This window comes from Eschrichtius robustus, chromosome 13, assembly GCF_028021215.1.
Source record: "Eschrichtius robustus isolate mEscRob2 chromosome 13, mEscRob2.pri, whole genome shotgun sequence".
Classification (NCBI taxonomy): Eukaryota; Metazoa; Chordata; class Mammalia; order Artiodactyla; family Eschrichtiidae; genus Eschrichtius; species Eschrichtius robustus.
In genome coordinates this window covers 93,368,586-93,512,764 of record NC_090836.1, presented here as the reverse complement: position 1 = coordinate 93,512,764, position 144,179 = coordinate 93,368,586, and the positions used below count along the sequence as shown (strand labels likewise).

Sequence of the window (144,179 nt, the reverse complement as noted above, 5' to 3'; positions counted from 1 at the left end):
TAAAGTCGGAGAAGTCATGGAAATCATGAAAAGACTCTTCTCTGAGCTCCGGGATCTTAAATATTCTGTTCCTCTTTCAAGACTGAGTTTTGTCTCAGAAACCTAATTATAGTTTCAGAAACTTTTCATTGTCATACATTCATTTTTATAGCCTTTCACTTATTCATTTGTTTTTTTCATTAACTATATATTAAGTGGCTGCTGTGTTTAAGGGAAGGATACAAGACATGAATATATATTAATGTATATGTTTGTTTTCTGGGCTATCTCTCCCTCTAGATTCTGAAATCATTTACATCAAATGTTCATCTCTCTATCCTTACGGTCTAAGTCATGGCCTAGCATAGAACAGGTCTCCATAAATCCTGCTGAAGGAATGAATAAAAGGAACTTACTTACTTGGCAGTTAAAGCACATGCCTTGGATCCAGAAGAGCCAAATTTGAACCCCTGTTCTACCACACAGATAAAACCATAGACAGGTTACTTAACTCCACTAGCCCCAGTTTCCTTATATGTGCAGCGAGAGTAATAATAGCCGTTGTGAAAACTAAATGAGTTAATGAGTGTCAAACAGCACAGTGCATGGTACAATTCGTATGTTCAATTAATGTTAGTTTGTTATTATTATTACTATTATTTCATATATATGAATAAGACGTGCATCTTGCCCTCAATTTGTATATTGATAGATCAGAATGACTCTAGAGATCATTTAAGTAATTGTTTTACTGGGGAGACTGACTCAGAAATGTAGTGATTTGCTCAAGGTGGATTTAATAAACTCAGTTAAGTGACAGCACCATGACTAGAAGAGTGTTCTAAATCCTAGTCTCTCTGTGGCTCCAAGTCCTTTTCTGAATCTATCTTTTACTCCTCGCTCCCACCCAATGTCTGGAGAAAAGAAATAGATGCTACGATTATTCAGACATACAATTTCACATGTTCTTCCCTGTGTATTACCGGTGTTACCTTGGAGACTTGCAGTATCCAATGAAAAAGATATGACAAATATCATCATCTCCATGAAGCGGTAAGTGTTCTTTACATTGCAAGGAATAGAAGATTCAACATAAACTAGATTAAACAGTAATGGAGATTGTTGGCTCATGTGATAAGAAAGAGTGAAATATGACAGGCTTCAGTATGGGCTAATCCAGTAGCTCCATGATCTAACACTAAAGACCTTGTTTGAATTTAAAAAAAAAAAAAAAAAAAAGGACCTTGTTTGTTTAAGTCTCAGTCCTGCTCTCCAGTGTCAGCTGCATCCCAGGGCTGGCCTCCCATCATGGTCACAGAATGGTGACAAGCAGCAATCTTATGTCCAATAGAAAGCAGAGAACTCCATCTCATAATCATCAAACAACATCTTGAACTTCATGATGACTGGACTACCTCCGAACCAATCCAGGTGACGAGGAAAATTCCATGTGCCAATTGGCTTAGACCTATGATATTCTCAAGCAATCACCGTGGAAAGTGAGGTGGAATTAACCTGATTGACTTGGACCACTCAGGGTCTATTCCATAGCTGTGTGTGGGGAAAATGCCACCAAAGATAGATGGTTGTTGCACAGTAGGAAAGAAGTAGAATGAAGAGCTGATGAACTACACCCTAGTTACAAATAAGGAAGACTAAAAGGGAGGCTGGGCATATTGGAGCTATATTTAGAATACGGTTTTCTTGATTCTCATGCCAGTATGTTTTTTCTGCTATTTCCTCACTTCCATGAGAGGTGGGTCAATTTATTATTGATTCTATTTTTGCTCTCCTAGGTGAGTGAGGTGTGGGTGCCCAAGCACTGACAACAGGGATGCTTTTCTCATTGCATGACTACTTGATACGTACCTGGTCTATGTTATTGTCTGCAAAGGATTAGAATGAGTTTGGGGGACCCCAGAGGTCAGAACAAACCTGTGCAAATGCAAGTACTTTTCATATATATATTTGTAAATGTCTTCTAGCCTTTTCATTGTTAGCACATAAATCAATGGCATAGTATAACCCAACATTACACAATGCACAGTAAATAACTGAGTGAACCGTGTCCATGTCATCTTGAAGATGCCATCACTGAAAATTATAGTGTTGGCACTTAAATATCAAACATCATCATAAGTTGTGTAAAAAAGAATTCTTTTGTCATCTTGAGCACCAGAATTGTGCGTTAAGAAATGGCTCTCCACGTCTGGTCGCTTTATACTCCTCTGGAATTTCAATTCCATGCAATGAATTTGGGTTTGGATGTCAGTGTCTGTTTTCAGTTCTATTTACTTGCCTCTTTAATGAATTGTTTCTCTGGTAGCATTAGCAGAAACTCTTCAGCATGAATGTCTGGGAGAGTTCTTTGAAGTACCTGCAATGGTGCTGCATTTGGTTCCCCTTCTGTGTGTCATCTTAACCTATCCAGGGTTTCCCTTACTTCACCTTCAGCACCAACACTGTGACGGTGTTTTCCTGTCCCATCTTGAATGACTGCATGTTATCCAAATCCTGACGAATTGTACATTGGGCATTGCATTCTCTTTTCTTCACAGAGTCAATACTGTTTACTTCTATCTCTGTTAAAAGAATGGAAATGGCAATAAAAACTATTAATAATGTAGCATTGGCTTTTCTTTTTGTAAGTATACTGTTTCTGCCATATTTCTCTGAGAATTTTCAAACAGAGATGTCATATTGCCAAGCAACAGTAGGGTTATTATTAATGTTTTCTTTTGTAACCATCTGACCAATGGTCACTTGTTTACCGCTAAGGGAAACCTTACTAGTGTCTTATGGGTTCAACACCCAGTTCTCCTGGGCTGGATCAGCCTAGGCACCAGCCAAGGGCATAGTGGTCTACGCTAATTGGAAGGTAAGTGTGGGAGTCATACCCACTAACACCTCTCCAAATAGTGGAAGACATTTCTTGAGGTCTACCATGATCATACCTCTACAGAACGTTGATTCAAGGGAAACATTGCCCATTTGTCCCAGGTGATGGGATAGTTTTAGGAGGGTTAGTGAAATACCTGGTATCTCTTCACACCAACAAGCCCCTTCTTTCAAACTCCACCCTTATTGAATGACCGAGCCACGTCCAACCAAATGTCCAGTGACATATTAATGCACTGTGCATGGCAAGATCCCATCCTCTACCTGTCATTCTCTGTGCATTTCTCTAACTGTAGGATTCTTCCTCCAGATGCACAGTTAATATAAATCCTGCTCTTCTGTAAGATTCAAATCCCAGCCCTCTACCTAACCCCATGTGGCATCAGTTAGGCTGCCAAGGCAAGAATGGTTGTTGGCAATACAGTCATAACACAATTATTGGACCAATAAAACCTGAGAGTATCTTTTATGTATTAATCCTATAAATCAAAGTGTAAATGAATGTTATGGGCTATTTGAACCCAGGGGCGTTTTCTAAGTGTGGATACTTTTGACAGGACCAAACTTCAAGGACATTATAGTGTAGACCAAATGTCTCAGTGGTCATTTTGGACAGGACCAAATATCTGCTAATAAACTTTAGAACATTTTCATCTCCCCCAAAAGAACCCTTAGTCATCACTCCTAATCCCCTCATTAACTCTTCTCAAAACTCTCTTTAGTGAGAAATATGTCATAGATGCAAAGGAATAATTTAATATATATGTAAAGTTTAAAAACTGAAAATAAAACAAACAAAAAATAAGGCTTTGTTGAATAAAGAACTGACGAGTAAAAGACGATGTTAAAAAGTGAAAATAAAACAAATCTCAAATATTCATTCCCCAGATGGAAATATAAAACATTGTTAATACTATTGATGCTCCCTGTGCTTTTCTCTGATTTCATCCCCTTACTTTCCTCCTAGAGGTACCCAGTGTCCTGAATTTTTAAACATCAATTTGATTGCATTCCCTGATAATTTTGGAAGAAATACGTGTGTTCTTAAACTATGTATTATTTAGTTTTATCTGTTTTTGAAAGTTGAACAAATGACATCAAACTGAATATATTCTTCTGCAACTTGTTCTTTTCCCCCTCAATGCTATGGTTCTTGAGATTTATCCATGTTGATGCTTGTAGCTATAGTTATTTTCACTGCTTATTTATGTTTGTTGTATGGTGAAGCACAATTTATCCATTTCATAGAAGACATTTTAGTCACTGGTTTTTGCAATTCTGAGAAAAACAATGCTGCAATAAACATTCTTTACATGCCTTTTAATATTCCTAAGTATGCACTTACATAGAGTACAGCCCCAGTTGTAGAAAGCTAGGTAATAGGGCAAGACCCTGTTCAATTTTATTAAGTAGTGCCAAGTTGTTTATCAAAGCAGTTGTTCTATTTTCCACTCCTTTTGTGAATAAATGAGATTCCTATTGTTTCACATCTTTGTTATTATTAGACTTAATTTTTTTTCAATTTAGTATATTTATTTTGCCTTTCTCCAATTAATACTGAGGTTACAAAGTTTTGTCACATTTGTATTAGCCAATCATGCTTCCTGTTCTGAGAAATACCTAATTTTGTCTTATGCTCATTTTCTATTTTGTGATTTGTCTTTGCATATTGTTTCACAGGCCTTCACTATACATTCTGGATACTAATTCTTCCTTGGTTATACCTATTGCAAATACCTACTTCAAATTTGTGGCATATGTCTGTGGTGTCTTTTGAGGAGTAAAAGTTCTTAGTCAAAATTATCAAACTTTTCTTTATGGGTCGCATGTTTTTGAATCTTGTTTAAAAAAATCCTATCCTTTATGAGATCAGAAAGACTTTCTTTTATACTGTCTTCTGATCATTGAAAAGGTTTTCTTTCACATTTAAATCTTAGATCCATCTGGATGTGATTTTAATGTGTGAAGTGTAGAAAAGATCCATCACTAATTTTCCATATGAATAAGCACTGGTCAATATATAATGAAAAATAAGCTAATGCTTCCATTGATCTGAAATTTCAGCTCCATCATATATCATGACTCCTCGTAGGCAAGTGTATGTGTATGGTACTTTATTGTGTTCTTTTGGAATAATTATCTCATTTTGCACCAGTACAACAGATTACTAACTATTATAGCTTAATAGTGAGTCTCGATATTTGGCAGGGTGAGTCTCCATTGGGAGCATCTTAACTACTAATTGGTTCTCCTTTAAAATTATTCGAATCAGTCTATCAAGTTATGTGAAAATTCTTCTTGTGATGTTGACTGGAATTCTGACAAATTTAAAGATGAATTTGGAAGGAATTGACATATTGATGATATTGAGTTTTCCTGTCCATTAGCATAGCATTTGCAGTCCTGAGCTCTGTCCTCATTCTTCAGTTCATATGTTCTATTGCCCTCAGACCCATCGACCTGAATGTCCTACTTATTCTTCTAACCCATAGTATCCAAAATGGAATTCATCAGGCACTGCCTCCCATACAGGCTCAGTCCTCTCATGCTCCCTGCCTCAGCTGATGGCACCACCATCTCTCCAGTCATCCAAGCTGTTTCCACAGACATAATGTGAATTGCTATCTGCTTACCTTATATCTGTAACCGTAATGATTGGTTAATGAACAAAACCTTGACTCAAGATAGGCCAATCAGAATGCTTCCCTGGGCATTTCATGCCTAATTCTGAAATAAGAGGGCTTTTCCCATCTGGAAAGACATGCACCTATAGCTATTCGAGACCATGGTTCCATTCTGATGGATAAAGCAGAGCTGAGAGGGTGAGACAGTAATGATAGCTCCTGTTAATTGAGCACTCACTATGTGCCTGACACTGTCCTTAGTGCCTTGCATGTATTAACCATTTAAATCCTTACAACGACCCTATGAGGTAGGTACTATTATTCTCCCCATTATACAGATGAGAAACTGAGGCACAGAGGAATTAATTATTGGCCAAGATGGCCCAGTGCCAAGGCATGAGTACAACAGGCAGTCTGGCTCTCCTCTTAGCCACTATGCTATACTGCCCTCTGATGGTCAATCAGGCATTGCAGCTGCAGCACATCACAGGCAAAAGCATGATCATGTGCAAGTTCGTGGTAACAAGAATTCCCATTTGTATGGAGTAAATATCTCTATGGAAAAGAAGCAGGGGATAAAACTGAAAACTAGTTTGTAGGTCACATCCTGAAAACTCTTCATTGCTGTGTGAGCCTGGACTCCATTCTGTTTTCCTGAGAGCAATGCAGCTAAATACACGATCAGGCCACAGTGCAGATGCCAGTGTTCAGAGTCGCCAGGCACAACTGTTGAAGTTGTGCACTGCACAAAGGCACCTAGCCGCAGGGACCCGTGGGGGCTGAAGTCCAGCTTGTGCATCTCTCCAGACCAGAGGCCTTGCGCAAGGAGTAGCCACCTGGAGATTGCACCTGTTTATAATTTGCACAAAGTACTATATTAACTAGCAGACACCCGTCATCTTCTCTGCCGTGTTTTCTTGCTCTTAAGAAACTGGGAAACCTTTCACAGAAGCCACTACTGAGGGCATCTCCAGTGCCAGGCAATGAACTAGATGTTTAAATGCTCTGACTTCTGATCGTTACACAATGCAGTGTGGTAAGTTATAATGTCCCACTACAGAAAAGAACTAAGGTCAAGAGAGGCTATGTCACTTGCTCGAGGCAGTGGGACCGACACTCAAATCCAGGTCTCACTCCAAGCAGCAGTGAGATTTTTAGCCCCCTCCCCCTACCTCTTCAACATCAATGTTACACAAAATTTTCACCCACGGACACCATGCTATTAATGTGCCAGTGCCAGGGCAAAGCTGGCCCGCTGGTTCCTGATCAACCACATCTAGGACCAATGACCCTGCTGAAGTCTCCCAGCAGCCCAAGAGGGATTAAGAAAATCAGCTTCTGGGCTGGAAAAGCGGATGGAGTGGACTGCAGTTTGCTTTGAATCCCATCAGGAAATAAAGCACGGAAGGCAGGTGAGCAGTGTTCCTGGCAGCAGACGAGAGTGAAAATGAAATCCAAGCTGCCAACTCGCACCTCTCCTTCAGTTTAACAAGTATATTATTGTCGAATTTGTATCTACGGACATGCCAGTTACGGTTCAAAGCCCTTTCTGTTTTAGCCACAATTCAGTCAGTCAGAATTGGCAGGGAAGGATTTTTAAAAAGAATACTTTTCAGTCATTGTTCTCCAAAGTGAATCTTAAGTTACTGTGACTGCGTGTGAGGACCAGTGGGGGGAGTCCCCAGAGGTTTTTCTCGGGTCAGTGAAGAGGGCATTTTGCCCCACTTTCATTCTCTGGTCTTTAACTGGTACCATCTTCAAACAGAATTTTTTCCCCTGGAATTGTTTAAAATTTCAAACATCAAACACAGCCTCCGGGGAATCCTGGTTGAGGGCATAGAATCCTTGCTGAGCCAAAGGAAAAAAAGAAATGATTCTGAATGAAGGAACTTACTTCCTTGGAGAGATGCTACTGTTAGACCTGCAGATGGATGAGGGGTCAAAGAAACAAGAGATTTATTGTAAGAAATAAGAAAAGGAAGGGAACCCTGTCATTCTTGTATATGCTCAGTGTTGGGCGCTATTCTAAAAATTTATACTTATTAATTCATTTAAACATCGCAACAACCTGAGTGGTCAAATACCATGATTATCATCCCCTTTTACAGATGAGGAAACTGAGTCACTAAGTTAAATAAGTCACTCAAAATCAAAAACATTGGTAGAGCTCTGGTTGAATGCAAGCAGTTTGGACCAAGAGGCTGTGTTGTTGACCACCATGCCACATGGCCTCTTCGTGCTTGCTTTGCTTCAAGGGACATTTATGAAGACAATTCTCACACACCTGAACAGAGGAAGAGCTTAATGAAGGTACAAGCAATGTGTTATGGGTGCATACAAGAAGAAGCTGGAGAGGGTGGAAAATTAGAGACCACTTCACAGAGTGGGTAGATTTAGACCGGATCTTGGGAAGTAGGTAGGATTTAGAAGGGTTACAAACAAGAGGAGAGGCTTTTAGATAGTTCCCTCTCTTGAGCTCAGTTATGCAACTTCTTTTTGGACATTCCAAATTTGGCCATTCACCGTGATTTCAACTCAGCATATCTGAAACTGAACTCAATAGTTTTCCTCTCCCTCCAAACCTGTTTCTCTTGTACTCTGCTTTAAATGGTGGTCTCTCCATTCCCTCAACCACCCAACTTAGGAATCCACCTGGATTCACCTCCTCAATATCTCTTCAACAATTTTCCTGTGTCTCACAATCGTAATTTGACAAGAAACCCAATTTATCAGGAGGGTTTGGCCTAAGGGACACACAGGAGAGTCTTTGGGAAATTCTTCACAGGAAATACCCTAAAGTTAGTCCATGGAGAGCACATGTAGGAACAATTCAAGAAGCTTGGTTTGTTAGACTTGCACTAACTTGTTTGTTAACTTGGTTTGTTAACTTGCACTGACTGCTGCAAAATGAACCTTTCTCCATGGGTCTCAAACTCCTCCTCTGCAAAATGGCAGGAGAAACAATAAAGAGTACAAGTTGGTGGACTAAATTATTTACAAATTCCCTTTTAGTTTAAGCATTCTCTTATTCTTTGCTTTCTGACCAGTCGCTTGCAGACTTAAGAATTTACAATAGATCCCATTTTGTCTTCATCAGGTTTTTTAAAATTAATTTTTATTGGAGTATAGTTGCTTTACAATGTTGTGTTATTTTCTGCTGTACAGCAAAGTGAATCAGTTATACATATACATATATCCCCTCTTTTTTAGATTTCCTTCCCATTTAGGTCACCACAGAGCACTGAGTAGAGTTCCCTGTGCTATACAGTAGGTTCTCATTAGTTATCTATTTTATACATAGTAGCGTATATATGTCAATCCGAATCTCCCAATTCATCCCACCCCCTCTTCCCCACTTGGTATCCATAAGTTTGTTCTCTACAACTGTGTCTCTATTTCTGCTTTGCAAATAAATTCATCTGTACCATTTTTCTAGATTCCACATATAAGCGATATTATATGATATTTGTTTTCTTCATCAAGTTTTAATTAATCCTCTTCCCATCCTTCATAAATTCTGAAGCAAGAAAAAGCTTGATGTACCTATGAATTCTGTTTCCTACAAGGTCAGAAGGCCCAGTGAATCACCTCACTTAGGTCTTCCTGTTCCCATCCTAGCTATGAAGGTTAGTCCATTGGTTCCTCTATCCTAGATCAGAGGGCAGATCTAAACAGCCTGAACAACACTTCCTTTTCTATAAACCACACTCTGATTCCTGCCTGGGTCTCTCAGGATGAAGATTTCTCCCAAGAAGGGGCACCCCTTGACCTGTCTTATCAAGCCAGTCATATGCCAAAGAAAAAAAGAGAAAAATTCGGGCTTCCCTGGTGGCGCAGTGGTTGAGAATCTGCCTGCCAATGCAGCGAACACGGGTTCGAGCCCTGGTCTGGGAGGATCCCACATGCCACGGAGCAACTAGGCCCATGAGCCACAACTACTGAGCCTGAGCGTCTGGAGCCTGTGACCCCAACAAGAGAGGCCGCGATAGTGAGAGGCCCGCGCACCGCGATGAAGAGTGGCCCCTGCTTGCCGCAACTAGAGAAAGCCCTCGCACAGAAACGAAGACCCAGCACAGCCATAAATAAATAAATAAATAAATAAATAAATAAATAAATGAGAAAAATTCGTATGAGAAAGAGAGAGAAAAGTCTAAGACAGAACAAGAAAACGAGCATCATAAATTCCTCAATTCTGAAACAAATCACAAAATAAAAATGTACCCAAATGCAATAAGAAGTTGATTTTTCCATCCCCAAATTCCACTCCTTCCCCCTCCCCCAAGATCACAGCTCAAGACTGTGTCTTTGACAAACAAAGAAACTCTCCTTTGGAGTAAAATGAGGCAGAAGAAACCTTGAGCTCTTCTTAGAAGTCAAATCGTGTCACAACTGCACAGTCTGTCAAATAAAATGTAGGTGTTCAATCGATATCTGTCAGGTGAAGAATGAATACATTAACATTGTAATGTTCTTCTCAACACTATAGTTAATAACAAAATCCAGTTCAAGCTGTCATAAATATTTGACCAAATAAAGCAAAGTTTCTTTCTTTCTTTTTTTTTTTCAACCACGTGGCTTTTGGTTCTCTGCTAATTCTGTTTTTATTTTTGTTTTAGAAATTTGTCAATTGAAAACATACTGTTATCATTCCATTCATTTCATGGCAGAGGAAACTGAAGTTCAGAGACTCTAGGCACTGATGACAAGTAATAAGCTGTGAGGGGAGTCAGGATTCAATTCTGTTTCTATCTGACTTCCAACCTGGTACCTTTTCCATCTCACTGTGTGTTGATAGGGAGAGATGTGAGCAAAATTGAAGACAAATAGGTTCAAGTTTTATCATCCTCCTACCCTCTAGCTTGCTGAGAAAGTAGAACTTTACTTTCCTCTTTGCCTGTTCAAATATGCCTCTTAGAAGCTGCATCAAGAGGGAGATAGTGTTTCTTGAAGGAGTATCCTTGTCCCATGTCTAGAAATGATGACATTACTGCAAGGCTAATATTGCTTTACTATGGATTTTTTTTTTTTTTTTTTTACTTAAATGAAACTAAGGAGTGTTTCAGCTGGGACTCCTTCCTCCTAAGAATCCATCTTAAGATGCTGAACTTGCTAGCATGTATATCTTGTTCTTCTCTTCCATTCCAAAAAAGAGTAGGGACAAAACAGCCTTCTTTCCAGGGCTGCAGGATGATGGGGAGAGGCTGATAGTTTTTTCCTTTTGCTCTTTTCTATCACTGTCAGTGTAATCCAATCTATTCCACTTGTGGTTTAACGAAGTTCTTATACCCCTGTTGATTCTTGTGGAGACCACTGGTCTTTCCAAAAGACTTGTGCCCAAACTGCAAAGACCTAAGTCAAACTCTTAGAGATATCAGCATTAGCTGGCCTATCTAGACTTTAGCTTAACTGAATGTAGGCAGATACTAAATCTTGGGGAAAAAAAGAGGGAATGTTTATATACTGTAAAGGTTTTAGTCTTTCAAAAGACTGCCCATACACTTGTAATTTTTAAGTTTCTGCTCTTTAAAGATAATTTTTGTGAGATTTCAATTTCTGAATCTTGTCAAGGTAAAATATTAGTAAAACTACTGCTTGGATAGTGCAGGTATTCATCAATTAATATTGCTACATATTACATTGGTACATACTGACCTGTGCCCATGTACGAGTACACACACACACACACACACACACACACACACACACACACAGCAGCCCCTCTTCCACCCCTTTCCACTTTAGACTTGTTAGAGAGGAAGTCTTAGTCCTACAGCCTGATGTTTCCTTGCACATGAGTTAATATCCACTAGTGTGATTCCCCTGCCTCTTGCTGACACTTCCTCCTCCTCTGGGTGGGAGGGGCAGTGCTTGTTCTGATAATGAGTTTGAGAAGAACCAGGTATGTGTAGATACACGTCTTCCATTCCTGTTATCTCTTTGGGAACACCCTGCTCTGAACCATGTGATAAGTTTACCTGTAAAGTCTCCCCTCCTGTGGGTGAAACTTTTCCCAACCCTGTCTTAGGTGGATGGTAAGCCTGTCTCATTCTGAAGCTTAGTATCAGGAAGCCCATGGTGGCAACTCATCCAAGCCACTGACCTACCTTTAACAATGCTAATACCTTGCTCACTGTTCGCTGGATTCCTTTTTCTCTCTCATTTGGCTCAGGTCACAAGCAGGGGAAAGAGGGGAATTATGTGTGTATTTATAACAACAACCCTCAACAATTACAACTACAGTCACCCTCACTATCCACGGGGAATAGGTTCCAGGAGCTGCAGCAGATACAAAACCCTGCAGATGCTCAAGAGCCATAGTCAGCCCTCCGTATACATGATTCCACATCTGCAGATCCAGGCAACCACAAATGGTGTAGTGCTGTATGTATTTATTGAAAAATATCTGCGTATAAGTGGACCTGCGCAGTTCAAACCCGTGTTCAAGGGTCAGCTGTACTTCCATTTTCTAACCTACGAGCAGACACTGGCTAAAGGAAGGGAACAAACACAGACTGCATTGATGGAACACAAAAGCTCTCCCTAGGTACCAGCTCTCAAATATCCCTTCCATTATATGGTGGGGGGGGAGGGGAGGGAATCCTGACTTCCTTTCTGGACTCAGCCGTGAAACCAGCACCATCACAGTACTGCCAAATAAGGTACACGAACCCCTGTGTACATAGCAGCACTATTCACAATAGCTAAGACATGGAAACAACCTAAATGCCCATTGACAGATGAATGGATAAAGACGATGTGGTACATATATGCAATGCAATACTACTCAGCCATAAAAAAGAACGAAATAATGCCATTTGCAGCAACATGAATAGACCTAGAGATTATCATACTAAGTGAAGTAAGTCAGAAAGAGAAAGACAAATACCATATGATGTCACTTATATGTGGAATCTAAAATATGACACAAATGAACCTATCTATGAAACAGAAACAAAATCAGGGGCATAGAGAATAGACTGGTGGTTGCCAGGAAGGAGAAGGGTGGGAGAGGGTAGGATTGGGAGTTTGGGATTAGCAGATACAAACTGGTATATACAGAATGGATAAACAACAAGGTCCTACTGTGTATAGCACAGGGAACCATATTCAATATCCTGTGATAAACCATAATGAAAAAGAATATGAAAAAGAATGCATATATATGTATAACTGAGCCACTTTGCTGTACAGCAGTAATTAACACAACATTGTAATTCAACTATACTTCAATAAAAAATAAATTTAAAAAGAAGACACTTCCACACTCCCCTCGTGAGCATAGAGGTCCTCTACTGACCCATTTTATAGATTCGGCACCTCTCTGCGTTGCACCTCTCACACCTATGCAGTGGGGATAATAGATAATAGTGCTACCCAGCTCATAGGGTTACTGGAGGATAAAAGAAGACAATAGATGGAAAGAACTCAGTTTCTGACACTCCAGAGGTCTCAATAGAGTTTATCTAGATTTGTTACTTCTTTGTTTTGTTTTTACTTCATGTTGTTAGTTTTGACAACGAGGCCCAGGAAGGTTATGCATCTTCACGCAAACACTCGTTTCACAATTCGGCATCTGTTTGCTTTGACATCTCACCCATCTTTCATCTCGTTGTTAGTGAAATGCCAAATTAGCCTAAGTGGGCAGGTCTCCTTTTTATGTGAATGGAGTTAGAGTCCTAATCATTTTTTTTCAAAGTGATCACCTTTAATCAAGAGAGACAAGACCTCTGTGCGCAAAATAGTCCCCGCTCAGTCCTGCATTGATTGGTAAAGGTGTTCATGGCATCCACCTATAATTAATTACGCTGCCCTCAGAGGCCAGCGTTTCCATTATCGCCGGCTCTGTCACGGATGTGCCTAACGTGAGGGAGGAAAGGAGCAAGGGAAGGGCCTACTGTGCCCTTCAAGACACTGACAGTCCTGTGACACCCATGGGAGCCACAGTTGCAGCAGGAGCAGATCAGGTCAGGAGGAAGCAGTGATTTTAAGAGTGTGATAGTTCAGAGCGCCGGGGCCCTGAGCAGAAAGGCTATTGGCCTCTAAGTCAGGAGTTCTGGGTTCGAGTCACCTATCTGCCTCTAAGTAGCTAGACACACCCTGACAACAGAAGGGAACTAGCATTACTGAGTGCTTACTCTGCCAGACTGCTAAGTACATGATTTTATTTCACCTCTTTAAAATCACCATGAGAGAGACGTTATTCCTCTCCAATTTACAAGGAGTAAAAATTAAGCTCAGACTAGCAAATACTTACTCGAGGGCACACAGCCAGTAGATTACAAATAGGGGATTCAAACTCTAGAGACTGACTTGTTGCCCTGCATCCTTCTGTCTCCAAGATACCTTGCTTCTAAACCGCAAGATGAAGGATGCCTCTGCCTCACCAACGGTTCACATGTTGCTCATCAGCCAAGGAGAAGCCCTGTGCCATTTCTTCCATGATGCTGCTTCTGACCTCAGCTAGATACTATATCTCTTTATCCTTTACACGCCAGGGTTATGGTCAGTTAGTGGAATCTTGTCATTACCTATGCCTCAAATATACTAGCCCTTTTAAAAGCATTTTGCTTGTGCCTATAATGGACATAAATTATTAGGTCTTCCCAAAATGTCTCCCTTCCACTGGGAACAGCAATTTCTTTTCCTGGAGCTTCTCCTCCTGCAATTCCAGCCATGGTGTTCAAGTGGGTACCACTGTCTTCTTACAAACCCTATCTCCCTGATTACACCAAGTTCAAACCAGTCCATCATGATACCACATCTCTCATCCTTTCTCCACTCTCAGTTGATTGGTCCAGACATGAAACAAACAAAGGAGAGACTCTGAAAAAGTGGAAACAGCAAGATTAAAAATGTAGAACTCATGGGCGGCTCTATCCCATACCAAGTGGAGAAAGCAGTGTGTGTTGGAACAGACTGAAGCAGAGATGCAAGACCAAGGTAAAGGTCATCCTGGTGGTGCTCAAAACCTCCATGTCCCATTTAGCTGCATGTCTACACTGTCTGCCATTTTGAAGTTCAGCTGATACCAGGGTACCCTTGCAACAAATTCTACTTTTTGCCTTCCTAATTTCAGTATACTGGTAACTAAAATATCCTAATTTAATATCTATCCACCCACCTTGTGGCATATATATATATATATATATATAGAGAGAGAGAGAGAGAGAGAGAGAGAGAGGAGAGAGAGAGAGAGAGAGAGGGAGGGAGAGGGAGGGAGAGAGAGAGGGAGGGAGAGAGAGAGAGAGAGTCAATCCTCATTATTCACAGATTTCATAGTTACAAATTTGTCTACTTGCTAAAATTATTTGCAACCCAAAATCAATGCTCATGGCACTTTTGCTGTCACTGGCAGACGTGTAGAGAGACGAAATATTTGTTTCCGACATGCACGTTCTCAGCTGTGGTTGAACAAGGCATTGGTCTACCTTCTTGTTTCAGCTCATACTGTAAACAAATGTCCTTTTCACAGTCTGTTTAGTGCTGCCTTTTTATATTTTGTTGGGAATTTTGCTCTTTAAAATGGCCCCCAAGCATAGTGCTGTGGTGCTGAAGTGCTGTCTATTGTCCTAAGTACAAGAAGGCTATAATGCACCTTATGGAGGAAATAGGTGTGTTAGATAAGCTTCATGCAGACATGAGTTATGGTGCTGTTGGCTATGAGTTCAATGTTAATGAATCAACCATATATATTAAACAAGGTGTCTTTAAGCAGAAACACACAAAAAACAAAGTTATGTATTGATTGGTTAATGGAAATCCTGTGACCAGAGGTTTGCAGGGACCTAACTAACCCTGTATTTCCTCTAGGAGCAGTGGATCAGTATTTGCTAATTCAGTGTTTACAGTGACTTATAGAATAAAACTACTGTGACTAATAAGAATCAACTGTGAATATAAATACATACACACATATATCGTGTGTATATATCATAGGTAGTATATATAATATGAATATTTGTGTGTATGTGTTTATATATATAACTACTATGACTAATGAGAATCAACTATAGATAGAAATACATGCACACATATATCATATGCTATGTATATCATATACAGTATACATAATATGTATATATGTATGTATATGTATGTGTGTGTTTGTGTGTGTGTGTATATACATCTAGCATAACTACTGTGAATATAAGTGCTTATAGAGAAAAATGGCAGGCCAAATAAAAAGGGATAACAATTGGCTTTTGGGAGTTTGGGACTGACATAAACAAACTGCTATATTTAAAACAGATAACCGTCAAGGACCTACTGTATAGCACAGGGAACTCTGTTCGATATTCTGTAACAACCTAAATGGGAAAAGAATTTGAAAAAGAATAGATACATATACGTGCATGACTGAGTCACTTTGCTGTACACCTGAAACTAACACAACATTGTTAATCAACTATACTCCAGTATAAAATAAAAATTTAAAAAAATAAATAAGGACCCTCTTTAAGAAAAAAAAAAAAAAAGCAATATAGCATAGTCAAATTCAGTTGGACCAATCGCTAGCAACATATCATTGGGCAAGCTACTTAATTTCTCTGTGCCTCTATTTCCTTGTCTATAAAAAGGGCTAATAATGGTAATACCCACTTTTATGAGGGTCTTTATGAGCAGTAAATGGATTAATATACATTGAGTACCTAGAATAAGATGAGGCACATTGGAAACGATATGTAAGTGTTTACTACTATTATTTATGTAAAAATTGTAAATTAACATCAGATGCTGGAAGACAATGACATAATATTTTAAAGTGCTGTATGATGGGAATTTTGGATTTATATTTTATATTTCACTAAACTAAAAGTTAAAATTAATATAAAATGTATTCTTGGATGTTTAAGTTCTCACAATTTTTACCTTTGAAAAGCCCTTTATGAAAATATTCATGGAAGAAGAAATATGGCAGGAAAGGAATCAGAGAAATATGGGACCAAGACGTGGGACTAATGGGACTCAATAAAAGTTGATGTTGTTTAAATAAATAGTAACTAAAAATACAAGGAAAGGAAAAGCATACTTGTGACAGTACAAAGCAAAACTTTTTGATTAAATTGAATTGGTAGGGTACATGGCTAGGTAGGTATACACCACGAGAAATGAAATCAAATGTTCATGCAAAAATGTGCACAAGTGTTCATAGCAGCATTATTCTTTTTTTTTTTTTTTAATTAATTAATTAATTAATTTTATTTTTGGCTGTGTTGGGTCTTCGTTTCTGTGCGAGGGCTTTCTCTAGTTGCAGCAAGTGGGGGCCACTCTTCATCGCGGTGCGCGAGCCTCTCACTATCGTGGCTTCTCCCGCTGCAGAGCACAGGCTCCAGATGCGCACGCTCAGTAGTTGTGGCTCACGGGCCTAGTTGCTCCGCGGCATGTGGGATCTTCCCAGACCAGGGCTCGAACCCGTGTCCCCTGCATTGGCAGGCAGATTCTCAACCACTGCGCCACCAGGGAAGCCCAGCATTACTCTTTTTTTTTAAAGAAATTCACGTTCTTTTATTTATTTATTTATTTATTTATTTATTTATTTATTTATTTATTTATTTATTTATGACTGTGTTGAGTCTTCGTTTCTGTGCGAGGGCTTTCTCTAGTTGCGGCAAGAGGGGACCACTCCTCATCGCGGTGCGCGGGCCTCTCACCATCGCGGCCTCTCTTGTTGCGGAGCACAGGCTCCAGACGCGCAGGCTCAGCAATTGTGGCTCACGGGTCCAGTTGCTCCGTGGCATGTGGGATCTTCCCAGACCAGGGCTCGAACCCGTGTCCCCTGCATTGGCAGGCAGATTCCCAACCACTGCACCACCAGGGAAGCCCCCAGCATTATTCTTAATAGCCAAAAAGTAGAAACAACTCAAATGTCCACCAACAAATGAATGGATAAGTAAAATATGGTGTCCATATAACGGAATATTATTCAGTTATAAAAAGTAATGAAGTGCTGATAGTTTCCACAATGTGGATGAACCTTGAAAGCATTGTGCTAAGTGAAAGGAGCAAGTCACAAAAGACCACAGATTTTATGATTCCGTTTATATGAAATGTTCAAAATAGGCAAATCTATAGAGTCAGAGAGTAGGTAAGTGGTGTCTAGGGCTCAAGGGTGGGAAGGCAGGGGAGGAACATGGGGAGTGACTACTGATGGGTGCAAGGCTTCTTTTTAGGTTAATGAACATATTCTAAAATAGATCCTGGCAATGGTGACACAACTGTGAAGAGACTGAAGCTATCAAATTGTACACTTTAAATAGGTAAGGTGTATGATACATAAATTACATCTCAAAAAAGAAAAAAGAGAAAAGTTTGAGCAAAGTTAAACAAAAATGCTTCAAGAATACCACAGAAATAATTCTAGGCAATAATCATTTCAAAAAGGTCATCAAAATGAATAAAATATTAATTTCAGAGTGAATATAAAAGAATTTTACATTTTAAAGGTCAAAAATAAGACCAAAACTTTTATGTATTAGATGAGAAACTTATAAAAACAATCCTTGAGAATGACTTTAATATACCTTTCTCAGCCTTTGACAGAATAGGATGTGAAAAGAAGAGAATGACAAAGAAGATTTAATTTTTAAACAATATTATAAAATTAATAAAATACGTGTACAATTATATTGACATCAAACAGAAAACACACCTTTGTAAGCATTCATGTGATGTTTACAGAATTTAATAATATAGTTGAAATTGTAGAGGTCATAGTTTCTACATTGCATTAAAGCTAGAAATTAATCACAAAGTGTACTCAAAACAATGTGAAAAAACCACTTGGAAATTAAACAACATTCTATTAAATACGGATTGGTTCAAAGAAGAAATAAAAAGTGTAATTACATGCTATTTAGAAAATAGCAAAAATGAGAACAATGTTTATCAAAACCGATGGGAAAAGGTTACACTTTACCTAAAGTCAAATCCCTAAAAGCTTTCATTATTAAATAGAAAATAATGTAATCACTAAGAATCACTAAGCATTCAATCTTAAAAAAGCTAACTAAAATAACACTAAAATCAACATCAAGAAAAGAGGAAATGATAATGTTAAAAGCAGATACTCGTGAATTACAAGTAAATAGAATTCTTAATTAAACTTTGGAAGTAATTCCTGGATTCTAATAATGAGAATGTGATTAACACGTGATGTCCAGAAAGACTTCTCAGAACAGCATATAAAATGCTGGATAAAATATGGGCCTTGAGTTTTTAAACACATGGTTCAGCTGGCTAGGAAGAAATACAAATCTTAAAAGGCCAAAAAAACTAAATAAATAAAACATGTAGAGAGATAAGTGAGCCTTGTAGCACCATTTGCCCTCAGCAGTTTTGTCATCCCCTGGTGGCCTGGAGTGTGAGTTTTAAAGGATTCCATGTGTGGTGGGGACTAGACATGTAATCAGAAGACGAAACCTAGAACACACAGATGGAAGACCCTTGCACAAATCCAAACCCCCCTAAGGGCAATGTTATCCTTGGTAAACTAAACACACACACATGCACACACACACACACCCTCAGAGATAGACAGACAATATGGACTCTGGTCTCTCTTGAACTTGACTCAGGCTTATGTGAAAAATAAGAAATAAAAACAAAAGCAAAAGGCAAGATTTCACCCAGGGAATCCTTAACACCAAGTTTATACTCACATGAGTTTTAACTACCTTGACCATGGCCCTCAAAAATAAAAATATATATATAATGTAAAGTGTCCTGGAATAAGAACCCTCCCTAAGCCACTGGCAGTAGCAAATGTATTTCTCTCTGGAGAAATGTACCTTAAATTCACACCTCAAAAATTTCCACAGATAATGTTTCACAAAACATCATCTTATAATCATCAATCACAGGCGCTATGGGAAAAATTAAGCCACCATAATGTGAGGCAGCAGAAACAACTAATCATACTCACAATGACAGTAGATATGGGAATTAGCAGATAGACAATATATAACTGAATATATAATTTCTTTAAAACCAAAGGAATTAAAGTGATTTACAGTTCAATATAATCCCTTTTAAAATCCCAATAACTTTTTTTTTTGAAAAAATAGAAAAATCGTTCCTAAAATTCATATGGAATCTTGAGGGACCCTGAATAGCCAAACAAAATCTTGAAAAGGAAGAATAAAGTTGGAGGACTTACACTTCCTGATTTCCTTACTGCAGAGCTACCAAATCCAGCAGTAAAATTAAAAGAATTATTCACAATGACCAAATAAGACATCTAAGAAATGCAAAGATCACTTATAAGGAGATCTATTAATGCAACATTTCATATGAATATACTTAAGGAGAAGAGAGGGGTAACAACTCTAACAGAGGAGGAAAAAACAGTCAGTAACGTTCAAAGTACATTCTATAAACCTCCCAAATTTGTTTTTGGGGGGGAAGTAAAAATGGAAGATTTTTTTTCACATATTAAGACTTTGAATCTGAAACTAACTACTAACATTATCTTTAACCGTGAAAAACTAACAAGAATTCCTATTAAAACCATAGGCAAAAGCAAGCAAGCAAACAAGATGCTCGTTGTCCTCATTATCATTTGCCATTGTTCTGAAAATTCTCAGCAATGCAATTAGCATGAAACACGAAGAAGAGATACGATTATCGAAAAGATGACAAAATTATCACTTTGTACAATAATGCAATTATATTCTTATAAAACTCCAGAGCATCAATTTTTAAAACATCTTTCAAGTTAGTTTTGTAAAATAGCTTCATTGAAGGTATTAAGATCTGTATTTTTCACATATATCAATGAAAATCCATGAGAGATTGACAAAAAAGACATTTTACCATGGTAACCAAAACATAAAATTCTGAGGAAAAATAAACTTCCTGAAGAATAAGTAGGATCTGTGGGATACACTCCAAAATTTGCTGAAAAATAACAATAAACATTTTTAATATACAGGCAAAAAATATTCATGTATGAAAGATTTGGACATTAATTCTTCTGGGATTAATTTATGAGCTTAATGAAATCCTCATTACAATCCTAATGGAATTTGTTTGGAACTTAATTATTGGATTCTTTAGTTCTCCTGGGGGAAAAAGCAATAATAATACAAACAAAGCAGATTAATAAGAAAACTACTGAGAATTTTTTAAAAGAGTGATTAGAGAGAATTTTCTTACAAAAAAACAAATGAATCAATACATACAACCATTAAAATGTGTGATAAAAGCCAAAGGAGAAATATCATTAGAGGGGGGTGGTTAAAGAAACAGGACTGGTCCTTGGGGCTTCCCTGGTGGTCCGGTGGTTAAGTCTCAGCGCTATTAATGCCCTGCCGTGGGCCCCAATGAGGAAGTGAGAGATTATTCAGGATATTTTATTTTATTTTGGTTTTTTGGTTTTTTTATTCAGGATATTTTAATGGAAAGATTTACTATTGGGTTAGCCTCAACCAAACGACTACAAACAATTCTGTGCTGATAAAGAGTTGAAAGTTTAAACAAACCCAGAAATCAGAAATCCAGGGGGGAGTGTAGGGGAGTTTTCAACGGTCTTCAGTTAGTCAGAGCTTCTTTATCAAGCCCTGCTTCCTTCCTCACCCTCCACCCCACCCCCATCTAGCCCCTCATCAAGTCCCAAGAAACTGAGCGCTATAGCCTGTCTCTAATGCTTCCCCATCTCTCCACCTCCTCTGCCACCTCACCTGTCCAGGCCACTCTCCCCTGGACCACTGCCACTGTCTCCAGGGGTCTTCTGGTTTTGTGTCCTTCCAATCCATCCCCCATCCAGTAACAAAAGTGACCTTCATCACACGCGAATTTATTTGCATTATTGCCCTTCTTACTTCCCTTTCTGGCAATCTATCGCACTTAAGATACATTCCAAAATCTGAAAACTCATGTTATCTGATCCCTCACTGCCTCTCCAATCCCAAATTTGCTCATCTCCTCTCCCTCATTCTTCTTCTCCAGCTACATTGCATTCATCAGTTCCTCAAAAGAAGCTTGGGAAGAAAACAGAAACAGGCAATGGAAGAAATCGCTAAGAGAAAAGATGGATAGGTTTGATTACATAAAATTTTAAACCCTCTTTACATAAAAAGTCATCACTGAAAAAAATCATCATAAGTAAGAGGATAAGAGATGATGAACTGGAGAAGGATTTGCAATAAATAACTAGACCAGGACTCAGATACACTGCTACTTAGCAAGGCTTTTCAAATTAGTGAGATAAGAACAAAAATTCCGTTTGGAACCTGGGTCTGGAATATGCCCAGGAAATTCACCAAATAAATGCTTAAGACAGATAAACATGTGAAAGATTTTCTTCCTTACTTAGTCAAAGAAATGAAAGTTTGAACTACAAGATAGAATGTTTCACCTATTGCTTTTGTAAATACGTCTTTTTCTTTTTAAAAATGTTTCTATTGAGTTATAATTTATATACACTAAAGTATGCAAATGTTCAGCATACATAGTTTTTACATCCATGTAACCACACCCAGATCAAGATATAGAACATTTACAGCCCCGGAGAAGCTTCTTTATGCCTCCGTCTAGTTAATACCTCCCTCATAAAAAGTAACCATCATTCAGACTTCTGTTTCATGAGCTTAGTTTTACCTGTTCTTCAATTGGACAAAGACAGGATTCTACAAAATGTCCTTTTCTGTATCTGTTTTGTTTTGCTCATACATAGAAAACACCTCAGTGCATCTCTTCGTTCTCTTTTTGATGGACATTGGGGTTGTTCCAGTATGCATCTCGTATGAACAGTTTTGTTATGATATTCTTGTATACATTTTTGTGGACATATATATTCATTTCTCTTGGATATAAACCTTGGAGTTGGACAAGGATTGCCTGGGTCATATATTTGTCTGTCATACGTTCAGCCTTGGTAGATAATGCCAGACAGTTGTCCAAAGTTATTACACCAAGGATTGGTGCTCAGGCCTTCTATAATGGTTTGGTGCTCTTTCCTAGAATGTGAAAACAGAATGCCCTTTCCTTCTTTTCTACCTTCCTCCCCTCCTTCCTTCCATCTTTCTCTCCCTCCCACCCCCTCTTTCCCCCCTTTAATCTCCCACTCAACTTGTCCCCATCCTCTCTCTCCCCCTCCTACACCATTTCAGACCACTTAACAGCTGGACATGCTTCCGGCCTGAGCAAGCCTGTAAACTAGATTCCGTGCTCCTTGCATCAGCAACTGCTTAATTAGAGGCACACTTTGCGGTCCAGCAAAGTCTCCGGCAGCCTAATGTGTCTCTCGGAGCTTCTGCCCGTAATTACCTCCAACTTCCAGTTCACAGGAGGGCAAGAACATCTGCATCAAGAGTGATGAGAAAGCCCTTGCCCAGGGTTCTCTGCAACAAGCGTGTAAAGCAGGGAGCCGGCATGAATACACATTCAGCGGGCCATCCTTTACTTCCTCCGACAGTCCCTCAGTATCTCCTGTCCAGTGTCTCTCTTGCCCAAGGGAGAGGAGTTAGTTTCTAACTCTGGAGCCAGTATTTATTATTTAAATGGGAGAAGAAGGAGAAAATGAGGCGTGCATGGAGCATAGATTCTTAAACGTAAGAATACTGAGGCATGTTGCAAAGTTAGTTGGTTCCTAATAATTAAAGGACCGAAGTCGCCAAGTGATTCCCTTTTCCAATAGACAGAAGATGCAGGTCCTTCCTTACAATATCAGTCCTCTCATTTCCAATTCAGTACCACCATGTTTAACTCTCTTCAGTACCCACCCCGTGCCAGGCCGTGGGAATTCAGTAGTGAGAAAAATAGAAGTGGTTCCTATCGTGGTAGTTCTACAGTCTAGTTATATATTAACAAGGCATTGCTCAATTATTTACTTAATAACTGTTTCATGTTGGGAAGAAATGTAGAGATCACAGAGGTGTAAGGGCAAATTCCAAGGGTCTTGAAGGAGGGTGCGAAGGTCAGGAAAGGCATCACCGAGAAGATGACAGTTGTGATCTACAGGATGGATGGGTGTTGGGGAGTTGGAGGGCCATGGACAAGATAGCCTGGAGTGAGAGGCTGCTGTGTTGGTGGGAGACAAAGGGCCAGAAAGACAATCAGGCACCAGAAAGTACCAACTTCCCTGGTCGTTCCCATTAAAATACCACAGGCATGCGAAGGGTTACTCTAGTTTCATTTGTTGGATCAGAAAGAAGAGAAACTCCGTCTGACAGTTACCATTTCTTGAGCACTTATGATGTCCCATGCATTAAAAGTATTTTCTCATTTAATCTTTACAGTCATCTTTTGAACTCTGCCCTCTTATCATCCCCATTGTACAGAAGTGGAAACTGAGGCACAGAGCAGTTAAGCAGTCTTCACTAGGTCGCTCTACTAGTAATTTCAGAGCCAAGTACACAAAGAATTCCTTTGTTTGGTGGAAGCAGCAGCAGCCACCAGCCCTCTTGGGCCTCCTCTCTAGTTGCAAATCTACTGTTAGCACTAGGAGTTCCCACCCAGTCTTAGTGAGGCCAAGAAGCTTCCCAGGGGCCCCTTATTTCCTGAGGCCACAGTTGTTGGTCCTGACCTTGCCCAGCCAACCTTCTGAAATATGTCCACCCAAGGAACCCAGAGAAGTCCAGGAATGGCATGAGGAAGTCAGCAGAACAAACCTTGTACATTCAGCACGATGTCACCAGTGTAGCAAGCATGAATTTAATCCACAAATTTCAGGTTAAAAAATATTTCAAAATGTGTTCTTTTTCTGAACCGAATGGAATCTGGCTTCTAGGGCCATTAGTGAGTAGATCATTCCTCTTTCTAAGGTCACCTGAGGGCTCAGAGGGACAGAATCAGTACAAAAAAATGTTGTGGGTACCACTGTTCTTTCCTTCCCTCCAGGCTCATTCTTCCCAGCTCCCTCTACAGAGGCTTGGACCTCTCCTATTCACAGGAGTTCCAGCCCTAAAGCCCACCCTTGGGGGAGAAAATGTTCATTGCCCTGTTGGGGCAAGTAGAATTCAGCCCTCCATTTGCTACATGGCAGAAGCGAAATATCACTGGGTACCTTTCTAATGAGCTTAGGGGAGAATCAAGTTATCCTGTGTGTGTGTGTGTGTGTGTGTGTGTGTGTGTGTGTGACAGAGAGGGAGAGAGAGAGAGAGAGAGAGAGAAGGAGAGGATAAAAATCTAACTAGTAGAAAATACTCCGAATAGGAATACCAGTTGTCTCAGCATATTGAGATTTGGGATGATTTTTATTTCTTTCTTTATACTTTTCTCTATTTTCTAAATTTTCTAAGACTGACTTGTATTGCTATCATAATCAGAATGGAAACAATAGAAGTCCTCCCTCTCTTCCCCCTTCCTTCCTCCTTCCCTCCCTCCCTCCCTCCCTCCCTTCCTACCTCCCTCCCTTTCTTCCTTCCTACCTTCCTCCTTCTCTCCCTCCCTCCTTTCTTTCTTTTTCTTTCTTTCTCTTTCTTTCCTTCTTTCTTTCTCTCTCTCTTTCTTTCTTCCTTCCTTCCTTTCTCTTTTTCTTTCTTTCTTTTTTCTTTCTTTCTCTTTCTTTCTTTCTCTCTCTCTCTTTCTTTCTTTCTTTCTGTCTGTCTGTCTTTCTCTCTTTATTCAGCTCTGTATAATTGCAGGGTGCCTTCACTGAATATGAGCTCCTGGAATTCCACTGCACTTTAAGCTGCATTTTTGTTTCCTTCTGTTTAGCTGCCATGAACGACCACTGTTATTATCACCAGCTTTCCTCCTGCCTCACGGTCCAGAGAAATGGGAGCTCAGAAACCCAACCTCCTCCTCTCACAGCTGCAAATTAGATCTAAGGTTGTGGTGACTGTGACCCACGCCTGGAGTCCAGAATTGAGAGGGAATTTGTTGAGGCCGCCTGGGTCTCCATTAGGCTAGGAGGAGAGAGAGGGAGACAATTGGGACAAAGGGACCTAAGATGCTGCAGTGCTGGTTCTGCAATTTTGTGTGTTTTGACAAGAGTAATTTAGTTCTAATTACTGACAATAATTATTTCGCAGTCCACAGTGGGAAGCTGTCAGGCTTGTAGCTATGTGGATTCCAAGGACCTCTACTTGGGCAATACCTCTGTTGTGAAGCAGTTTGGACCCTGAAGGCTCTCTGGTATGAAAGGCTGAGCCTAAAGATGAAGGGGGAGTGGGGAGGAGGAATTCCAGGAGGGAAAGAGCTGATGGAGACCAGGCTGATGGCCAGAGCCTCCTCATCAGAACATCTGCCTGTGGAAAGAACATTGGCCTCAGGACCAGGAGGCCTAGCCCTAATGCTAACTTGCTGTGCAAATGTTGACCTCTTTAAGCCTCAGTTTTCTCATCTGTAAAATGGTGATGACAGAAATGCCAACCTCACAGGCTTGTTGTCAAGATTGAATGGAAAGTTCTAGAAGAGAGGGCCTTTGTTGGGTTTTGGCCTCCCAGCACTCTTTCTACTCTTTTTTTGAGTTAACTACACTTCAACTTCCATCTGAGGAACCTCCCCTTCCCCCACCTTAGTTCACATGTCTCAGGGAGCTTTTCTCTTTCAGATCAAGTGGCCCCAAGCCAATCAGCCCACGCAGCTCCAAGGCCCTAAGATTCTCACCTGAAGAATGTGTGTGTGCAGGTTGAATGACAAAAGCCAAATGGAAATAGTACATGTACCCAAAGTGAGGTCAGTCAAGCAAACTGAAATGTCAAGTTTTCTTTCCTTTTTTTTTAGACCTAAGATTCAAACTATATTCATTCAGTGTAGGAAAACTGATTAATTCATGCCCATCAAAAGGTCTCTTTGTAGAATGTCTTTGGTTTTCAAAAAGCATGAGTACAAATTAATTATTACTTAACAGATGCACTCTTAGATATAGCCTTCTGAAACATTCAAGCCCAGGGGGAAAATAGCTACAGGGATGCTTGGGTTTTTAAAATGATGAGATCCTAACAAATTTTCTTCTGTCTCTAACAATCTATTAGCGTCCTGTGGAAATTGTAAGCCTCCTGACAGGCGGAGGGGAGTATCTGAGGATCTGGGAATGTAAGTCAACAAACCTGAAACCACACTGTATTGTCAGGTGAAGGAATGGCCAAAGAGGTGACACTGCTGGGCTCTTTCCATGAGTTTTCTCATTGAGGTCTCACAAAAACCTGAGAGGTAGGAAGATTATTCGCATTTTACAGATGGGAAAATTGAGGCTTGAAGAAGTGAAGCAACTTCCACGAGGTCACCCGTAAGAGAGAGCAGTGCAGTCAAGTTGGAAGGCAGGGCTTTAGAACTTTCAAAGGGTGTATGCCCAACATCAGGCCCAGCTCCCTCAAGCAGGCTCAGAAACAGGAGTTGAAGTTGCCTGACCCCTGGATTGTAGCTCAGTTGTTTTGTTGCTGGAGCCAATTGTTCTAGTGTTGGAACTTCTTAATTCCCCAAATTCTTAAGACAGACAAAGGAAGAAGCTCCATGGGTGGGTTGGTTCTGCAGTGTCTTTCTGGGGTGTTCTAGGAGCCCAGACTGCTGGCCACTCCTCCAATACTTCCAAAGATTTTGAGACATCTTACTCCTCTGCTGAGAATACTTCCTGCTGAAAATATCTACCGTAGTCTCTGTTACCTGCAACTGATTCCTAATCGAGCCAACTCCCAACCTCTCTCACCATAGAAATTGCCTTTCTTACCTGGGAAAAGGAGGAAAGGAACAGCCAGAGTGTTTGAACACAAAGCAGAACTCATCCATAGGGCTTATTTTCATTTCTTTACCCAGTGGGTTCCATCTTCTTACCCTGGGATAGCTATGTCTGGAGTGAGTTTGGGGCCATTGAATCCACTTCTTTCTTTCCACTTTGCTGCAGAATTGCTCACAGAACACATTTGTTTAAGGAGCAGTGAGGAACCTTCTTTCTTAGATGCCCTCTAAGGGTAAATAAGCATTTAGGAAGGGTTTACAAAGGGTTTAGCAAAACTTTGTTCTAGCTATTCCTTCCGCTGATATACCACACTAGGCTCTGGAATACGGCCTCAGAATTCATGTTGGGGGAAGCGTAAAAATTTCTGTGACCAGAGTATGAATGAGCACATTCTGGGAACTCAAAGGTACCTCCAGGACCACCTCCATCTTCCCCCTGCTGGAAGGCAGCATGGCTCTCTGGAGCCCCCAGGTCTAGTGTAAGCATTTCATATTTATACCAGTTTTCCAAAATACTATGAGCCCATGGACATGTACTTAACCATTTGGTGTTATTGTTGCATTGACTGGAAAATTAGGATTAAAATGGTACCTATGTACTCCATAAAGATGTTGTAAGAATTAAATGAAATAATGTGTACACTTCGCTTAGAACAGGTCCAAGCAGAATTAAGTTCTGTATAAGCATTCACTATTATTATTGTTCACTTAATGTACGAGGTGGACAATATTTCTCCATGTTATATTTGAGGAATCTGAAGCTCAGAGAAGTGAAATAACTTACCTAAAATTTCTGCTGACACTTCCTGTCTGTCAAACAAAATGTCACCCTACTTCCTGGCCCAGCACAAAAGCTCTCTTCTCTGTGAAGCTCTTTCTGTTACATGCACACACACACACACACACATACACCCTCCAGGTTAGAGGTACTATTTCCTTTCACTGTATTTTGTATTTCTCATAAGACTTAACACATTTTAGCGTATACAGTTTACAGGGACACTAATATCATCCCCTTTTGTAAATTTCAAGACTCTACAAGACTGGCACCATATATTCTAGCACTTGAATTTGCCCCAGTGGCTAGCATCGTGCCTTCCACATAATAATTATAAGGATCACAACATGGGTATGTGGACTTTCAGTTTATATCAAGCTTTCATTCAACCCCACCATTCAGTTCTCACCAACCCCCTATGGATTGGGTATTGATCTCCACATCTTACAATACAAAAAGAGAAGCTGGGAGATGTGATGTCACACAGCTCATGAGAGGTAGAGTGGGGGTTTGAACCTAAGTCTGACATCGAAGCTCATTGTTTTTCTCATGCACTGCTATTATTTCAATAAGAAGCTTTGGTATGGAATGGGATGGGATGGAGTGGAAGAGGATGGCTTGGAGGCATGAAACATAGTGATGAGAGGTAAGGCGAGCATCGTGTGTACAGGTAGAGCAGGACACATTATCAGAGTCAGACAGTAGAAAAGAACAGTACAACTTGACCACCGGACCATGTTTCCACAATAAGACCACTTGGCCCTTCCTTTTCTTCAAGGCTATTGTGAGAGTGAAGTGAGGGAAAAAAAAACCTGAAAATGTTGAGGACAAAACAGTGCTCCCTGGAAACGTAAAGGATGGTTAATGGCATCCCAGGTTATCCCAGTGACAACCAGGAGATGACAAGTCTTCTGGGCACCCTCCCAGTCAGAAAGTCTTTGCCTGGCAATGCTGACATTGAAAGTATTGAGGGCTAGCAGTTGTTTCCTCTCCTCTCAGAAATGCAGTGTCTGTTTCTCTTCCTCTTCCCGGAGCTAAGATGCCAGAAGAGCAGGTGAAGACTAGATCTACCAGGCTCAGGGCAGCTTAGAGGAGCCGAGTCCCTGAGACTAGTCTGGGTCACATTTCTAGCAGGTCAGCCAAAGACAGGAGCCCCTGTGGGGATGACATTGGAAATCTGAGGGGGTCCCATGCAGTAATCCAAGACCTTAGGTTTTGGTCAGCATCTGGGCACCCTGAGCTAAGGCAGCAAGAATCCACTTCACCAGAATAGGTTTCATGCTCAGAACTCCATTTTTTGATGTATTTTATACAGAAAAAAAAGATGTCTTTCTCTGTCTGACTTATTTCACTTAGCATAATGTCCTCCAAGTCCATCCATGTTGCTGCAAATGGCAAAAGTTTGTTCTTTTTTATGACTGAGTAGTATTCCATTATATATATATACATATATACATATATATATATATATATATATGTATATATATATATATATATATATATATATATATAAAATCTCACACCTTCTTTATCCATTCATCTGTTGATGGACACTTAGGTTGTTTCCATATCTTGGCAATTGTACATAATGCTGCTATGAACATTGCGGTAAGTGAAATAAGTCAGAGAAAGGCAAATACTATGTGATATCAATTATATGTGGAATCTAAAAAATACAACAAACTAGTAACTATAACAAAAAAGAGGCAGACTTGCAGATACGGAGAACAGACTGGTGGTTACCAGTGTGGGTGGAGGCAAGATAGGGGAGGGGGAGGGGGAGGTCCAAACTACTGGGTGTAAGATAGACTCAAAGATGTATTGTACAACCCAGGGGATACAGCCAATATTTTGTAATAACTGTAAATGGAAAGTAACCTTTCAAAATCGTATAAAAAATTAAAATTTAAAAATGATGGACACTCTTTCCACAGGCAACATGCTGCGCCTTGGACGGGAACTAGACCACAAGGGAGTTCTGAGCCACATCAACCCAGGTGGAGGCACAGGGGCCAGAGCAAGTCTAGGAACAAAAGTTTTCTGATACTGAGTCCCAGGAACTCCCTGCTAGCTGTCGTCTAAGCATCAGAACTGACCAGGTTGCTCTTCCAGGTGGAGGGCAAGAGTTTCCATCTTCAGGATTTTCCATCTTCCAGGTCCTGTGTCTGCCCCATCCCCACAAAAAAGTAAAAATATCTGGTGCCAGCTGAATTCAAAGCAAGTCATGTCCTTGCTTTACTGAGTGATGGGATGTGTAATATGTTATGGGATGGAATCTTGTAATAACATCTTGAGCTACGGACCCCCTACATTCTTAGACATTTCCAGACTCTGAAGATCTATTTATATGAGAGTCCAAGGAGCACATGGCAGGGCCGATGATTAAACACGTGGTGTGATCAGGGACCAAGGCCACACGTTCATTCATTCTTTTTATTTTTCATTTACCAAACATGACAAATAAAGGATTGTCCCTGACTTTAAGGAGCTTGCACAAGACAGACATGTAAATAAATGATTATGTCCTTTGAGCAAAGCTCCGTGCCGCCGGCAAGATTTTACCGTGAGGTCTCAGAGGAAGAGCACCTTAATCAGATTCAGGGGACAGAGGGAAGGCTTCCAGGAAGAGAGGAGGCTTAGCTCGAATATTGTAGGATAAGAACATGCTCATTGGATGATTAAGAGGGAGAAGAACATCTGTGGAAATATTTAGTTTACTCACCATGTATTTGCTGAGACTATATTGCATGCCAAATCCTCTGCTAGCATCTGGAAATATATGGTGAATGAAATAGACATGGACCCTGGCTTCATGGAAATCGCACCTAAGTACTTACCATAGATACCATATAAACTCCCGCTCGGCATCCTTGATAGAAAAATAAATTGGAGAGAGATTTATTTTATAGAAAGTGGCAGCAAGGAATGGGTGAAAGTTAAAGAAAAGCTGGAATCAATGCTTCTGTGGAGACAAGCAATGACTTTCAGTTTAGGAATTTGAACCAAAATCCTAGGGAACAGAATGGTGGGATAGGGTGGCAGGTTGATGCTACAGTAAGACTGAATCTGACGAAATAGCTATATCTCTGCATCTTTTGGTAGAAACCAAAGCTTTATAACCCACCGAGAGAAGGCAGTGTGGGTAAAACGGAAGGTGAATCCCCAGGGATTCACTTGATGATTTCTGGAACAGAAGAAATTTGTTAAGTTGTTAAGGAGATGGAGGAATATCTCACCTCAGTAGCCTTGAAGCAGAGACAAAGGATGACCCTTCAGCTAAAGGGTCACTTAGTGGTCTGTATCAAGGGAGGGAGAGCTAGCAGGTGCCAGGGATAGAAGGAAATGCTGGGTGCAGCCATTGGTGTCCGTTATGAGGCACCCTCATGGACCCCTGCAGAGAAGGTTAGAAGGATTTGGATGGGTGTGGTCCTAAGGACTCCACGATAGGGATTGAGCCAGGTTATTAATTTTGGCATGGCCCCAGAGAAGTCATGATACCCCAACTCGAAGGCCACCACCTCTTGTTCATTAAGACCTCCCCTCTTTGAGATCAGAACACCAGACCTCAGGCCAAGATCCCTTGAAAGACAGAATGGCCAAGGAGGTAAAGTGAGCCTGACTGACCAGTTTCATCATGGGCAGCAGCAACTCCCTTTCAAAACGGAGTAAAAGAAGTAGAAGCAAAACCGGTGGCCCATGTTGGGAAGAGCAGGGTACTTTGTCACGGACTTTGACAGCTGCGTGGATAAAAGACAAATGCCTCCTCCCACATCAAACATCCCTTTCCCCTCTGAGCTTTCACACTCTCCCTCCCACTCCTTCTGTTTCAAAACATCCTACCTCTCCTTACTACCTGTGAACTTTCTTTATCTTACCTAACCTCACCACCACCTGCCCCATGGTGTTAGGTTGGGCTGAACCCCCCCAAAACCCAGAACTGCTTACTGTTCTCTGAAAGGCCTTTTCTAGGGGGTACAGGGCTTGATTCTCTGGGGCAGGAGCCAGGATGTGAAAGTAGAGATCCGGGAGAGGTGTTTTTGTGCCTTACACTCCTGTATCAGCTTATTACATAGTATTTCCTGAAGGCAGCATTTACCTGGGAGGGAGAATGATGAAGAAAGAACCCAATGACAGGATGGGTGGGAGAAAGTGCATCAGGGGTGCAGCATTCAGTCTCATTTTACAAGTGATGAGAAACTGGGGCTCGGAGAGGCTAAGTGACTCAGCAAATGTCACACAGCTCACAAGTGGCAGAACTAAGCTGTGAACCCTGGTCAAATTTGAACTCCAAGTTCAACTTAGAAATTACATTATACCCACAATAACCATCCTGGTTAACATTTGTTGAGTGTTTATTATGTGCCACGCCTTGCTCTAAGCACATTTTACATGAAATAACTCACCTAATTCTCACAGAAACCATGAAAAAGGTTAATATTCTCTAAGGTAAGCACTCACACCCATTTTACAGATGAAAAAACTGGGGTCTCCCAATTAGTGGGTGACAGCACCAGGATTTAAATCTAGACAGTCCAGCTCCAGAATTTATGTCTTAACTTCTATATCATAGTGACTTTCTAATTTTTGCTTATGATCAATGATCACTTCGCTATGCCCTTGGCAGAGAAATATACACAGGACAATGTCCAATTAATGGAAGGCAAAGTGATCCTTGATTTTATTAGCTGGGACTTGGGCTGAAAGTCCAATGCAGAGACCTCTGGCAAGATGGGCAGGGCAATGTACAACACCCTTTCCCCTAAAATAAGCTTAAACACTTCTAACGCCAACAAGACCCAAGTCCTGCTCTATTTTAACACCAGGGCTGTATCTCAGGTCTTACCAGCATGAAGTAAGGTCAGATCCCATGGAATGGGTTAAGATTAAGAATCCTTAATCTGCATTCCAGATTGTAGGGAGGTAGAACTCAAAGCCTGCAGAGGGATTTGAATTTGGCCAGAGAAGAGTTTGGACTCGGGTGAAGAAACATCAATGAAGAAGGTTAAAATCATTTGCTTGAGGATCTCAACCTAGAATTGTTTAGATCATATCATGGGCCACTGCTTTAGGAACCTCACTCTCCAGGCTAAGTTAGAAGCCAGTGTCTTGGAACTTGGATTCCAAGCAGATACAAGAGAAGGGGTAAGACTTAATGTTGAGTGCCCCAAAATTTCAACTTTGAATTTCTGAAACCCCCTTTTTGCAATCAGGCTTGAGGTCAAAGTGGCCCCAGCTGTAGGGGACAGAGAACGAGAAGATACTAAAGACATCTTTGGCATATGGTGGTCCAGAAAATGTGCTTAACTTCCAATGGGGACATCTTGGAACCACCCTGGAGGTCAGTAAGGAAGTAGAGAAGTGAAGTTATTGGCCAAATCCCACTTCTGCTGATTTATTCCCTTATCCCACTGTTGTCAGGAGTCTCAGAGGGAATGTTCAACTTTATTCTTCCACTTTAACCATTTCACAGAATGTGAAACCATTTGAATGGAGTCTCTAAAACAATGGGCTTAGCTCCTGGCACTTAGATGCCCTTTTCTTCCTCAGTGCCCACGTGTAAAAACACAGGTTCAAGTTCTACCTTTTCCCTTCTGAGCTGTGTGACATTGGGCATGTTACTTAACCTCTCTGAGCCCTGGATTCCCATCTGTAAAACTGTGAAAGATGATAGTGATGGCACCTAATTCAGTGGATAATTATGAGGGTTAAATGAAAGAGGTGTAAAATGCCTAGCATCATGCTTGGCACATTGTAAGACCATAATAGATGTTGCTAACACATTAATTTTTTTCTAGCTTTACTGAGGTATAATTGACAAACAAAACTTGCATGTATGTAAGGTGTACAACATGATGTTTTGATATACATATACGTTGTGAATGATTAACACAGTCAAGTTAATTAACATATTCACCATTTCAAAAGTGGGAGAATGCCGTTAAAACAAGTTCCAGTTGAAACCAACTCAGGGATTTTCACTACCCCCAGATCTGCCGTGTTAGCCAGTGAAGAAATTCCACATCCTTCCCCACCAGTGTCTTCCAAGCCATCAGTGCCCCCCTCGTGCTGCTGCCAAGTTCCACAGCAGTCACTGGGCCACATCGGATGGGCAGGTGCATGTGGCCCGAGGGAAGGACAGACAAGAGGGACAGGCAGAAGACTCCAGGAGACATGAAGTCAGAGCCCAAGATTCTGGCAACCGTGCACGCTGCAAGGCTCCCTCTGTCCCAGCAAGTTCCAGGACTCTTCTTCCTAGAAAGTTTTTGAAAAGAAAGAGAGAAAAAGAGGAAGAGAGAGAAAGCATTATTTTACTGACTTTAAGAGCCCTGACTTTCTATCTCTGAACTAGGTTCTGCAGCATACTGTGCTCCTTAATACAAGGTTCCATGGTTAATAAGTTGAGAAAATGTCAGGGAAAACAAAGTGAAACAATTTTCTTGGCTCCAGGACTTCTCAGAGCCTTTACTGTGTGCAAGTGGAGGATAAAGTTTAAAGCATTTCCCAAAGTCCTCGACCATGGAACACCTTTTAACAAAATGCCTATCAACATCTCCCCAAGGCCCCAGAATCACAGTTTAGTAAATGGTATTTTCTTCCATCTGATTTTGGTTAGATTCTGACTTTCTTGCTCCCCTTGAACTATAAGTGGATAACTGCAAATGCTCTCTACTTTCTTTAGAATAACAGTAACTAATAAACAACAAGGATTTACTGCATAGCACAGGGAACTATATTCAATATCTTGTAATAAACTATAATGGAAAAGAATGAAAAAAAAAAAGAGCCCTGACTTTTTAATCCAGCCTTCCAAAGAGAAAATGGTTTGTGCTTCACAATTTCTTTATAGTCAATGATCCTGAATGCATTCCTTGAAACAGGCTCTCATAAATCTATATATGCACAAGTAAAAAAGATAACAAAACACTCCGATTCTGAGAAGCAGCAGTCCTTGACAATTAAAAGACCCAAAATGCATTCATCTCAAATTCTTCTCTTCTTGGACCCAAAGACCTTTCTTCTCATTCTCATAATAATTCAATCAAAGCAACACCCTGAGCATATTTTCTTGTCCAGTTTGAAGAAACCCTCGTATAGAATACAAAATAAATAAGAGAATGGGGCCCCTATTCTCAAAGAACTTAGACCAGGGGCAAGGTAAATTCAATTATTTGCCCCACCAGTCAGGTGCTAGAGCTATAACAGTGTCCCATATACAGTCTTTAACCATATGGAGGTTAAAATCTATTGAAAATAGGTAGTGGGCAAAGCCAAAGTTAAACTCAGGGGCTCGGATAAGTGGCGAGGACAGGAAAGAAGCTGAAAGTGTAACAGGAAGAGGCTGATACTGAACCCAAGTTCGACTGCTCGTCACTCGAAAGGCCAATACTTGAGAGACAAGTGTTGGTGGAAAAGGAAAAGTTGCTTTATTCAGGAAGCCAGCAACCTGGGAAGATGGTAGACTAATGTCCTAAGACCATGTTCAAGTTGCCGGTTAGGAGACAAAGCTTTTCAAGGCAGTGTGGGGGAGTGGGCTGCAGGGTGTGAGATCAGCTTGTGCTCAGTTCTCGGACTGGTTGGCATCAAGGTGAAGTTTTGAGCATCACCAATCTTCTAGTTTCAACCCATCTGGGGTCTACGTGCTTGCGGTTAGCAGTTTTCATCTGGTGGAGGTCTGCTTCCTGTTAAAACAACTTAGCAATGTGCGTCAGACCTTCATCTGTATCTTTCAGGGAACTGGGAGTTTGGTAACTCTGCTAAGTGGCTGGTTTGTAGTCTAAAGTGTTACCAGTTTCCTGGCCCAGCAACTATTCTTTGTTTCTACATCTTCATATTTCCCAATCATTAACTCTTGAACCAACATTTTGAGACTCAGGGGAGGACCTGGGAGACTAAGGCAAAAGGGACACAAGAGCTTGTACGCAGTTTCGACCCCCCCTTTTCTTTGATACCCCTCAACCTGGAGGGGAACACGTGTTGGACAAGAAAGGGAATAACATTTTGTATAGAGAGTGCAGAGGAGTGCCTGCTCTGTGCCAATACTATGAAGGATGCTTTGCACGTACTGTATCATTTAATTTGACAAGGAAGGGGTAGAGACTGTGCCACTTTGTGAGGAAATTGACTGCCTCCAGATCGCATAAAGAATATGATGAAAGAACCCAGATTTGAAGCCAGGTCTCACTCTAAGTGTGTGTTCTTTCAGCAATCACAGAAGTGCTACAGCTTAAGACGCTGGATCCAGGGAACAAAGAATTGATTGGCTCCCAAATAAGTGGTGCTAGGAAAGCAAATTCCTCATTTGGTATTGAGGGTCACTCAAACGGGCGTGATACACCACAGATTGAATATGGGCACTGTTATTTCCCTGCCTCAGGTGAAAGCCTCCTGCTTTGGAGAGTTTCTGTTTCCAACTCCCGTTTGAGTGACATGAAAGATTCCACCATTTGTTCCTGGAAAGCGTCAGTATTGGTTTTGTAGGGCGGCCATAGCAAGTTACCCCACACTTGTGGTGAAAAGTTTCAACAACAGAAATGTATTGCCTCCCAGTTCTGAAAGCCAGGAGTCCCTAGTTCAATCAAGGTATCAGCAAGGCCATGCACCCTCTGAAGTTTCTAGGGGTGAATCTTTCCTTGCTTCTTCCAACTTGTGGCTCTGGGTGTTCCTCGGTTGTGGCAGCATAACTCCAATCTCTGCCTCTATCTTCACATGGCTTTCTTCCCTGTGTCTCTGTGTCTTCTCTTCTTTTTATAAAGAAACAAGTCATTGGATGTGGGACCTACCCTACATCCAGGATGATATCTTGATATCCTTAATTAAATATATTTGCAGAGACCTTCTTTCCAAATAAAGTCCTATTCTGAGGTTCCGAATGGATAGTTTTGGGTGATACTATTCAACCCACTACTGAACCTCATCATGCATTTCTTTGTTTTATAAAGACAACTAGATGTTAGTCAACTCAAAATAGTTCTTTCCTAAGCTTCATACTAGGACATGAGGAAAAAGTGGAAAGGACATGGTCTACACTAACCTGAAAAGTTTTTATGATTTGAGAGGTGTAGTAGTGACAGTATAGCATATGAGCTGGGAGATACTGCTTTTAGTATTAACCCCATTGTTTACCAACAGTGGGACCTTGGATAATTTATTTAACATCTCTAGGAGCTCCATTTCTCAGATAAGGAAATGGAGGCTTAGAGAGGTTTAGAAATAGCTAACCACCCACCAAAGATTGTTGTTGTCTCTTCAGTAGTATAGGTTATTGCTTCAAAGTAATTGACCAGGCAAAAGTTACATTTCAAGTTCACCTTTCATCTAATTGGGCCCTTTGAAAAGATCTTGCCAATGGAATGTGTGTCACCTCCAGGCTGAGTTGGCTAAGAAGTGGTTACACTTCTTCTATCCTCTATTTCCCCGTATACAGATTGAATGAAGAGGATTCTGAGGGCCTCTGAGAAGGTGGAGCCCCCAGATGGGCAGAACCTGAGTTCCTGAATCACCATATGGAAGGCCACCCAATAACAAGGAGCACAAATGTCAAACTCTTAAGTGAACAAGAAATAAACATCTATTACATATCCCTTACATTTGGCACTTCATTTGTCATTGCATATAATATCACCCTAAATAATACCCTACCCAAAGTTATGAAATGAGTGGGCTGAGATGCAACTAAAATCTTCCTTTAAGCCCCATATTCTTCTCACCATATTTTCCTGTTCCAAGATGTGAACGGGAGCAGGATCTGGACTCAGGCCAGAATCTCCATCCTAGAATCAAGATGAGCATTTGGCTGGAATAGAGCTTATCCTAAATCTCTTAGGAAACTGAGTTTGTTGGATGCAGTACAGAAAAACAAATGCTAAAGGGCGTCACAGAGTAAAACTGGAAATGTAGATTGAGTGAATCAGCAGGAAGGTTGCTGACGGTGAGTTCAAGGCCAAAATTGGAGGGAAATCTCCACATCAATGGGTGAGTCCTCAGTTTCTTCAAAAGGAGGTGTCTTTGAGATACAGGGTAACCTCTTTCAGACCTGCCACTTCCTCATTTTCCATACAGCCAACCCAACACAGAACAACTTCTCAAAGATGTTTTATTGTTCTTTTAATAAACCTAGGTCTCTCTTCTCTCTCCTGCCCCCAAAATGTATGGGCCTACTGTTAAAAAATCCCTAACAACAAATTCAAACATCAGATATTAAAAGTCAACTGTTGAAGTTTAAAAAATAAAATAAAAAGAACGCTTTCTTGTACAGCACAGTACTTTGAAAAGCCTTTGTATTTCCCATTATTGAAGTGATGGTATTTTATTCAGCCCAACATAAGAAATTTGAAGCCATTGTAGAATATCCAGAGGAAGTTTGCAGATGGAATTTTCTGTCTGAGATTAAAGGCATGTTTGAGCAAATGCTTAGCATTTTATTATACATAGGAGAGCCCATCAGAGCTCGGGCTTGGCTAGGTGGTGGAAAGTCCTTTATTGCTGCATTTAATACCTTGCGTTATATGAAGTTTTGTACGTTCAGAGCACTGGATTTGAAGCCTGACAGACTTGATTTCAGGAATTCATCATAAGGTTTTGGTCTTTGGAACCCAAAACAGTACTCAGATCCAGCTACCCTGGATCAGAGACACTTACAAAGGACAATCACAAATGGAAAAACTCAGTAAAATTTTATTATTAGTTGGGCTTGGGCCTAAAGCCCCATGCAGAGCTCTCTGGTAAATTTAACTGGAGAATGAAGAGGTTCACCTGAAGCCTAGGAGAAAAGGATCTACTCCAACCCCATGGGACCAAACCCTACATTCACCAGATGACAACATTCAAGTTTGAGAGAGAAAGAGAGAAGGATGGGAAGAGAGAAAAGAAAGAGAGAGAAGCTATTATCATCCTAGTACTGCCTTTGTAGGGATAGTCACCCTACCCACTAGGATACCGAGCCTAATCAGATTTCTCAAATTTACCTATCACATGAAGAAATCCTGCGTGAAGGGTGAAGGGAAAGCAAGGTTGCAGGGGGAAGGGAGACAAATCATTTGGATGCATCTCACATCCTAAAAACCTATCTTCCTCAAAACCCATCCCTCCCTCTTACTATTTGTGTGCCCTTGGGACAGTCATTGGTCCTTCTGCCTTGACTTTCCTCAGATGATTGACAGGGGCAATAAAAGGAATGAAATACATAAAGTTTCTAAAGCAATGCCAGGACTCTGTAGAGGTGGTGCCATTCCCAGGTCAGACCAAAATAGGGCCCTAGAGATTAGGTAGAAGGCTGAGCTGAAGATGGAGGTCAGGGGGCCTCAGGTGGCAAAGTAAGGAGGATGCAGGTCTGAGGGGGATTCAAAAGTAGGATGACAAGCCAAGAAGAGAACAAGTACTGAAATTCCTGGTTTGGAAGAAATAAGAGCCAGACTCACCCTGGGGCTGGAGGACACGTCACCATGAGATCCTCAGATAGATTAGGTATCCAAGGATATTTCTTTTTCCTCTGATTAAGAGTCTGGTTAGTTCCAGAGCCTGAGGCAAGCCAAGCCTGCTATGGGGGCTAAACAGCCTGTGTGGTAGGGGATTGGAGAAATATGAGGGCAGGGAGCCAGGCAGGTTTATAACGAATTCCAGGAGCCAACCTACAAAGGAAGTGGAGTCTGGCAATCACAGGCCAAAGAAGTGCCAACACTTTTGACAACTGTCATTTGGTTTAATTGTTCTGAGGCAGCATTGCTCAGCACTAAATACACATAGGAGGCTTGCAGAGAACTTGGATATTCTGGTGGCCACTGTGGCATGATGAACAACTGAATAACTCCATCAAAGGGGAGGGGGGCAGGGGAGGGAAGGAGACAGCTGTGAAGGGAACTGTGTTGCTCTATTGTTCTCGAAGAAAAATATCCAGGACTCAGAGCTCAGCAGTTCCTCTTCTGGGCGTGTGCAAAGGATTTTCCTTAACCAGAGCTCTTAGGTGAAGATTATAGAAAGTCAACAGTAATTACTTATATTTATTAAACATTTATAATTTTCAAAGCACTGCATAAGTGCTTTCTGAGGATTATCTCATTTAACCCTCTAAATAACCCTATGGATTCACAACAATTATATACCAATTGTTTAGATGAAGAAACTGAGGTTTATGTATGTTACATAATTTACCTAAGAACACATAGCTGGTCAGCGGCCCATCAGGAACTCACACCAATGCCCATACCCCAAGCTACATTGCCATGTTGCCAAGAACCTAAGGACCTGAGGAAAGCACATATTTGGTGCCATTTCCACTAGGATACATTTGGCTGCAAGTAGTAGATTGTTTGAGAGTAGCTTAGAGCCTAGGAATAGTTACTATTTGCTTAATAAATTCAGTACCTCATCAATGTAAGGTCTCTGACCAAAGTTTCTGAAGTTTTCTTGGCCTTTCCCTTGTGGTCAAAAGGTCCTGCTACAGCTACAAGTATTACATCCCACCTAACAGCTACTACCCCGTTTCTCTGCTCCCCTTTACAGGGAGGGTCCTCAAAATATTGGATTGGCCAGAAAGTTCGTTTGGGTAGTTATGGGAAAACCCGAACAAACTTTTTGGCCAACCCAATAATTTTTCCATGCCCTCTGTTTCTCCTTCACCTCCAGCTATTCTCTCTGGAACCAAATCCAAACAGGCTATTTCTTTTTTCTACCAATCCCACTGAAACTGCCTCTTTGAAGGTCACCAATAATCTCCACATTGTCCAATCCAAGAGTCAATTCTCAGTACTGATTTTACTTAACCCATTAGCAGCATTTGATACACATGACAACTCCCTTCTTTTTGAAACACGGTCTTGCTTTGCTTCCAGGATATCACTCATTATTGGTCGCTCTTTCTGGTCATTATATCTCAGTCCCTCTGCTGGCTTCTCCCCATCTTTTCCAACTTCCAAATGTTGGCGTGCCTCAGGGCGCAGGAGTTAGACCTCATGGTCCCGTGCCTCATACACAATCCTTAGGTAACATAATCCAGCAAGGCTTTAAAAACCATTCATAAACTCATCACTCAAAAGTTATGTCTCCAGCCCTAACTTCCAGACCTAAATATAAAACTGACTTTTGAACATCTCCACTTAGGTGTCTTCAAAGTTTACATGCCCCAAACAGAACTTCTGATCTCATTCTCTCTCCCAAACTTAATTCTTCTTCAGTTTGACCCTCCTCAGTAAATGACAGCTCTATTCCTCCAGTCACTCAAGTCTAAAGTATTGGAATTGTCTTTCGCTTTTATTTATCGCCCCACATCTAATCCATCAGAAAATTGTGTTGGGTCTATCTTTGAAATAAATCTATAATCAGACTGCTTCTCATCACTTCTACTACCTGTCTGGTTCAAACCACCCTTATCTCTTATGTGGGCTATCACAACAGCCTCTGACTGTTCTCTGTGTCTCCACTTTTGGCCTATTACATTACAATCTCCAAAGAGCAACCAGACTCATGTTTTAAACACACAAATCACTCCATAACTCTAAATGTTTTAACAGCCTTCTTACTCACCCCTTCCAGAACCTAAAAAAGCCCATTCTCTGCCCTTCACTACCTCTCTGATATTAATTCCTATCACTCTCAACCTATCTCAGTGTAACTGTGGGCTCTGATCTACTAATAGGTTATATAATCAATTTAGATAGTCATGACCAGAATTTTTAATGAAATAAACAAAATAGAATAGACAACATCAGAGTGCATTGCACAGGATAAGGGTAAATATTCCTTTGTGAAATTTTGAATTCAGTGTGTGTGTGTGTGTGTATGTAAGTGTGCATGTGTGTGTGCAAGTGAGTGAGTGTGTGTGTACTCTGTTCCAATAGAAAATTTATGTCTCGCTCTGGGCCATGGTCCAAAAGTTTGAGCCCTAGCTGCCTCTGCTCCAATCATTCAGATTCCTTTTTAATTTCTCCAACATGCCAATCATACCACTGCCTGAAGGACTTTGCCCTCTGCCTGGAATTCTCTTGCACCAGATATCTGCTTTCTCACTTCTTTTCAATCAGTTCTCAAGGTTCCCCTGATGAGAGAGGTCTTCTCCGGTCACATTATATAAAATAGCACACCATCTCTATCTGCTAGCCTGCTTAAATTTTTTTTTCATATTGCTTCTCACCACTTGACACACTATAGATTAATTTTTTCAACTAGTTCCTTGTCTGCCTTCCTCCAGTATAAGTTCCATCAGGGTAAGGATTTTTCTGTCATGTTTATTAATGTTTCATGGCAAACAGTGGGGACTCAATAAATATTTTTCAAATGAATGAATTATACAACTCAAATAATATCCTTTCTAGAGATGGGAATAAGGTATTCTCCCAGGATATTTGATCTCTCTCGTTAAGAAGAGGTAGGAGAAGCCTCCTTTGAAAGGCTGGGTATACTCAATATTGAGAAGGAAGAAGATAGACACCAGGGTGGAATCGTGAGCTAAAAGCTTACAGCTTCTTTAAATGAGTTCCTTACCCAGCAGACCAGTATTGGCCTCTGTGTCTGGGCATCACATGGGAAGCCTTCTTATCTGCCATCCCCTGCTCCTGGCTCAGACTCAGGACAGGCCCCAGCTCCATTTTAAATAGCAGTGAGAGTTTAGTTGGTCCATCTCAGGGGATAACAACACATTCATATCCCCAAATGTTTAATGAACATTTCTGTGTGAGGCACTGCTCTAAGTTCTGGGGAGCAATCTTAACAACGGGAACAATTATGATTGTTCCATGGCCTTGAAAAATGTTTGTCAAAACATCACACTTACTACCATTTATAAATCTATAGAGAAATGAGAAAATTTAAAAATGAATACAGTCGTTCTATTTTCCTTCCTAGGTATCCCGTCTCTGTGATAGGATGTTATGTTTCTGCCTCATCCCCATTAGATTTGCTGAGGACAGTGGAATGTAACTTCAGAGCAAAGTTTTAAGAGCTAGCTCTTGGTTCATGTCTCTCTTTTCCATCTCAGTGGGGTCTGCTCCACAAGCTAACGAAGTAAGATGATGTAGAACAAAGCTACAGACAACCCCCAGTGTTCCTGTAAGTTTAATGAGAAGCAAACCTTTATTGTTCTAAGTCAGTGGTTCTTAAACTTTAGAGTACACTGAAAGCAACCAGAGGTCTTGGTAAAACAAGAGAGATGGGACCCATCCCAAAGTTTTTCATTCAGGAGGTCTGGAGTAGAGGCCAAGAATCTGCATTTCTACCAGGTTCCTAGGTGATATTGATGCTGACTGTTCAGGGACCACACTTTGAGAATCACTGTTCTAAGCCACTAAGATCTGGGGGTTCAGTTGTTATGTGGCATAACTTAGCCTATACTAACTGGTATAGAGCAGAACAAATGAGTTATGTACGGATGGAGAAAAAGAGCAATTCAAGTAGAAGTTAATTCAGGGCTTTGGAATTAGAAAGTTTGGAATTAAAATCCTTACAACTACTTATCATATGTCAGGCATTGTGCCAAGATTCATGAAAATGACTGAGAGTTCCTACTCTCAAGAAGTTTATATCCTTGGAATGTTTGTCTAGATTTAAAAAAAAAAAAAAGACTCTACTTTGATCACCCAGCAAAGCAACGTTTATGATTCCTCTAGGTGACTTTACACTGAATCAAAATGGACCAATTTGAATATTTCTCCCAGAAATTTAAAATTTGATTATAGATATTCTAGTTAAGCCTGACCTATACTTACAGATGATGTTAACTCAAGATTCTATTGTGTGGCCAAGGATAGCTTGGCATGTGTAATGAGGAGTAAAAAAAGAAAGCCTTAGAAGAATATGAAATAATCGTTCAAAGAAAAGTAAACATGTGAGTTAAAGAGATTGTCCTGATGTCTTTCCAGATTCTGGTTTCAATTTTTTCCTGAGACTCAGCTACTTTCTTTCCCTTGGGTGACATGAGACATATATTTTTATAATGAAGTCCTCTGATCCGCCAATATTTTTTTTTTTTTTTGCTTTAGCAATCTCCAGTGGATATCTATAAGTTACTCTCAAAGAATTATAAGAATGGAGCCTTTAAACAAAGAAATACAATATACTGTGAGAAGTATAATGGCATTAGTCCATTGGATATACTCTGAATGGTTTTGATGAGTTTGATCATCCTAACAACTCTGGCAAACACATTATCCTTATGCTCTAAAACTGCAAGACAGATGTAATGATATGTTTCTTTGCCAGTATTTAAATATATAATAACTCATTAAATTCTCATCTGACCAGACACTGCTTTTAGACAGGATGCCATATAGGGGATTGTAGGAAGTGGGATGTTTGTTCTCAGAGCCAAGGAGGGAGTAGTCTTAGAAGGAAGAGACTTTATGTTAAGGGTTTACCTTTTCCACCCCAATCTCAACCCCAGGTACTGGAAGGGTCCCCTGCTTGGTCTTAGTAACCAACTTAGACATGCTCCTTACACAAAAGAACTTGAATTCTTACCTTGATCATTGATGTGTGACATTATCTGCTGCTGGAAATGTTTGTTCTCATTTTCAGACTGAGGTCTGTTCAGGGCACACACTACCAATGGACTGATGAGGCATAACTGCATCTGCAGGTGCATTCATTTCTTCATCCATCCATCTATCTATCCAGCCAGCCAGCCAATCATCCATTCATTATTCATTAAAAATCTAATTCTCAATCACCTATCATGAGTCAGATCTCATGTTGTAGATATTCAGACACTGCAGATATATACATAAATACAATATTATTCTTACCTTCCAGAAGTCTAAAGTAGTCAAGACTACGCATGGTAGTCAAGAGCATAGACTTTGGAGTTTCTTCATCTTTAAAATGATGACTTGTTCATCATAACTTGTTTTAAATATTCATTGAGGTGATGCATGTAAACAAAGCACTAAGAACAGCCTGGTATTCCGATAAGCATTTAAGTATTTGCATGGGGTGTGTGCGTGTGTGTGTGTGTGTGTGTGTGTGTGTGTGTATCTCCATACTTTTAACCTATGTCCTTATATTTAAAGTGGTTTCTTGTAAATAACATAGTCTAGTGTTTATTCTTTATCCAATCTGAGCATCTTTGGAGTATTATACCATTTTGATTTAATGTAATCATCAGTATGATTGTGTTTTAAACTACCATATTGCACATTTGTTTTCTTTTTATTCCATCTGTTCTTTGTTCCTTTTTCGCTATTTTCCTGCCTTCTTTTGAATTAATTCAGTATATTTTAGTATTTCGTTTTCTCTCTATGATTGGCTTCTTGACTATACTTCTTTCATTTATTTTCTTCGTGGTTGCTCTCAAGTTTACATTATACAACTTTAACTAATCAGTCTACCTTCAAACAATATTATACCACTTCATGGAAAGCATAAGAATTTTATAGCCGTGCACTTCCTTGTTCCCCTTCACATCCTTTGTTTGTGATATTTTTATCTTACAGTTCTTTCCCTACATGTGTTATAAACCTCACAATATATTGCTAAAACTTTTGCTTTAAACAGTTAACTTCTAAAGTAATTAAAAATGAGAAAAAGGGAATCCCCTCATGGTCCAGTTGTTAGGATTCAGCGCTTTCACAGCTGTGGCCCTGGGTTCAGTCTCTGGTGGGGGAACTAAGATTCTGCAAGCTGGGCGGCACGGCCAAAAAAAAAAAGAGAGAGAGAAAAAGTATCTTATATTTATTCCAACACTTTCCACTTCTGGTGGTGTTTATTACTTAAAGTAGATTGAAATTTCTATCTGATATCATTCTCCTTCTGCCTAAATAGCTTAACAATTCTCATAATGTATTTTGTTCTTAAATTGGCCCAGATTTATTTTTCGGATTATTTTTGAAAAATATTTTCACTGGATAAACAATTTTTCTGGCTCAGTCAAATATGTCACTCCAATGTCTTCTTGCTTGTACAAATTTTGATGAGAAGTCTGCTGTGATGGTTAAATTTGTTCCTCTGCATGCTATATGATTTTCTTTTGCTCTGGCTTTTCTTATTTTCCCATTATTACTAGTTTTTAGCAATTTAATTATATTTGTGTAATTTTCTTTTTGAAATTTTTTGAAATTTTTATTGGAGTATAGTTGATTTACAATGTTGTGTTACTTTCTGCTATATAGCAGAGTGAATCAGTTATACATATACATATATCCACTCTTTTTTAGATTCCTATCCCATATAGGTCATTACAGAGTATTGAGTAGAGTTCCCTGTGCTATACAGTAGGTCCTTATTAGTTATCTGTTTTATATATAGTAGTGTGTATACGTCAATCCCAATCTCCCAATTTATCTCTCCCCTCCTTTCCCCCCGGTAACCATAAGATTCTTTTCTACATCTGTGACTCTATTTCTGTTTTGTTAATTTTCTTAATGTTTGGTCTTCTTAGGAATCGTGAGCTCTTTGGTTCTGTGAGCATATAGTTTTCATCAAATATGGACTTTTTTTAGTCCTTATTTCTTTAAATACTCTTTCTGTTCCCCACTTCCTTCTGAAATTCTAAACACATATGTTAGATTGTTTGACATTCATGCACAGAACATGGCAAATTTCCTTGTAACCTATTATGAAATATGTGAGTTCTCTAAGGTTGGGGTTCCTGAGCAGCGGTGCAAACACTCCTGGGCCCCTCTATGTTGCTCCTGTGGGATTTGGGAGGCCAGGAAAATCTGAAGCTCATGCTGCCTGCTGTGCTGTGAGCAATCAGTGCCCTTTGGCTCTGACTCAGGAAGTTCATGTCTTCGGCCAGCATCCAGGAAAATGTAGCAGTACATCAGTTCTTGACAGCTGACTCCATGTCATACCCTATACCACACAGTCTAGGCTAATTGTGATAATTCTGTCCCTTTTTATAGACATACTTAGGTATTGACATGAGCTCTGATTGTAGCCAATGAGATATGAGAGGAAGCTAACATCATGGTGATTGTGGACAAAGCTCCCTGTTTTCCAAGCAAAGGAGAAGAAGGAGGAGGAAGAGAGGAAGGAGAAGAGGAAGAAGAAGAAGAAGAAGAAGAAGAAGAAGAAGAAGAAGAAGAAGAAGAAGAAGAGGAAGAAGGAGGAGGGGAGGGGGAGGGGAAGGAACGGGAGAGGGAGAAGGAGAAGGAAGGAAGGGGGAGAAAGAGAGGGAGGAGATTTCTTCTCTCTGTTTCTCTGTTTCTGTAAGATGGTGATTTCTGAAACTAACAGAAACTGATTTAACCTGGCTAAAAAAAAAAAATAAGGAAGTTTATCTCAAGGAAGCAAAGTCTAAACATAGGAAGCTTCCAGGGCTAGTTGATCCAGTAACTCAACCATGTGGTCAAGGACTCAGATTTTTTCCATGTTTCTGCTCTGCCATTTTCAGCATTTTTTACTAATCTTTAGACTGATAACAAATGACTACTCATCCAAACACATTTAGAGGAAAAACGGTAACAGCCTGTGCTGCTTCCACTTTCTTCTCCATTCTGCTCCATTGCCCTGCCTTCTTCCTCCTCCACCTCTTCCCCCTTCCCCTTCTCTCCCACTTCCCCTTCCCCTCATCCCCCCCCCCACCAGAGATAGCCAAGTCTGCACTAAAACCACGGAGGAGGGATGCCACTTGAAGCACTGAAGAGGGCCATCCTGATGATGCTATGTTCACCGAGAAGGAGGCTGCTGTGGCTAAAGCTAGGACCATCCCAAAAGGAGGCAGCTTCTTCTGGAGACACTGCCAAAAGCAGAAAAAGAGAAAGCAAATGTAAGGCTTCTCCCCCTCTGACAGTATCTCCGTGTTGGCAAAACTGAACAAGAAGCCAGATGGCCGGGGAGTTCAGGAAATGTAATTTACACCGTCTCCCAGCCTCAGCATTACAGAAAGAGGTAAAGGTATATTACCTCTACTGGAGAAAGGAAAATGGGCTGGAAGGAAAAAGATGATGATGATGATGGTGGTGATGATGATGATGGTGGTGATGATGGTGATGGTGGTGATGATGATGATGGTGGTGATGATGGTGATGGTGGTGATGATGGTGATGGTGGTGATGATGGTGATGGTGGTGATGATGGTGATGGTGGTGATGATGATGGTGGTGATGATGATGATGGTGGTGATGATGGTGATGGTGGTGATGATGATGATGGTGGTGACGATGGTGATGGTGACGATGATGATGGTGGTGACGATGATGATGGTGGTGATGATGATGGTGGTGGTGATGGTGGTGGTGATGAATTTGATGATGACAATGACGATGGTGACGGTGATGGTGATGATAACACGTACAATAAAAATACTAACAACAGCAGAACAATTAGCATTTGTGGCCAGGCCCTGTTCTAAACACTTTGAATGTATTTGCTCAGGAGGGAGAAGGAAGGAAAAGAGGAGAAATCAGAGGAAAAGAGCAAAGAAGAAGCAAGCCCACTGCTCTGAGATGTGGGTTTTCATCACTGAGGAACTTTGTTTTGTCCTTGTTCTTGCTCACATCCCTCCTCTAAATACACAAAAGAGAAAAAAAATTAGCATGTATTGGATAAGAAGTGAGGGGCTAGACATGGTGCTGAGGACTCTTCACCACGTTACCTCATTCGCTGTTAAGGATAAACATGTGTTAAAAAGGGAACCAGGACAAGACAGGTTAAATAACTTGCTCACTGCCAGCAAATAGCTCAGAGACAGTAATATTTAATTCTTTCTGATTTTAGAGCTCGTGTTCCTTCAAATTAAGTGAAAAGAGTAAAAGCTCTTCTTATCCAGATATCCAAACCTGGTGCTCATACCTGAGCCCTCTCAGAACCCTGTTTCCATCCACGAGAGGCTCCAGGGATGCGGTGCTGTCTTTTAACTGGGAATCTGAGTGAGTCTGGAGCCTCTGGCCTGGGGCAACCCACTCTGGCCTAAAGAGGATTTGCTTTGAGAAAGGGATTTTGAAGTTAACAATGAAAGTAATCTTCTCCTCAGTGGAGTGAAAATAGCAGATCATGAAAATCTGTCAAGCGTAGAATAGTTTAAAAGAAAGAAAAATTAAAAGTGCTATCACAATCCACCTCCCCACCCCCCCAAGAAGGGGATATAATTCAAGACATAATGAACTATCTAAAGTAGATAGTCACAAACGACCAGTAAATCTTTTTTTCCAGCTTTATTGAGATATTATTGACATATAACATGTTTAAGGTGTACAATGCGATAATTTGATACTTATATATATTCTGAAATTATCATAAAAATGTTAGTTAACACTTCCATCCCCTCACATAATTACCATCTTTTTGTGTGGGTGATAACAGTTAAAATCTAGGCTCTTAACAATTTTCAAGTATGTTATACAGCATTGTTAATTATAGTCACCATGCTGGATATTAGATCCCCAGAACTTATCCATCTTACAGCTAGAAGTGTGCACACTTTGACCAACATCTCCCCATTTCCCCCACCCCCAGCCCATTGTAACTACCATTCTACTGTTCATTTCTATGAGTTAGGCTTTTTTAGATTCCACATATAAATTAGATCATACAGTATTTGTCTTTCTCTGTCTGAATTATTTCACTTAGCATTATGCCCTCAAGGTCCATCCATGTGGTCACAACGGCAGGATTTCCTTCTTTTTTATGGATGAATAACATTCCACTATACATATATATATATGTATGTATGTATGTATATCACAACTTTTTTATCCATTCATCCATCAGTGGACACTTAGGTTGTTTCCATGTCTTGGTTATTATAAACAATGCTGCAGTGAACATGGGAATGCAGATATCTCTGCAAGATAGTGATTTCATTTTGGATTCATACCCAAAGTGAGACTGCTGGATCATATGGTGGTTCTACTTTTAATTTTTGGAGGAATCTCCTTGATGTTTTTCATGCTTGGCTGTACCAATTTACATTCCCATCAACAGTGCACAAGGGTTCCTTTTCTCTACATCTTTATCAGGATTTGTTATTTTTATGTCTTTTTGATAATAGCCATCCTAACAGGTATGAGGTGATACCTCATTGTGGTTTGGATTTGCATTTTCCGAATGATTAGTGATATTAAGCATCTTTTCATGTACCTGTTGGCCATCTGTATGTCTTCTCTGGAAAAATGTCTATTCAAGTTTTTTACCCATTTTTAAATCAGATTTTTTGTTGTTTTTTTTTTGCTATTGAGTTGTATGAGTTCCTAGTATATTTGATAAGGGGTTAACATGCAGCAGACTTTTTTACAAGGAGACACAGCTTTTAAGGCTCCCTGTGTCTGAGTGCCTCTGTTGGGAGGGTAGCTAGTCAAGTTCACGTTAGTATGAATGGATTTACTGTCCTTTCCCAAGAGACCTTTTTGATGATTGAAGAAAATAAAAACATCCAGGCCCTGGTGCTCAAGGCCGGAAGGAAAAGGGACCACTCCATTCATAGTCTATCACTGTTGGTTTCTGCCACTGCAGACATTACACTGTTTTTTAGTGACTTTGCACATTTATTATTTCATAGTCTCTGTGCATCAGGAGTTCCAGCATGGCTTATGGTTCCCTGCTCAGGGGTCACAAGGCTACCTTCATGGTGTTTGCCAAAGCTGGGTTCTCATCTGAGGCTAGAGGTCCTCTTCCAAAATCATTCAGGTTGTTGGCAGTGTTCAGTTCATTGCAGTTGTAGGATTCCTAATGGCTCACTTCTTCAAAGCCAGACACAGAGAGAGAGAAAGAGAGTCTAGAGTGAACTGGTCAGCAAAATGAGCCTTACATAACATAATCGAAGGAGGTCCTATCACCTCTGACATATCCATTGGTTAGAAGCAAGTGACAGGGCCCATCCACACTGAAAGGGAAGGACTCATACAAGGGTGTAAACACCCAGAGTTGAGGATCACAGGGACCACCCTAGAGTCTGTCTGCCATAACCACTGGGGCTGTAGAACACAGTAATGACAAGATGCTGGTGAGAACCTCCACTGCTTTCTTACTTCCTCTCTCCCTATCTTGTGCCTATCACTCACTCTTTTCCTACCTTGCCCTCCCACCGACCCCGTAGACCATGCAGCTTCTCATCACATCTCGCATCTGCCCAGAAACAACACAAGAAGTCTTTGCTGCTCAGGGCTCTCCTGACAGGTCTAGGAGCAGGAAAGAAGGCCTTTGAGTGCTCTGTGTGTGTCAGCGGATACACGCCGAAGACCCCGGCACCAGGGCCTATTGTGGGAATGGAGAGGAAGGTATCAGCAGGTGATGAGAATAGGCAGGACTGTGTTTAAAGCTTCTCCCCTATTTAATCTCTTATTGACCAAGAAACATCACAAGGAGGTGTCTGGGAGGAATTAACACTAATCCCTTTCCAACTCACCAACCCTCTCCTCTGCCTGGACGCTCCACTGGGAATCTGTCAATCACAGAGGATCCTGGGTAATCATTTAAGATGTTCACACAGCACCTTCAGAAATGCGTTAGCTCTGATCCCACCAATACATTTCACATTAAGTGAATCACAATAAAAGTGAGATCTGGAGCATCACAAATGAATTAAAAGAGGAAGATGAAAGTGGGGGAAGCCAGGCATGGCATAGGTTTTCATTTCAATAGGAAAGGAGAGGAAATTTAAAAAAAGAAAAACAAAGGGAAAGGAGAGAAGAAGAAAGAGAAAGGAACTAATTTTTCTTTTAAAACTTAATTCTGCTGCTATAAACTGAGCCAGACAAGACCCCTAGGAACCTGCTTGGAGTACTTAGGCCTGCTAAAAGCAAGATTCACTGTAGTAAATATATAACAAGAGCCAGGTAGTCCAAGACCAGGGTCTTGCCGATTAGAAAGAAGTCTGGTCCTTGTGTCTTGGGTCCATATTGCCCAGCAAGCAGCCTGATACAGAGCAGATATTCTGGAAATGTTTGTTAAATGAACCAGTCTACTGATATTTTCTATACCAAAATTTAATCACGTTAGCCCCCTCCAAAGTTCTGGTCACCCTATTTTCATTCACCCGTCCATCAATTCATCCATTTATCAGATATTTATTGAGTGCTGCCCCATCTGTGCCAGTCACTGTGATAATATATGGTGGCATATCAGTGATTCAGATAACAGGGTCACTTTCCCCACACATCCCTGTTACTGGGCAGATGTTCATAAAAGCTGGAAGATGTTACAAGTGATAAGTATTACTTTAGGACCCATAGGAGAGACATTTAACTCCAGTTTCATGGGATACAGAGAACATTTGGGAGCTAGTTACATCTAAGTTAACCTAACAAGTGAAAGTAGGCAAGGGGGCTTGGGACAAGGGTATTCCATTCGGAGAGAAGAGCATATTCAAAGCCCTGATGTCAAAGTAGCACATCAGAGGAAATCAGCGTGGTTCAGAATGACAAGAGCAGGGACCAGGTACAAGTTATGAAGTATAAGAAGTATAGGGTTGTCTGAAATATAAGCCTGGAGGAATAAGCAGGGTCAGATTATGTTGCGTATTTTGTTGTAAGGGCAACAGAGGTCTCCTGGAGAGTTTTAAGTAGGAACAATGGCATAAGCCAATTTGTGTTTAAAAAGTTTTTACCCCAAGCATAGAGAAGAGACTCAAGGAGGTAAAACTAAAGGTAGTAAAACTAGTTAGGAGGGAGGCTGAGACAACACAAGAGTCCAGGTAAGAGATAAAGGTGACTTGAATGTGGGTAGTCGTGGAGGCGATAGTGAAGCATGAAGAGATTTTGGAAACAAAACAAAACTGGCAGAACTTAATGGCCAGCTGTGCATGGGGGGATAGTCAGGAATGACTTTCATCCTGGTATCTCTCTTGCTCAACTGGGTGGTTGGTGGTGCCATTTACTGGTGGAGTAAGAAGGATTTTGGAGGGAGAAAGATGATGGGTGTAAGTTTAGAGGAGTTCATTTATCCATGGCATATCCAAGCAGAGATGTCCAGTAGGCTTCAGGAGAGAAGTCCCGGCTAGAGGCATCAGAATATGGGTGGTGATCAAGGTCATGGAACGAGATGAGATTATTCAGGGAGATGTGGGTCCTGCAGCCATGCCTTGCCCTACTCAGTCCTTCTTCCCCAGTCAGAACCTTGACTCCCAGCCCATATCAGAGGTATGAACATGGCTGAGCTCCACTAAAGTGGACTTTACAGCAGCTTTGGCAGGGTTGGGGGGCGGGGCGGGGGACAGCTTCTTTAGCATTAGGTTTGGACAACAGAAAAGCTTTCTGCTGTTCTCACTGTGATTCTTAGAGCCAGAAAGATGTATTTGGAACGTTGGCTATTTTTATACTGCCTGTATTCGCTGCAATTATTTCCTTTCAGTTTCCTTTAGTGTTTAGTAAAACTCTTTCTGAAAATACCAGCCTGTCTCAGTTGTGTTAAAGGGATAGATGAAAAGGGAGTTTTGTCAAGCTCGGATTCAACTATTGAAAGGGCAGCTGTGGCCCTTGGGTGCTTGGCATGGTGTCACAGGAGGAACCAGCCAGGAAGAGACTGAAACGGAAGGTAAAACCCTGGGGATTGGAGTGGGAGCCATGTGTACATCTGTCCCCTCTTACCTGAAGATGGTCTTCCAACCTGATTCTCTGCTCTCACTTGTTCTGTGAGATATGGTGGAATAATGTGAAAAGAAAAAGGATATAGAAGTCAGACAGAAATGACTTTGATCCCCAACCCTGCCATTTAACAAATTGAGAGACTTGGGGCAAGTTATTTAACCATTCTGAGCCTCTGTTTTCTCATAGGTAAAATGGAAATAATAATAACCAACTTCTCAGTATTGTTAGAAAATGTCTGTAAAACTCAAGGCATAGAGTAGGAACTCGATAAATGGTGTCTGTTGTCATGGTTATCCCTTGAGTAACCATAAGGAGTGAAAAGAGCTGAGGGTTAGAATTCAGAAGTCAAGGATGAACCTAAAGGAGCTGAATCAAGGGAACTAAAAGGCAAAACTGGGTCAACATTGGGGTCAAAGCCAGGCAATGGATTCCAACCCATTTGGTCAGAAATAAGAGGCCTGTAGGAAACAGAAGCATAGAACATAGAGGAGATAAGAGGCCCCAGCCTTCAGAAGATGCCAACTTGAGACCAAGTTATGCCCCAGTCCTTGCATTTTTGTATTTTTCCTGGTGGGACAGAAGCCTACCCATCAGCACAGCTCCCCCCATGATCTGAGGTTGGCCAGTGGCCAGAGGGAGCAGGTGCCTCGAACATAAGTGGGGGATTCTGATGTCCTTTCTGGGATGATGGAGTTATTAGCCTATTCACACTGAGCCCCTACTGCTTGCCAGTGACTCTGGGTGTAGCCTATATGCTCTATCTACCTTCTCCATCTACTCTGTCCTTCAAGTCCTAAGAAACAGAGTGGGATGAGACCTCAGCAGCACCCCCATCTCAGCACCTTTCAAAGACTGGGTGAGTGACTACAGAGAGCAACTCGTGACCTCCAGCCCATTTCCTCCCCCTTGCTAGTTGTCTGTGTTCCTCTTCCCATCTCCCACGATGGGGGGAGGTGGATGGATTACAGTCACTTCCTAGGAATTACAGTTGCAGAGATGACAAGATGGCTAAGAAGTAGGTATATCTGGCACAATTCACCATTTTTTTTTGTAGATATTTATGATGCCAGAGATGAAAGGGCTCATGAAATCACAAAATCCAGGGGTTGCAAACTCAAATGTGGTCACCTCAATCCTGTGCTCTCTTGTACCTGGGAGACAAGGTACACAGGCCAGAGTGGTACGCTCTCTGAGGCATCTGCCAACCAGCATGTGGCATTCTCCTGTGGGCTTAGGACTGATGTGTCACAGGAGAATGAGCTTCAAGACCTTTTATTCAGTGGTTGGTAGATAAAAAAGTTATCTCTCTGCTCCTGGATATGAGTGGGGGACCAGGTAGCCCTGGGAGCTGTCAGCATCTATATTATTGACATGAGAAGTCAGCCTGAGATCAAAGACAAACTACAAAGGAGTAGAACCAAGACACCTGGGGGGAAATGGACCTGCAGCCCCATATCCATGGTGAGCCCCTAAATGAAAAAAACCCTGAAACCTGCTCTCCTTCTAGTTTCTTCAGTCACTGCCTGTAAACCACCTTGAGTCGACTTCCCATTGCTTGAAATGTCAGAGCTCCCTCTTAATTTACTACCTAGAGACACCTACTGTTCTTCTCTCACTTTAGATCAACATGGGCTACAGAAAAGTAAATCCCCATTACCACACTCTTTTCTGGAGTGCTGACTACCCTTTTGATCTTTGGAAAATTACTTAACCTCCGCATCTCAGGTTTTTTATCAACAAAATGGGATAATGTGTTCAGACCAGCACCTGAGTGCTCACTGTACTTTGGTAACTGTTATTGCAAACAGTAGTAACAGCAGTGATAGTAGTCATATCAGTATTGGTATTATTACCCACAACTCTATTTCTGGGCAAATTCTTCATTCTCTTCCTTGCTCTGGGGTCTGGAGTAAGTCACTGAGGACAAGAGTTAACTTCGTATTCAATACCCTTAAGTCTGGGAAAGAGTCTGGGTCTAAGAGGGGCATGGGAGGGGAAACCTGGCCAGGTGTCAGTCAAGTGGAGTGTGCTGGCATCTGGATGATAAGAGGTGACAGCCAGACTGAGGTGTCTTATCATAGGAGAGAGGAAACAGATGAACAGGCAAGTTCAAAGCAAAACACTTACTGCTTTGAAGTAGCCTATCCAGGCAAACTGAAATCAACCAAGTCTAAAGGTGAAGAGCCAGGTCAAAATTCAGGCACAAATTAGAACAGAACTAGGGTAGGGCAGGAAGAAAGGTTCTAGGGAGATTGCTCTCAGGCCATGTGATCTACGGTGAACTGGACTGTTTCCTCTAGACACTGTTGTCACCAAGAGAGTTGGCATGCTCCCAGCTCCACCTTACTGGTCATTGGTTGTGTGGGTCATGGGGATGGGGGCAGGGGGAGTTGCATTAAAGAATCAGGGTCAGGGTGGACAAGAGCTACTGAGGATTCAGTGTCAGTTATTGTGAAGCCCCTATGGGTTCTGTGATTCTGTGAACCCTAAAAAAATAGGGGCAATCATTCCTGTTGTTTATTTTGTGCAATTGTCAACCTCCAATGGCATCCTGAATTTTTCTTATGGCAGAATAGTCATCAGCCTGCCTGATGCCCTCCTGATCAGTCCCTCCTCCTGCTACCAAGTCATTCCAGGTGGATAGAACAATTTTCCAGGGAAACCAAGAGATATCACTTTGCTTTCTTCATAATACAATTTGTCTCTGATAATGCGCTTGTCATATCTAACTTTCCCCCTTTCTGCCAGCAGCGACAAGGGTCCCTCTCATTACATGGCTGCCAGGCTTGTTCCAGGCCAGCCTGCTGCAGAATTAACATGTCATGTCCACCTCACCATGGGGACTTGCGCAACTGAAGCAACTCAACAAGCAACTCAGAGACTCAAGCAACTGAAACGCCCATGGGAAAGAGGACCAGCTGCCTGCGTCGTTTCCCATCTTCAGCACCACGGCCAGCTCATTAAAGAGTGCGTTGGAAAGTGCTTTTGAACTTAAAGCCAGGAGGACACACGTTTGTAGGACATTTTCCACCTTCCAAAGCACTTTCTCACATTCTCAGGTGTGAAGCAGGCCGTGGGGAGGTGATTTTTTCTCTTTTCACAGAGTTAGCTGCCATGCTGCCGAAAAACATCACGGAACTCTGAGTACGGAGCACCCATCTAAGTAATGTCTCTGCTACTAACCAGTTTGTGAATCTGTGCAGTCACTTAACTTTTTCCATCTTCAGTCTTCTTAGTTCCAAAATCGAGGCAATAAAACAAATGTTAAGAGGACATGATCAGATGAACATGATTTTAAAATGTTTTATAAATTCTAAAGTGCTGTAAACATTGATCCATTATAATGATTCCATTATGAAGCTGCAGCTCAAGCTGAAGTGACTAAGTGTAAGTGAAGGCAGGAGGGCAGCAAGTACCATGGGGCCAAACTCCTCAGGTTCCAGTCTCTGTTCCTCCTCTTCCTCACTCTGTGGCCTGGGATAAGTTACTTAATTTCCTTGTGGATCCATTATTGTATCTGTAAAATGGAAAATAATAAAAGCTACCTTGAGGTTTGTTTTGAGGATTAAGCAATATAGCGCAGGCAAAGTACATACAGAGAGGCTAGAACATCATAAGTGTTCACTGAATAGTTGGTATTATCATCATCATCATTATTCACTTCTGGTTACTAAACTTCAGGATCAGAATCCAGAATCCATGATTCCTGGTCCAGTGCTGCAGAAGTCTCCCATCAGTTTCATGACTCTAATGACCCTGACCTCAGACCACAGAAGGTTAGAGCAAGGGGCACTGGCAACCACAGCCCACCTTTCTGTTATTATAAACAAGACAACTGGGGTTCAGAGAGGAAACTGAACTGCCCGAGTTCATAGGAGGTAGGAAAAGAGTTCAGACTTCAACCCAAACTCCTCGGCTCTCAGTGCAGTGCTCCTTTCACCATCCTGCTGAGTTAGAGACCCACAGATCTTAGAACTGCAAAATCTGTGAAGGACCATCTAGGTCTCATCCATTACTCATGATGGGAGGCAGTCATGAGGCAGCAGACAAGGAAACGACATTGCTACTCCAGGGTCCTCCTCACTCACCTCAAGTCTGCTAAGAAACTTCACAGTGAACACCAAAGTCAAAATGAAAATCTAAAAATTCCAAACCAAAAGAAGAAACTCCCTTCAGAGAAACAAAAGTGAGAAACATAACTTACTTATCAACAGAGACCAGCAATGCCAGAATACAAAAGAATGGCCTCTTAAAGCTCTGAAAAAAGCAATTGCCAGTCTAGAATTCTACTCAGAAAAATCGTCCTTCAAAAATGAAGGTAAAATAAAGACATTTCCAGAAAAACACAAACGGAGAGAATTTGTGGTCCACAGACTCACATTGCAAAAAATGTAGCTTTTTGGAATGAAGAAAAATTATTCCAGATGGATGCATGACAGTTCAAGAAAGAATGGCCAGCATCGGAGAAGGTAAATATATAGGTCACTTTAAGAAATATATGGATGATTAACAGCAACAATAATAGCAATGCCTTGTGAAAAGTATAACAAAAGCTGAGGGAAATATATGGTAATAATAGAAAAAAATAGAAAAGAGATAAGTGGAGTTAAACAACAGTAAAGATGAAGGAGTGTTCTGGATGTGATAAAATATTAATTGTAGGTAGGCTATAATAAGTTTCGAATGCATTTGGTAATTTCTGAGATAATCACAAAAAATGATGTTGAAAAATAGAAAAAAAAATTAGAGGAGGTAAAATGGACTAGTGAAAATACATAATAAATATCCCAAATGTAAACAGGGAGTAATAGAGCAAAGAACAGAAAGGACATATAAAAAATACCAACATGCTAAATTTGATAACCTTAATTTCAATTTTATCAGTAGCTGTATTGAATTAAAATAAATACTTCAACTAAAAGATTTCCAGATTGGAGTAAGAGAAAGCAAGGCCTACCTATGTGTTAATTACAAGAATTACATTTCAAATATAAAGGACAGGTTGAAAGTTAAAGGATGGAAAATATGTATCACACGATATTTAAACACTAATCAAAAGAAAGAAGGTGTGGCTGTATTAATATCAGAGGAAGGTAACATTAAGGGAAGAGTTATGGTGAGTGAAAAAGAGAAACATATAATACAAATAATCAAAGAGTCAATTTAATTGGAACATATAGCTATCCTCAAGTTGAAAGTACTTAATAATAAACCTCTAATATATGCAAACTTTAAGTAGAGCTAATGAGAGAGATAGACAATACAACACTAAGGGTTGGATATTTTAACACATGTATCTGAGTAAATCATAAAACGATCATAAAAAAAAATAGTGAGTCTATAGAAGATTGGAACAATATGACCAAATCTGACCAATCTGACCAAATGGGATACACCCAACAATGCAGAATGCACATCTGTTGCAAGTGCACGTGTAACATTTATCAAAATAAACTGTACTCCAGGCTACAAATCAAGTCTTAAAAGAATTCCAAGGAAGGAAATAATTTAATGTGTATACTCTGACAAACTCAATAACAGAAAGATAACTAGAAGATTTCCAAGTGACTGAAACTTAGATAACACCTCAAAATAAACCATGTGCAAAATGGAAATCTAAAGGGAATTTAGAAGATAGTTTTATCTGAACACTAAATATCTCAAATACTAAATATCTAAATTTGAGAAATGAAGTGAAAGTAGGACCTGGGAAGAAAGTATATATTTATGTGCATATATTAGAAAAAGAAGAAAAGTTAAAATCAATTATCTAAGCTTCTAATTCAATAAACTTGAGAAAAACACCAAATAAAGCCCAAAGAATGTTAAAGAAAACAAAAATAGAAGCACAAAAAATTATAAGAGAATATAGACATAAAATAGAGAAATTAACACAGCCAAAAGATGATTCTTGAAAAGATCAATAAAATAAATAAAACATGAGTGAGATTAGGAAATAAAACAAAGAGCAAGTACAAATTACAAGTATCAGGAATAAAAAGTTACATTCTCATAGAATTTGCTGATATTTAAAGGGTAAGAAAATACTATGAAAAATTTTATGCCAATACATTTATTAAGTAGATGAAATGGACAAATTCCTTCAAAAACACAATTTACCAAAACTTTTACTGGAAGAAATTGAAAATGTGAAAAATGCTGTAACTACATGGCTTCATTATCAGACAGTGGACAAGTAAATAATACAAACCTTTTTAAAACTCTTCCAGAGAACAGTAAAACAAAGAACACTTGATAACTTCTATTATAGTTCTGTATAATCTTGTCCTAAAACCTGACAAAAACATTGTAAGAAACAAACTGAGGTCAATATCCTTCCTGAACAGAGAAGAAGCAAGCTAAATCAAAATATCAGCAAATCTAGACAAAAGACCTGTATGCAGAAAACTATAAGAAACTGATGAAAGAAATTAAAGATGATACAAACAGATGGAGAGATATACCATGTTCTTGGATTGGAACAGTCAACATTGTGAAAATGACTATACTACCCAAAGCAATCTACAGATTCAGTGCAATCCCTATCAAACTACCAAGGGCATTTTTCACAGAACTAAAGCAAAAAAGTTCACAATTTGTATGGAAATACAAGAGACCCTGAATAGCCAAAGCAATCTTGAGAAAGAAAAATGGAGCTGGAGGAATCAGGCTCCCTGACTTCACACTATACTACAAAGCTACAGAAATCAAGACAGTATGGTACTGGCACAAAAACAAATATAGATCAATGCCACAGGATAGAAAGCCCAGAGATAAACCCATGCACATATGGTCACCTTATCTTTGATAAAGGAGGCAAGAATATACAATGGAGAAAAGACAGCCTCTTCAATAAGTGGTGCTGGGAAAACTGGACAGCTACATGTAAAAGAATGAACTTAGAGCACTCCCTAACACCATACATAAAAATAAACTCCAAATGGATTAAAGACCTAAATGTAAGCCAGACACTATAAAACTCTTAGAGGAAAACATAGGCAGAACACTCTATGACATACATCACAGCAAGATCCTTTTTGACCCACCTTCTAGAGAAATGGAAATAAAAACAAAAATAAACAAATGGGACCTAATGAAACTTAAAAGCTTTTGCACAGCAAAGGAAACCATAAACAAGACAAAAAGACAACCCTCAGAATGGGAGAAAATATTTGCCAATGAAACAACTGACAAAGGATTAATCTCCAAAACTTACAAGCAGTTCATGCAGCTCAATATCAAAAAAACAAACAATCCAATCCAAAAATGGACAGAAGACCTAAATAGACATTTCTCCAAAGAAGATATACAGATTGCCAACAAACACATGAAAGAATGCTCAACATCACTAATCATTAGAGAAATGCAAATCAAAACTACAATGAGGTATCACCTCACACTGGTCAGAATGGTCATCATCAAAAAATCTACAAACAATAAATGCTGGAGAGGGTGTGGAGAAAAGGGAACCCTCTTGCACTGTTGGTGGGAATGTAAATTGATACAGCCTATGGAGAACAGTATGGGGGTTCCCTAAAAAACTAAAAATAGAACTACCGTATGACCCAGCAATCCCACTACTGAGCATATACCCTGAGAAAACCATAATTCAAAAAGAGTCATGTATCACAATGTTCATTGCAGCTCTATTTACAATAACCAGGACGTGGAAGCAACCTAAGTGTCCATCGACAGATGAATGAATAAAGATGTGGCACATATATACAATGGAATATTACTCAGCCATAAAAGGAAATGAAATTGAGTTATTTGTAGTGATGTGGGTTGACCTAGAGAGTGTCAAACAGAGTGAAGTAAGTCTGAAAGAGAAAAACAAATACCGTATGCCAACACATATATATGGAATCTAAAAAGAAAAGAAAAGATGGTTCTGAAGAACCTAGGGGCAGGACAGGAATAGAGACGCAGATGTAGAGAATGGACTTGAGGACACGGGGAGGGGGAAAGGTAAGCTGGGACGAAGTGAGAGAGTGGCATGGACATATATACACTACCAAATGTAAAATAGATAGCTAGTGGGAATCAGCTGCATGGCATAGGGAGATCAGCTCAGTGCTTTGCTATCACCTCAAGGGGTGGGATAAGGAGGGTGGGAGGGAGACACAAGAGGGAGGGGATATGGAGATATATGTATACATATAGCTGATTCACTTTGTTATACAGCAGAAACTAACACAACATTGTAAAGCAATTATACTCCAATAAAGATGTTAATAAATAAATAACTAAGTAAAAATAGGCCACAAACTTTAATAGGCACTTCACAAATAAGAATACCCAAATGGCCGATAAACCCTTGTAAAGTTGTTCAACATTGGGAAAATGCAAATTAAATCACAATAGGACACTAGCTCATGCCCACCACAATAGCTAAAACTCAAAAGATGAATTCCAGATTTTCACAAGAGAGTGGCACTTCTGTGTCATAAGTGACCAAAAAATTCCACTCCTATGTATGTGTAGAAGAGAAATGAGTGCATATGTCCATCAAAGATATGTATAGAATTTTTATATCAATTTATTCATAACAGCCAAATCCTAGAAATAATCAAAATGTCCACCAACAGAAAAAGTGATAAAATTTGGTATACTGGATATGAAATACTGCACAGTAATAAGAAGAAACCACTCAAACATAGAACAGCATGAATAAATCTCACAGGTATTGGGTTGAGTTAAAAAGCCAGTAGTTTCCATCTTCTGACGGGTCCCTGATGGATACAAGTATACACTATATGATCTCATTAGACATTCCTGAACAGACCAAATTAAGCTACAATGATAGAAATCAGAATAGTAGTTACCTCTGGGGTGGTGATATTGACCAGGAAAGGGTAGGAAGGAACCTTCTGAGGTGTTGGTGGTATTCTATATTTTGACTAGTATGGCAGCTACACAGTCACATACATATGTAAACATACATTGAGTTCTTCCTTATATGTAAAAAAGAGAGAGAAGTATTGAATCACCCTTTCAAATCCATTTTCTTGTTACATTATCTTTTTCTTGTCAAATTGTAAGCACATTTTTATTTTACAGATACCGTGTCGATCTATTAGCAATATTAAAATTTTCAGATCTATTATTTATTGATTCTGTCCATTGATTTTGTTTATGGTATCTGTTGTCATACAGAGTTTAACATTTTTATATAGACAAATATTCTTCTTTTAAAGCTTCTGGGCCTGTAACTATGGTTAGCAAGTTCTCAAGGTCCCAGATTATATATGTTATTCCCTGGACACCATGTAAGATTTTCATTCATTCTTTTTTACATATATATTTAAATCTTTAATCTATAAAGAATTTTTGTACATAGTGTGTTCTATGGGTTGAATTGTGTCCCCTCAAAATTTATATGTTGAATCCCTAACCCCCAATGTGACTATATTTGAAAATATGGCCTATAAGGAGGAAATTAAGGTTAAATGAGGCCATCAGGGTGGGACTCTGACACTATAGAATTAGTACCCTTATAAAAAGGGACATGAGAGAGATATTGCTCTCTCTTCACCATGTGAGGACACAGTGAGAAGATGATTGTCTACAAGCCAGAAAGAGAATCCCCATCAGAAACCAAGCATTTCCAGGACGTTGGTCTTGGAATTCTTAGCCTCCAGAACTGTGAGAAAATAAATTTCTGTTGTTTAAGCCACCCAGTCTATGATATTTTGTTATGGCAGCCAGAGGAGACCAAGACAGTCTGTTATGGAAGTCTATTTTTATTTTCTTCCAGGTACATAATCAAACCCAAAAGATTTTAAATAACCTTTCTTTACCCCAAATATTTTGAGATCAATGTCTGAATTCTCCATTCTATTACACTGATAAGTTTGCCATCTTTATACACATTTCAGTGCCATATGAAAGAACAAAGGCCCAGGAATAGCCATTAAAAAAAGAAGAATACTAAGTATTCAGGCTATACTATAAAGCTCCTGAAATCAAACTAATATAGTGTTGCCAATGGGGATAAACTGAGAGGTGCTTTCACATATTTCTGGTAGAAATGTGACGGCCACAGCATTTGTAGAAAACAATTTTTCCAACATCTATTAAAGTTAATAATACATATTCCCTTCAGTGAGCCATTTCAATTCAGAATATATACCTATAGAAATGAAAGCATAAGTACATAAGGGCATGAATCCTGGAGTGTTTATTTCAGTGTTGTTCTAAGTGGCAATGAACTGGAAATAAAGTGAATGTCCATTAATAGATCAATGACTGAGCAAACTATGGGACATTTACATAGAATATTATGTAATTCATTATAGAAAATTAATTAAAGCTATCTGAGGACTTGGAAGAATTTCCAAAAGGAACTGTTGAGTGGGAAAAGCAAGATGCCTGAAAGATTGCATACTATGACTCCATTTGTGTAAGGTGAACAATACCAGCAAACTCTTGATATGTACGTGTATATAATAAATATCTATAAAGAATCATGTGGATACTAAGAGAAATATGGAAGAATTCAACATAGGTCATTAAGTAAACAGTGAGAGCAAGAGGGAGAAAAGGATTAAGGATGTGGAAAACAAAGACCACACTAAGGTGGGAGCAAGAGCAGGAGCGCCAGTGGTGGGCCCAGTGTCTGGAAGCCAGACTCACCACACACACTGCTCTCTTTTGAAAGGAAAGAACATACTTTCACTTGAAACTCTCCTTAGAAATGAAAAAGGGGAGAGGGACCTTCAAGATGGCGGAGGAGTAAGACGTGATCACCTTCCTCCCCACAATCACATCAAAAATACATCTACATGTGGAACAACTCCTACAGAACACCTACTGAACGCTGGCAGAAGACCTCAGACTTCCCAAAAGGCAAGAAACTCCCCACGTACCTGGGTAGGACAAAAGAAAAAAGAAAAAACAGAGACAAAAGAATAGGGATGGGACCTGCACCAGTGGGAGGGAGCTGTGAAGGAGGAAAAGTTTCCACACACTAGGAAGCCCCTTCGTGGGCGGAGACGGGGAGCAGAGGGGGAGCTTCGGAGCCACAGAGGAGAGTGCAGCAACAGGGGTGCAGAGGGCAAAGCGGAGAGATTCCCGCACAGAGGATCGGTGCCGACCAGCACTCACCAGCCCGAGAGGCTTGTCTGCTCACCCGCTGGGACGAGTGGGGGCTGGGAGCTGAGGCTCGGGCTTCGGAGGTCGGATCCCAGGGAGAGGACTGGGGTTGGCTGCGTGAACACAACCTGAAGGGGGCTAAGGCACCACAGTTAGCCGGGACGGAGTCCGGGAATAAGTCTGGACCTGCCTAAGAGAAAAGAGACCATTGTTTCGGGGTGTGCAAGGAGAGGGGATTCAGAGCACTACCTAAATGAGCTCAAGAGACAGGCGTGAGCTGCGGCTATCAGCGCAGACACCAGAGACGGGCATGAGACGCTAAGGCTGCTGCTGCCGTCACCAAGAAGCCTGTGTGCAAGCACAGCTCACTCTCCACACCGCCCCTCCCGGGAGCCTGTGCAGCTCGCCACTGCCAGGGTCCCGTGATCCGGGGACAACTTCCCTGGGAGAACACACGGCGCGCCTCAGGCTGCTGCAACGTCACGCCGGCCTCTGCCGCTGCAGGCTCACCCCCCATTCAATACCCTTTCCTCCCCCCAAGCCTGAGTGAGCCAGAGCCCCCTAATCAGCTGCTACTTTAACCCTGTCCTGTCTGGGCGGGGAGCACACACTCTCAGGCAACCTACATGCAGAGGCAAGACCAAATCCAAAGCTGAACCCCAGGAGCTGTGTGAACAAAGAAGAGAAAGGGAAATTTCTCCCAGCAGCCTCAGGAGCAGCAGATTAAATCTCCACAATCAACTTGATGAACCTGCATCTGTGGAATACCTGAATAGACAACAAATCATCCCAAAATTGAGGCAATGGACTTTGAGAGCAACTGTAGACTTGGGGTTTGCTTTCTGCATCTAATTTGTTTCTGGAGTTATGTTTCTCTTAGTTTAGTATTTAGAGCTTATTATCACTGGTAGATTTGTTTATTGCTTTGATTACTTTCTCTTTTTATTTTATATATGTATATAGTGTTTTCCTTTTTCTCTTTTTCTGAGCGTGTATGTGTAGGCTTCGTTGTGTGATTTTGCCGGTATAGCTTTGCTTTTACCATTTGTCTTAGGGTTCTGTCTGTCCGTTTTTTGTTGTTGTTGTTATTTTTTTTAGTATAGATTTTAGTGCTTATTATCATTGGTGGATTTGATTTTTGGTTTTGATGCTCTCTTCTTTCTCACTTTCATTTTTTAAAAATTACTTTTGCATTTTTTAATTTATAATAATTTTTCAAATTTTTAATTTTAATAACTTTATTTTATTTTATTTCATTTTTCTTTCTTTCTTTCTTTCTTTTTTTTTCTCCCTTTTCTTCTGAGCCATGTGGCTGACAGGGTCTTAGTACTCCGGCCAGGTGTCAGGCCTGAGCCTCTAAGGTGGGAGAGCCAAGTTCAGGACATTGGTCCACCAGAGACCTCCTGGCCCCTTGTAATATCAAATGGCTACAGCTTTCCCAGAGATCTCCATCTCAACGCTAAGACCCAGCTCCACTCAATGAACAGCAAGCTCCAGTGCTGGACACCCCATGCCCAACAACTAGGAAGACAGGAACACAACCACACCCATTAGCAGAGAGGCTGCCTAAAATCATACTAAGTTCACAGACACCCCAAAACATACCACCAGGTGTGGTCCCACCCACCAGAAAGACAAGATCCAGCCTCATCCACCAGAACAGAGGCACCAGTCCCCTCCACAGGGAAGCCACCACAACGCACTGAAACAACCTCACCCACTGGGGGCAGAAACCAAAGGCAACAGGAACTATGAACCTGCAGCCTGAGAAAAGGAGACCCCAAACACAGTAAGTTAAGCAAAATTAAAAGACAGAGAAATACACAGCAGATGAAGGAGCAAGGCAAAAACCCACCAGACCTAACAAATGAAGAGGAAATAGGCAATCTACCAGAAAAAGAATTCAGGGTAATGATAGTAAAGATGATCCAAAACCTTGGGAAGAGAATGGAGAAAATATAAGAAACATATAACAAGGACCTAGAAGAACTAAAGAGCAAACAAACATGATGAACAACACAATAAATGAAATTAAAAATTCTCTAGAAGGAATCAATAGCAGAATAACTGAGGCAGAAGAAGTGATAAGTGATCTGGAAGATAAAATAGTGGAAATAACTACCACAGACCAGAATAAAGAAAAAAGAATGAAAAGAATGGAGGACAGTCTCAAAGACCTCTGGGACAACATTAAATGCCACAACAATCGAATTATAGGGGTCCCATAAGAAGAAGGGAAAGAGAAAGGGACTGAGAAAATATTTGAAAAGATTATAGTTGAAAACTTCCCTAACATGGGAAAGGAAATAATCTATCAAGTCCAGGAAGCGCAGAGAGTCCCATACAGGACAAATCCAAGGAGAAACATGCCAAGACACATATTAATCAAACTATCAGAAATTAAATACAAGGAAAAAATATTAAAAGCAGCAAGGGAAAAGCAACAAATAACATACAAGGGAATCCCCATAAGGTTAACACCTGATCTTTCAGCAGAAATAATGCAAGCCAGAAGGGAGTGGCAGGACATGTTTGAATTTTTATTTATTTATTTATTTATATATTTATGGCTGTGTTGGGTCTTCATTTCTGTGCAAGGGCTTTCTCTAGTTGCAGCAAGTGGGGGCCACTCTTCATCACGGTGCGCGGGCCTCTCATTATCGTGGCCTCTCTTGTTGCAGAGAACAGGCTCCAGACGCGCAGGCTTAGTAGTGGCTCATGGGCCCAGTTGCTCCGCAGCATGTGGGATCTTCCCAAACCAGGGCTCGAACCTGTGTCCCCTGCATTGGCAGGCAGATTCTCAATCACTGCGCCACCAGGGAAGCCCCCGCAGGACATATTTAAAGTGATGAAAGGGAAAAACCTACAGCCAAGGTTACTCTACCCAGCAAGGATCTCATTCAGATTCGACAGAGAAATTAAAACCTTTACAGACAAGCAAAAGCTAAGAGAATTCAGCACCACCAAACCAGCTTTACAATAAATGCTAAAGGAACTTCTATAGGCAGGAAAAGACCTACAAAAAAATAGAAGGTAAAGACCTACAAAAACAAACCCAAAACAATTAACAAAATGGTAATAGGAACATACATATCAATAATTACCTTAAAGGTAAATGGATTAAATGCTCCAACCAAAAGACATAGACTGGCTGAATGGATACAAAAACAAGACCCATATATATGATGTCTACAAGACACCCACTTCAGACCTAGGGACACATACAGACTGAAAGTGAGGGGATGGAAAAAGATATTCTTTGCAAATGGAAATCAAAAGAAACCTGGAGTATCAATTCTCATATCAGACAAGATAGACTTTAAAATAAAGACTATTACAAGAACAAAGAAGCACACTACATAATGATCAAGGGATCAATCCAAGAAGAAGATATAACAATTGTAAACATTTATGCATCCAACATAGGAGCACCTCAATACATAAGGCAAATGCTAACAGCCATAAAAGGGGAAATCGACAGTAACATAATCACAGTAGGGGACTTTAACACCCCACTTTCCCCAATGGACAGATCATCCAAAATGAACATAAATAAGGAAACACAAGCTTTATATGACACATTAAACAAGATGGACTTAATTGATATTTATACGACATTCCATCCAAAAACAACAGAATACACTTTCTTCTTGAGTGCCCATGGAAAATTCTCCAGGATAGATCATATCTTGTGTCACAAATCAAGCCTTGGTAAATTTAAGAAAATTGAAATTGTACGAAGTATCTTTTCCGACCACAAAACTATGAGACTAGATATCAATTACAGGAAAAAACCTGTAAAAAATAGAAACACATGGAGGCTAAACAATACATTACTAAATAACCAAGAGATCACTGAAGAAATCAAAGAGGAAATCAAAAAATACCTAGAAACAAATGACAATGAAAACACCACGACCCAAAACCTACAGGATGCAGCAAAAGCAGTTCTAAGAGTGAAGTTTAGAGCACTACAATCCTACCTCAAGAAACAAGAAACATCTCAGAAAAAACAACCTAACATTACACTTAAAGCAATTAGAGAAAGAAGAATGAAAAAACCCCAAAGTTAGCAGAAGGAAACAAATCATAAAGATCAACTCAGAAATAAATGAAAAATAAATGAAGGAAATGATAGCAAAGATCAATAAAACTAAAAGCTGGTTCTTTGAGAAGATAAACAAAATTGATAAACCATTAGCCACACTCATCAAGAAAAAAGGGAGAAGACTCAAATCAACAGAATTAGAAATGAAAAAGGAGAAGTAACAATTGACACTGCAGAAATACAAAGGATCATGAGGGATTACTGCAAGCAACTATATGCCAATAAAATGGACAACCTGGACGAAATGCAGAAATTCTTAGCAAAGTACAACTTTCCGAGACTGAACCAGGAAGAAATAGAAAATATAAACAGACAAATCACAAGCACTGAAATTGAAACTGTGATTAAAAATCTTCCAACAAACAAAAGCCCAGGACCAGATGGCTTCACAGGAGAATTCTGTCAAACATTTAGAGAAGAGCTAACACCTATCCTTCTCAAACTCTTCCAAAATATAACAGATGGAGGAACACTCCCAAACTCATTCTATGAGGCCACCATCACCCAGATACCAAAACCAGACAAAGATGTCACAAAAAAAGAAAACTACTGGCGAATATCACTGATGAACATTGATGCAAAAATCTGCAACAACATACGAGCAAACAGAATCCAACAGCACCTTTATAGGGTCATACACCATGATCAAGTGGAGTTTATCCCAGGAATGCAAGGATTATTCAATATATGCAAATCAATCAATGTGATACACCATATTAACAAATTGAAGGAGAAAAAACATATAGTCAGCTCAATAGACACAGAAAAAGTTTTTGACAAAATTCAACACCCATTTATGATAAAAACCCTCCAGAAAGGCATAGAGGGAACTTACCTCAATATAATAAAGGCCATATATGACAAACCCACAGCCAACATCATTCCCAATGGTGAAAAACTGAAACCATTTCCTCTAAAATCAGGAACAAGACAAGGATACCCACTCTCACCACTATTATTCAACATAGCTTTGGAAGTTTTAGACACAGCAACCAGAGAAAAAAAAGAAATAAAAGGAATCCAAATCGGAAAAGAAGAAAAAAACGTGTCACTGTTTGCAGATGACATGATACTATACATAGAGAATGCTAAAGATGCTACCAGAAAACTACTAGAGCTAATCAATGAATCTGGTAAAGTAGCAGGATACAAAATTAATGCACAGAAATCTCTTGCATTTCTATACACTAATGATTGAAAAATCTGAAAGAGAAGTTAAGGAAACACTCCCATTTACCACTGCAACAAAAAGAATAAAATACCTAGGAATAAACCTACCTAAGGAGATAAAAGACTTGTATGCAGAAAACTATAGGATACCGATGAAAGAAATTACAGATGATACAAACAGATGGAGAGATATACCATCTGTTTCCATCCATATATATACCATCCATATATTCTTGGATTGGAAGAATCAACATGTGAAAATGACTACAGTACCCAAAGCAATCTACAGATTCAGTGCAATCCCTATCAAACTACCAAGGGCATTTTTCACAGAACTAGAACAAAAAAGTTCACAATTTGTATGGAAACACAAAAGACTCCAAAAAGACAAAGCAATCTTAAGAAAGAAAAATGGAGCTGGAGGAATCAGGCTCCCTGACTTCACACTATACTACAAAGCTACAGAAATCAAGACAGTATGGTACTGGCATAAAAACAGAAATATAGATCAATGGAACAGGATAGAAGCCCAGAGATAAACCCATGCATATATGGTCACCTTATCTTTGATAAAGGAGGCAAGAATACACAATGGGGAAAAAAAACAAAACAAAACAAAAAAAGAATATACAATGGGGAAAAGACAGCCTCTTCAATAAGTGGTGCTGGGAAAACTGGACAGCTACATGTAAAAGAATGAAATTAGAACACTTCCTAACACCATACACAAAAATAAACTCAAAATGGATTAAAGACCTAAATGTAAGGCCAGAGGAAAACATAGGCAGAACACTCTATGACATACATCACAGCAAGATCCTTTTTGACCCACCTCCTAGAGAAATGGAAATAAAAACAAAAATAAACAAATGGGACCTCATGAAACTTAAAAGCTTTTGCACAGCAAAGGAAACCATAAACAAGACGAAAAGACAACCTTCAGAATGGGAGAAAATGTTTGCAAACAAAGCAACTGACAAAGGATTAATCTCCAAAATTTACAAGCAGCTCATGCAGCTCAATATCAAAATAACAAACAACCCAATCCAAAAATGGGCAGAAGACCTAAATAGCCATTTCTCCAAAGAAGATATACAGATTGCCAACAAACACATGAAAGGATGATCAACATCACTAATCGCTAGAGAAATGCAAATCAAAACCACAATGAGGTATCACCTCACACTGGTCAGAATGGCCATCATCAAAAAATCTACAAACAATAAATGCTGGAGAGGGTGTGGAGAAAAGGGAACCCTCTTGCACTGTTGGTGGGAATGTAAATTGATACAGCCACTATGGAGAACAGTATTGGGGTTCCCTAAAAAGCTAAAAATAGAACTACCATGCGACCCAGCAATCCCACTACTGGGCATATACCCTGAGAAAACCATAATTCAAAAAGAGTCATGTACCACAATGTTCATTGCAGCTCTATTTACAATAGCCAGGACATGGAAGCAACCTAAGTGTCCATCGACAGATGAATGGATAAAGAAGATGTGGCACATATATACAATGGAATATTACTCAGCCATAAAAAGAAATGAAATTGAGTTATTTGTGGTGAGGTGGCTGGACCTACAGTCTGTCATACAGAGTGAAGTAAGTCAGAAAGAGAAAAACAAATACCGTATGCTAACACATATATATGGAATCTAAAAAAAAATTGTTCTGAAGAACCTAGGGGCAGGACAGGAGTAGAGACGCAGATGTAGAGAATGGACTTGAGGACACGGGGAGGGGGAAGGGTAAGCTGGGACGAGTGAGAGAGTGACATGGACATATATACACTACCAAATGTAAAATAGATAGCTAGTTTGGAAGCAGGCACATAGCACAGGGAGATCAGCTCCGTGCTTTGTGTCCACCTAGAGGGGTGGGCTAAGGAGGGTGGGAAGGAGACGCAAGAGGGAAGAGATATGGGAATATATGTATACATATAGCTGGTTCACTTTGTTATACAGCAGAAAGTAATACACCATTGTAAAACAATTATACTCCAATAAAGATGTTAAAAACAAACAAACAAACAAAGACCACACTAAGGAAAAGCAGGTATATGACTACTTTCATACATTTATGTAAAATTGTGTGTGTGTGTGTGTGTGTGTGTAGTGGAATATGTACAAAATCTTTTAAATAGTTTTGACACTAGAAGAAAAAATACTGAAGATTAATTAACTGAGTTTAAGCCCAAGAAATTACAGTAAGAACCTGAGAAACAGAGGATGAAATAGTAGAGACAATATTAAAAAATAAAGAAATAGTAAAAACAACTATAAAGTTGAGTAATAAAATTGTTTAAAAACTAGGTATTTTTAAAGACTAATAAATTCAACAAACCTCTGGCAAGATTGATCAAGGAAAACGGAAGAGGGACTGCAAACAGTAGCACATAGAAAGAAAGAGAGATCTGATAAATGAAACAACAGATTGTCCTAAGAATCTAGGTTTGGAAGAGGAGTTAATCTTCACTTACTCCACCAATTTAAAAAGTGATGGAGGGCTTCCCTGGTGGCGCAGTGGTTAAGTATCTGCCTGCCAATGCAGGGCACACGGGTTCGAGCCCTCGTCTGGGAAGATCCCACATGCCGCGGAGCAACAAAGCCCGTGAGCCACAATTACTGAGCCTGTGCATCTGGAGCCTGTGCTCCGCGAGAAGAGAGGCTGCGATAGTGAGAGGCCCGCGCACCGCGATGAAGAGTGGCCCCCACTCACGCAACTGGAGAAAGCTCTCGCACAGAAACGAAGACCCAACACAGCCAAAAATACATAAATAAATAAATTTATTTTTTAAAAAAGTGATGGAATTCTCATTCACCTTAAGAGTGTCTATAATCATGTGTGTAGCTACATAACTATTCCAGCACTACAGTGGGCTTACAATAGGCTGATCTGGATCAAATTACACATCTACAACAGCGGGACTACGAGAATCCAATTCAGTTTTCCAAATATTTATTGAAGCTTGACTCTGTGGCAAACCTTGTGCTATAAGCTTTATCTGCTTTGTAATTTAATCTTCACAGCAATCTTGTAAGATAAGAACTATTATTATTTTGTCCTTTTTTTTTTCAGATGAGGAAACTTCAACATGAGGAATTAAATAATCTGACCAGAGTCAACTAGCTTGTAAGTGATAGAGCTGGAATCATCCCAGGTACTCGGAGCCTCAGTTTCTCATATGTAGAAGGTAGCTAAGTGACCTCTATCTCAGAGGGAGGACATCAGAACAAAGACATCAGGAGGGTGAATGTTGAAAATTACAAAAGGTGGATGAATATTACCTGGTCTCCAGAGACAAACAGATCTGGTTCAAGTCAGTCTCTGCAACTGAGAAGTGGTCTTGAGTGAGTCTCTAAACCTCCATTGACAGTTGCCAGATTTAACAAGGAAAAATACGGGAAGTTGAATTAAATTCGATTTCAGATAAACAACGAATAATTTTTAGCATAAGTATGTCCTAGACAATAACGGGGACATAATTATACTAAAAAAAATGTTCATTTGAAATTCAAATTTAACTGGGCAGCCTATATTTTATCTAGCAGCCCCACCTCAGTTTTCTTATCTGAAAAGATGCATAAGGTGAAAACAACTGCCCAGCACATTAGTGTCACTGAGTATGCTAATTGTCTCCAAATATCCATCCTCTATCCTCTTCTCCCTTAATAACAGAACCCTGATTTGTAGCTGAGCATATAGCTACCCAACTAAATAACTACATTTCCTAACCTTCCTTGCAGGAAGTTGTGGTCACATGATTTAGTTCTGTCCAATGAAGCAGTCAGAGGACTATAGAGTGGATTCCCAAGAAGTTGCCTTGAAAGTTAATCAAAGGATATGTCCATCCTTTATCTCCTTTCCCTCCATTCTGTTTCCCAAAACATGGATGTGATGGCTGGAATTCAAATAGCTATCCAGACCATGTGGATTAGCCATGAGGCTTGTGTCTGTCCTATGGTCTGCAGTCACAAGAGTTGGAAAGACTGGGAAGTAATGACCATTAGCAGTGATCCTTAACTTGCTTGCATATTAGAATCATGTGGGCAGCATGTAAAACTCCCAATATCTCAAATGATCAAATTAGAAACTTTGTGGGCATCTGTATGTTTAAACGCCACAGAGGGTTACATTATTTGGCCAAAGTTGAGAACAGCTGTTTTAAGTTCTCTTCTTTTTACTGTATTTATTTATTTTTCATTGAAGTATAGTTGATTTACAATGTTGTGTTAGTTTCACGTGTACAGTAAAGTGATTGAGTTATATATATATTAATATATGTATAATTAATATATATAAAAATATTAAACATATATATTTTTATATATATATATATTCTTTTTCAGATTCTTTTCCCTTATAGTTTATTATAAAATACTGAGTATAGTTCCCTGTGCTATACAGTAGGTCCTTGTTATTTATCTATTTTATATATGGTGGTGTGTATATGTTAATCCCAAACTTCTAATTTACCCCTCCTTCCCCTTTCCCCTTTGGTAACCATAAGTTTGTTTTCTAAGTCTATGGGTCTATTTCTGTTTTGTATATAAGTTCATTTGTTCATTTGATTCTAAATATAAGTGATATATATTTGTCTCTTTCTGATTTACTTCACTTAGTATGATAATCTCTAGGTCCATCTGTGCTGTTGCAAATGGCATTATTTCATTCTTTTTTATGGCTGAGTAATAGTCCCTCATATATATATATACACACACCACATCTTCTTTATCCACTCATCTGTTGATGGACATTTATGTCGCTTCCATGTCTTGGCTATTGTAAATAGTGCTGGCTACAGTGAACATTGGGGTGCATGTATTTTTTGAATTATGGTTTGCTCTGGATGTAAGCCCAGGTGTGGGATTGCTGGATCATATGGCAACTCTATTTTTTGTTTTTTAAGGAACCCCCATACTGTTCTCCATATGAGAGAACATATGGCTGCATCAATTTACATTCCCACCAACAGTGTAGGAGGGTTCCCTTTTCTCCACACCCTCTCCAGCATTTATTATTTGTAGACTTTCTGATGATGGCCACTCTGACTATTGTGAGGTGATAGCTCATTGTAGTTTTGATTTGTAGTTCTCTAATAATCAGTGATTTCTCTAATAATGAAGTTCTCTTCTGTGTTTCCCAAACAATGTTCAATGAATAACAAGAGTCACTCTGCCCTTCCATGCCCATCCAATGGAAATTATAATTCAGTAAGTTTGCATTGGGGCCTAGGAATCTTGTTTTGTTTTTGTTTTCACTCAGCACTCCAGAAGATGCTTATCTTTAGTCATGTTTGGGAAACACTGTCAGGGTCAGTGTGTCTGGGTCTGTGCACCTAAAATTATAATGAGCATGAAAATCATTTGGAGAGCTTTTTCTTTAACAACCTTATTGACATATATTTTACATATCATAAAATTCACCCATTTTACATGCACAATTCAATGCTTTTCAGTAACTTTACTGAATGGCACCATAAATCAGTTTTATAATATTTTCATTGCCCCAGTAAGATCCCTCATGCCCACTGACAATTAATCCCCATTACCACCCCCAGGTGCAGACAACTACCAATCTACTTTCTGTCTCTATAAATTTTGCCTTTTCTGGACATTGCCTATAAATGGAATCATACAATATGTGGTCTTTTGTGTCTGGCTTCTTTCACTTAGCATCAAGTTTTGGAAGTTTGTCCATGACATAGCATTTACCAGAAGTTCATTCCTTTTTTGCTGAGAGGTATTTAGAGAATTTGTTAAAACCCGGAACTAGCAGTGGGGTGCACCCCTCAGAGATTCCCATTCAGTATAATTTGCATTTCTAACACACTCTCAGGTGGTACTGATATTGTTGGTCCACACACCACACTTGAGGAGCACTGGTCCAGAAAATGCCAAACCACAACTGCCTCACACACCTGTCTACTAAATACCATTCCCCACCAAGTGACGGGATATCATTATGAAGATTCTCTGGGCATACTGTTTCATCCTGAGGAGGCTTATTGCTGGAAGTTACCTTTTATTTTTCCTTTGTCATCTACTGACAAAGGTGTCACCGCACACACGTCCCTGCAAAAGTCTCAGAAGTCATTTAGAAAAATAGAGAAATCAGGTCATCGACACGTGGGACCATTACATTTGTCCAACAACTGGGAAGAAAATGTTGAACTTCACTAATAATTTGCAGGATAAAAATTAAAATTATATTAATCTATCAAATTGTCAATGATGGATTTAAATATCAAATGCTCAGTGTTGAGGAGGGCAACATGAAATAAGTGTCCCCATTTACAGCTGGTGGGAGATTAATTGGTAAAAACATTTTGGAGGGTAACATGCAATAGTGACTATATCAAGATCCTTAAAATGTTCATACTTCTTTCTCTTCTTAATTCTATTTTTTAAATTAATCCTAATCAAATAAATAGAAACACACACATGGACGATTTTGTCTGAGGCAGTGTTGTTTTTCATGTTGAAAAGCTAACTGCAAATTAAGTGTTCAGAGCAGTAAGGAGAGGGGCTACACATATTTTAATGCATTCAATATAGTATAGAGGACAAGAGGAGTGATTTTTGCTCTAATTTAGAAAAGTTCAAATCCCAGCTGTGCCAATTGCTGGCTGCATAACTGTGGGCAAATCACTTAATATCTTTCTGCCTTGGTTTCCTCATCTGTAAAATGGATATAATAATATTACCTACCTCCAAATGTGTAATGGTTAATTTTATGTGTCAATTTGACTGGGACACAGAGCACACAGATATTTGTTAAAACATTATTCTAGGTGTTTCTATGAGGGTGTTTTGGGGGAGCTTAGACTAATTTAAGTAAATTGTCCTTCCTTAATGCGGGCCTCATTCAATCAATCGATGGCATGAATAGAACGAAAAAGGCTGACACTTCTCCAGATAAGAGAGAATTCCTCCTACCTGACTCCCTATGAGCTGGGACATTGCATTTTCCCAGCCCTTGAGATTCAACTGAAACATTGGTTCTCCTGGGTCTCCAGCTTGCTGACTGCAGGTCTCAGGACTTGTCAACCTCCATCATCACAGGGGCTGATTTCTTATAATAGATCTCTTTCCATAGATAGATAGATAGATAAAGTATATTTGTTTTATATGTGTGTGTGTATATATATATATGTATATATATATATATATATATATCCTATTGGTTCTATTTCTCTGGAGAACTCCGGCTAATATAAAATGGCAGTTTGGTGATTCCTCAAAAAATTAAAAGTAGAATTACCGTATGACCGAGGAATCCCACTTCCAGGTATATATCAAAAGAAGTGAAAGCAGGGACTCAAACAGATATTCGTCGTACCTCCTCGTTTGTAGCAGCATAATTCACAATAGCCAAAGGGTGGAAGCCACTCAAGGGTCCACTGATTGATGAATGGGTAAACAAAATGTGGTCTATATACATACAACGGAATGTTATTCAGGCTTAAATAGGAAGGAAATTTCGGGCACACGCTACAACGTGAATTAACCTTTAAAATACTATGCTAGTCACAAAAGGACAAATACTATATGATTCCACTTATATGAGGCACCTAGAACAGTCAAATTCATAGACAGAAAGGAAAATGGTGGTTACCCAGGGCAGAAAGAAGGGGAATGGAGAGTTGGTGTTTAATGGGTACAGGTTCAGTTTGGGAAGATAAAAAAGTCTAGAGATGAATGGTGGTAATGATTGCACAATACTGTGAATATACTTCATGCTACAGAATTATACACTTAAAAACGGTTAAAATGGCAAATGTTATGTATACTTTACCACAATAAAAAAAAAGGAAAGAAAATCACTTTCCTCATAGAGTCTCTGTGAGAAATAAATGAGTTAATATATGTAAAATGGCACACACAGTAAGCATGATATAAATGATATTTGTTTCACAAATAAAGATCTCACATATTGATATTTTCAAAGTACATTAACACATAAAAACACTCATGAGAGAAGGTAAAATTAAAATGCAGAATACAAAACTATGCATTACCAGTATAATTCCAATTTTGCTTGAAATGTTTTAAAGATCTATGTCTATCTATGCATAGAAAAGAAAGGAGGTGATCAAGAGCAGTAAAATGTTAACCTAATTCGTTCTGGGTGAAGAGATTACGTGTGACATTTGTTTGCCTTGATATATTCTGATTTTCGCAATTTTGACAAAGGATTGTGTTATTTTCATAAGCTTCACCCCTAAATGATGATTTTAGGTGCTTAAGGGGAGCTTATCTGTGTTCAGTATCCTGTTGACCCTTCCTCGTTAACTGGAGGTGACTTTCTCCTTCCAGGAGGAGAGATGACCAGCGTGCCATCTCCGTGCACTGTTTATATCCCCCAAACACTTCATCTGTGTGTCCAAGACAGATGAAGGGTCTCTGTAGTAGGGACATTCCTTGGAGCATTTGTTTCACATCCTGCCTTCAGAAGAATTTTGAGAAGCCACAAAGATCTGGAGACTACAGATAGGAAACAGGAGTCAGGCAAGAAATGTGGCTCCTGTCAGACATGAGCAAACGTGGCACTTTTGTGTATGTTCCACTTTTTTGTCAGTTTCATGGACATCAGGGACCTCACCCCATGTCCTGTGTAATCAGGGCTTAGTTGGACATCTCCGAGACTGTACTAATCTCTGGGCTCTCTGCTGTCAATCACGTCTTCTCTTGCCTTCTGTATAATTGGAGGGTTTCAGAAGAAAAGCAAAACTCCAGAGAATGTCACTTCACGTCCTTCAAAATTTGGCCTCAAGTCTCATCACCTTGCTCCAGGTATCCTGTATCTAAAACATGCTGAGGCAGGAGATAGATGGGCTCCAGGCTAGACATTTACAACTGACCTCCTGTTCACACCTCCTGGGGTGAGAAGAAGATGGGCTCCAGGCTGGACATTCATTACCAGCCCCCTGTTTACATTTCCTGAAGCAAGAGACAAACGGGCTCCAGGACTACATATTTATGACCGGACTCCTGTCTATATTTAGAGATCTGCACCTCAATATAAAACCAGCAACAGGAATAGGGTAAATAACCGGACATTGGGCATTTTTATGGCAGGGACAGAGTGGGACTAAACCCTATTAGAGGATCAAGAGGTCACACACTTCCCATCGTTGGGACAAGGGAAACACTACGCATGCGCAAAAGCCTTCACGGGGTCAAAAAGGCAGGAGATGCCAGACCATAGTAAGTCCTGCCATCTCCTCCCCCAGGCCTTTGCAGTGGGATCCATCTTAACTAAAGGGTGCGTACACACCCAGGGGAGGGTCCAGAGGCAAATTAGCCATGGGGTCAAAACAATACGATTGGCCAAAAAGAAGACAAAGACCCGGAAGACTGCCCCCTCATAAAGGATTTAAACTTCCCAAATGCGCGACTCTCAGAGTTCGCCCATGCGTCTTTCCGCATGTACTTTGCTTTTCCAATAAACTTTTTACTTTTGTCTTTACCTTCTGCCTCCTTGCCTGAATTTTTTCCTGACAAAGCAGGTAAGAACTAGGGACCCAGGCCCTAGCTGCTGTCCCCTGTGGTCCAGTGGTTAGGACTCCCGGTCCGGGACATAAGATCTTGCTTCCTTGCTGCAAGCTGCTGCTTACTGCTGCCTGCATCCGAAACCAATACCAGCTACAGCTTTCCACCATCCTAAGCTGGGCATGTTCACACCATGCTTGTGCTTTTCTCTCTGCCCAGAGGTATTTTTCCTAGTCTTCTGCATTTGTCAAAATACTTCCCATTTTTCAAGGCCCAAAGTGGACTGTCGTCTTTGGGCGGCCTTTCCCAACTCTCCAGGCAGAGTGGAGCTCTGCATCCTCTGCGTTGCCCGGGCAGTTGGCAACCACCCAAATGATTCTCTCGTGTTGTATCTCCCTAGACAACTAGAATGTGAGCTTCCTGAGAGCAGGGATGGTACTCAGCTTTGTAGCAGGAGCTCAGTGAATACCGATCTGATATTATTCTGTTCAGTTTCCCCTCAGCTGTGACATATCCGTAATGGTATCCACAAGCTCAAATGTTAAATGGAGAGACCATTCTTGTCTACTTTGCTTGGTTGGGAGGAGAATGTGAAGCTCCAATAAGTTACTGAAAATCTCTTATTCAGAGAGTTTCAAAATGATCCCAAAGGATCTTGATAATAACCATGAACTTGCCTGACACCAATGAAGCAAACCGGGCCCAAAACATTGCTGTGGGCACAGCTTTGCTTTACACTGCTAGAAATGAAATCTTTTCAACTGCATTCACCTGAATAATTGAATGGTTCGTTGCTTGGGAGAGGAACAATTGAGCATGAAACTATTTGGAAGAGAAATAATTAGGCATTCCATTGTTTAGGAGAGGAACAATTAAATATCCCATTCCTTGGGAGAACATTTTAAGACAGACTTTCACCAATTTAGGATGCTGTTCTACCTAAAAAAGTTAGTTTCCAAGTCATTTTTATTTGTTTGGAACAGAGAACACTTTTACCCAGAGAAACAACGTTTGTAATGATTTATAGATTTGTAGGTTTCTAGAGTAGCACCTTCACCCCCTCAACATCTATTAACTTTCCATTATATTTGAAGTAGAGTGCTGGCTTCAATTTCATTTTCACCACACCACTTCTGATAGTGCATCAGTAAGGCAATGCGTACCTAAATTCAGCCCTGAATGCCGAGAGTTTGCATTCCCTGCCTTCTCCGCAAAATTGTGACCTCTTCTTTCACTGTCCCTGTCATTTCATTCCTTCACAGGTAGAACAGACTAGACAGCCCAGCCTGGTCACTCTCTCAACCACTCTATGTAAATTGAAATCAGTTCTGTGTATTGGCAATAAAAGAAAGGAACTCTCTAGGCCATTCACTCCTCAGGATATCCTGAATGTCCAAAGGTCAGTGCTACACCTCAGGTTACTAGAGTTCCATTGCTTTATATTTCTTATCTTCCAAGAGCGAGTGACAGTGAGTTGTACCATCTGCTAAGCCACTGGGACAAGATTTCTTTTTTTTTTTGTCTAGATTTTTTTTTTTTAAGTATAGTTGATTTACAATGTTGTGTAATTTCTGCTGTATAGCAAAGTGACTCAGCTATACACATATACACATTCTTTTTTATATTCTTTTCCATTATGGTTTATCCCAGGACAGTGTATATAGTTCCCTGTGCTATACGGTAGGACCTTGTTGCTTATCCATTCTAAATGTAACAGTTTGCATCTACTGACCCCAAACTCCCTCTCTCCCCGCCTCCCCCTCGGCAGCCACAAGTCTGTTCTCAATGTCTCTGAGTCTATTTCTGTTTCATAGATAAGTTCATTTGTGCCATATTTTAGATTCCATATATAAGTGATATCATATGATATTTGTCTTTCTCTTTCTGATTTACTTCACTTAGTAAGGGACAAGATTTCAAAGCATTCACTTTCTCGGAGCTGGTTGCCTCTTCCAAGCACAAAATAAATCTCTGACAGTGACAATGTCCTTCAGATAGGATTTTAAATACATCCTTCCGCCTTTCCTTCTCTCCATCTTTATATCTGTGATAATTGTTTGCAAAACTGGCTGCCATAGTTACCCTCCCTGTGACCACACCCTTGGGTGGCCCCCTCCCGTGCTGACTCTGGGCTTAGCCATATAACTTGATTGATCAATAAGACAACAGAGAATGCAATGCAAGAAGAGAATTGAAAAGTATTTATGTGTTTAGGGCCTGCTCTATCTATTCTTAAAACTCAGCTGTCATGTAAGCAAGCCTAGCTTGCTCTATGATGGGAGACACATGGCCAAGTTACCCCTGTTGCCCCAACTGATGGGCTTTCAACTTCCAGGTGTATGAGTGAGGTTACAGATGACTCACTCAGTCACCGGTCACTCTACCAGGTGACAGCAAGCTCATGAGCAAGCCTGGCAAAAGTCAGCCAAGCTGGCCGGCCCAAACCAAAAGAAATAGTTGCTCCATGGAATCAGAAGCTGAAAAAAATGGTTGTTATCTTAATCCAGTGAGTTTTGGGCTGGTTTCTTACACAGCAAAAGCTAACTGGTACAGGAATTGATACCTAAAAGTTGGGAGCTGCTATAACTAAAATCTAAAACATGTGGCATTGGCTTTGGGACCAATGGATGGAGCCTGGAGAAAAGGCAAGGGAAATGTTAGTGAAGACTAGGAAAGTGGTGAGCAAACTGTTAGTGGAAGCTGGAAAGGTGGTGAGGAAACTGCAATAGAAATATCAAAAAAATTACCTATGATATATAGTGGTGGAACAATTAGTAACACTGACATCTGTGGTAATACACGATAGCCAACGTACTTTAGGACCTTAGCAAAATTATTTCCAAGCATATTGTTGAAAGAGTCAATTGGCTTATGCCTGTGATCAGATACAGGAAAAAGAGAAGGTAATTAAAGGAAGGATTGTTCATTTTGCAAGTAGAATTTTGAAGGCACAGGAGGGTCTGGATTTGCTGGATCATAACATAAATGTGTTTTTCAAGCCCAGTCCCAGTCTTTCAATCCCAGTAAAAGATTCTCAAAGTAAGTGATAACTTCAAAGTAAAGGTGAATTAAGGATATGGCTCTCAGAAATTTCATAAAGACCTCTGAAAAATTTAATGTGCTACCTGTCGGACATTCTTAGCTAGAGAAAAGGGCTTAGAAGAATCTTACAGCAATTGTCCCAGAATAGAGACATGCTTTATAAATTTTTGCAAGAGAGAGGTCTTACAATCTGATACATAGAAAACCCACAAAGTGTTGAGGGACTTGTATCACTAAAAGGGCCATAAGCTTTGACTGGAGTTGACCGATATTGCTCAAATTGCTAAAAGACCTCTAGGGTTCCCACTTTAGGTGGGCATAAAGCAAGAAAAAAAATCTACTCAGCTGCCAACACACGTCATTTCTTATGGAAAAGAAAGAATACCTCAAAGGTAGGGTTGAGAGCCGAGATAATGGACCCTTGAAAAACAATAGACTTGGAGTCCCTCTCAAGATGTTAAACTGAGTCCTGATCAAGGAACATTTATTGTCTCCACAGTAGGTATACAGGGCAACATCTGCCTGGAGGGGTTTCAGAATTGCTATGGACCATGTTTGCTATGTGCCTCCCATTATTCTCATTTTTATGATTTTCCTTCCCTGTGTTAGTATGGTATTTTAGGGGTCAGTTATCTCTTTTCTAGTTTAAGATCTCTAGATCAAGGGGACCCACATTCAAAGAACTGCACCCATAGAGCCTCATCCATATCTGGACCTCATGTAGTTCAGGAGATCCTAGACTTTAATCCTGATGCTCTAACTGGATGATATTTTAGAGGATCCAGAGATGGGGCAAACATATTTTGCATGTGGGTGGAATGTAATTTATTTTGCACAGGGCAGACTGTGGTAGATTGTAAAGGTAGCCAACGATTCTTCTTAAAAAGGCTTGCACACTGGGGTTTTCACTCTCTTGCTTCTCTTGGAACCTGCCATCATTTGAATAAGCATGGGCTAGCCTGACGTGTGAAAAAGCTTTAGCTAGCCTGCTGGATGATGATAGATGTGTGACACAGCTGCCCCTGCTGTTCCTAGACAGAAAACCACCAGAAATTTGAGTGAAGTCATCTAAGACCAGCCAACCTACCAATACCAAACAATACAAAGTGAAAGCAAATATATGAGCAAACTGCTGAGATTCATTGAGTCCTACCCATAAGAAATGTGAGCAAAAACTGACATACCTCCAAATACCTATGATCTACTATTAACCACCTTATTAAAATGGTACCATAAAACCATTGGGATAAATTATACTAAAAAAAAAGTTTCACCTCTTCCCTATATAGACTGTAAACTCCTTTACCAAAAAAACATGGCATAGTGGTTAATTGCACATAATTTGGAGTCACACTATCTGGGTTCAACACTCAACTTCATGACTACAATTTCTGTGACTTTGAGTAAGTCATGTGACCTCACTGTACTCAATTTTCTTAGCCCTAAAATTGGGATAAAACATTACTCACCTCTAAGGCTGTGGGAGAATTACATGAAGTGATATGTGTTATCTGTTGACAATAGTGCCTGGCACTTACTGATAGTGAGTTATATGTGTTTCCATTATTTGAGGTCCAAGATGAGTTTTAGACAATGCCAGATGCCCCTCACTTCCTGGTGCTTTGATTGGTAACACATATCTATAAATAAGTAATCATTAATTAAAGATGTGGGGAATTCCAGGGATTAATTAGACTATGAGGCAGTGAATAATAGATGTAATATATTCATAATGTTGTCAGTATAAGGTATTTGTGCAGCACTTTTCCTTTGAGGATCTGGGAGTGTTCCTCAACCATTATCACAACCATCTCTGCCACCTGCCCTGTTAAGTTCTAAGCCTAAAAATGGGTAGGTGACTTTTTACACATTAGTGCTGTGCTTTATTATTAGTATCTCCCTTCCTATGCAGAGAAAACAAGAAAACACCTGTTGTACCATCTCAGAGTCTGGCCAAGGCTGAGAAGAGCAGCCTCCAGATACTCATATCCCACCTTCTTGATAGAATCTACCATGTGGTGTGAGGGCACTGCTTTTCAAAAGACCCTTATCAAATCCGTGGACAATCAAGCAGCACAGTATCTTTGAAGGCAAAGTTACAACATTGTTGCATGAGACAAAATCTGGAAATGAGTCCTCCATAAGCCAGCACAGGTGGAATTTCCCTATAGACAGAGGAAGGATGAATAGGTAATTCCATGAAAAGAGGAAGTTTCCTCAATACAAGGAGTCTTCTTCATTTCCTCAGACATGAGGCATATCATCCTCAAGTCACCTGTGGTCCCAATAAGAATGAGTACCATTGAACAAGTTGGGCATAGCTTGTTGGTATCAATAAACACCTGCATTGACTTAATCTGCCCTTCTTGCATCCTGGATATTCGTAAAATATGATCCTTGACTCTGCATCAGAATCTCCAAGGAGCCCACTAAAAATTCTGATGCTGAGTTCAACCCAGACGTATGGAGTCCATGCCCCTAGGGTGGGTGGGGCCTGGGAAGCTCCTCTTAATGATCTCCCCAGATGTCCCTTGTGCACACTAATGTGTAGGTCGGGTGATGACTTGTGCTATAATGACAAGAAGCACAGTGAGGAGACTTAAATGTGAGGAAATGGTGCATCAAATATCCATTCTTAACAAGTTCCTCCTGTAATTAAAGAGAGATAGAGAGAGTGAATGTCTGTAGAGAACACTTTTTACATCAAGATCTGACACACATACCCATAAATATACACACTTAACCAAAACACAATTTTCTGGAAATAATACTTACAAAACCTTCCTGACACAACTTGAATTTCTTCTATCTTTTTAGTATATTTTTTAAGAATCCAGTCACATTCAAGTAAATTGGTTTTTTCCACCCACTAATGGATTGCAAAAAGCATTGGTGTGGAAGAACTGGTGTGGTGGTGATAGTGGAAATAAAGGTACACAAGAATCAAAGCTTGGGCAATGAGAGCAAGTGACTAGTATTGACCAGAAAGAAAATATAATAGAACACCCTTTCCTCCTCTTGTCTCAGCGATGATTGTCTAGTCCCTTTCATGAAATGGACGTTATGAATCCCCTAAGATAACCAACAATCTTGGGGAAAATGAATTGAGAACAACAATAGTAGTTAGGCAGGAACCAAACACACTGACCTGTGAGAAGGGAGTAGAGTAAGATGATTTTGCTATTTGTGGAGACTCTTAGGTTTATACCAAAGTTGTTTCTCATGTAGGAAAATTTGTGCTCAGGTCAATATGAATCTGCAAAGAGTCAGGAGAAATTAAGTTCTGCGTTGTGGCCAAAACACCTAATTATCCACAACATTCCTTTGTTCATTCAACAAATATTTATTGAGTGCCTAGTAGAACTAAGGATAGAGCAGTGAACGAAAAAGACAAAATCTCCTGCCTTCATGGAGCACATATTCCCGTGGAAGAAGCAGAAGTCTTTTTTAAGTGAGCAACATATGTGATATGTTTAATGTAGGTGTTAAGGAAATAAGGAAGAAAGAGTGACAGGAGGTGTGGGGAAAGGGCTTCAATTTTAGATAGGGGTGGCCAGAGAAGGTCTCACTTAAAAGTACCTGTAGAGGGTAGAACTGTGCCCCTCCAAAAAAGATATGCCTAAGTCCTAACCCCTGGTACCTGTTAATGTGACCTTATTTGGAAACAGGGTCTTGGTAGATGCAACCAAATTGAGATGAAGTCGTCCTGGGTTAGAGTGGGTCATAATCTGATGACTATTGTCCTTATATGACGGAAATTTGGACATAAACATGGAGAAGAGAGCAGCATGTGAAGAGAGAGGCAGAGGCAGAGATTGGAGTGGTGCAATTGCAAGGATTACCAACAACCACCAGAAGCTAAGTAGAGGTAAAAAAGAAGAATCCTCCTCTAGAGGTTTCAGAGAGACAGTGGCTCCTCCAACAACTTGATTTTGGATTTCTAAGCTCCAGAAAGGAGAGAGAACAATTTCTATTGTTTTAGGCTACCCATTTTGTAGGACTTTGTTATGGCAGCCGTAGGCAATGAATGAAATGGCATTTGAGGATATTTGTGAAAGCAACGAGAGAGCATCCCATGTGGATATCTGGAGGGAAGAGAATTCCAGGCACCGGAAACAGCCAGTGAAAAGGCTCTGAGATGGGAGCGTGCCTGACATGTTCAGTGATGAACAAGGAGACCCGTGTGGCTGGGGCAAGGTGAGCAAGGGGAGTAGTAGACAATGAGTTCAGAGAATCAGTGGGAGCCAGGTCACACTTGGCTTTGTAGTTTTATAAAAAGTTCAGCGCTTACTTTGAGTGAAAGGGGGAGCATTGAACAGAGGGGTTACTTGATGTGACTTCCATAGGAAGTAGGATCACTCTGTATTCTGCAAAGAGAATAAGTTAAAGTAGAGTCAGGGTGGAAACAAGGAGATCAGTTAGGAAGCTATGTAAATGATCCAGGAGAGAGATAATGGTGACTTAGATCAGAATGTGGCAGGGTTGGTGGTGAGAAAGGGTTAGGTTCTGAATATGTTTTAAGGTATTGCCAACAGGATGTTCAGTCAATCGACCCCCACAGCTGTCCCCAGAACATCACAATCCTGATTTCTATCACTGTAGATCAGATTTGCATTTTGTGTCTTGTGTTTTTGGCTCAGCAAAATGTGTTTGAGATTCATCCACGTCAGTGAATGTACCAGTAGTTATATTATTGCTAAGTACCACCACTATATAGATGTCAAACAATTTATGTATCAAGTCATCAGTTGATGGACAATTGGGCTATCTCCAGTTTTGAGCTATTATGAATAAAGCTTTCAGGAAAAGTGATTTACAAGTCTTTGTGTGGATATATGCTTTCATTTCTCTTGGGAAAATGTCTAGGAGTGGTATGGCTGGGTAGTATGGTAAGTAAATGCTAAACTTTTTAAGAAACCATCAAACAATTTTCCAAGTGATTGTATCATTTTATATTCTCATCAGCAGTGTATGATTTCCAGTTGATTCATATCCCTGACAACACATGGTATGGTCAATCTTTCCGATTTCAGGCATTCTGCTAGGTATGTAGTAGTGTCTCATTATGGTTTTAATTTTCCTTTTCTTCATCTCCAGTGTTGTTGAGTATCTTTTCATGTGATTGGTGGCAATTCACTCATCTTCCTTTGAAGGAAGGAAATCTATAGTTTTATTGTGGTATAAATATACAATAAATGGCACATGCTTAAAATGTGTAATCTGATAACTTTTGATATACAGATACCTGTGAAACCATCTATAACCTTCCCTCAAAGAGTGTTGGACTTTGTTCTAGCAAGTGTTTAAGTTACTGGATAATTACCCATTCTTTCTGAGGTTTGTTTTGAAGCTTCATTAGGTTGCGTTTACAGTAGACTTTAATCCAGGCTAGTTTATCCTTACTACTAAAGTAAGGATATCCTTACTTTAAGGATCCTTAGTACTAAAGACCCCTCTGGGGTCTCTACTGAATGCCTGATTTTCAACAAGGACTCTCCACTCAAGCTGGTGGGAGCTCTAACCTCTCCAGCCCTGTATGGGATCTGGGAATTATTTAACTTACAGCTCCCTGGTTGTTCTTTGCCCAACCTTGCAGTTATACCGTATGCATTTGTGTAATGTATCAGTGATTTCGTATTTGTCAACAGACTCAAGAAAACCGTGTTCAGATGTCTGGAGCTTTCTTTTTACTGCATTCTCTTCTCTGATTCTCTTTCCCGCAAATTCCAGCCGTTCATCTCCTCAAACTCCGATCTTTGTCTTCTCAACTTGGTAAGACCATGTTTTTCCTGAGATCCCCCTCGCTGCATCAGGGTCTAAAGAGTGCCTCCATGGAGGAATCCAGAGCACTCACTGAGCTCACGATCTTTCAGGAATCAGACTCTGTACTATCTCTTGTTCAATGTCTGAAACCTGGGTTTTTTCCTATATATTTTGTCCAGTTTTCCAGCTGTTTACAGCAGGAGGGTTAGACTTGTCCCAGTTATTCCATTATAGCCAAAATAAAAATCTTGCTTGGGCTTAAGTATGTTTATGAACACAGATTTAAATATATTTTGTAGTCTCTTTTTTGCCAATAGATGTCTCATAAAGGTGGCTTCCAAGTCTTTTGGACATATTCCCATTAAGTTGTAACCGCTTTCTGGGTTCTAGGAAAATGGTCCAGGCTCATCTTATTATTTTGTCTGTCCAAGATCTGGAGTCAGACATTTCTACAGATCACCCTAGTTTCTTCTATTTGGAAGTGGGATTTGGGGACCACACTATGAGTGCTAGGGGTACTCACTGCTACAGGATTGGTCATTGTATCTAGTTCTTTTCAGTGGGCTAAGCTAGAAAATAAGGTTTTTGTTTTCATTTGAGGAAATTCATTATGAGTCATACTCAAATTTCTAAATCAAATTCAGGACTAAGGGGTTTTTACTTATTCTCTTCAACCTGACACCTTTACATCTTTTCCCCCACACTAATTCTAGTTCTCAAGATACCAATATAAGCACTCAACTTATCTCACAATGTACACACAGAAGTCTCAGAATAACCATACCAACACTACACCAACATTACGATTACTGCAGATGTTTAAGTGTATTCTATAGCTATTTTTATCCACGGAGTATATGCCACTAGAGATGCAGTCAAATTATTGTGTTTTGAAGTCACTCAAAATAATTCTTCTCTATTTGGTTATTGAACACACAATTAAAATTCATTTCTTTCACTTTGCTTTCAATCTTTAGCGATTGCTATCTTCTAAATTTGATTTTGCTTTGTAATTATGTAAAATGTCTTTCTGGTTCCAGAGTTGAGTCTAATTCAGAGATATTTAACTTCACCCCCTATGTCCCTCATCTTGTTTCTTCACTGCTCTTAGAGGTATGTGTAACCTTTTTCATTTGCGTTTTTGGTTTATCTTCCCAGCATTATTATAAATACGGACCCAGAGTCTGTCATACAGAGTGAAGTAAGTCAGAAAGAGAAAAACAAATACCATATGCTAACACATATATATGGAATCTTAAAAAAATGTTACTGATGAACCTAACGGCAGAGCAGGAATAAAGACGCAAATGTGGAGAATGGACTTGAGGACACGGGGAGGGGGAAGGGTAAGCTGGGACAAAGTGAGGGAGTGGCATGGACATATGTACACTACCAAATGTAAAATAGCTAGTGGGAAGCAGCAGCATAGCACAGGGAGATCAGCTTGGTGCTTTGTGACCACCTAGAGGGGTGGGATAGGGAGGGTGGGAGGGAGGCTCAAGAGAGAGGGGATATGGGGATATATGTATGCATATGGCGGATTCACTTTGTTGTACAACATAAACTAACACAGCATTGTGAGGTAATTATACTCCAATAAAGATGTATAAAAAAATAAATATTCGTATATAAACATGTATATACATATATGATTTATATCCTCACCCATATTTTCTTAAATTACACATGTTTTTGTCCATTTTGCTTAATTTACTTCCAGAATATATTTTGAGATCACTCCACTGCTGTTTATAAACATACTCCTTCTTACAGCCATGTGGCCATACCAAAGTTTATTCAACTAGTGCCTTGTTGATGTACTGCATTTACGTTTTTCCACTCTTTCATGCATCTTTCTTTTTGCCCAAGAGTATTTTTAGGCTCTTCTTTAAATTTTATGAAATCTTTGACTCTATAGACAACATGAATCTCTAAAGATAAGTTGGGAGGTAATAGATGGAGAGAAATACACCCTGTTTATGTCTTATTTCAACTTCACGAGTGTTATTGACACTGTGCTATGTCCAAAGCACTGTGCTAAGTGTCACAGGGGACACCAAGATAAAGAGAACCATCTTGCCCTAAAGGGCCCCAAGTGAGTCAGAAAAGAACAAGAGACAATCAGTTGTGTAATAAAAGGCACAATAAGATCAGTGTTGTAAGAGAATTATAGAAGAGAAGCCAAAGAAAAAACATGTGATTACTCATAGCTGGGAAGGATCAGATACAACTTCATGATGGAAGAATAGTGGATCTTTTAAACCATTGCAAAAATTTTGACCAACATAGGTAGAGGAGGATGGGCATGCCATGAAGAATTAAGGGCATGAACATAGGTGTGCTCAAGGGATGTGTGAGATGAAGCTTGGGGGATTCAAAGGGAAACATTCAGAGGTGACATAGGGATAGCACAAAATTATGGCTTGGAAGTCAGACACTGGGGTCCAAGTCCTGGATGTTCACTTAGACTCTGTTCTTCAGCAAGTTCACTCAACATGTATGTTTGCTTATACAAGAGCTATTGTGAGTTTTCCCTTGTCCAATTGAGTCCTAAAATAGAATTCCACAGTGTCCAACATTGTTGATTACCTCCTTCTTAAAACTCTTCATCTTGGATTTCTGAGATGACCTCCCCATTTTCTGAGACAAACTACTTATTCTCCTCCCCTCTCAGGGGCTGCCTTTCTCCTAAGGACATGGGGAGGAGCTACAGCTGCAGAGGAAGGCTGGCCTTTGTTCTCAGCACAGAGCTCTTCTTCCCCAGGTGTCCACCTTCTTGGTTTGGGGAATGTACTGGCTTCTATGGCAACTACCTCTGCTACACACTCATCTCTACATACACATATCTTCCCTCAGATAACTCAAGAGCACTTTTCCAAGCCTGGGATGCTGGTTTGCACCAGCAATGTCTCAGCCATCTTATGATTATATGTCAGAAGAGTTTCCCCAAATCATCTTTCCCAGCACACCTTATCCTTTGTTGCCATATAAACTCCTTCAGACATTGTGATGCAAAATTACCCTTCATCTCTCCTCAATAACAATAATAATGATTGCTTGATAGCTGACATTTTAACGTATATTCAACAAATATTTGTTGATTGCCTATTTTGTACCAGGCAATGTTCTAGACGTTGAGGATAAGGTCGTGAACAAAAGACCTGGATGAGGCTGTTATGGAGCATGCGATACATGCCAGGCATTCCGCTAAGTATTTTATGTCCATTGGATGGTTGAATCCTTGCAATGTCTGTGAGATCAATATTTTTGTTAAGTCTGTTATATAGGTGAATAAAATGAGTGTTGGTTAGAGTAACTAACATGATACCCGAGCTTGTATCCTGCTCTTCCTCTGACTAGTTGTCTAATTTTACCAAGTTTCTTATGACTGCTCTGTGTCTCACTTTCTCTGTCTGAAAAATGGGGATGATAGTACTCCCTCATAATGCCTTGTGAGAAATAAATGAGCTCTCACATGGAAAGAAAGTAGAACAGCACGTGGCACATTAACAGTATTTCATAAATGTTAACAATTATTACTGTGTTTCCAGTCTTATCAAATGATATAACATTCATTTGTTTAAGCATTTGTCCCATTAGATCGTGAGATTCAAAGGATCTCGATTTTGGTTTTTTTCAGTTTCAGAATCCTCATGTGCACAATGGGGTTGTTAATTCTTGCTTTGCAGCTGTGTTGAAGGATTACAGAGAAGGTTTTCTGTTTATTTAAAGCACTTAGCACAGTTCCTAATCTATAGTAGACGCTTAATAAATTTCTATTTTTACAATTATTATTATTACTATTATCACTATTAATTCTTCAATGATTAGCACAGTTCTAGTAATGGAAAGAGTGTTCAAAAAACATTTTGTGACTCAAATGGAAATAAATGGGATAAAATTGATTCGGAAGCACCGCCCACCGCCCATGGGACCTGAAGGATTACCATTGCCTCTCTCTGTTTCCTGAATGGCAACTCTTCACTTGCTTTGGTTAACACCGAGCAGTGAGGGCTTACCCTTGTTAACTACTTAAAAACTAATATTGGGTTTGCAAAAACTGCTTTTTAATGATCTTCAACAGCCCTCCAGAAAACCCCATGAACAGGCACCGAGTCACTTGGGGCTGTGCAGAAGGAGGTTTGCATGCATGGCCGGAGGTCGTTAGCTCCCTTTTCGCTCTGACTGAAGGCAGAGCACGTGTTCTGGACAAGTTCTACAGAGACCCCTCCTCCAAGTCTCTGAGAGTCACCTCTTCTTCCTCTTGCCCATCTTATCTAGGGGCTCGGGGCTCAGTCACCTGTCAGCTGACCCGCCAGACTCCAGACTTCTCCTGCGTGGATCCTCCCTGGTCCTAATAGCTAGTCATCATCCCTCGGCTCAGACGCCCAGCATGGAGCCCTACCACCTCTGCCACTAACTCTGAGTTCTTCACAGGGGCCCCTTCCCACCTCCCTCTCTTGCTTCTCATGACTCCCCCACACTGAGACCATTTAAATCAAGTGAATCAGGATGTTCTGTCCCAGACCCACATTTTCCCTGCTTCTAAGCTTTTGCACATGAAGTTGCCACCAGCCAGATTGCCACTGCTCACTCCACAATTGTTCCTGTAGCAATGTGGGGGAGGAGAAAGAACTCAGGTCGTGGACTCTATAGATAAGGGTTCTTATCCTATTTTTGTCCCTAAACAATTCTTTGCTGAGAGCAAATACATCACTCCATGGTCCCCCTGTTCTTCCTCATTGTTCAAAATATTGCAACAGTGTTGACATTTAGGGCCAGACAATTCTTTGTTGTTAGGGCAAGGGCAGGGCGGGGGTGGGGGCACCCTATACAGTGTAGACTGGGAGTATTCCGTACCTCTACCCACTAGATGCCAGTAACTGTCCCCTTTCCCCAGTCATGACAATCAAAAATGTACCCATACATTGTCCAGTGTCCCCTGGGGAGCAAAACTGCCTACAGTTAAGAAGCGTTGCATCACACTGACTATAAGAACCTTTGGAATATTCTACCTGGCATACTGTAATTTTTCCTCTTCATGTGTCTAGTTCCTCTTTTAATAAAAACAGCAATAGCAAATACTTATGTAACACTCATTTTACACCTAGCATTGTCCTTAAGAGATCTACTTATGTTAATTTATCATCACCTACCCTATGAAGTAAGTACTTTTATTGTGTCCGTTTTATAGATGAGGAAAATAAGAGTCACAGAGAAGTTAAATAACTTGCCCAGAGTCACACGGTCAGAATTCACTCCCAAGCAGTGTGTCTCCAGATCCCTCTTCTAAATCCATAACGCCTCTTGAAGTAAGCAGGTATTTTGAAATAAGAAAGATCTAGGTTTACATTCCAGCTCTGGCACCTATGAGCTCCAGAGCTTTGGGCAAGTTGGATCTCTGATTTCCTTAGTTATCAAAATGGAGATGAAAATACCTATGTTGCAGGACTGTTTGAAGTTTTAAAATAACATATATATGTGTATATATATATACACACACACACATATATATCTAGATATCTATCCATCTCCTAGAATAGGTCTGACCCGTAGAAGATGCTCTATGAAGAGAGCTGATGGTGGTGGTGGTGGTGACCAAGGTAAAAGAGGAGTTGAAAAACCAGGAGAGGAGAAACTGTAAAATCCTAGAAAAAAGGTCAGTGCTTATTTTCTTCTATATATTCCCATAGTCCAGAGAGTGCCTGGCATAGAGTAGATGCCGTATCTCTGTCTTTCTGGGCCCCCAGAGCATAGGCTGGCAAACTACAGTCCACAGGCCAACCCGGCCCACCATCTATTGTTGTTAATAAAGTTTTATTGGAACCCAGCCCCGCCTGTTCACTTAGTCATTGTCGATGACCACTTTTATGCTATAGTAGCAGAGTTGAGTAGTTGCAACGGAGACCGATGCCCACAAAGTCAAAAATATTTGCTACTGGGCTTTTTACAGAAAAGGTTTGCCTACCTCTCATGTATAATTAGAATTAGAAAACACTAAATGTGAAGATCTCCAATATCCTTTCCTGGCTCAAATACATCCAGTGATTTTCTGAATTCCCAGCTCCAAACTCACCCCTTCCACATTACCTTTTGTAACTGACTTCACCGAGTTCAGGCTTTGCTGATTACTTTTTCACATTGTCCCCCTTGCACCCTCAGATGAAGGCACTATGATATTAATTTTCACCATCTCTCATGTTGTCAATCTGCAGGTGTCTCACGATTGCTTCCAGCACATCCTTCTACAGACAAACTCCCCAGGGCTGTTCAGTGTTGTTGCCAAGGGCTGCCCTCTGAAGCTTTCTGACAGCCCAGGTGCCAGCTTCCAGATTGGAGAAATGACACCAGCCTCACATTCAAAAGGAATAGACTCAAGCAGGCCCACAGTTGACCATTCCTTTCCATCTTGGTTTTCCCTCCATCCCTACTAGTGGCTCCAGATCTGGTTGGTTTCCTGTAGATATCACCATGACACTCACCAGCTATCAAAACTCCTCTCTATCTTGATCAGTTACAATATGACAAAGTTCTCTCTTAAGAAGAATTCAGAAGCTGGATGGGAAGAATAAAACAAATACAAAAGTATAAACAAAAAGAAGTTCTGAGTCCATTTTGCTTTCTGGAGATGAGTGCTTAATTTCTAAGGTAGCTTCCAACTCTGCAATTCCATTATTCCACAGAGTGATGCTGTGATATTAACAGATAGGGTATTTAACAAATATAGGTTGGGGCCACTTACCAGCTGCGTGACACTGAGGCATCTCTCTTCATTAGGGAAGAAAATTCTTAAAATAAGTTCATATCCTCTTGCCATAGCTGCAAGGGAGTTTGAGGAAGTGAGCACCTATCATTTTCAGCATCTGTCGTGGGAAGTGGTCTATTCCAGAAGGAAGAAGAGGGAGGGGTACGTCTGTTGTTCAGGAGCAATCAGTGTTTGTCATCATGAGTTACTACTATTCATGAGTTACTACTATTCAAATAAAACACCCCATTTCTATATACAACTATGTAGATTATTGTTTACAAATGTCAGCTACCCAGAGGGCTCACACTGTGAGCCTCTTTTCATTTTTGCTCCCAGAGAGACAAGACTCTATTCATTTTAACAGATGCTTTTTTCCCCTTCGAAAGGCTTGAAATTTCTAACAAATTCTTTGGGTCACCTTTCCACAGCCTGGCAAGATTGGCACATTGGAGATGAGAGGGGGGGATACGGTAGCTTAGTATCTGAATATTCAGCGTCCCCATGTAGCCAACCCTCTTCTAATTACTTTCTGTGCATAATTTTATTTAATTCTCATTTCAACCATATGAAGTAGATATGATCATCACCAGGGCCAGGGGACTAGGGTGAACAAGTTGGGTGCCTAGGGCTAAAATTTTAAGGAGGCACTTATTCTCAGGGCTAAGCCGGTGATCTCCCTGAACTGACATAACCTAGAGAGTGGGTACCTCCTTAAATTTTGCACTGTAGGCTCCCCATTCACCTTAGCCTCATCCTGGCCCTGATCATCACCACTGTATAGATGAGACCATCAGAGAGGTTGTAACTTATGGAAAATTACATTCCTGAAATTTGACAGTCTGCCTGACTCCAGAGAAGTCACCCTTAAACACTGGATGCTGCTGCTTTGAGTACGAGTGATGCAGGCAGGTACCATGGAAAGAGGGTGGAGGTCTGTTAAAAGAGCTGGGACCAACTGGTAAACCAGACATCTTAAAGAAACAAGACTCCACTTCACTGATTAGCTCATCCATTAAGGGCCACATGTTGACCACAGCTGGTAGAAGACAGCTGCCTCACTTCCCCTCCCTGGTTTGCATGTCAGTCCCACCCATAGCTCCAGCCCATTTGTTCCATTCCTCCTCTGTGGCATTTGCCTTCCCTCCTGGTGGAACACACCTGCAAGTCCCTATAGCACTCCTGAATCCCTCTTCTAGGTAATGAATTAAAAATCTAAAATAGAGCATTACCCCACACCTCCCTGGTGTCATTCAACAAGAGATCATCTCTCAACTGGATACCTTGTTATTTACCACTTTTTAGTTTAGATTTCCTATATGGTAAGCATTGAGGAAACTGAGTAACAGAGTTCTTTTCCACCCCCAGGTGAATGTCACAAGACAGTTTGTCTAACTGTGCCTGTGCTCTTCTAGTTAATCACAAGAATCTGAGTATAGGAAAAAAAAAAGCCAAAGCCATCTGGTCCCTAGAAAAGACGAGAATGTTCAAATGGTGTTTAATATTTGACTGGCAAGTACTCAGTAAGTTGTTATGATGTGTGAGACACTGTGCTAGTCTTTGCCAAGGACACGAGGACACATGTGCTGAGCTGCTGAGGCTCTGCCCTCCCTCTAACCTAAATGTATTGGCCAATTAACACCTATCCATAGAGCCATCCTGCCACAAATATGGAGACAAATTTTTATTACTCAAGTAAGGGGTACATTGCAAAAGACATCCAAATCCGCCCAGCCCCACACTTTAGCTTTTCTTTCCCTAATTAAATGAAGTGGCATTTTGCTTTATCATTTAACAGCTAAGCCTCTACATTATATCCCACATTTAGGAAGTAGGTCTCTCTTATCTCACTAGGCTCATGCAGCTCCTTTCCTATCCCTGGCTAGACTTCATGGTGTAATGGAAAGAATATGGACTTTGGAAGGAGTTAAATCTGTTTAGGAAAACCTGAGCTGAAGCAGGAAGATTCCCTCTTAGTCTAAATATAACCTGTTGATACTAGTTAACACTTAGATAGCACTGATCATTTGCCAGGGACTGTTCTGGGTGTTTTATATAGATTGACTCATTGAATCCCCATAGAAACTCTATGGTTTAAGCACGATTATTATGTCTATGTTATCAGCGAGGAGATCTAAGGCACAGAGGGTTTAAATTTCTTGTCCAAGTTTGCATAGCAGAGAGTGGTAGAGCCAGGACAGCCCTGGTAGTCACATGTGAGAGACTGTGATCTTAACTATTACACTTCATTGCTTCTCATACAGAATTCTTGGATGAAAGTAACGACAACAAAAATTAAAATGCTGTTGCATTTTTAAACAATGGGGATGATTGTCAGATGCCACAAAGAGTGAATTTAAAGCAAAGAGGTAAGCAGGAGCTGAAGTAAATATCCAAACTGGTATTAGAACAAAACATGGGACTTAGGAGCTGTGACTGGGGCTTTGATATCCATTCAGGATCAGGGACTGAAACCTCAGTTCCTAGGTGACCAGAGGAAACTTCCTGTCATAGAATTCATAAAAATTCTAAGTAAAGTATTTTAAAAAATGAAAATTCCCCAGAGGTTAAAAATGATGGGAAAATAAAGAAATATGGTTCAGAAGGGAAATTATTGTTTTCCCTAGAGTTTCAATTTCTAGTGACCAAGAACTTAGGTTTTAACAAATCATGCACCCAGGGGACAGTTGACATAACCTAGGACTTGCTCAGGGTGAAAGTTGAGCTAGGAATCCCTATGTAAAGACAAGACTCTCAAAGTGATTCAGGAAAAATAAATTTTTAAAAACTTGCCCTCCAGAAGTCATGGTTGGGATATTTGCTTTTCTCTGGGTAAAGCAAATTAAAGCCTCCTCAGGACTCTCTACCCATAATCTCTACCCATCCACACATGAGTTTGGGTCCAGAATTCACGTGTGCTATATAGTCCAAAAAATATCTCAGAACAAAGATGTAGCTGTGAGCAGTCCAGTGCTGTAGTAGTGCCCCAGGGTCCTGGCAGAATATAAGTCAAATCCTCTTTTGAGGAATGCAATTTAAACTCAGGTCCCTGAGGAGTGATGTTGCAAAGAATATGCACTCACAGCAACAAATTACATAATTTGCAAGTCATTATGATTAAGATTTAAAACATGAACAGCAACAAAACCCAAAATTGCAGAACTGGACTCATAAAGACTCTCAGTATTAGAATTAACATAAGGGAAATTTTAAAATAAGTATAAATAACATATTTAAAGAAATAAAATATGGTATTAAAAGTGCGACAAAAGACCAACTTCTCCCCCCACCAAAAAAAACTATCAAAATTGATCAGGAAATTTTGAAAAAGAACCAAATGGAACTTTAAAAATAATAACTGAATAAATAATACAGTAAGTCCCCTACATACAAACCTAAAAGTTGCAAACTTTCAAAGATGTGAATGTGTGTTCCATCAACGTCAGGCGTGAGTGAAATTGTAGCTTGCCCTCCATCTCCTATTGCTGACAATCTTTCAGCTCTACCATCTTTCACCTCCTCTCCCTCCTCCAGTCAGTAACTCTTCTTGCCTGTTCACTGGATGCCAGCCCCTGCATGCCAGCTGTTGTACTGTACTATGGTACTTTTCAAGGTACATTAGTCTAAGATTGAAAATGTTTTCTTTATTTTTTTGTGGTTTTTTAATGCATTATTTGTGTGAAAAGTATTATAAACCTATTACAGTACAGTACTATATAGCCTATTGTGTCAGTTGGGTACCCAGGCTAACTTTGTTGGACTTATGAACAAATTGGACTTACGAACATGCTCTCAGAATGGAACTCGTTTGTGTGTAGGGGACTTACTGTAATTAGAAACTCTATGAGTAGATTACATGGCAGATTATGTAGAGATGAAGAGTCTTGGTGAACTGGAAGATAGGTCTAATTAATTACCAAGATTGTAATCAAGAAAGACAAAAAGACAGGAAATATGAAAAAAGGAGTCATAGAGGATAGAGCAAGGAGGTCTATTAATCAACCAATTGGTTTCCACAAAAGACAATAGAACAACTAGAGAGACAAAGGTCATACTTAGGAAGGTTACTACCTGAAAAATTTTCAGAATCACTAAAAGGCATAATTCCACAGGTTCAGGAAATCTAATAAATCCCAGAAGACAAAAATGCACATTACTGTCAGAGGGGCTACAGAATGACAGATGACTTCTCATCCACAAAAATGAGAGCCAGAAGGTGATTGAATAATATCAAAAGTAGTGAAAGAAAATCATTGTCTATCTAGAATGTATGTATTCAGAGAAACCATCTTTTAAGAAAAAGAGTGAAATAAAGATATTTTCAGACAAAAAAATAATATTTACTACCAAGAGACCTTCATAAACTGTATATTTAAAAAGGGAAAAAATGTGAGCCTCAGAAAAGGCATAAGATACAAGGAGAGATGATGAAGGAAAAAAAAGTAAATGTGGGAAAAGTAAATGTGGGTGAATCTAAATAATTTAGAATTGTACACAGCAATAAAATGACGTCGTTTGTGAGGTTAAAAAGGAACTAAAAATAGGCATCATTTTTATTATTGGAGGGTAAGAAGCATAAAAGCATTCTATGGTACTTTTATTGTTCAGGAAGATAATAAAGATAAACTTTAGGTTACTTTAAGTTAAATATACATATTAAGACATCTAACCACTAAAAGAATAGAAATAGCTAACTTTAAGACTAACGGTAAGAAAAATATAATATGAAAGAGCTCTGTTCACAAGATGACACCAAAGGAGATGATATTGATAGAAACATATAAATTAAAAACAAACAAAAGTAAAACATATTATCTTTATTCCCTTCCACTGCTTAGAGAAGGAGCAATGAACTTTGCTGATCACCTGAGCTGGAGGAAGATGTCTCCACAGAATGACTCCTTAAGTTAGGACATACAGGATTCACAAAGGAAAACAGCTGCAACTAAAGATGAGCTTGTAGTAAAAAAAAAATATAAACTACATGAGGAATAAATGTCAGTGAGAGTCAGTAGACATAGCAAATGTCAGAGTCACACCCCAAGAACCAAGGATGATAATGATGATCATGATGATGATGATAATAATAATGAATAAAGCACTATTCTGTAAACATAGAACTCAATTTTACTGAAGTTAAGCTGTCTTTCTAGTATTCAGTATGTTACCTTTTACCCAACATTCTGACATTTTGGAGCCAAGACCAGGTTGGGACTGGGGCTTCCAACTTAAGTATGTTTACAATATTCGAAGAGATAAAGGAAGGAAGAGAGTCAATAATATAATAACTACAAAAAAAATTACCAACAGATTTGAGAAAGAACCAAATACAAATTGAGGAAGTGAAAAATATAGCAATAGAAAACACATAAAACCTCAGTAAATAGATTGAATGGTAAATCTTTAATTGAGTTTCAATTCTACAACCTACTGATTAACATCAGTAAGGCAAATTAGTTTATTCCTCCAAGCCTTTGTTTCTACATTTACAAAATGGTCTATGAATAGCTATCACATAAGATTATTGTGACATTTAAATGAATAATATACATAAAGCCTGGCATATGGTTAATCTCAACCTTGTTCATTTTCCACATGCCTGCCTAGTTTGTTTGTTTTTTTTTTTTTTTTTGCCTTGTATTGTAGTTATTTTTATACTTGAATTTTCCACTACCGGATTGTAAGTTCTTCACAAGCAATAATAATAAGTTTGCATAGAGAGGGTTTTGGATAAATAGAATTTTATATATATACATAATATAAAACATAATAATATAAGGAAAGTAAAATATATCTGAAAATGAAGTAAAGTAGAAAATGAAGGATCACTATCCAAACACACTCAAAAAAAAAAAAAATTCTGAACAACTGCCCCAAATTTGAATTGATAGTTCCTGGCACTCAACCACACTTATTAAAGTAGCTCAGGAGTCAGCAACTTTTTTCTGTTAAAGGCGAGGGAGTAAGTATTTTAGGCTTTGCAGATCGTATGGTTTCTGTTGCAACTACTCAACCCTGCCATCGCAGTGCAAAAGCAGACTCTATGCAAATAATTGAGCATGGCTGTGCTCCGATAAGATTTTATTTATAAAAACAGACAGCAGGCTGGACTTGGCCCATAGGCCATAGTTTGCCAACCTCTGAAGTAGGCTACTTTTTTCTATGCCCCTTGCCATTTAGTTCCTGCCTTTTCTAGCCCTTATCACACTATATGGACATTATGAGTAGGCACATAGGCCTCCTTTACTAGACTTAAAAATTCTCCAGTTTAGGCGCATGAGTGATTCACTTCTGCAACCCGCAGTAGTAGCTAGCCAAACGTTGGCACAGGATAGGAGCTCTATAAATACTGACTGCAGAAATGAATGCTTGAGAGATGGGGTCTAATACCCTTTCTGTAACACTCTTAGGACTTACTTGACTAATACGATATGACAGTAATAACAGGGGGACTTCTGAAGATGTGACATAGCAAATCTTACTGCTTCTGCTTGGGCTTCTTGAAACATTGTCTCATAGCCCTGAGCAGCTATATAAGAAGTCAGACCGCTCTGCAAGAGAGAACATTTGGAGAAGCAGGTGCAAAGACTACATGAAAAAGAAGAGTGACCTAAGACTGGCCTTCCAGTTCCCTCCATCAAGGCACCAGGGATGCGAACAAGTTATATTAGACCCTGGAGTCCAGCCCAGCCATGGGTTGAAGACTGAGTGATTCTAGGTGATGCAACGTGGAAAAGGAGAATCATCCAACTGAGCCCTGTCTGAATTCCTGACTAACCAAGTCATGAGATAAAATAAAATGGTGGTTGTTTTGGGCCACTATGTTTTGGGATGGTGTGTTACACAGCATCAGGTTATTGGAACTCTTGGAGATGTAACTATATCAAGCAGGTAAGCTCTATCTGTGTCTCTGGGTACCACTGTCTGAGAATCAGTCTCCTCCAGGCAGTCTTAGAATTTTCCTGTCCCATCCTTCACTTTTCCAGAGGGTTTTCCCAGCTTATGATGACCTTTGAAAATCCTGCTTTCAGGATTTTCAAGACCAACCCCTCAGATCCCCAAAGAAAGGCCTTTCTGGACTCCTTCAGGCCATGGTCAACACTTCCTTCTGTACAAATAGATAGTATGCATTTCCTATACCACTCTTTGGAAATACTTCCATCACTATTACATAAAATTGTTGTTTAAGTCTTACCTGGGTTTTTACATTTTATGTTCCTATATTTGTGGTAGATTGGGCTGTATGACTTCTGAGTTCTCTTCCAGCTCAGCAATTCCAAGGTCACATCTAGGATAGCTGAGCTCATACTCTAGCCAGGTTTAAACTTCTCTTTAGCGATATAGCAGGGATAAAGCCTGGAGCAAACCCCTGGGGATCACTAGATGCACAGGCAGAAGGGCAACAGGTTCGTGGGTGTCCTGTAATCTCTGCACCTTGCAGTGATGGGTACTTTGATCTGGGCACAGCTGGAGAATTTGTGGGCCTGGGCTCCAGAGAAGGGACCCCACCATTTTCTCTCCTTTTGTACTGGGCGAGCAGGTAAGTGACCTTGCAAAGGGAAATACACATTTTGGACTTGTGTACCAGGCAGACTGACACTGGGTGCTAGATATCGAGACGAGCCCTGGGGATGCCCAGACGCCCAACACCTGGAGAGCTTGGAAAGCTAGTGTCAGGCATAGTCCCTCCCACTAGGGGGCGGGGCGAAGACCCAGCTCACTGGTTGCCTGGCAGCTTGAAGAGAGATGGAGGGGTCATTCAGCCATTCTAGGCTGCACTGGGAGGCTTGTCCCGTTTCGCTTTTACGTTGCCCCATAGGCTAAAACGATCCTAAACCACCGTCTTTGCATTGCCAGACCCCCTCCCCTACCAGTTTTGCCCTATGGAGAACAAACAAACATGCCTTGTACCTCTTCAGTGCTGTCAAGAATTTCTTTTTCTCACACTCCGCATCCTTGAGCAGTCCTTCATGAATCCACAGCAGATGTTCCTTAGTCCTTTCATTTTCCTCTGTCAGAAGAATTGTAATCGGCTGCGCTTTAATTAGGATCTCCCGCAGGATACTCCGGCTTTCTTCCACACCCGGGATTTCGCAGCTTCCCTCTTAGTGCACCAGGCTGATTAGATTTCTTAATTCTCTAAAATCTGCTGTCTCGAAGCCTAATACCCTTGTAGCGCTGAAGTCTGTTTCTCTCCCTCTCCTCTCCTTATTGTGCTCAATCCAGGCAGCCGTCCCTGCTAAGGTGCTTATTCTCTGACTTGGGATCCCTTTCTCGGGAGGGTACGTTGGCCTCACAGATGGAGCCTCTCCTGGGTGAACAGCTTTGCTGAAGTTGAACGATGCCCTCTGCACTGATTTGGACAGTCCTCCTCCTCAGCAGACTGGCCTTCACCCCACTGGGTTGGATCTAATTTGGAGGGACCAGAATAAGCCCAGCACAGGTTGTAGCTTCTCATTCATTCACCATCACTCCTTTCATGAATTTTTATGGGGCTCCTACGATGTGCAGTGGAGATATCATGATAAACATGGTTCTTAATTTCTTAGAAATTATCAGTATTATCTAGTGGGAGAGACCAATAAGCGGAAAGACAATTAAACACCCTGTGGTGCTGTGAAAGGGGCTATGAGCAAAGTAGGACACCTAGGTGGGCATCTCACCAGTCTTTGGGGTATAGAGAGGGATTTCTGGGAAGAGGGACATCTACACTGAGACTTGAAGGGTAAGTAGGAGTTTCAGGCCAAGGAGGTTGGGGATGGGGTGAGAAGGCCTGGTGGAAAAAGAGGAGAGTATTCTAGGCGACATGAAGACCTGAAGGCAAGAGAGAGTGAGGCTTGTCCCAGGACCTGCAAGTAATTCATTGTTTCTGGGGTGTGATGCAGTGGGCAAGGAAGTGAGGCGGGGTGTGTGTGTGAGGAGTGTTGAGAGCTAAAGATGGCAGAGCAGGCAGAGGCCAGAGCATGCAAGAACCAGGGAAGCAGCCGGAAACCGTGTTAATCACTTGCATTGCATCTGGTTGAAGTGGATCTCTCCCCTTTCTACCCCTTACTGAAGTGTGGACTTCAGGACCTGGCACATCGTGCTCGCGGGAATTGGGAGAGCCCATCACTACTCACACTCTAGTCAAGGCTGGTCCTGGCTGCAAGTGCCATCGAAACCTGAAACACACACCATCTCTGCTCTCTGAAGTCTGCAAATCTTCTGACCAAGGAAACAGACTGGAAAAGACAAAATGGGTCCAGCAGAGAAGTAGATGGAAAATACTTACAGCCTCAGTGAACCAGGAGCTGGGTGTTCCGGGCGCTTGAAGAAGAAGCCAGAGTGATGGGGCAAAGCTGCTTTCGACTTTCTATGGTCAGAAACACCCTCGCTACATCCAAGCATGGCCCAAGAGCCACTCCAGGTGGATCCTGTCATTAATACTTGTCACAGATATATGGATTGCCTTTTTTGTTTTTTTGAAGCTTTGAAATTTTAGAGTTTGTCTCAAAATCTTCTTTTTGGGCTAAAGGGTAGAAGAATGGAGGAACGGGGCAGAGAAGGCAGTTGTTTGTTATTTCTTACCCAGATTCAGGGCAAAGCAGAGGAACAGAACTCTCGAGGAGGATTCAAGGTGAGGATAAATAGGAATTCATGGAGATCAGAGATCAGAGCAGGCCTGGAGTTAGGGAACTAGGACAGGAAAAGATTAAAGGGCCCGAAAACAGCAAAAATTGAAGTTGGCCAAAAGACAAAAACCACAAAATCCCAGGAACAGTTTGGACCAAACTACCAGGCACTGAACATCACCAATTATCAGTCAATTGATAACACTGTTATCGATGTTAGTTGATAATGATTGTTATCATTATTAACATGATAACTACTGTTATCAACTGATAACACTATCAATGATCACCATTAATAATCACAATGTGCATTTATCAGGCACTTACTATGTGTTGGGCACAACAATTTACAGAGGATGGATAGACAAATACATACACACTTACGTACATACATACACACAGTTAGATAGCTAGGTAAGTAGGTAGATAGATAGCACTACTGTCTCCTGTCCCCTCTGATCAGTAGATAAAATCTAATTACTTCGAAGCCATACTTGGGCAAAGTGCTTCCAAAGTTAATAAAAAAAAAAAAGTTTATATTGAGCAAGAAAGACACACAGGCACTTTTATCAGATTGAAAAATTATGCTAGTGAGAAACTGAATCATATATGTTGCCCTGGGTGGGGGGGCTTTTGACAGAATATTAAACCTTGAGGGACAAGGTATCTGATTTTTTTTTTTTTTAACTCCTCCAGGCTATTGAAGAAAAACTGGGGAATAAAAAGTCAAGACTGTACCCAGGGCAGATGGTTCCCAAGTCTTTCCCTAACCTCACTTCACCTCCGTGGTTTTCTATCTGTCCTTACCCAGCAACAGAAATAGATGCAAGCATCCTGAGATGCAGAAGGAGGCTGATCACTGCCGGGGAGGGATGATCGCCTGGGAAAAGGGGGAGGGGGCTTTGCGAGAAAGGCAGGAATCTGCGTGACGTTCTTCACAGGCTGGGAGGTTGTCTGCCAGGGCGCCTGGAGGCTGGCAGCTGGGGAGCTGCTGTAAAAGCCCTAATCCAGAACGATTAGAACCAGCTAGTTGAAAAGATGGTTAAAGAAGAGAAATCTTTAAAAATGAAAGATGCCCGTCTTAAAAATTGTGTTCCAACCTGAAACGTACTCATGCATATTTGTTTGCCTTCTGCCATGGGGCCCATATCTTTTTTTCCACAGCGTCCTGCAGATTGGATACCCTCAATCTTCTGGTATAAACCTCCTTTACGTTTCAATTTCTAGTTTCCAATCCTTTCAAATGGGATGACAGTGTAGAGACCCACGTGAAGCAATCAGAGTGAAGAGTCATTCTCCATTTACACTACTGTTTTCCAAGCACTTACATATACTTGATGGAACAGCATTTTTAAATGACTTGGCTTTTCAAATTTTTCCAATTAATTTAACTTCATTTTTATGGAAATGCTCTATTTCCTTTTACATGCACATTTTATCAACTTATATAATTTCTAATTAGGTTAAAGTAACAGGAGTAGCAGGATATTAAATGGAATTTTTACTGTTGACCCAGAATTAGCAAATGGCAAAGTAGCATCAAGTAGCCCACGTTCTAAAGGGAACTGAGAACATTGGGCAGACACACACCCGCTCGGAGTGTCAAGGGGAGGCTGAACCCCCAAACCTCTCTTCTGTATGACCAGATCGCTAGGAGAAGGGATGGAATTCCAAGATAGCCACAGAGTCTAGGGGAAGGGATGGAATTCCAAGATAGCCACAGAGTCTAGGGGAAGGGATGGAATTCCAAGATAGCCACAGAGTCTAGGGGAAGGGATGGGATTCCAAGATAGCCACAGAGTCTAGGGAAAGGGATGGAATTCCAAGATAGCCACAGAGTCTAGGGGAAGGGATGGGATTCCAAGATACAGGCAGAGTCCTCATAGATGTGAGTATGGTTTTGTTCCTCTCTCCCCGCAGGGGAAAGAGAGGGTCACTCCTTCCTCCAAGACACGAGAGGAAGGCTATGAGGGCATCACCAGTAACGACTGGGGACACTTCATTCTTTGGTGAGATGTTGGATGTACTTTGCATTTTCTGATCTCCCCTGTTCCATGCCTATTTGGGCAGAGGGAGAAGAGGGCTGGAAAGAAATGCCAGGACAAAGAGGAAGAAGCAGCATGAAAGGCTGCACTCCCACAGTTGTGGTGGGGAGGAGGGGTCTCTGGTGGGCTAGTGGACACTGAAGAATGTAGCCGCGGGCTGGGACCAGGGAGCTGGTCACTGGTGAGGAGACTTTCTTCGCAAAAGTCTATGAGTTGGAATACAGGGAATGAGCAGAAGACGGGCGCTACATCACAGCACCACGCAGCAGAGGAGCCCCCGCCGAGGACCACACGTGTGTCCCGGAGAGTCAACATTTAAGTATCGCTGGCAATCAGTGATGGACACAGCTGGCTTACAGCACGATTCATTTCTCCCTGTTGCTAATTTGTGTCCCAGGAGTTAGAGAGAGGAGACGTTGGTAATCACCGTGGAGAGAAGAGAGTACATTTAGAAACTGTATCGGAATCTACATATATATAGATACCTAAACAATAAAAAAAGGACAGTAAATCTTTACATGGTGCCTACTAATAGGTACTACTCTAAACACTTTACTTGTATATGAATTCATTCTAAATATTCATTTGCATATTTGTAAGAAGATAAAAGAATATACACAACATATGCATTTTATCCGATAAAAGAATTTATTTATTCAGGAACAGGTACCTGTGGCAGATACTGTTAGTGGCTTACCTACCAGCTCTCCTTCTTTCTTCTTCCTTTTTAACAGAACCCAATTTTATTCTGGGCAAAAAACATGCCCAACCCCAAGGGGTGAATCATGATTTTTCTTAGGCTTTTCTCCTTGCTACATGTCTGTTTCTTCTCAAGAGGTAAAAAAGAAAGTGTGCTGGGAACTTTTCAGAAAGGTTTTGCTTTTCTGAGTAGAGACAGATCACTAAAGCTGCTCCTTCCCCCCTTCCTTCTCCTTGGATTTGGATGTGGTGTCTGGCACAGCAGGAATCATTTTGCATTTATTAGGTAATAATTATGATTATGAAAAGCCAATGTGCTAAGGATAGTAGAGCAGAAAGATAAAAAGATTCACAGTCTGTGACAACATTATTCAGCAGCTGAACATATAACAACAACAAACTCCTTAATGGAGCAAAGGTGGGTATTGTTGAATCATTGCTTAGGTTTTATGCTATTAATAATAGCCACCCTCAAAGAGACTTATTCCTAAACTGCTACTTATCTAGATTTAAAATCCCTTTTGATACAATGGTGTCAATTGTATATTAAGAAACAAAATAAGGTTTGGAAGACTTGAGTTCATAAGAAGAATAATATATAAATAGTACTGTCACTATGAAACATAATTCCTATATAATGAGTCAACCTCAAATAAGAAGGGATTAAATGCCTCCAAAACATGGTTCTGATTAGAAACATATGCATCACCACAGAGTTTTATCAGAACAAGGAAAGTTACGTTCTCATTAGTTTTCTGAGCATGTCTGTTCTAACTATAAAAGGATAAGATTTAAAAATAAAACAGAAGAGATGTGCATGAGTAGCTGGATTTCTTGAGCAAGGCAGAAAAAATTGGGGGGTGGGTACTTGATAAGTAAAAGGATTGCTTCAGTACTAATTAGGAATAAATAAGAAGATAAGTTACACTCTGTATTGAACTTCATCAACTTCGGTTACCCCAAACCACCAGAAGTTAACTTGCACTGGGATTTATCAAGCACTCTGTATGTTTCTCCTACATTTGCTGAAGATGCACATTCAGATCCAGGCTGAAAGGTGCCCCAAGTGAATATTAACCATTTGGCCCCAGGAGTCTCCGGAATAGACCTCTCCTGATACACAAGTAAACCTAATCTGAGGAAGGCAGTCGCAGGACCTTCAAACTTTGAAAAGCAGAGGCTGGAAAAGTATCTTGGTCAAATCTCTTTCGCAGATGACAGAACCCAACTCAAACCAGCTTGGAAAGGATGAAGGGTAGCGGTTTGTGGCTCGTTCGAAGGAGAAGTTGGGTGTTCTAGCTTTAAGCAAGGCTGAATCCACTTAGCCAGACAATATTGACAGAAATCAATCTCCCTGTCCCTTGACTCTGCTTTCCATTGTTTTGGCTTAATTTTCAGCCAAACCTTCTCCATCACGGTTGCAGGAGTGGGGATAAACCGCAGAAGCTCCTACGAGTTCCATGCTTGCACTATTCCAGCCTCAAGGCCAGAGGAAAGCAAGCTTCTCCTTTCTAGAAGTCACAACAAAAGCTTTATAATTGCATCTTATTGATGCCCAGACTGGGTTGCATGCCTCTTGATTTGGTCTGCTTAGACTGCTATAACAATGTACCATAGATTGGGTGGCTTAAATAACAGACATTTATCTCTCACAGTTCTGAAGCCTGGAAGTTCAAGATCAAGATGCCAGCATGGCCGCGTTCTGGTAAGAGCCCTCTTCCTGGCTTGCAGATGGCCGCCTTCTCACTGTGTGTCCTCATATGGCAGAGAGAGAGGGCTCCAATCTCTCTTCCTTTTCTTATAAGGACACTAATCTTATTATGGGGATCCCACTCTCATGACCTCACCTAAACCTAATTACCTCTCAAAGTCCCCACTTAAAAATAACATCACGTTGGAGGTTAGGGCTTCAGTGTACAAATTTGAGATGGGGGACACAAACATTCAGTCCTTAATACCCATCCTGAGCCAACTGCTGTGGTGAAAGGGAGAAGGCTGTGCTGTGAATGGCCAAGCTCACAAGAGCTGTGTACCCTTCCCTGGGGCGAGGGGTGAAGTCAGCTCTACCTGAAGCACACAGACTAATCTAGGAGTGCCTTCCCCAAGGAGTACCAGGATGCTGTAATAAGGAGAAGGGGGATGGATCCCTGGTAGGAAAAAGCAGATTTCTTCTACAGATAAGGAAGGTTCTTGAACTGCCATTAACTGAGCATGTCCCATGTGCTGAGAAAGCTACATGCACTGTGTCCGTTCATCTACACAACCACTTTCAGAGATAGATGTCATTATCCCTATTTCACAATAGAATACACTGAGACTGAGAACATTTAGGAAACTTTTCCCAGCATCACAAAACTAGTAAATAGAGTTGTGGGGACTCTACCGCAAATACATCTCATCTCAAAGTGCTACTCCCTGGTGTTCTGCCTTCTGTTGTGCCATTTACAAACCCACCAACATAGCAAGTAAGTTCCTCCTCAGTTTGAGGTGGGCGTAAGGTTGGTACTTACCTTCCACGGTCTCGGGACCAGCAGGTAATTTCAACGTTGAGCAGAGACGTGAACAGGACCTTGAAGAGGAGGCAGAGTTAGTTACTTCTGAAGAAGACGCATTCAAAATTATAAATACTGAATAGTCTAACTCCATTAGAAATGTAGAGAAAAGGAAGGAAGGGAGGGAGGGAGGGAGGAAAAGCGAGCTGGAATCATATATCCAAAAGGTTGAGAGTATATGCTTCAGGGAGTTAAAATGTAAGGAATTATCTTCCTCTTTATATTTTTCTGATCTTTCCGAATTTTCTACCATGAGAATGATTAATTTTTAATCAGTGGAAAATTTATTTTTAACAATCCTGGAAATATAGGGTGAGGAAACGTAAAATAACCTCTAAGATATTTGAATCAGGTCAATAAGCTGGAAAAAGCTGGAAAAATCTTGTCAGGTTTCCGTGAATGAACTTTTTAAAAATAAAGCACTGGAGTTAATAGCAAATTCTCCGCATGAACAGAAGTTAATATTTTCATGCCCTCTGGCACTCACTCAGAGGCCAGCAGCAAACAGTTGTTATATATTAACAACCTGGACACGGATGCAAATTGCAAAAATTTGCTGAGTCAGCCAAGTTCCCAGAGTTGGAGGAGGTGAAGCAAAGACAAAATCTGAGAACTCTTCCTGGAAGACCCGGAGCTTCTGGGATCACAGGCAGATGGAAAGGTGAGCCATGGACCTGGAAAAAGAGAACAAAATGGAATTTTCCCCTGGTATGCAAAGCGCCAGGCGATTCTTGTTGGGGGCTCCCTCCTGGTCACCACCTAAAACCTTTCTTCCCGGTGAAATCTGAGAAAATAGTCCTCATCACAATCAGGGCCCCTCAGGCCTCTCTATTCATCACAGTTTGCAAACCACTTTCCCATTTACCGTCTCACTGTACTCCAGCTGTACAAAAGAATGTTTTTGTTTTTAGGATATACACATTGAAGTGTTGGGGGTAAAAAGGCATCAAGCTAGCCACTGAAATTATTCAGAGAGAGAGAGAGAGAAGGGAAGAGGGAGGAAGGGAGGGAGAGAGAGGCCTACACAGAGAGAGAGAGAGAGACAGATAGAGAGAGAGAGAGAATGATAAAACCAGTCGGTATATAAAGGTAGACATAGAAATATAGGGATAGATATGAAATAATAAAGCCTGCTGATGGTTGAGAAATCTGAGTAAAGGTTACAAAATATTTCTTTGTACTCTTCTTGCCACTTTTACATCAGTCTGAAGCTTTTTCAAAATAAAAAGTTTAAAAAGAAAGAAAATAAACAAGCACTTCTAATAGGGCAAATCTGGGGTAGATGGGCACATCTGAAGCAAGTTCTCATGGCATCTGACAAAGATGCAGGAAGAAGACAGAGGGTTGACTATGGTCATGGGTGGGACTCGTGAAGTGTATATTGCTTGTTCCCAAAATGAGCTGGACCTGACTTGACTGCATTATTTTTCCTACACAAGTCACTGTGTATAGAGGATTCACTACGGTCACATGAATCTCCAGCCACTCGCCTGCCTGGAGAGACATCCTAACCCATGTGAATATCTTGCCTTGGAACCAAGGATTAGAGATAAGGGGAAATTGGCTGTGTATGACTCCTCTAATAAATAGACTTCAGTCTTAAGAGTATGAGTGTTAAAATCATTTATTTCAAGTGGTCCATGTGGATGAGTCATTGAGGATCGTTATAAGCTGTTCTTATAACTGAAACAATGGAGCTTACCCATGAGCTGAACAACAAGTCTCTCACCTTAGCTATAGTGAGATGGCCCAGCAGAGCCAAAATCATCCTGTCTTCAGCCCAAACGAAATGGGTAGACCACAGAGACCCTGCCTGTGGCAAGATGCCAGTGAGGTGCATTAGACTCAGTGCCCAGACTAGGACACCATCTGAGGAAATGGCACACAGAGACGTCTTAAATAACTTGTGTGACTTGTTCACAGCGTTTCAGAGGACTGTCAATACCACCCAGTCGTGGATTAAATTTCAAATCCCCTACATCAGGATCTGGGGGCTGCTGCTTACCATCCTAGATAACCCAAGGTCTATTTGGAAGAACAAGTCCCTTTTCCATTTTGAAGGTGAGAAAAGCCCAGAGATTACATGGCTTGCCCAAAGGCACACAGAACAAGACAATAGAAATGAAAATTACACATTTTATAGTATATCCTCTTAATTGTACATTTCACCTGAGCCACTTTTAGAACTTGTGATTTTCCACACTGTATTTCCATCTTTTATGTCCTTGCCCACTAGACAAAAACAGTTTGTCGACAAGGTCTTTGTAGATTCTATTTTGAATTTACCCCAATCCTAGTGTAATACCAGTTATGTAGTTAATGTATAATAAATGTTTGTTGAGTAGATAGTAATGAAACCCTAGTGGTCATCTAGCCCAGTGGTTTTCAGTCGTGGCCATAGATTAGATTTATCTTGGAAGGTTTATTTAAAAATCTCAGCGCCCACAAAAAGAGTGGATATATGTATATGTATAACTGATTCACTTTGCTGTACAGCAGAAACTAACACAACACTGTGAATCAACTATACTCCAATAAAAATTCAAAAAAGAAATAGAAAAACCTGCAACTCCACTCTAATCATGAAAAAAATATCAGACACACACAAATTGAGGGACACTCTACAGACTACCTGACGAGCACTCCCCAGACCATCAAGGTCATAGAGTCGGAGAAACTGTCACAACCAAGAGGAGCCGGAAGGGACATGACAATGAAATGTCATGTGGGATCCTGGCTGGGATCTTGGAACAGAAGAAGGATATTAGGGGAAAACTGAGGAAGTCTGGATTTTAAAAAATGGACTTGGGTTAATAACAACAAAAAAAAAAATTACAATAAAAAATTATAAATAAATAAAAATCTCAGTGCCCAAGACTCACCTTAGACTGACTAAATCCAGATACCTGGGGATGAGGGAGGGGATGTGGGAAGGGAGAGGTTCTGTATATCTTTAAAGTTCTCCAAGTGATTCTAACATGCTGCCAGGATTGAAAACAGAGATCAGACCAAATTTTTCAGGTGCAGAATTGAGGAATGGGGAGAAGAGAAATGAATTTGTCTAGGTCTTACATAATTAAATGCTATGACAGGGACTGAAGGGCTCTTTTCCTGGCTCTCTGCCCTATAATCTTTCCAGTCATTATGATGCTTCCTAATTCATTCATATTGTTTGGAATGGAATGAGATGGGATTAGATGGGGTGGCATAGAATGGAAAAGGATGGAAAGAAGAGGAGTAAGATGGGATGGGAAGGAGTGGAATGGGAAGGGATGGAAAGGGGTGAGATAGGATAGGATGAGATGGGTGATAATGGCCTGGAGTGGAATGGAGTGGGATGGAGTAGAATGAAATTGAAAGGAATGGGATGGGAAGAGATGACATGGTATGGAAAGGAATGAAATAGAAAGAGCTGTGATGCAGCACGGTACCCTGCAATGTGATGCGATAGAATTATAAGATGGGAAAGACACCGTCAAGCAGAAAACGGAACATAGATGACAGCTCCTAACATTCATGGCAGGAAACAACCTTGCACCTGGATAGTGCGCTCCATACTCAAAATTCTGGGTGATTTAGTTCTATGTTCTTCTATATTTTCTTCTCAGAGAGAAATCCATAATATGAGCATCTGACTTTCCAGTCAGGAAGATCAGGATTTTTTTTTATCCACTTGCCAGCTAGGCAACTTTGAAAAAGTCCTTCACATCTCTAAGTCCCAAGCCTCTCAATGGGAAAAATATATCTATGTCACCGGGATTTAATGAGAAAATGTGAGGTATATGATCAACATGAAAGTGCCCAGAGGAGAGCTTGACATGCAAAGGTACAAAATATATTTTATTCTGAGTTTGTCCATTTTTGCTTTCTCAGCACTTGACTGCCACATACGCAGTGCCCCCAGAGTGACTGAAGAGCTAGGGTGAGCCTCAGGGTCTTCCCCCTGGAAGAACCTCATTTCACCATCATACACTGAGTGACCATGTCTGACTTGAATGCGGGGTCATGAACTACTGGGGTTGCTTTTGGAAACTTAGCCTCTTACCAAGTAAAATTTGAAACATTTTTATCCAAAATGGAGGACAAAAATATCAGTGAACTTAATGGAAAATATAACAACATGAACCACCTTTTTTCTTAACAAAGCCACAAAAATGAGGCATCATTATTAAAATGGAAAGTGATGCTTCATTACACTTGGCACAATTTGTGATTTTATACTTATTCTTTTTTTTTTTTTAATTTTTACACTGTCTATCTCCCCTCTAGACTATAAACACTGTGAGGGCAGAAATTAAGTCCTACTCATCAATGTTTCCATAGTGCCTAGCAGTGACTAGCACATGATAAATGCTAAATAAATGTGTATTGAATGTGTGACTAAGTGGATGGGATTTTCTAGGTCTGCAGGGTCTTCTTAGATCACTTGCAGCACCGTAGGACTTTTGTCTGGTTTGCATGCATCTAACTTCAAACAGTCTGTTCAATTCTAAAAAATTATCCGTGGAGTGTTGAAATACCGAATATGGAATTATTCATATTCTAATCTCTTCCAACGTCAGTTTACTGGGACTCATCCTGGTAGTGGGGGAGCTCGGCAATCAATAGAGGCTTAGAGAGGAACAGTCAGATGCCAAAGCCCATCTGGACAAGAGTCAGAGTAGAATGAGTTTCTGTTTCCTGGCTACCTGGGTATGTAACCCAAATCCACCAAGTGAGTGCTCTGTGATCTCAGAAAATCCCATCCATCATGAGTGCCTCAATTTCCTCATCCTTCAAGTGAAACGGGATAACAGAATATGTTTCCCGGGACTGTTGTGAGCCATAAATGAAGTAATACAAATAAAGAAATTAGAACAGAACCCGGTACATGGTAAGCACTTTGTCTTTGCTGTTTTTATGGTTATCCATGGTAAAGAATGAACAAGTGTCAACACGAGACCAAGTAAGAAGACCTCAAAGAGGAGACACAGGAATCGTGACATCACTTCATCGGATAGAGCACTGGTGTGACCGCATGCTTTTAGAGGCCAGCACCACGCCCTCTGGACCATGCCATAGCTGTCTTAAAGTTTCCAGAAACACCTGATACAATCCACTGCTGAATGCACAGAGTACTGAACAGCTCCCTGGAACAAATGCATTATGTTCCTCTGCCTAAATTCAGGGTTGACTCCATCATCCCCCATCACAGGTTCCTGAAAAGACCAACTTGAAACTCATATCAGCATTTAAATTGTCAGGATGTGATTAAGCCTTAGAGAAGATTAATTACTGACTTTCTTATGTATTAGCCCCCTCCCCTGCTCACGTTCCCTACCCCCCACTAAGCCTCTGAAAAAATCTAACATTATAAACAAGGACCTAATTAGCAGCTTGAATTCAGGTTTAAGATCGTCTGTGAAAGTTTGGTCACAGATGCTGCTTTAATCTCTGAGGATTATCCTTCAGCATCCAGAGACACTTCGGTTACCTTCCTGGGCCTTTGAGGAATTTTATCTTATTTGAATACTGCCGCCAGCTTCAAGGACCTGCTGAGAAGTGGACCCAAGTTTAGCCCTTAGAGGGCTAAAAAGAGCTCTCCTTCTAGCGTTAGACTTCCTTCCCATTCTATTTCCATCTTCAGAGGAAGCTAACTCCCCCAACTTGAGTTTCTCTTGGTTGGGTTGACAAGGCAAATATGAGTCTTCAGATGCTGGCTTCAAGTTGGGAAAGATACAACAGAGCTCTGTTTCGCTTGCCAGCCCGAAGGAGCAATCTAGCTTTGACGGTCGCGGCCCTCAGTGTGGCCTCTGGAGCTCATGTTCCTTCCCTCCCCCAGTTTCCACCGCTCTGCCCTCATAGGGGTCCACATCGCCTCTTGCCTGGACCACATCTACCTCCACTCTGCTCCCCGTCTGTCTTCACTCCTACATAACTTTCACGCTACAGCCAGCTTCACGGTCTTCAATGCAGCTCTCATCACATCCCTGTGTCCAAACAAAAGCTTCAGTGGCTCCTGGCTGCACAGTGGCCAAAATCCAGAGTCCTTACTCTGGCATTCAAGAGCCTCCCTGCTATGGATCCAAACCACCACATCTACCCCTCTGCTTTACCCCGACTGACCCACCTCTATTCCAGCTCTTCAAGCTGTAGGCAGTGGCTCATTAAGAAGGTCCTGAAATCAACTGAGTGTATCGTGACCAGCATTTTTAATGAGGTTTACAGCAAAATGGCAAATATTTACTTGGCTTTTCCTTAAAGCAGGCTCTGTGCTAACTCCTTACAAAGACTCACAGACTTTTCACACTGACCCTATGACATAGGCAGCATTACCATCCCTGTTTTACAGATGAAGACACTGGGGCCCAGTGAGTTTAAATAAGTTGCCTAAGGTGGTTAAGCCAAGCTTGAACCCAGGCACCCTGGGGGCAGAGGCCATATTCCTAACCGCTATGCTATACTGCCTCGTATGGTATAGAACTATATGGAATAGAATCGAAAATCCAGGGTGCACTGCATCCATAAGGGTAAGTGTTTCATGAAGTTTTGTTGCGGGTGAATAGATAGGTATACACACAAGTATAGCAGAAAATGAGTGTCACATTGAGGGCACAGTGAAAAATAGATAGGTATACACACAAGTATAACAGAAAATGTGTGTCACATTGAGTGCACAGTGTAAAATGTGTCTTACAGGGGCTTGAGGTCGAAATGTGTGAAACCCACTCTTCCAGCCAAACTGAAGGGCCCTCCAGTGGTTGCTCACACCTCTCTGCCTCCATGCCTTCACCCACTCTGATCCCAGGACTTGAAATGTCTTTCCTCATCTTCTTCCACCTACACATCTTCAGTCCAAATGTCATCTCCTCCACAAAGCCTTTCTAAGTTCTCTCCATTCTGTCTTCTAAAGTAGACGCTTCTCAAGAACTTGGGTGCATTAATTTCCCCATCAGGACTCGCTTCCTGAATGAGGTTTATCCTCCCAGAAGTTTTCACTCTTACTCCCCATTAGTTTGATGGTTTTCTGGTATTCAACTTCTTTCTGTGTCAGTTCAGGGCAGAGGGAAGTGTGGTCCCCAGATCAGCAGCTTCAGTACCACTTGGGAACTTGCTAGAGATGCAAATTTTCAGACCCCACCCAAGACCTACTGAATCAGAAATTCTGAGGGTGAACAACAGGCATGTGTGATATAGCAAGCCCTCCAGATGATTCTGATGTTTGCTCAAGCGTGAGAACCCCCGGCTTAAGGAAAAGTCATTCTTATTCAATATCAGAGAAGAGTTTCCTCTGTGAATCTGGGCCAGTTGGCTGCAGTGCAATGCTGATGAGGACAAGGTCATGGGATCAACCTCATGGATTCAGGTAAGTGATATTTCTCACTTACATGCTGAACTCTAATTTTAACCTTTGTGCAATTGTAGGCTATTTAGTCCTAAGAGAAACTATGGATGCTTCAATGCACACCTGCCCCCTGCTCAAGGCTAACTCGCAGCTCTAATTTACTACTGCACTGCCCTTGCTCATTCATGGAGCCAGGCTTGGGCCATGAGCAGCCAGAAGCAGGCAGTAAAAGCAAAACCAGGAATGGACAAGGATAGGTTTAGAGGCCAAGAGAACTTGGGCAGGATACCAGTCTGTAAGGCAAAAGCATTTTAGGAAGTATGGTCAAGACAGATTGCAAATGATTACGAATGACAATGCAAGTCCATGTGGGTTTAGAATGGTATTAAAATTTCACAGGACATCCAAGGTCACAAAGATAACAAACATGGAAGGCTTGGGAGCTAGCTCTTGGATACAAAAGCATTTCCATGGACATTTTACATTTGGAAACTCAAATGCACATTCTAAGAAGTGAAGAAACAAGATTATACAGTCAGGAAGCGGCAAGTCTAGCGTTTGCTGTCCCCAGTCTCCCTGTCCCCAGGGAGCTGCCTAGTTTTCTGAGCCCCGCTCCAACTCTCTGTTCCTTTTCCTCTGTGCTCCAGCCACACGGTCCCCAAATACCACCATGCCTGATCCCACAGCTCTGCACTTTCTGTTCCTTCTCCTTTAAGTATTCCTCAGCTGCCCCCTCCTCACCCTCCCAGTCTCAAATTCAATGCTGCTTCCTCAGAAAGGTCTTCTCTGACCACTCAGCCTACCTCTGCACCTGAATTAATTTCCTGAGAGTGCCAAAACCAATGGCCACAACTGGGTGGCTTAAAACAACAGAAATGTATTCTCTCACGGTTCTGGAGGCCAAAAGTCTGAAATCAAAGTGGCAGCTGGGCCATGTCTCTCTGAAGGTTCTAGGGGAGAACCTGGTCCATACCTCTCTCTTGGTTTCTGGTGGTCGCCAGCAACCGTTGGCGTTCCTTAACTTGTCGATGCATCACTCCAGGCTCTGCCTCCATCATCCCATGGCATTGTCCTCTCTGTGTCTGTGCCCATGTTTCCTTCCGAAGGACACCACTCATGGGATTAGGGACCCACCTTGACATCGTATGAACTCATCTTCATTTGATTACATCTGCAAAGACCCTATTTGCAAATAAGGTCACATTCCTAAGTACTAGGGGTTAGAACTTCAACATATCTGTTTGCGGGAGGTGCATCTCAACCCACAGCAGCCTCAGACACTTCCTACCACAGTATCCTATTTTATCATCTTCATAACGCTTATCAGTGCATGAAGTTATCCTATTTATTTATAAGCATATTCATTGTCGCCCACTCCCACCCTCAACTAGAAAGTTGAGTATCTCCAGCCAGGGTGCCTCTCTATCTTGTTCACCACTGAATATTCAGCACCTTGAATGGGGCCTGGCACAAAGTGCTGTTTATCACATATTGGCTGACTAAACTGCCTCTCCCCACTGGGATCTTTAATTACATGGACCCACCTCCCCAATCACAGGGATGAGTGTATGACCTGGGCTGTCCAATCAGGATGATTTTAAGGATAGACTGTGGGAGAGAGGGAGCCATGCTCTTTCTTCTGAAGCTATTGGCTATGCAGAGGATTGATGATACCATAGGGGTGCCAAATAAAATACGGAATGACTAATACATGTTTTAGTATAAGTATATCCCAAATATGGCATGGGACATACTTATACTAAAACATGTATTAGTTGTCTATCTGAGATTCAAGTCTGAGCCCTCTGTATTTTTATTTGATAAATCTGGCATTTCTATGATGTCAGCTTCAAACTTCCAGCAGCCACCCCCTGGGAGAAAACGTGCCTGAGAATGAAACTTTTCTAGAAGAAAACAGAGCCAAGAGAAAAAGATTGATTCCTGATAATATTTTCCAAGTGCCTGCATCCCATCATTCCTAAATTCTTCCTTCACCACTGGGACTTTCCAGTAATCTGGGTCAATAGAATCCTCTTTTTTTTCGTTCCTAAACTTGTTTGAATTAAGTTTTTGCCACTTGCCAATGAAGGAGTTCTGGTGAATACAAGTCACCTTCCAATCAACGCCAATTCATAGCTTCATGAACAGCTGAAAGTCCACGATCTCTCCATTTCACTCCCTGTTTTTCTACCAGTTTCTTCAAGTATCCCTATTTCATTCTGATGTGGTTCTTTGTGTTTAGGCCAGACATGTCAGCTGTCATCCCTGGATCTGCACCATCAAGTCTCATCAAGATGCAGAGCAAGAATCAACAAGACACAAAACTTCACATGGTGATATTGATCACTTTTCAGAGCATAAATTCATTATGTCATACTATGCAAATCAGGAGTGATGAATGAGAGAGACCACAAAAGGTGAAGAAGAAGGCAGAGAACCTCATTCTGCTGTAACAGAAACTTCAACAGAGCCTCTGAAGAGACAGGCACCACTGCTTGGTCTGGATGCTGTAGGTTTCCTGAGCTGCAGGACCCCAGCCTTTCAATCCCTTTTCCAGCTTCACTGCAGAAGTCCAAGAGAAGAGCCAGTTGACCATACAAGAGTGACAGCAAAGGGTAAGGCCCACGGAGGGAAGGGAACTCCCCAGATGACATTACCTGCAGATAATTTGTGCATTATTCCTGCTGTAAAACGTGTCCCTTTGGTTCTGCATCATTAATCTTCTCTTGTTGAGGTGGCAGACAGCTGGGATCACTGCATTTAGTTTTGACAGATCCTGATTTGATAAAGATTGACTGTTTTATTCCAGGCAGAAGAGAAGAAAGAGGCCTAATACTACCGTGCCAGTCCCTTACCATCTGGGCATGAGAGAAGAGAGAAAACTCATGGCCTTGCCAAGAGATCATTCAAATGGCCATAGCCAAGGTCATTGACATGTACTCAAATTAAACACTCAGGCTTCTGATCCCAGTATTTGCCAAGCATGTACTTCATAAATAAAGATATTATTTATCCACTAAATATTTATGAAGATTAAAGAATATACACACACTCTGCTATGCACTTGGGAAACAATAGTGAGCAAATGTGAATGTAGCCCCTTCACTCTTGCTTCTCTAGTTGGGAAGATGGACATTGATGGAATAAATACTCAAGTAAATGAAAACATTATTGTTGTAAATGCTTCCAAAGAAAGAAACATGTAATATGAGAAAAATGAGAGGTTCACCAGACTTCATTAAATATTCAACAAATATTTGTTGAGCCCCTGCTCTGTGCCAGATACTTGTAGGTAAGTGACAACCATAGTTTATTCATCCAGGGTTTGGATCTGTTTACTAACTGGAATTATTTACCCCCCACTGCAGAAGCTCATCTCAGTCCCAGCTTGTGGGACTCCCATCCCATTGCCCACTTCGTGGTTACCTCCGTCCCAGAATAGACACTTGCCATACCTATTAGTTTAAGCCCACAGAAGTCCAGGGTCTGCAATCAGTCACCCTGGGCTCTCGGGAAAGCAGGGCACAAGCAAATGAGTTCTTGAATCAGAATAGAGCAGGCTGTTATTTTGTTTTTGGACTCCCTCTGTGAGATGGGGTAGAACTGAGAGAGTTAGAGAGTAGAATTAACGTAGTACCCAACTGATTAGCATTCAGGAGCTCTACACTTTGCTGATGAGTCATGAGGTGGGAAGTTTGGAATTTTAACTGCTATATATTGGCCTTTGTGGGTTTTTTGCTTTGTTTTGTTTTGTTTAATACTCCTGGCTGCCCATGACTTCTCTCCAAGTGATGGTCCCTGTGATCGTTTGACTTCAGACCTACCCACCACAGTCAGCTGAGGAAAACCCACTGGTTGCTTCCTTGCCACGAAATTGCCCTTGCTCTTCTATAAAGTCTTTTGGCTGTTGGACCAGACTCAAAATTCTCAAAAATTTTGCAAACTTAGAAAGCATCTTCCAACGGCTCCGGACCCCAGCATCTCTTGGGTTAGTCAAGTCTTTTGACTGATGGTGAAAACAACCCACTTTAAATTAGCTTAAGCAGCAAAAACAAAAGGGGAAAGGATTTATTAGGACGAGACACATGTGAGTTACAGAACCCGAGGGAGTATCACGTCGCTGAGCCCCACAAGGGTCTGGAACCAGGAACTGGGAAGGCAACAGAGAGCAAGATGACCACAAGTCAGTGTCCTCTGTGTCCCCGAAGTTTCTCATCTCCGCTGACCTCTATGTTACCTGGGTCATTCTTTTCCTCTGCAGAATAGCTGTCTCTTTGCTCTGCACACAGATGGAAGGATGACTACTCTGCAGTTCCTGCATTTCTACATCCTTGTTTTCTGCCACACCAGAGACAAACTAGCTGTAATTTTGCTCTGCAGTTGTAAAATTCAACCATGTATTCACTTAACTGCACTTATGAAGCACCTGCCGTGTGCCTTAGACACTGTTCTAAGTGTTCTATAAATATTTACCCATTGAGCTGAGCCCTTCAAAAACCCCTAAAGCATCATTGTGAGGGTCTTTTGTGAGGGTCTGATAAGTGCCATCCCCTCCCACACCTGTGTACAGAATAATTTGAGAGAAAGGAATATTAAGTCAAAATATAGTTCTTATTCTTGATTAAGGCTAGGTTGGATTATGTGAGTTCTATTTGTAGGTTTTCTAAAACTGAACCCCAGAGTTTAAGACTTACCCTCTCAGACACAGGCAAACCTGCCAGGATAGGCCTAAAGCCCTATGCAGAGATAAGAGTCACTGCCTGGAGGAGCAGCTTGGAACTCATATACCCTAAGGGCGCCTCATCCCAAGGAGGAACCAGGAAGAGCCGAGATGCGGGTGATCCGTTTACTTCTTCTAAATTTACCAAATAGATAAATCACTTTGCCTCCCCTTGGGCAGAGTGGCTAAAGAGGCAGAGAGAGCTCAGGAGTAGGAGAACAAACTTGCTACATAGAAAGAAACATTAAGAACAGAAAAAAAAATCCCCAAATAATCATGTGTAATATTATTCTTTGTCATTATCATTTAAGTTTTTAAAACCTTTCATCAAAAAGTCTGATTTTCTTTTCTTTTCTTTTTTTCTTAACTGTGTGGGCATGTTTTTCTGATGATATTTTGGAAAGTTTGGGGGGGGGTTTTGTTCTACTGGTTGTCTTTGGAACTATAACTACATGTGATACTTAATTCTCTATTCTTTAGCCAGGGTCTATCAGCTCCCTAATATGAGCCATGACAACAGTACATTTCCTCTTCCTCTCACATCCTCTATCTTTCATTGCCACCCAGTTTTCATTGATTCTTTTTTTAAAATTGAAGTATAGTTGACTTACAATGCTGAGTTAGTTTCAGGTGTACAACAAAGTGATTCAGTTATACATATTTATATATTTTTTCAGATTCTTTTTCATTATAGGTTATTGCAAGATACTGAATACAGTTCCCTGGGCTATACAGTAGGATCTTTTTGTTCATCTATTTTATATATAGTAGTGTATATCTGTTAATCCCAAACTCTTAATCCCTCACCCCCTTCCCCTTTGGTAACCATAAGTTTGTTTTCTATGTCTGTGAGTCTGTTTCATAAGTAAATTCATTTGTATCCTATTTTAGATTCCACATATAAGTGATATCATATGATATTTATCTTTCTCTGTCTGACTTACTTCACTTAGTATGATAACCTCTGGGTCCATCCATGTTGCTGCAAATGGCACTATTTCATTCTTTTTTACGGCTGAGTAATATTCCATTGTGTGTGTGTGTGTGTGTGTGTGTGTGTGTGTGTGTGTATACCACATCTTCTTTATTCATTCCTCTGTCGATGGACACTTAGGTTGCTTTAGTTAATTCTTACATTTTAAAATATACTTCTGTTACATGATGTATCAGCTTTAAATAATACCTGTTGACCTCTGGCTATGAAAGGTTAAGAAGGCAGCCTATGTAACGTCACCTTCCACCATGTTTCCCTCTTCTTCTTCCAACTTTTCTTAATTGAATAATTTCTACACTGTGAAAGTTTACAAGGTTTTGTTCTGCAATCATAATCCCCAGGTTTATTTTAGTCTTAGTTCCATAGTTAGATGGATGCCACACTCATTGTGAGCCTTACTTTTGTGATTCCTCCTGTCATCCTGAAGTTCATCTTCTGGTCACTTCTTCAAGCAGGGCTCTTGGGAAATGCATTCTGAGTTACCACACACTCAAGAAGATCCATCTTCTGCCTCTACATGCAATTCATCTGTGTAAAGAAAAATCATTTTGTCACATTTTTTCTTATGAATTTTATAAGTATTGCTCCACTGCTTTCTTCCTCTAAAAATTGCCATGGAGAAGACTGAGACATTTCCAGTGACTTGATACTTTTCCTGGTTGCCTAAAATATTGATTCTTGACTTCTAAAGTCTGTTGGCCTAATTATTGTATTATATGTCTCAGGGTTGATCATCCTAAACCAGTGTCTCCAGGGTATGCCTTAAAGTATGTGTGTGTGTGTGTGTGTGTGTGTGTGTGCGCACACATGTGTATAATTTCTGAAAACTTTTCATGAACTATGTTTTGATTATTTTTCTGTTCCACTATTTTAAAAGACATATTTTATCACTATGCTAAAAAAAAACTTAAAAGAAAAAAAAAAAGTAGACTATCCATTATGTGTGTTGTAGCTCCATTATCCATATTCCATTGTTATCATTTTATGTCTAATCCATTTTAATCCTCTGACCATGGCCATTTTATTTAACTCACTTTTCTTATTCTCTCTTCTGTGTCCCTTATTATGTTTTCAGCCATGCATAGTCTATTTATGTGCCTCTTCCAATAAAAAAAACCTTCATCCCTGTGATGGTTTTACTTTTATCTTTCTCTTTTTTTTCCCCTGAGTTCTGCCAGCTCATACTTAAACTCTTTTTGTTGTTGTACCATATTTTCTCTGACCTATTGTATTCCCGCTTTAAACTAAATTTATGGAGGTGATTGTTTCATTGAGGTGGGTTATTTTTTAACACAGTGATAAAATATGTCTTTTTTAAAATCTGCTTTATAGTAATTCTTTATAGAAAGATGGATGAAGCCCCAGAGCTTGACTTGATCTTTAAATGCACCCAATCTTTCAACCAAGCCACACTCACATACAAAGAAGATACTCACAACCTCAGCACTGCAGATTGTCTTGGAAATGCTCGAGACTAACCTCATCATGTCTGTATTCCTGTTTGTCAAAACCACCAGAGTTCTAAGACTCTCTGGATATCCGTTATCATTTGGACTCTCATTCTCACATGGCAAAGTTTATCCTTTAGTCTAACCCTCCCCTACCTTGCTTCATTTCTGGAAAATTTTCTCCTCTGCCTTCTGGAATTCAGAGTCCATTATCAACAAAATCCCTTATAGTCTCACATCTGCTCTGAATTACCCCTTCATCTTTCCCATCTAAGTGAAGCCTGGCCCTAAGTGGGGACAATTTATCTCCTACAGAGCTTTTCAGAGCTGGCTGATGTGCCCCACATCCCTCTGTACCACTGGACCTGGAGGTGTAGTGTTTACCTCTCTTATTCATCATTGATTTTTTTTCAGACAATTTTCACTCCTTTCTCCTTGAAAAACATCGACTGTGAATTTTATACCATCAGATTATATGACAACAACCCCTCCTTCTTGAAGTTGTCTACAGAAACCTGGATCGATCCCCCTCATCCCTCAAAGATTTTCACACAGTCTCTGCAGCTCCCTACAATGATATTCTGAATTATTTCAATATCCTCATGTAGGATCTTCCCAATACTGTATTCTCTAAGTTTCTTTGACCCTTCTGTTTCAATGATCTCATTCTCCACCTAACTTAGGCTCTTGTTCCTGTAATCAAATCACAGGTAGGTCTTATCATTGGTACTGATTGCAGCCCCTCCTGAATTGTTTCAGGCTCCTAAGCCTTACCTCCTTTGAACTTTCCAGCTCATTCTTTTTATTTTCCCAACACCAATAATTATTTAATCCAATGAGGACCTTCAGTATACTGATTCTACCATCATTTTATTGTCCCCCACTTCATATCCTTACCTCCTTTTTTATCCAACTCAGATTTCACGTTCCCTTACGTTTATCTTCAAATACCTTGCTTTTTTTCTCCCTTTAATATATTGGTCTGGGGGAAAAAAACAGAACCTTGGTTAAATACTTCTTATCCAGACAATTGAACATGTTCAGAAAATATGCACATGCAGGTGCATGCACACGCACACACACACACACGCACACACACACACACAGAGACACACATTTTTGCTTGGGCTTACTTTAAATCTATGACCATTAAATTCACATGAGCCCTTTAGGAACACTCAACAATCATAATAATTTTCCTTAGCTCTTTCATTTTCCCTCTCCTAGACAATAATTTTGCATTTTCTCCTTTCTCCTCAAATCTCCTGCCTCATTTTGCTCTTGGTTGATTATATTGCTTTCTGTTTCTTTGAAAAAATGGAAGCAATGAGAAGAGAACTCCAATCTTCTCGCCCCACCACATCCATGAAACTACCAGATTTACTCCCATATACTGTGTTCCCTTCTGTTGTCAACAATGAACTACACACGCTCCGGTTAAAAGTCAAATCCTTGTCCTCTACAGGGGATCCCATCCTGTCTCACCACCACAAGATTATTGCTCTTACGTTTGTCTCCTCCCCTTTCTCCTACATTATCAATATTTCTCTTTTAAATAATTACCATAAGCATACTAACATGCGTACACTCCTTGTATTAGTCAGGATATTCCAGAGAAACAGAATCCATACAAGATAGATAGATGATAGACAGATAAATAGATGGATAGATAGATATAGAGATAGATATATACAGAGATTTATTATGAGGAATTGGTTCATGCAGTTATGGAGGTTAAGAAGTCCCACAGTCTGCCATCTGCAAGTCGTAGACCATGCAAGCAAGGAGAGCCAGTGATGTAGTTCCAACCCAAGTCCAAAGGCCTGAGAACCAGGAAAACCAGTGTTGTGGATCCTAGTCCAAGTTCAAAGTCTTGAGAACCAGATGATATAAGTCCCACCCTGAGGGCAAGAGAAGAATCAATTTCCCAGCTCAACAGTCAGGCTGAGAGAGCAGATTCTCGCTTCCTACACATTTTTGTTCTATTCAAGCCCTCAACAGATTGGATGATTCCCATCCACATTGAGGAGGGAAATCTACGCTGAAGACTGCTTTACTTAGTCTACAAATTCAAATGCTAATCTCATCCAAAACCCACTCACAGACACACCCAGAAATAATGTTTGACCAAATATCTGGGCACACAATGACCCAGTCAAGTAGATGCATAAAAGTAACCATCACACTCTTCAACCCCACTTTCCTGCAGGTCCTACCCCATTATTCTGCTTCCCTTTATACTAAAACTGATGTACTTCCTCACCTCCCATTCTCTCCGGCTGTTATCCAGTGGGTTTTCATCTTTACCCTTCCGCATTCTGATAAATGTCATTCTATCCTTCAGAAAACTCTGGGCTCTTCTGCCTCCCCTGGCTCACCTGCAGACTGCTTCTTGGGTTTACGATTTGTCTGTGTGAATTTCTCACTCAGCGCTATCTTCTCTGCTTCTCCTTCAGGTCAAATTGGGTCCAGGGAAGCTCCTGCCATAAATTTACATGTCAGTTCCTGTCGTTTCAAATAAGGGCTCACCAGGTTTGCCCTCTGGATATGCCATGAACTTTGGAGAATGTGTTTGGCCATTTTCTCCTGAGATCTGTAGCTGTGAGCATGCTTTCTCTGCACGTGCCCTCCCCTCATTTGATCTTCACTATATTTGGCAACTCCTCTCTATAAGGAGCTGTGGTTCAGGGTTACAGATGTCTCCTGGCATCACCAGAGATGGAGATTTCATTTCTTTCCACATAATCTTTGTTGCTTTGAGGGTGACCTCCAAGAGGAGGAAGAAAAAATAATCTCTCTCTCTACCATTTGAAACTGCAAATCACAGGGTATGTGATTAGTAATTTCCTTTTAAGAAGATAAATCTGACCACAGGATTTAGGATGGAGTGGGAGTAGAAAACCAACAGGCAGGGACACTACTTGGTAATGGCAGATGGTCAAAAAAAGGTGTCCAGGAAGCTGTTGGAAGTGAGAGCCCGAAGAGGTTAGAGAAGAATTGAGCAAGATGGTACCTTTAGAAATGCATTCACTCCAGTGTCCTAGTCAAGGCTGTTGTAGATAACAAAAACTAATGCTTTTTAAATTTTTTAAAGGTATTGAGGCAGGGAATCAAATGCTTATAAAATCATTTTAAGCTCTGGAGAAATAAGTTCTAGGTAGGGAATGACCAGGAATGACTCTCAAAGAACACTCCAGAACTGACTCATCAAGGGAACCCCTGCAACAATAAGGCTATTAGGGAATCAGAAAGCCAGTGTTCTAACTACTGCTTCCACAATCCAGGCTTCAGGAGCCCAATGCCACAACTGTTGGATCCAGGAACAATTCACCTTAAGAGTAATGTGGGGTTTCGGAAGCCACCATCAGCATGTTGACCCCTCTAGAGCCAGAGTGGTCCAGACACTGGCAACATAGACACTTCATATGTGCTCCCTTCCCACTCATCTCAGTTTTGAATCCAAGTCTCACATGTGTCTGATTGGCAAAAATTTACATCAAAAACTATACCTTCAATGGAGAATGTCATTTTTAGATTCCTAAACTGTCTAGTTTAGAAAAGCGTAAAAGAAGAAAATTGGAGCAGATGATGAGCAAAAATACCCAACTTCGGTCCAACTTTCTTCTCCCTCCCCTTGAGCTCACTTCATTGATACTTTTGCTGCTATTAGCGCTGATTCCCTCAAAGCCCTTTCTTTATTCCCCAGTCGTCTCCCACAAATATCTCTGTTACTCTATATCACATACTATCACATTTGCTTATCATGACAGCCCTAGGTATTATTAACCCCCATTTTATAAACAAGGAGACTGAGACCCATACAAGGTGAAATAATTTGCCTAAGGTCACCCAGACAGTAAATGATGGATTTGGGACTTAGTCTCATGATCTAACTCTGAAACCTATTGTCTTTCTTCTGCCTGTTAAATTCATGAATTTCTTTGACTGTGTCTCCTTCTAAACTGAGAAGGGCATCAGCCTCTCCTGAGAAAGTAAAATAGGTTTCCTAATCCCTATACTTTTCTGAAGCCTGGTTACTCAGTACCCCTCACTGCTGCATGTCCAAATGGTTAATGTTGTTGCCAGTCTGGCTGAGGGCTACATATAACACTACCCTGTTCTTAAGGGGCTGCCATCTTACTGGTTGCTGCATTTTGCCTGTGTGGCTCATCAATCAAGTTTTCCCTCATTGGCCAAAGTTATTGAGGGTCACTTGCTCTTGAATGTCTAAAAGGTAACTTCTGTTCTCTCCAACCAACAGGCCTGTTCAGTCTGTACACTGATTGGGGCCCATACTGGTCCCAACTTTTTCTGATAACTATAACTTCCCTCCACAAATCTGGCCAACTTAAACTTCTCCTTAGTCCTGGACATGCCCTTGCTTTCATGACTTTGTTGATAGCTATTCTCTCTGCCTGGACTTTCCTTCTCTTTTCCAATGCCTGGGAATCCATATCTTCACTCATCTTACAAAATTTATCTCAATCAACCCCTTTTCCACACTGTTTCCCTTGAATTCTTGAGCAGTTAGAGGTAAGTTCTTCTAATTTTGAAACAGTTTTGACATTTCTATATATATCTCTACTATCACATACCTGACTTTCTACTTGGTACTAAATAAACATGAGGTAGGTAAATTACTGGCCCCAAACCTTTTATTCCTCTGTGGTAATACTATATACCTATACTGTTGGCATGGCCAGATGTACTTGGCTTTGGGCTTTAACACGTGACTTTCTTTGGCCAAAGGGATTGTTATAGAATGTATACGAGGAGAGACTTGAAATGTACTTGCATAGCCAGGCCTGTCTTCTTGCATTTCTGCCTTTTGCCAGGAAGAGAACATCTGAGCGTAGATGTTGGTCGAAGAATGGAAAGCACACGGAGCAGATTTGCACCCAAACGGCAGCTTCAAACCAAGCCCAGCCTAACCAAGATAAGCCACATCCCAGCCAATCCAACATCTACAAAAGTGAAAAATACATGCTTGTTTTGCACGCCGCTGTGATTTTTCCAATGCTTTTATACAGCAGTAACAGCCACCAAACTTCACCTCCTTCCATAGATTGTGTACTCCTAGAAGGCAAGCTTTCTATCTTACTCTTTGTACAGCTTTGTGACAACAACAGTATCTAAACATTATAGGACGCTTACTATGTATCCTATGAAAATGCTGAGGTCCAACAAGGTTTAATAGGTTATCTAAAGTTTCATAATGAAGTAGAAATGTAGGTGGGGTTCAAATCCAGGCAGCCGGTCTATAGAGGCTGATACATACATCCACCTACATAAAATATGTTCAAGAAAATATTTGTGGATGGAAAGGAGAAAGAAAGAGAAAAAGATAAAAGAAGAGGGGAAATAAAGAGCTCTATAATTTTTCTTTCATTTTTAAAAAATATTTCTACATTTGCTATTGATATTTTAAAAGTATAATTGTGATTTACACTCTTGAAGAGAATGTTTATCATTTTGCCTGCTCAGGGGTCATTCCTTTTTTAGAGCACCTGACATTTTAGGAAGCACTTGCTCTCACATGTCTTGGAGAAGTGTACATCCAGGCAAGGACTTCTCATTACAGAACCCCTCCACCTACAGAATTTTCTTCTCCCTGCCACAGAAGAGACAAGGGATGGGCTTGTGACCTAAGCTGACCCAGTTGGCTGCTCTGTCCAGGACTCAGGTGAATGATGGAAAGAAGAGCTGCAGTCAATATCACAGGAATGTGTGCATGCCAGACCTCCTCGTTGGGAGCCATGGCTGGGACTCCTACCATGAGCTCTCCTGAGCTCCCCAGCTCCTCCCCATTTCCATGCCCAGTCCCAGCCTCCTTTAGGTCTGTGAGTTCCCCACATTCTTCCAATTTATCTTTCACCTAAGGAAATCCAGTGCTGGTTTCTGTTGCTTGCGACAAACCCCCCAGTAGATTCTATCCTTTTCCCCCAAATGAGCCCCTTAGTTACGGAACTGTGTGCTCCATTTGCTTGGAATCATGAATAACCTAGGTTTTGAAAGAAGTTCAAGGACACGTTGCTTGTTAGTTGCCCTTTTGCTAACTGTGGTCTTCAGGAGAACAGCTCTGAGCCCGTTAGCCAGTGGTTTGAATACATCTACTTCCAGAAGAGGAAAATAAACGTGATCTTCTGACACTTTTCCAGTAAAAGAAAAGATAGTAAATATTTGAGCTTTGCCAGCCATATGGTCTCTATCACAAATACTCAACTCTGCCATTGTAGTACAAAAGTGTCCTTAGACAGTATGTAAATAAATGGAGCTCAGAAGCCTCCCAGATACCCCAGACCTTGGGCGCCGTGCTTCACCTTTGACCCTCAGGGCAGTGGAGACTTCGGGTATTGCCCACCCCATTTGGCCCTGTTTGACCCCATGATCAGGTGAACCCGCAACACCTGCTGTAGTCCTGGATGGAATCACAAAATGTTCAAACTGGATATAACTTTAAGCACATCTAGGCCAACCCCTTCATTGAAAAAATGAAAATAAATGAGGCCCTTGTCCAGAGTTGAACAACTCAGCAGCAGAGCTAAAACTAGAATGAGGGTCTCCTAATTCCCATCCAGCACTCTTTCCACCCCACCACCTGTTCTCTGTTGCCAGAGTGTTTTGTTCTCATTTAAAAACTACACAAATTAACACAACATTGTAATTCAACCATATTTCAATAAAAAATAAATTTTAAAAAAACTACACAAGTAGTTTTAGTGGTTAAGAGCACAGTTTTGGGGGACAGACCGCTGGGCTCATATCTTAGCTAAGCCACTTACAACTCTCTGACCTTGGAAGAATCACTTTCCTCTCTGTACCTCAGTCTACTAATCTGTAAAATGGGGATAATTATAGGATTATCCCCAAAAGACTGTTATGAGAGACAAATACCATAAATATGTTAGCCTAGTACTGGGCAGATAGGGTGGTAGGTGAATACTAGAAATCACTATGATTATTCATAAAAGAAGTAACCTTGAATATCAATTATTCCTCATTTTAGAATTTTAACAGAGATAAAGGGACCTGACCAAGGTCATATATCTTGAAAATGGCATACTGTTCCCACACACCATGCATGTCTTGTCCAAGCCCAGTCTACTGTCAGTAATAATTGACAGGAAATCTCAACCTATTGAGAGCGTATTGACTCATGTAACTGAGAAGGATGGTTGCTGATTTCTGCCGTGTTGGGTCCAGCTGCTTACATAATGGTCTCAGTCTCTTTCCCTCTCTCTCTCTCTTCTCCCACCTTTCTCCCACCTCCTGGCCTTATTTCCCACTGGGTTGGCTTCATCCTTAAGTCCTCTCATGGAGATTCTTGCATCTCCAGCCTTAAATTATTTTTACGGATAAGAAGTCCTATGAAAAAAAAGAGCTATGATTTCCCAGTTGTTTCTGCAATAGTTCTGGAACTATGCTGATTGGGTCTATTGCAGTCAGGTATTCAAACCTGAAACAATCGCTTTGGCCAGGAGCACTTCAGTGATTAAGCCAGGGCTGACTCATGTGCGCATTTCTGGATCTGGGTAGGATGGAGTCACTGCCACTTAAATCACATAGACAGGGTGTAGGAAAGAGAACCAACACCAGAAGAAGACAGGATGGAGATTGCAGCCAAGTGTGATCAAAATTAGGAGCCCTATCTTTTCACTCTTCTCCAATGGAAAGACACCAAAAGCACCCATTTGCCATCCCTTCTCTTCCCCTCTGGCCTTCTCCATTCTGTCTATCTCTCTATTCTGCTTCATCTCCTCCTTAGGACTTAAAAATTCTAGACTCCTGTGTAGATTCCGAAAAAATATCCACACCCAAACCCGAGCTCTAGCCACCGCGTACAAAAACTTCCTGCACCAAACATAGAAATGTGGTAACCTACAAGCACAGTTACCTTTGAAGCCAATCTGGAGGCTCAACCAAGAGGGTGACACACTTCTCTTTTCTTTAGCACCTCAGCCCCGTCTTGGTCAGGGACTGTTGGCTCCAGCACTGGCCTCATCCCTCAGCAGCTGGAATCCACTAAAGAAGAAACAGTGGGAGATCAGATTTGCTGAGAGCCACCATGGCTTTGAACACTGCAGGGGAAAGTCAGAATCACCCTCTCCTACTGATGGTAGGATTTCAACAGCAAGCAGGCTGTCTATTTGCTTCTTCAGAAGGCTTGGGGCCATAGAAAGGGGCATATGCTTTGGAGGCATTGGTTCTAATACCTGATCTCCAGGTAGTAGTCAGTGACCTTGGGCAGGGCACGTAGCCTCTAAGACAACTCAGTATTCCAATCTGTAAAATAGGAGCAACGATAGCTAAATTCCAGGGGTGATGTGGGCATTAAATGAGATAATGCATGTGTTGAGCTCTAGTGGTTACTCAGCAATCTTTGGTCCACTCCCCCTTGACCCCTTCATTTATCCTCTTTGTGGATCAGTCAGGATAGACACAGGGAGGACACAATATGAAGGCAGAAGGCGAGATTGGAGTGATACACCTATAAGCCAAGGAATGCCAAAGATTGTTGGCAAAGGGCAGAAGCTAGGAAGGATCCTCCCTTAGAGCCCAAAGAGAGTATGGCCCTGCCAAAACCCTGATTTTGGAAGCACGAGACAGTACATTTCTGTTTTCTAAGCTACCCCATCTGTGGTACCTTGTTATGGCAACCTGCAGAAACAAATACAATTATCTATTATTATTATGTGGTTAAAAGGCTTCTTGAGGACTTCCCTGGTGACGCAGTGGTAAAGAATCCACCTGCCAATGCAAGTGACATGGGTTCCATCCCTGGGCCGGGAAGATCCCACATGCCATGGAGCAACTAAGCCCGTGTGCCACAACTATTGAGCCTGCTCTCTAGAGCCCATGAGCCACAACTACTGAAACCACGTGCCACAACTACTGAAGCCCACGCACCTAGAGCCCGTGCTCCACCACAAGAGAAGTCACCGCAATGAGAAGCCCGCGCACCGCAATGAAGAGTATCCCCCACTCACCACAACTAGAGAAAGCCCACGTGCAGCAATGAAGACCCAACACAGCCATAAATCAATCAATAAATAAATAAAAGAAAAAAAAAGCCTTCTTGAATACAAGGACAATTTCATGCCCTTCAGACATCCTCTTTGGGTTTCTGGGGCCCTTTGGGAGCCTGGAGAGAGCAGTCTGGTTTGCAGAATCATAGGAGATTTTACTGAAATCATTCTTTTTATGACATCATGGAAACAAAACCATGAATATCTCCTGCCAGGTTCACTAGGTGAATTTTAACTGAGGCTTATATAAGTCACACGCACACAAAAAACACCCTGCTCCTTTTCTAATGGCTCCTAGTTCTCATACAGTTTCAACCTAACTTCCATCACCATAATAAGCCATATCCCACGACAAGCAACAGGAATGTCACATACAGAGACAAGGAGAACCAACCAGGCAGTGCAGCCTCTGTCCCCATCTCAGAAGGTTTGTCATGAGAGGTCACATCCTAACTGGTTTACTTTCTGCATTTGATTCTCTTTCCCATGAGCTCTGAAAGCACCCCACAGGGAATCAAACTTCAGACAAAATCTTGGCACCAGGTATATGACTTAAAATCTTCCTCCAAGTATTTTTCCATCCAACTTCCTCCTGGTGGTCACATCAGCTAGAAGATATATATCTTATTGGATTGATGCATACCAATAGTGGACATAATTGGTAGCCCACTCTGCATCCATTTGTCCATTTCTCCCTCTTCCTCTTCCACAAGCTATGAGTCGCAGGAAAACCACCCACCCTGAGTTCAGGACTAGGTCCTAATTGGTCTAAGTGTAGTCTCATTTCCCTGGCCAGGGGTTGGTGCAGGACTGAGCAGTACCCAATTCAGAAACATAATGTATGAGGGGAATTCTGCAGGTGGGCTAGTGAGAAATTTTCCTCTCTCAACCAAAGAGTGGGAGAGGGAGACAGGAAAGGGAAGAGAAGACAGAGAGAAGAGAGAGAGATGTAATCTCTTTTCTTTTCTGGACATCACTGGGTCTGGATATAATGCCTTCAGCTTAAGGATGAGGACAACACCCAGGATAGCAGAGGAGAGATTTAGAACCTGGATCCTTAATAAAAAATGCTGAGCTGCTAAATCAACCAATTTGGAAAACTGACATGTTTGGGGGTATTTTCTATTACACGAACTTATAACTTTTCTTTATTATTTAAGCCAGTTTGAGTCGTGTCTGATAATAGCAAAATAAAAGCATTTCAACAAATGAAATATATATTTTTAAAACAAAATTACAATATTGAAAATAAAGTTTATCTTCTTCACTTACCAAGAGCATTTTCTTATGTTGGTAGATAAACTTTATAAATTTAATTTTATAGAGAGATTATTTTATTTTGAAAATGCATCATAATTTACTTAACTATTCACATATTTTGGGCGAATTAGATTATTTCCATTTTCATTATTCTAAATAACATTGAAATCAACATCTATAAACAACCCTTTTTTGTTCCTTAAGCTAGATCAGAGAGGTAGAACTTCTGCTTCAAAAAAAAATTTTTGAAGGTTTTTGATATTGCCAAGTTGCTTTCTAGAAAGACTAAATCCATTTAAACTTCCATTAGCATGATATAAGAGAAACTATCTCACCACAATGTAAATCAAAGGCAATTTATTAAGATAAAAGAATAGTATTCTCATCTTAATTGAAATGTTTGATTACTAGTGATGCTATATTTTCCTTTGTTTACTGGCCACATATATTTTTCTTCAACAAACTGCCCATTCATATTTTTACTAATTTTTAAATTGAGGTTTTATATTTCCCTGCAGACTTGTAAGAGCTCTAGGACTAATATGTGCAATAAACTTTAAATTCATAATTTATTTTAATCCTCAAAATAATTTTGTTAGGTAGGTTTGATTAAACCCATCTTACAGAAGAGAAGATGTAGTGTCAGAGAAGTTAAATAACTTTGTAGCAGTCAGAAGGGTGTGTTTCAAGGATGACTACAGGTGTGCACACACAATACCAACTTGCCATTTGCCATTTGAAGTGACTCAGCTGTCACCCAGGCTCTGTTCTTTTTCCAGCAGGTGAACCTTTATATCTGGATAATTTTCTAGTTCTCCATGCAAAAGAGATATTGGTAAATATAAGGGTGTATTTCTTCCACTATCTATGTTTCCTATTCTTTTCATATAACCTTAGCTCCCTGAGAGTAACATATTTCCACCATCGGATTACCCCACAGTGTGGCAACTGTAGCAGTAAACACAAATGTTCCTAATGCGTGAAATCTGGCCAATAACTGCCTTCACCACCTGCTTCTTGCTTGTTAGCAATTGCAGGGATAATTGCATCCTATGCTCGCACTGACAGATGATACAAGTGGTAGTGGGATACTTTGAGCTCCCATTTTGGTAGAAATTATAAAAGTAACCCAAAGGAGGAAACTGGTCGGGTATATCAGGGTTGGGAACCATAGAGCAGTGGTTTTGAAGCTGCATATAAGAATCACCAGGGAGATTTTTAAAACCCCTATACTTCAAGTCATACTCAATACCAACTAAATCAGAATCTCAGGGGGTGGGACCCAGACATCACTGTTTTTTACAACCCCCCCCCAGGGGATTCCAAAGTTCAGCCAAGTTTGAGCACTAGTGCTGTAGAATCACACCTCTGATTTTCCGTCTTGAAAAGGAAAACTTGCACAAAGAGATCCATAAAGGCTCCAGGGGAGAAAGAAGAAAGGAAGAGCTTAGGTAGAGCTTGGAGATCTGGCAGGACCAGCCAGCCTCCGCTGGGATGGCTTCTTCACTGCCTCAACTTGAGGGTGTCCTTTGATTTAAAAGTAAGATACCACCACTGCTTTGGGTGACCGATGTTGAGATATTTCCATCTACCTTTGCGTAAACTCATACGCTGAAAAAGCTCATTGTCTGAAGAGAAGGGCATGGGTCAAACACGGAGGCGGGTCCTTGGCTTAGAAACCAAGTCATTGTTAGGAGATGGAACTTTTTTTTTTAAATTTTATTTGTTTATTTATTTATGTTTTGGCTGCTTTGGGTCTTCGTTGCTGCGCACGGGCTTTCTCTAGTTGCGGCGAGCGGAGGCTACTCTTCATTGCAGGTGCGCGGGCTTCTCATTGTGGTGGCTTCTCTTGTTGCAGAGCACGGGCTCTAGGTGCACGGGCTTCAGTAGTTGCAGCACGCGGGCTCAGTAGTTGAGGCTCGTGGGCTCTAGAGCGCGGGCTCAGTAGTTGCGGCGCACGGGCATAGTTGCTCCACGGCTTGTGGGATCTTCCCGGACCAGGGATCGAACTCGTGTCCCCTGCATTGGCAGGTGGATTCTTAACCACTGCACCACCAGGGAAGTCCCTTTTTTTTTTTTAAAGAAATCTCTCTTGAGCCCACGAAAAAGATACAAGCTTGAAGATGAAAGGACCCAGGGCCCCTCCTTGATGAGCATGATGGTGCTATGAGCACTTCCCAAACCCCAAACGCTTGTCACATCCTTCTGAGGGAGATGGTTTCCTAGAGGCTGGGGACTCATAAGAGGATATCCCCCCCTACTCCCATCTAACAAACCAAAATAAAAAGGGCAAGCACGCTGAAGGAACTCCTCCTCTAAGCGCAGTGAACTCCCGTTTCATCTTTGCCTCCTTTGGTTCTCCTTCCACCTCCACAGTGGGCTTTCTCCTGAGGCTAATTAAATGGTGGTTATTTATGCACAAACGTACTTTAACATTTCTGTTGTCCCAGAAAACTCTTCCTCCCCCATGATCACAGTTCGAACTACTTCTTTATCTTCCCTTATGGTTACGTGTTTTCTACTCTCTCTTTCCCATTATTGTTATCAAAAATCCTCTGATGTGGAGCAGGAGCTAGAATTCCTAATTTACAGATGAAGAGGGCAAGAGCATTCCCAGGTCCCAAATCTACTCAGTGGAAAAGCTGAGAAACAATGAGACACAGATGTGGCCAGAGAGATAGACAGTAGCTCAAAGACAGTCAGAAAACAGAGAGGTGCTCAGAGATTCGAAGAAAGAGAAAGACACAGAGATTCTGGTGGATGCAGAGACATAGAAACATAGGAGAGATTCCAAGTCAGGCATAGAAGGGCTTTACTTCCACTGGAGGCCAGTCTTAGCAACAAAACCTACTAACAGGTGGTATTGGGTCATTTCTGCTTCTCAGTTTCCCCCTGTGCAACTGCTGGGAGTAGAACAGGGATGACAAATGAGTTTCATTTTGCGTGCCAACTCCAATCAAACGGCAGTCACTTATACACTGTATTAACAAGGATTTGAGGCTACACCTGGGCTCATAGAAAAAGACTACAGTGATGGATTAGCAACGTCTGCCAAGGATGTGGGTGACGAGAATTACAGCACACATGCCAAGTGTTCTCCATCTCTGAAGTAGATTGTTTCTAAATTCTAATTTCAGCTCTAACATTCTATGATTCAATGCAACCATGGCAAAAATGCAAGATCTTTTCACCAGACCACATTTTCCTCTCAAATTGTAACTATTAACTGCCATCATTGGGTACGAGGAAAAAAATAGGATAGAAGGAATATTTAAAGAGAGAACATTTGTGGGTTTTCTTCTTTTCTCCCAGAGCTTCTAGAAAAATGAACATTTTAGAGTGCTAGAGGCTGCTTTTTGCTTCCCTTGAAGAGATGGAAAAAGGGAGACAGCTGGAAAAATTTAGGACAGTTCTAAATTATTTAAGACACTTTGCTTTACTTGTACTTTCCAAAAAACACAGGCACCAAGTTTTCAGCCCCATGCACCCTGCTCGCTCAATAAGAAACATGGAAGCTTCAGCTGTGAAAACAAAATAACCACAGCGTGTGCTCAGAAACATCTGAAAGCTGGAGTTTAGTGATTTGTGTTTTACAGTACGGGTAATCAGTCCTCCAGGAACTGAAATCTGTAAAGGAGTAAGGATGGTTGGCAAGGCATTCAGACCCAAGGTGTTCGGAGGGTGGTGATCTTGGGGAACAGAATTGTCTAGCTTGGGGTCTAGTACAAGGCTGTCCTTGGGGGTCTAGCCCTCCTAATTACCTTACAGAGGAGGCAGCTCTATAATGAGATGCTCTGGATGTGGGAGTCTAAAAACCAATTTTAGATTCTGAGTATTTCAGAAATCTGTTTCTTTCTTTCTGACTCTTCCACTAATGCTCTAGATAAGGTCCTCATCAACTTTCACCCAGACTCCCCCTAGGGTCTTTTATCTCTTCTCTTTCTCTCTTATCTTGACCCCTTGGTCTATCCTCAACACTGCAGCCAGGCTGATCTCTTCAAAACTCATACTTGACCATATGGCTCCTGCTAAAACCCCCTCAATGACTCCTTTTACCTTTGGATAAAATACAAGGTCCTGAAAATATCCTAAGAGACTTCGATCCCTACTTCACATGTTACTAGTACCAACATAGTGCAGTTTCCCCTACATATTGTGCTCTATCCTACCTTTAATCCTTTGATCGTGTTGCCATCTGGAATGGCTGATCTATAGCTGTCTGCCTGGATCACTCTTTAGTCCTCCATTTTGCCTCCTTCTTCATATCATGACATTTATCATATTTTGCTATAATAAGTATATTTGTTTCTCTACTCTTCCAGACAGGAGCACCTTGAGGATAAGAACCACATCCTACTCATCTGTAAATTTTGCCATCTAAATACGTGCCAGGCACCCTACAAATCTTTACTGAATACAATGAATGAATGAATATAAAGAAAGTACCTACCTTTTACAAGACTCACTCCTGTTCTTTAGCAAATTTACCCAAAGAAAGTTACAGTGTATCTTAAAAAGGATTAAATCAAAGTCAACTTGAAATTTTAAATAGTGTAGAGTAGTCTACCTATCCCTTTTCTACTAATCTTCCCATTTTGACCATCTGCTCAATGAAACCTTAATCAGCTCCCCACCTCTTCCTGATCATGTGGAATTATTGTTCCTCCTCATGGTTTCCTTAACATCTAATTTCACATCTTCGTTTCAACACAAAGTAAATTTTAATTTTATATACCAATAGAAATATGTCTCCCCAGCTAGAATATGAGCTCCTTTCGAAGGCAAGAATTGTGGCTGATTTGTCTTTGGAGTAACAGAGTCACAGTACAGATAGTAATCATTTAATAACTTTTAAAACAAACAAGTAAATTATTATTATAATACTTTATATTTATTAAGTACTTATTTAACTTTCACGGTAACTCTGTGAGGTAGGTACTATTGTTATACCTATTTTGCAGATGAATCAACTGAGTCTTCTAGATGGTAGGAGACTTGTCCCAGGTTACATTATTCCCAAGTAGCTGAGCTGAAACCTGAAGCTAGACCTGCCACACTATGAAGTGCCTCCGTGGATGAATGGGTGGATGGATGGATGACAGGCAAACTACTTGGGTTCTAAAATCAAAGGGAAACATTAGACATTCTTCCCCACCACTACCACCATCACCCCATGTCTTGAGAAGACTGATAATTCCAGCACTCACTGAAAATGATGATTTTGTAATCGAGCAGGACACTCTGGGGCCTTTCCAGGACAGATTCCCCTCCCCACATCCTCTGCCTGCCTCTTGTCTTTGGAAAAACTTTAGCCTCCTAGGCCTCCCCCAAGTTCCAAAGAATAAATTTAATCGAGAGAAGTGAGAAAATGCAGGAAGAAAGGAAAACAGTCAAGCAAGACAAAATAATAATAGCTTAGCCATTAAATAAAGTCAAGGGCTTTTAGTTCTTCCTCAGGGGCTATAGATAATGTTCTGAACCATATCCTCTGAACTATCTTGCAGATACTGAAACCCCCAGAGGCATGCAGACCCCAGACCAGTTGGAACAAGAAGGTTGACGATGTTGACTCCCCACTACCTCATCACCCACCAATCAGAAGAATGTCCACAAGCTGATCATGCACCCCTCAACCCCCTCCCTCTCTCTGTCTTTAAAAGCCTTTCCCTGAAAGCTATTGGTGAGTTTGAGTCTTATAAGCACCAGCTGCTTGGAATGCTTACTTGGTGCCCTGCAGTAAACGCTGCTCTTTCCTTCACCACAACCCAGTGACAATAGCTTGGCTTTACTGTGCACAGGCAAGCGAACCCAAGTTTGGTTTGGTAGCAATCTTAGGGGGAAGGAGGGGAGAAAATCTGGGCGGAGAAGCCTAGACTGATTCACCAAGAAATGATAGTTTCTTGGTACCTGCATCTTATCTGAAAATTTATTTTAAGTTATAGGACCTAAGTCTTTGCCCAGATTTCTTCATTCTTTTTACTCCATGAACACTACTAAATTATTGTGTGTGCCTGTGTGTTAGAGTCTTTTCCCTTTTTACAAAAGAAATATTGACATTTCATTTTGTAAAAAAAATTATATGATTGCACTAAGAAGATAAGTGGATTTATCTGGTTTCAAATGCTGCTGGAAAAAATATTTCTCCCTGGTTCTTGACATTTTCCGGTTCCAGAAGGAATTCCCACTTAGTCTAATAAGACTTTCTTCTTCACTGGGTCTCCATCACTTATTAGTTTCCAGCTGGGTGATGCATTACAAGTGTTCTAATTACCTTTATTTTGTAGGCATCCTTACCTGCAGGTGGCCAATGAATGCTTACCTGAGCCAGATTGCTTATCTCCACTGATCATTGACCTAATAATATCTACAACCTGCTTCCCCCGCATCTCCTCTCATCCTATTAAGAAATCAAGAACAAAGACCCGCACCATACAATATAAAGAATATTATCAAATATAGGTTTTTTAGAGGATCACCATACTCAAGGTGAAGAAGTAGGGTTTCACTTCTGAATTTACCCTTCTCAAAGCCTAGAGTTTATTTAGCACAAGATTTCTCAATCAGAGAACCCTGGTCCAACAGCAGCTCTCTATGCTTACCGGATGAAACCTCTAGCTGGTTGCTACCAACTGCCACTCACTTGAACGCATCAGCAGCTCAAAGAGATTTTCAATAACTACAGTAACTTTATAACTTATCATTCAAATTAGTGCACTTTTGGAAGTCAAAGTGGGCACTATTATAATGATACCAGGAAAATAACTGTAAACTAGGGCTATCCCAATCAATAACCCTATTGATAACTACTTACACATCTTAAACCCTATTGATAACTACTTAAACATCTTTGATTCCATCCCTTAACCTCTGTTCATGTTTTCCAAGTCCCGCGAGGCTTTGTGATGAAGCCCCCGGAACTACGACTCAGTTCTCACTATGACTTTCACTACATGCTACCCCAACCACCTCCTATCACACAGGTTTACTTTATCACGATTGCTTGTGTCATTGTGTTCCCTTCTAGACAATATGGTAGATGATGGCAAGAGTTTGGTCTCTCTTGTGTCCCTAGCACTTAGCACAGCTCCTAGTATACAGCAGGTACCTAATAAATACTTGTTTTGCACGTGAACAGACAGTACCTACCATGTAACCTGGTTCACTGGTGACCCAATAAAGACCTTTGGATCACGGTAATAAAGATGATGGCAATTCACCCACTCATTCATTTTTCCATTTACTGAGGACCTACTATACACTAGCCGCCATACCTTTATTTGTGAGCAAACTAAGTTAGGAGTATTTGGTGGTCTCTATAACTTTATTTTACATTCTCTCCTGAAGTGTATGAGCTGATATCATGTGGATCCTATGCCTTTTAATTCCTAAATTTTCCTTTTCCTTTTGCTGTTTTTGCCGTCCAAAACACTATGCCTATTTTCTAGGTATAAAGTTTGTATTTTTTAAAAACTGGGTCAGAGAATTTTGATCTCCATACACCACAATGGGATAATATGATAGATTAAGCCTAGACAGTCACAATTAATTCCTTAACAGACCTAATTTAATTTCTCTTCTCCAATAAACCCAATTTACGTCAGTGGAGGTGTGACACATCTGATTAGACACAACACTGCTGAGAGCAGCCGGCCTTACAGAGAAAGGGTTGTGTGCGCAAAACGATAAGAGATCAAAGCTGAGTGGGATCCTCAGCAGTGTGATTAGTTGTAATTTAGCAGAACCTCCAGTTTTGTTGTCCCTTAGTTGCTCTTTAATTGGAGGGATAATTACGCTGGGAGGGGGTGGGAATGGGGTTGCAGGGTCAACCCTCACTTAGCATTGGAATTACAGGGAGAGAAGAGACTCCTTCAAGGAAATAATTTTATAATTTTTGCATGCTAACTCAAAGTCAGAATTCAGCTCCCATGGAGTCCTACTGAGGAGAGAATGGGGTCAATTCCAGTGTTTCAAAGATAGCCATTTTTCTCAAGAGCATTTAGAGAAACTGATTTTTAAGTCAATGTGCAAAGTATTTTTTAATTGAACAATTGATTAAGTACCTATTGATGCTTGGAGCACAGAAATTTTGGACCACACTGTTTGATGTACTCTGCGTGTTGAGGGTAGCGAAATTAATAAGACACACCAATTCTTTCACTAGTTCCCAAAAATTTTAGAGGTTGAGGGTTGCAGACTTTGGATTTCCCCCAGCCAGTCATCATTGTTAATTCTCCCTGATAATTTGATAATTATAAGCATTTATTGAAGCATTGATAATTACTTCAGGTATTTGAGATCTCATCCTTTATAAGGACAATTTCATCATCGTACCTCTCATTCCTTTAGTATCCTTCCCAAGACATGATAAAGACAACTGACTCTGTGTTTGTCATTCTTGCTCATGCCCTGACAAGCTGTGCAGCCTTAGGCAAGCTACCTAACCTCTCTGAGCCTCAGTTTCTTCTCAGCATGAATGAGGATAATATCACCTGCCAAATGGAGGTCAAATAAAGTAACTAACAGAAAGTACCCATTAATATGTTCTCCATAGAGCATAGTGCCTTTCTTTCCTAGGAGTCACTACAATGACACACTGCCCGTGGAAATATTTCAAACAATTTCCAGATTAAGCAAGAAAGCATCACGATCAGGGGTCCTCAAATGACAGCAGGAAAAAGAAAGACAAAAATACCTCTTAGTTGTGACTCTGTTGAACAGAACTGAATTTTAATTAAGCAACAAGATGGGAAACACCATGCATTTCCAGGCAATTATGGAGCACCATAGGGGGTGTTGTAAAGTAAAAGGCTTCAGGCTGAGTGACTTCAGAAGTTCACCAATTCTACTGAAACATGGAGCCCAGGATGTCTTGTCACAGACAGGAGGCAATATCTATCAAGGAAAACAGGAGAGAACTCTGGTGGCAAGACCAAGAGGATCATCAGAGGGGAACGTTTGATTCTTTTGTCTGAACAGAATAATCCAGAGCTCTTTCCATGTAGTGCTGAGCACACACTCAAAAGTTCTTCATGGACAGATGTTAATATCTTATCCAAATTTGGCTCTACTCATGTCAGCATCAGGACCAGCGAAAGCAGGGCAGGGCGCGTGCAAGGAGGGATGTAAGACCTGGAAAGCTAAGGCTATCTGGGAGGCTAGGATAGTGAACCAGCAGAGAATAAGGAATCATCAGAGGAATGACAAATCCAGCAGAATCTGGAACCTGGTTACGGAGGCAAAGTTAGGACCGTGGCACAAGATTCTGAGTGGAAATGCTGATTATATTTCAGGACTCATTCATTTCCCCAGAGCAATGCCTCTCTATGCACCAGGCACTGTGTCGAGTGCTCAAGATATGGTTTATTACACTCATTTAATAGAAAAAGAAATTGAGCCTCAGAGATATTAAATATATAAGTGCAGGAATTTCTCCAAAGTTACACCTCTAGTGAGTGATGAGTGAGGATTTCAATCCAGGTGTTTGATTTACAACCTATACTCATGATTGCTATGATATTATGAAATATAATGGATACATTCAGCCAGATTCAAAATTCAGAGGAGACACTTTCAAAAGGGAGGAAAGTTGAGGTCAGAGTACCACAAAGGGTGAGAGTGAAGCTACATTGTGCGTCAGAGTCCAAAATGTTTAACTAATTTGAAGGACAAAGCAGTTCTATGGTGCAGAATGCATGAAGATAGTCTGAGTCGCAGGGGTCAAGATCCAGACAAGTAG

At 40.6% G+C, this 144,179-nt stretch overlaps 1 long non-coding RNA gene across 1 annotated transcript; it reads right to left on the bottom strand.

The window, feature by feature from the left end:
* Window positions 1–56,649: 56,649 nt before the first annotated feature.
* Window positions 56,650–109,684, bottom strand: LOC137775381 (uncharacterized). Its single transcript, XR_011076010.1, has 4 exons — window positions 109,630–109,684; window positions 103,884–103,985; window positions 102,676–103,173; window positions 56,650–56,862 (listed from the first exon to the last, which is right to left on the bottom strand). It is a non-coding gene; the product is annotated as an uncharacterized lncRNA (long non-coding RNA).
* Between the last annotated feature and the right edge of the window lie 34,495 nt (window positions 109,685–144,179).